At 42.5% G+C, this 144179-nt stretch overlaps 2 protein-coding genes and 2 long non-coding RNA genes across 5 annotated transcripts in view; 1 reads left to right on the forward strand and 3 right to left on the reverse strand.

The window, feature by feature from the left end:
• Nucleotides 1–45260: 45260 nt before the first annotated feature.
• Nucleotides 45261–114527, reverse strand: LOC106562935 (electrogenic sodium bicarbonate cotransporter 1). 2 transcript variants are annotated; one of them, XM_045689855.1, is made up of 26 exons: nt 114142–114527; nt 91584–91657; nt 89318–89494; nt 83700–83835; nt 79897–80057; nt 79515–79697; nt 75192–75268; nt 74011–74168; nt 73489–73576; nt 71728–71882; nt 71373–71501; nt 70699–70873; nt 64613–64746; nt 62737–63011; nt 61309–61364; nt 60783–60968; nt 57574–57687; nt 56392–56553; nt 54790–54968; nt 54368–54440; nt 52892–52960; nt 52449–52622; nt 51879–52043; nt 51117–51219; nt 48310–48388; nt 45261–48125 (listed from the first exon to the last, which is right to left on the reverse strand). In XM_045689855.1, exons 1-25 carry the CDS (start codon nt 114159–114161, stop codon nt 48348–48350), a joined length of 3264 nt encoding a protein of 1087 aa, XP_045545811.1. In that variant the 5' UTR covers nt 114162–114527; the 3' UTR covers nt 45261–48125; nt 48310–48347. The 2 variants fall into 2 exon arrangements, with proteins under 2 accessions (XP_045545811.1, XP_045545810.1); XM_045689854.1 differs by having other exon boundaries at nt 48318–48388; nt 114142–114526.
• Nucleotides 114528–114703: 176 nt separating this feature from the next.
• On the forward strand, nt 114704–116079 carry LOC106562937 (uncharacterized). The gene is made up of 5 exons (XR_001319146.2): nt 114704–115217; nt 115343–115379; nt 115470–115495; nt 115588–115657; nt 115759–116079. It is a non-coding gene; the product is annotated as an uncharacterized lncRNA (long non-coding RNA).
• A 3740-nt stretch (nt 116080–119819) lies between these two features.
• Nucleotides 119820–121278, reverse strand: LOC106563003 (uncharacterized). Its single transcript, XR_006757757.1, has 3 exons — nt 121098–121278; nt 120700–120799; nt 119820–120170 (listed from the first exon to the last, which is right to left on the reverse strand). It is a non-coding gene; the product is annotated as an uncharacterized lncRNA (long non-coding RNA).
• Nucleotides 121279–143401: 22123 nt separating this feature from the next.
• Nucleotides 143402–144179, reverse strand: part of LOC106562938 (MOB kinase activator 1B) — a 4381-nt gene continuing 3603 nt past the window's right edge. The window contains exon 6 of the mRNA XM_014128058.2: nt 143402–143994. Coding sequence (XP_013983533.1) covers nt 143917–143994 — 78 coding nt within the window. The 3' untranslated portion in view covers nt 143402–143916. The remainder of the gene's footprint in view (nt 143995–144179) is intronic.

Genomic DNA, 144179 nt, shown 5'->3' on the forward strand with positions numbered 1-144179 from the left:
CATGAAAACACAACCATGTACACGACAAGAGTACAAGACACTGTTTCTGTGTGGTAGCTCTGTGAAGTGTGTGACCCCAAAAGCCCACAAGACGTGTACAAGTCTGTTGCATGATTGTTAAAAATACACTCAAGAAAAAGTAGTATTTTTATCATAGTGATTGGGTTTACTTTTGGAACTGATTGGAATTTGAATGGAATTGACCTCAACATTAGTTTTCACAATTAGGACGCAACCACACCTGGGATTTGGACTTACAACCTCTTAGATGACAGCAACTTGAAGTTCCTGCTTCGCTACCAGGCCTGTGGCTGTGACAGAGATCGGCCACAGATTTATTGGCAAGAATACATTTCGGCACTTTGTTAATTAAAAGTTGCCGGGAATCAAGTCAATAATTGTATGATTATCTGACAACACCAACTACAAAGTAGCAGTGTCAGGGACACTTGACATTAAGACCTAGATTAAATCAGATCAAGCATAAACACACAATATCCGACACCCGCAAAGCTATTGTGTTTTGGCAGTGTTGGAGGTGTATCTGAGTTAGAGCTGTCAAAATCAGTCATGTGGTCATTGTCACAAAGCCACACCCGTCCTACTCGCATTAGAAGTTCAAAACGGAAAGTGTAGGCAATAATAGAAATAGTGACACTCAAATTGAAAATCATTAAAGAAAATAATGAGGATTTCTATCAGCCTTAACGAGGTGTAGATAACATATCCCTTTCCAGTGTTCCAACTTGTAAACAAGGCTGCATGGGATTTCTCTTAATGCAGCTCCGTGCAGCCAATTGCCATTTCCAGGGGGTTGAGTGGTAAAGTGGATTAACTGAAGTTGGGGATCCCTGGTGTCTGTGAGGCACGCCGTTTGGTGCGACGCAGACCCGGTGGTGAGGAGACCCTGTCTGTCCTTCTGAATTTTGATGCAGAGTGTTTGCTGGATAAAGTCATGCTAGGGTATATTGTCACGCCGGTTCCCGCTCTTCCTCCCCCTGGAGGGCGCCAGGCTCTCCAGGATTACACAATCAAGCCACCATCAGTACGTACACCTGCCTTTCCCCGTCACGCGCATCTGCGCTCATTGGACTCAGCTGAACTCTATTACTTGTGTTATTGCCTTCCCTATATCTGTCTAGCTCTGTTCCCTGCTTCAGGATTGATGTTTGTCATATGTCCTTGTTTGCCCGTGTGCTGACGCCGTTCCTGCTTAAATGTTTGAATCCCCGTACCTGCTTCTCCTGTCTGGCGTCACGTCTTACAGAATCCCAAAGCCATCACACGAAGCATCGGGAGTACTGGCATTCCGGTTGGTGGTGACGTCTGACCAGGGTCGCCGCCGATGGAACCGGTGGTGCCTAGCCAGCTCGTCGGCGCTTCCACGTCCTAGCTGGCTCGAGAGGTTTCCTTGCCCAGGATGGCTCGGAAATGGCCCATCCCACGTCGGGCCTCAGTCGGATCGTCAGGTCTTGTTCGCCCAGCCGGCTCGTCAGACTTTAAATCTCCGCCAGATCATCGGGCTTCTTCAGATTTTTTGGTCACTGGCCTGCACACAATACCCCATAAAGTCAAAGTGAAATATTTAGATTTTAGATTTTTTTTTTTTTTTACAAATGAATTAAAAATGAAAAGCTGAAATCTCTTGATTCAATAAGTATTCAACCCCTTTGTTATTGCAAGCCTGAAGAAGTTCAGGAGTAAAAATGTGATTAACAAGTCACATAATGAGTTGCATGGACTCTGTGTGCAGTAATAGTCTTTAACATGATTTGGCATGACTACCTCATCTCTACCCCAAACATACAATTATATGTAAGGTTTTTCAGTCGAGCAGTGAATTTCAAACACAGATTCAACAACTAATTTTTGTCCTGAATAGAAAGTGTTATGTTTGGGGCGAATCCAATACAACACATTATTGAGTGCCACTCTTCACTTGAACCCGATCGAACATCTCTGGAGAGAACTGAAAATAGATGTGCAGCAGCGCTCCCCATCCAACCTGACAGAGCTTGAGAGGATCTGCAGAGAAGAATGGGAGAAACTCTCCAAATACAGGTGTGCCAAGCTTATAGCGTCATACCCAAGAAGACTCGAGGCTGTAATCGTTGCCAAAGGTGATTCAACAAAGTACTGAATCAAGGGTCTGAATACATATGTAAATGTGATATTTATGTTTTTAATTTTTAATACATTTGCATTAATTTCTAAAAACCTGTTTTTGTTTGTGTGTAGATTGATGAGGGGGAAAAAACGATTTAATACATTTTAGAATCAGGCTCTAACATGACAAAACGTGGAAAAATCAAGGCGTCTGAATACTTTCCAAATGCTCAGTATACTTTCTTAGAGCTCTATTTTCACAAACCTAACGCAATGGTAAACCTCACAATCCATACACATATTAAAGTTCTCACTAAAGACACACCTCTTCACACAGGCTTACCCAGATTACCTGTTGTCTTAACTTTTATCCTCTGTCTAGTTCACTTCCCTGGTTAGTCTGTCATCATGTTTAGTGTACATTTATCGATTTGTAATATACTTATTTAATATGTGATTTTTTTGCTTTTGATGCTGCTCCTTTTCTTATGTACACAACATGACCAAAAGTATGTGGACACCTGCTCATCAAACATCTCATTCCAAAATCATGGGCATTAATATGGAGTTGGTCCCACCTTTGCTGCTATATCAGCCTCCACTCTTCTGGGAAGGCTTTCCACTAGATGTTGGAACATTGCTGCTGGGACTTGCTTCCATTCAGCCACAAGAGCAAGTGATGTCGGGCAGTGATTTGGGGAGATTAGGCCTGGCTCCCAGTTGGCGTTCCAATTCATCCCAAAGGTGTACGATGGGGTTGAGGTCAGGGCTCTGTGTAAGCCAATTTCTTCCATGCCGAGCTCAACAAACCATTTCTGTATGGACCTCGCTTTGTGCACGGGGGAATTGTCATGCTGAAACAGAAAAAGAACCTTACCCGAACTGCTGCCACAATATTGGAAGCACAGAATCGTCTAGAATGTCATTGTTGTAGCGTTAAGATTTCCCTTCACTGGAACTAAGGGGCCTAGTCTGAACCATGAAAAACAGCCCCAGACCATTATTCCTCCTCCACCAAACTTTACAGTTGGCAGGCAGCGTTCTCCTGGCATCCGCCAAACCCAGATTAGTCCGTCAGACTTCCAGATGGTGAAGCATGATTCATCACTCCAGAGGACGCGTTTCCATTGCTCCAGATTCCAATGGCGGCGAGCTTTACACCACTCCAGTCGACGCTTGGCATTGCACATGGTGATCTTAGGCTTGTGTGCAGCTGCTCAGCCATGGAAACCCATTTCATGAAGCTCCCGATGAACAGTTCTTGTGCTGACGTTGCTTCTAGAGGCAGTTTGGAACTCGGTAGTGAGTGTTGCAACCGAGGATAGACAATTTTTACGCACTATGCGCTTCAGCACTCGGCGGTCCCATTCTGTGAGCTTGTGTGGCCTACAACTTTGCGGCTGAGCCGTTGTTGCTCCTAGATGTTTCCACTTCACAATAACAACACTCACAGTTGACCGGGGCAGCTCTAGCAGGGCAGAAATTTGCCGAACTGACTTTTTGGTAAGGTGGCATCCTATGACGGTGCCATGTTGAAAGTCACTGAGCTCTTCAGTAAGGCCATTCCACTGCCAATGTTTGTCTATGGAGATTGCATGGTTGTGTGGTCAATTTTATGCACCTGTCAGCAACGGTGTGGCTGAAATAGCCAAATCCACGGGTGTCCACATACTTTTGTATATGTAGTGTATGTAAAGTGACTTTGGGTGTCGTGAAAAGTACTTAAAATTAAATGTATTGTTATTATTAAATGCAGAGTACAATAGAATGGGGTATGGGATAGAACAACAACTCAACACTCCAGTGATGCAGTCAGACATTGTTTTGGCTTTGTCTTCTCTTTCTCTTCATCGGAACAGTACAGCCACACTGTTTTGGAGTAGAGTACCATACAACTCACTCCCTTACCGGATGACCTCACCACTTCATCAGTGTGGATTAAGTCAATTGTCTCCACCGTAGCTCTGTTCCAATTTCCAGGAGGAGGGAGTTCAGGAAGGCTCTCTCCCTAAGAAAACACTGTCCCCTATGGGCCCTGTTAAAAAGTAGTGCACTGTAGAGGGACTTCGGTGCCATTTGTGACATAGACACTGACTACCTTCCTTCTTCCTCACCACTCTAGTTTGCCAGTCTAACAAGAGAATGCACTGGGCTTGGGGGGGAAAGACAGTGTGTAAGTAGAATTTGGAAGTTTCCACAGAGGAAATACTGATAAGCATCTGACAGATGACCAGGCTCAATTCAAGTGGGATTGGCTAACAAGGACTCTGTGTGAAGAGAGTGAGAGTGAGAGTTTGTGTTTGCGGTGTGTGTCTTGTTTGCCTGCCTGCCTGTCTACAAACAGCAGTATACTTTTTAATGTTTTTTTTATGCATAATGCAAACTCTCACCACTCCAACAGAAACTATGTCATTCTGGGGATAACGCCATCTATGATCCCTATTGTCTGCTGCAGCCCTTATTGAGGAAGAATACTCATCGTTCACTCAATCCCTGTATCAGACCCATCTCTCAGCCTTACAGTGTCACCCTGATCTTTCAGCCTCAGTCTCAGCCTTCCTCCCTGCCCGTTTCAGACAAGCTCCAAGGACAATAACCTTGGACAAAGGCGAGAGGGGGAAGGTGTAGAAAAGGCAAGAATCACACAACGATGGCATATTTCTCAAGTAAAAAGAAGAGAAAAGAGAGAATTAGAAGTAAAAACTGAACCAGATGAAGGAGAGAGAACATCTGAGGGCAACATCTGACCTGATTATAATCTGGTTCCTCTCCATACAGTTCAATGTAAAAGAAGGAGAGAAAGAAAAGAAAAATAGAAAAAGACAGGTCTGGAAATAGACCCTGATTTACATGCAGATAAATACTCAGTCTCTCGTTCTGAACTTCTCTCTATTAATCTGTTGTGCTTCAGGTTGTATTTCTGTTGGCAGATATGCCAGACTGTCGATCTGTGTGTCTATCTTGCCTGAAAAAGATGGGTGGACGAAACTATAACTCCATACAGTAATGCAGCAGGACAACAAAATACATTTTTCTACAGATGTAGGATCTTAATTTCAGCCAGTTTGCTAAAGCAGGAAAATAGTCCTGCCGCAACAGGAAATGTGAATTATTATGTGGATTATAATTAATGGACATTTTTGCAGGGGGTTGATGCATTTTTCGTTATGGCAAATCAAGTGGAAATTAAAAACTTTAGAAGCCTTTTTAAAATTCAAATACACTACAAGTTTGCATTTTCTACCTTGCAGGAAAATTCTCAGCAACAAAAAGAGCAGCACAACACACTGTACCGCACACACTAACCCACACAAAAACCATAAAACACAACACTCATATATTGTGCTTACACACACACACACACACACACACACACACACACACACACACACACACAACGCATTCCCTCTTGTCAGTTGACAATCCATTAGTTATTTATGTAAGTTTTACACACTTGGCATGCGGTCGATTTGTAATGATTTTTTTCCTGTGATGAATGGTGGTAATAACAGGGTGTCGCGAGGAGAATGCTGTTCAGTGTGCTCTAAGGCCTAATCAAGCCAGGGTGTTATATTGTGTGTGTGTGTGTGTGTGCGTGTGTGTGTGTGTGTGTGTGTGTGTGTGTGTGTGTGTGTGTGTGTGTGTGTGTGTGTGTGTGTGTGTGTGTCTAATCAAGGCAGGACTATGTATTATGCATGTTTCACTGGACATGGCCCCCATGCCATCTTTTTAATGGCATGATCTTTCTTCTCTGGGCTCAGGGTGCCAGCGTGGCCAGCGTGGTCCGCCGTAGGAGAATGACAGCATGACAGCATGACAGCTCAGTTCATTGATTATAGGGTAGATTGTACATTAGTTTGGGGCAGCAGGTAGCCTAGTGGTTAGAACGTTGGGCCATTAACCGAAAGATGGCTGGATTGAATCCCCGAGCTGACAAGGTAAAAATCTGTCGTTCTGCCCATGAACAAGGCAGTTAACCCACTGTTTCCCGGTAGGCCATCATTGTAAATAAGAATTTGTTCTTAACTGACTTGCCTAGTTAAATAAAGGTTAAATAAATTCCCAATTTTTGGGGTTGCCATGACACCCGGCGAAAAGAGACAACAGGCTATATTTTAACAAACCTAATGCAATGGGAGATCTTAGTGCTGGCGGTAGCGCTATGCTGTCAAAATATTTTAGCTATTTTCATAATCAGAATTATGGGCGTAGTAGCTGGCGGTGGTGAAAAAAATATGAAATTAACTATTGATGAGGCTTAAAAGAGTGAAACAATAACTTGTTTTAATAGGCTATACAGTTACAGGCACCATCATTTCTCCCCGTGGGCATATAATATTAAAGCCCCCATGCAGTCTTTTGGAGATGGAGTTGGACCCTGAAAGTGACGAATTCCACAGGTGTGACGACTTCTTTGTTTTGCCATCAAAACAAAAGGCATACAGTACATTATGCATCTTAATTTGTTATATCATTGTTGTACTGTTTTCAATAGGTCACCAGAAGATGCAGGACCAGAACAGCCTGTTTGCATAGTGGACCAATAATGTTTGTACCCTGTTTTGTGCTGCTACCATGTTGTGCTGCTGCCATGTTGTGTTGCTACTACCATGTTGTTGTCATGTTGTGTTGCTACCATGCTGTGTTGTTGTCTTAGGTCTCTCTTTATATAGTGTTGTGTTGTCTCGCTTGTCGTGATGTGTGTTTTGTCCTATATTTTTATTACATTTTTTTAAATCGCAGCCCCCGTCCCCACAGGAGGCCTTTTACCTTTGGTAGGCCATCATTGTAAAGAAGAATTTGTTCTTAACTGACTTGCCTAGTTAAATAAAGGTTAAATAAAATGTACAAAATAAAACCATCCTGGCCTATACCCTGTCTGCTGTCTAGTCATTGCAGAATGCCATGATTATCTACAGGGCAGACTATTGGCTTCTGTCTCAGAGGCAAAACACAAACTTAGTATTACTTTCTGTGTTAGGCCTCTGAGACGCAATGGCCCCTGGTATAATCTTCAGTATACTAAGCATACTTAGCATTACTTTCTGTGTTAGGCCTCTGAGATGCAATGGCCCCTGGTATAATCTTCAGCATACTAAGCATACTTAGTATTACTTTCTGTGTTAGGCCTCTGAGACGCAATGGCCCCTGGTATAATCTTCAGTAGCATCACAAAGTCTATATTTCATAATTTTGTGAAATAGACTTTGAGATGATACTGGAGATTATGACTTATTAAAATTTTTCTATTGACTAACACTGTTGAAAGTAAATAAAGAAACCAGACTGCAATGAAAGATTGTTGTCATTCTTCATAAATTCTTGTCAGTTATTCACATCGCATAACAAACAGACGCACTGCAATTCAGTTTTCTTTATCGTTAACTGCCAAAGTGCTCCAATGTGGCACTTGCATTTGTGTAAATAAAACGTATCAATCTCAGATCATAAGGTTATAATCAAAGTCAAAATCATGTCATGTATTGTTACAAGTTATGGTTTGACAAGGCAAGCTATGGAATGTATAACTAATTCACACGAAATGTGAATTAGTTACTTTTGTAATGCTTAGGCGTAGTGGAGGAGGAATCAGACGCAGGAAGCAGCGATATGGGTGATGGCTTTTAATGAGCGACACAGTAAAAACACCTGCCACCCCAAATAGCGAACTCAGCGCACATAAAACTCAAAGTGCCCCAAACACAGGGGACAAAACACAGTGAGCGTAAACCCACGCAGTAGCGCTAAATACAATACAACGCGTAACAAAGCAACCAACAGAGAAACAATCCCGCACAAAGAGTAGGCGGGTCAACTAGCTAATATAGCCCTGCTAATCAACCCAACTAAGGACAGGTGAAAACAATAACAGAAAGGGGAAAACAAAAGGAATCAGTGGCAGCTAGTAGGCCGGTGACGACGACCGCCGAGCGCCACCCGAGCAGGAGGGGGCGCCACCTTCGGTGGGAGTCGTGACAGTACCCCCCCCCCCGACGCGCGGCTCCTGCATGGCGCTGACACCGGCCTCGAGGGCGACCCGGAGGGCGAGGCGCAGGGCGATCCGGGCGGATCCTCTGCCGGCACCCAGCACCTCTCCTCCGGACCGTACCCCTCCCAGTCCACGAGGTACTGCAGGCCCCTCACCCGGCATCTCGAGTCCAGAATGGCCCGTATGCTGTACGCCGGGGACCCCCCCGATGTCCAGAGGGGGCGGAGGGACCTCCGGCACCTCACCTTCCTGTAGGGGACCAGCTACCACCGGCCTGAGGAGAGACACATGAAACGAGGGGTTAATACGGTAATAGGAAGGGAGTTGTAACCGATAACACACCTCGTTTATCCTCCTCAAGACTTTGAAGGGCCCCATACACTGCGGCCCCAGCTTCTGGCAGGGCAAGCGGAGGGGCAGGTTCCGGGTCGAGAGCCAGACCCTGTCCCCCGGTACGAACACGAGTGCCTCACTGCGGTGGCGGTCAGCACTCCTCTTCTGCCGTCCACTGGCTTCCTTCAGGGATTCCTGGACGGCTCTACAGGTCTCCTTGGAGCGCTGTACCCATTCCTCCACCGCAGGAGCCTCAGTCTGGCTCTGGTGCCATGGTGCCAGGACCGGCTGGTAACCCAAAACACACTGAAAGGGTGACAGGTTAGTAGAGGAGTGACGAAGTGAGTTCTGGGCTAACTCCGCCCAAGGAATGTACCCCGCCCACTCCCCTGGCCGGTCCTGGCAATACGACCTCAGAAACCTGCCCACCTCCTGGTTCACCCTCTCCGCCTGCCCATTACTCTCGGGGTGATAACCGGAGGTCAAACTGACCGAGACCCCCAGCCGCTCCATAAACGCCTTCCAGATCCTCGATGTGAACTGGGAACCTCGATCAGAGACAATGTCCTCCGGCACCCCGTAGTGCCAGAAGACGTGGGGAAATAGGGCCTCCGCAGTCTGCAGGGCCGTAAGGAGACCGGGCAACGGGAGGAGACGGCAGGAGTTTGAAAACCGATCCACAACCACCAGGATCGTAGTGCTCCCCTGAGACGGGGGGAGATCTGTCAGGAAGTCTACTGACAGGTGCAACCATGGCCATTGTGGGAAGGGGAGGGGCTGTAACTTCCCTCTAGGGAGATGCCTAGGAGCCTTACTCTGGGCGCACACCGAACAGGAAGAGACATAGAACCTCACGTCCTTAGCCAAGGTGGGCCACCAGTACTTCCCCCTGAGACTCCGCACTGTCCTCGCCACACCAGGATGACCCGAAGAGGGTAGAGTGTGCGCCCACCGGATCAATTGATCACGGACACCGAGCGGCACGTACATGCGACCCACGGGACACTGTGAAGGCGCAGGTTCCAATACTAACGCCCGCTCGATGTCCGAGTCCACCTCCCATACCACCGGTGCCACCAGCCTAGACGCTGGAATGATGGGAGTCGGATCGATGGGCTGGTCCTCAGTGTCATAAAGACGGGACAGCGCGTCGGCCCTCGTGTTCAGGGAGCCTGGTCTATAGGAAATCGTGAACCTAAACCGGGTGAAGAACATGGCCCACCTTGCCTGACGCAGATTCAGTCTCCTAGCCTCCCGGATATACTCCAGATTCCGATGGTCGGTCCAGATGAGTAAGGGGTGCTTAGCCAGTGTCGCCACACCCTCAAGGCTTTTACCACTGCTAGCAACTCCCTGTCCCCCACATCATAGTTACGCTCCGCCGAACTGAGCTTCTTCGAAAAGAAAGCGCAGGGGCGGAGTTTTAGTGGCGTACCCGAGCGCTGTGATAGCCCGGCACCCACCCCAGCCTCGGATGCGTCCACCTCCACTATGAATGCTAGAGACGGGTCCGGGTGCGCCAACATGGGTGCTTCAGTGAACAGCACCTTCAACCTCTTGAAGGCTCCATCCGCCTCAGTTGACCACCGCAAACGCACTGGCCCCCCCTTCAGCAGTGAGGTAATGGGAGCCGCTACCTGGCCAAAACACCGGATAAACCTCCGGTAGTAATTGGCAAACCCTAAGAACCGCTGCACCTCCTTCACCGTGGTTGGAGTCGGCCAATTACGCACGGCCTTAACCTCTCTAGGGTCGGCGGGACAAAATCGTCCCACCTACGTAACAGCCAGTGGAATCCTGTGGCGCGTTATTCAAATACCTTAGAAATGCTATTACTTCAATTTCTCAAACATATGACTATTTTACACCATTTTAAAGACAAGACTCTCATTAATCTAACCACACTGTCCGATTTCAAAAAGGCTTTACAACGAAAGCAAAACATTAGATTATGTCAGCAGAGTACCCAGCCAGAAATAATCAGACACCCATTTTTCAAGCTAGCATATAATGTCACATAAACCCAGAAGACAGCTAAATGCAGCACTAACCTTTGATGATCTTCATCAGATGACAACCCTAGGACATTATGTTATACAATACATGCATGTTTTGTTCAATCAAGTTCATATTTATATCAAAAACCAGCTTTTTACATTAGCATGTGACGTTCAGAACTATCATACCCCCCGCAAACTTCCGGTGAATTTACTAAAAATTTACTAAATTACTCACGATAAACGTTCACAAAAAGCATAACAATTATTTTAAGAATTATAGATACAGAACTCCTCTATGCACTCGATATGTCCGATTTTAAAATAGCTTTTCGGTGAAAGCACATTTTGCAATATTCTCAGTAGATAGCCCGGCGTCACAGGGCTAGCTATTTAGACACCCAGCAAGTTTAGCACCCCCCAAAGTCCGATTTACTATAAGAAAAATGTTATTACCTTTGGTGTTCTTCGTCAGAATGCACTCCCAGGACTTCTACTTCAATAACAAATGTTGGTTTGGTTCAAAATAATCCATAGTTATATCCAAACAGCGGCGTTTTGTTCGTGCGTTCAAGACACTATCCGAATGGTAAAGAAGGGTGACGAGCACGACGCATTTCGTGACAAAAAAATTCTAAATATTCCATTACCGTACTTCGAAGCATGTCAACCGCTGTTTAAAATAAATTTTTATGCCATTTTTCTCATAAAAAAGCGATAATATTCCGACCGGGAATCTGCGTTTAGGTAAAAAGACGAAAGAAAATAAAGCATGGGGTCGACTTGTGCACGCGCCTAAGCCCATTGTCCTCTGATCGGCCACTTGCCAAAGGCGATAATGTGTTTCAGCCAGGGGCTGCCTCGATATCATCCAGCTTTGTCCCGGGTTCTGAGAGCCTATGGGAGCCGTAGGAAGTGTCACGTTACAGCAAAGATCCTCAGTCTTCAATAAACAGAGACAAGAAGCTCAAGGAATGGTCAGAGAGGGCACTTCCTGTAAGGAATCTTCTCAGGTTTTTGCCTGCCATATGAGTTCTGTTATACTCACAGACACCATTCAAACAGTTTTAGAAACTTTAGGGTGTTTTCTATCCAAAGCCAATAATTATATGCATATTCTAGTTTCTGGGCACTAGTAATAACCAGATTAAATCAGGTACGTTTTTTATCCGGCCGTGTAAATACTGCCCCCTACCCCCAACAGGTTAACGCGGTCACACTCCATCACCACCCCCGTGGTGGAAATGCGATAACCCAGGAAGGAGACTCGTTTGGAGAACACACACTTCTCAGCCTTAACGTATAGGTCATGCTCCAGCAGTCTCCCAAGCAACTTGTGTACCAGGGACACATGCGTGGCGCGGGTGGCGGAATATATCAGAATATCATCGATATAAACAATCACGTCCTGCCCGTGCAGGTCCCTGAGAATCTCGTCTACAAAGGATTGAAAGACGGCTGGAGCATTCTTTAACCCGTACGGCATGACGAGGTACTCATAATGGCCCAATGTGGTACTAAATGCAGTTTTCCACTCGTCTCCATCCTTAATACGCACAAGGTTATACGCGCTCCTGAGATCCGGTTTTGTGAAGAATTTTGCTCCGTGAAATTATTCCACCGCCGTAGCGATGAGAGGTAGCGGGTAACTAAACCCCACCACGATAGCATTTAGACCTCTGTAATCAATGCACGGACACAGACCTCCCTCCTTTTTCTTCACAAAAAAGAAACTCGAGGAGACGGATGAGATGGAGGTCCCCTGTCCCAGAGATTCCATGACATATATCTCCATAGACACCATCTCCTCCTGTGACAAGGGGTGCATGTGACTCTTGGGAAGCGCAGCGTTAACCTGGAGATCTATCGCACAATCCCCTGTCGATGAGGTGGTAATTTGGTCGCCCTCTTTTTACAAAAAGCAATCGCCAAATCAGCGTATTCAGGGGGAATGCACACGGTGGACACCTGGTCTGGACTCTCCACCGACGTGGCACCTATGGAAACTCCTAGACACCTCCCTGAACACTCCTCAGACCACCCCTGGAGAACCCCCTGTTTCCATGAAATCCGGGGATTGTGATCAGCCAGCCAGGGGACCCCCAGCACCACCAGAAACGCAGGCGAATCGATAAGAAAGAAACTAATCCGTTCCTTATGATTCCCCTGCGTTACCATGTCCAGTGGAACCGTAGACTCCCTGACTAGCCCTGACCCTAATGGCTGGCTATCTAGGGAGTACACGGGGAAGGGGGAATCTATCGGCACTCGCGGAATGCCCAGCTTAATGGCGAGTCCGCGATCCATAAAGTTCCCAGCTGCGCCTGAATCGACTAGCGCCCTATGCTGGGAAGAGGGAGAAAAATCTGAAAACAAAATTAATAAGAACATGTGACCAACAGGGGGTTCTGGGTGTGCTTGGTGCTGACTCACCTGGGGTGACCGAGAAGTGTTCTGCCTGCCCTCTCGACTCCCAGACTGACTGCTCCAGCACCGGTCGGCCGTGTGTTCTCTCCGACCACAGCTGGTGCAGGAGGAGCCACCTCCTCCGGTGCCCCTTGGCACAGCCCCCCTAAACTCCATAGGAGTAGGGGCGGGGGTGCACGAAGGTGGAACGGACAGGACCCTTTCCGATGCCCGCGGGCAGCCAGCAGATTGTCCAGTCGGATAGACATGTCGATGAGCTCATCGAGAGAAAGAGCGGTATCCCGACAGGCTAGCTCCCTGCGGACGTCCGCCCGGAGACTACACCGGTAGTGGTCTATCAGGGCCCTGTCGTTCCACCCCGCCCCAGCAGCCAAGGTCCTGAACTCCAGCGCGAAGTCCAGCGCGCTCCTCGTCTCCTGCCTGAGGTGGAACAGCCGCTCACCCGCCGCTCTTCCTTCCGGAGGGTGGTCGAACACGGCCCGAAAGCGGCGGTGAACTCTGGATAGTGGTCCCTCGCCGAGTCCGGACCATTCCAAACTGCATTGGCCCACTCCAGAGCTCGGCCCGTCAGGCAGGAAACGAGGGCACTCACGCTCTCCTCTCCCGAGGGAGCAGGTCTGACGGTGGCCAGGTACAGCTCGAGCTGGAGCAGAAATCCCTGGCACCCAGCCGCCGTTCCATCATACTCCCTCGGGAGTGCCAGACGAAGCGCGCCAGAGCCAGACGCAGTGGGAGGCGGAGGTGGCTGCGTCGGAGGAGCCGGAGGTGGAGAGAGGAGACCACTCCTCTCCCATCGGTCTATCCTCTCCATCATTTGATCCATCGCGGATCCGATTCGGTGGAGGACTGATGTATGATGGAGCACGCGTTCCTCCATCGAGGGAAGGGGGTTGGCAGCTGCTCCTCCTGACTCCATAGGTGGTGCGGGATTCTTTAATGCTTAGGCGTAGTGGAGGAGGAATCAGACGCAGGAAGCAGCGATTCGGGTGATGGCTTTTAATGAGCGACACAGCAAAAACACCTGCCACCCCAAATAGCGAACTCAGCGCACACAAAAATCTAAGTGCCCCAAACACAGGGGACAAAACACAGTGAGCGTAAACCCACGCACTAGCGCTAAATACAATACAGCGCGTAACAAAGCAACCAACAGAGAAACAAACCCGCACAAAGAGTAGGCGGGCCAACTACCTGATATAGCCCCGCTAATCAACCCAACTAAGGACAGGTGAAAACAATAACAGAAAGGGGAAAACAAAAAGGAATCAGTGGCAGCTAGTAGGCTGGTGACGACGACCGCCGAGCGCCACCCGAGCAGGAGGGGGCGCCACCTTCGGTGGGAGTCGTGACAGGTTTATCTATTCTGATCCTTACAAAATAAGGAACACCTGTTTTAGTGACTGATGGTACTTTATTGATAAAATAAAATGTTATTCGTCCCAACCATACAGAGAGAGAGGAAATAGAGAAATAATAGAAAATTAATAATACGTAATAATAAAAGTTACAATAAATACACAAGAGTAACGATAACTTGGCTATATACACAGGGTACCAGTACTGAAATGATGTGTAATTGAGGTAGATATGTACATATATCTAGGAATAAAGTGACTAGGCAACAGGATAAATAATAAACAGTAGCAACAGCATATGTGATGAGTCATAAAAGTTAGGGCAAATAAGGTCAATGCAGATAGTTTGGGTAGCTATTTAACTAACTATTTAGCAGTCTTATGGCTTGGGGGTAGAAGCTGTTCAGGGTCCTGTTGGTTCCAGACTTTGTGCATCGAAATCGCTTGCCATGCGGTAGCAGAGAGAACAGCTTATAACTTGGGTGGCTTCTGGTGTAGAGGTCCTGGATGGCAGGGAGCTCGGCCCCAGTGATGTACTGGGCCATATGCACTACCTTCTGTACCACCTTGCGGTCGGATGCCAAGCAGTTGCTATACCAAGCGGGGTTGCAGCCAGTCAAGATGCTCTCAATGGTGCAGCTGTAGAACTTTTTGAGGATCTGAGGGCCCGTGCCAAATCTTTTCAGCCTCCGTGCCCTCTTCACGACTTTGTTCGTGGACCATGATAGATCCTTAGTGATGAGGACACCGAGGAACTTGAAGCTCTCGACCCGCTCCACTACAGCCCTGTCAATGGGAGTGGGGGCATGCTCGGCCCTCCGTTTCTTGTATTCCACAATCATCTCAGCTGACATTGAGGGTGAGGTTGTTGTCCTAGCACCACACTACCAGGTCTCTGACCTCCTCCCTGTAGGCTGTTTCATCGTCGTTGGTGATCACTGAATAATTTGTAGGAGTGCCTCCAGGGCTCTACAGTGTGACCATTTCACTCCCATATGCGACAACAAATAGATGTATTCAGACTGATAAAGTCAAGTATTTATTGCAAAAAACTACTAACTATGGCAAAAATCTACGTAGCTAGCTGTTTTTTGTTTGTATTTCTGCTGTTAAGTTTCATAGCTAGTATCGCACAAAGAAATGTGAATCCCATGAATCCCACCTCGTGCAGCAACAGTGCCAGTGCGCACTGTGAGTAAGTAAGTAGCGTGCAAGACGGAACGGCTCATAGGGTAGGAGCCTATCTCCTGTTTCTGTAGCATCAGGCAGCTTGATGTACAAGTACAACCCCCTGGACAGGACACTAGTCTATCGCAGGGCCTTACCCCCGATCTATCTCCTTAATGATGAGTGCCAAGCAAAGACCCATCAGGTCCCATTTTTACAGTCTTTGGTATGACTCAGCCAGGAATGGAACTCACAACCTTCCAATCTCAGGGTGGACCCTAAAGGCCACTGTGAGTAAAGTGCTAAAAATATACATTTTTAGAAGCGCACAGGCATAGAAGTTAGTCGAATTTACCAGAAAGTCTACTAAACTTTGTCTTTGTCCTGTGTTTCTTGGCTATTTACATTGTTTTGTTCAATGTTAGTTTGAGCTTGTTGCAACTGCTAGCGAAGAGAGAATTCTGCTACTAGACGAAAATGCGAACTAACGTTTGCGTTTGACACTTGTGCTTTCTTATCGTCAGACCAGCGTCCATGGCCATCTTCCGAAAATGTCTGAAACCCCACCACTTCAAAAAGTATCTTTGAAGAAAAAATTGAAATACATCTAACACCCTTGCCTTGTATGAACTAACATTCGCACTTGTCTTTTCTTGCCAGCAATGACTTTGCTGATAGCTACTTTTATCGAGGAAAAATGTACTATGACTGTGATATGAAGTTGTCTCACCAAACTATCTTAAGATGGATGCACTAACTGTAAGTCGCTTTGGATAAATTACTGTTGCGTCAGAGGACAGGTGTTCATGTTCAGGGCATTCACATTTTCAACTGATTTCAAAGATAAAACACCAGCAGGGGGTGAAAGAGTGTATGCATTGTGGAACCCATCATTAGCTTGTGTTTCCCTGGGGAACATATATACTGGTGCACCTTTGTGATAGCAGGTGGTGAAATGTTTGGTGAAAAAGCATTTCACTGGAAGTCCTTCATGGAAGAGGAGACTCTCATTCATACACATTCAGCTCATTTAGGATTCTGGAGACTCAACCGGTAGGCACATGGACATTGTTGTGTAAAATTGTTGCCAGTTAGGTGTTTATTTGTGTTGAGAATTGAGACCAATTGTCTAATTTAGTATATAGTATAATTTAGATAATGACTACATTGAGATTATATATTTAATTTGAAATGACCTTACTTGAAGTAATGTATATTTATTTTTGTGTTTTGCCTTTAAAGGTTATCAACCTAACTAACTAACTAACTGAATAAATAAAAGAAGTCAGAAGAAAATTGAGTTGTCTCTTGTATCCTTCAGTCCTTAAAGAGGCCTTTTTCAAGTTTGGGCAAAGAGCTGCAGTGTGAACCATACACAACTTGACAGTTGATAACCGCGTGGCAGTGAAGACAAAAGGATTAACGGCCTGAAGTCAGGAAAGCTGTCATCGCAGAGAGGAGTATTGACTGACATCTCAACATGGCGGAGGAAGCTCTTGGAATAACAGTGAAGGAGCTGAAGCAAAAAATAACTTTAGCTAAAGCACTTTTACCAAGCAAGCAAACTTCCTCAGCAGAGTCGCAAAGCACATGACTAAAAGAGAACTACAAGAGGAGATCAAGAAGCTCAAGTCGGAGGCGAGGATGGTCAGTGAGACAAATGATGAGTACAGGGCTGGCCTTCTGGCAGACATTGAAGCTGGAACCGATGAGGGTGAAGAAGCTGAACTGAGCAAGGAGTGCCGCAGGTGCCCATGCCAGCTCCACAACCGACAATGAGGATAAAGCCAATCTGTCTACCCAGGTTCAGTGGGTATAAAAGGAATTTCCATCGATGGAGAAGAGACTGGGGGAGAGTGCAAAAGCAGGGGGAACCAACAGGCTCAGTCGAAGTAAAGAGGATCCAACTCATTGACAGTATAGATGAGAGGATATGCAGAGGCCTCCGTTTGTCTTCTTACAACACTGCTGAGGACATGTTCAGGGTGCTGGAGAACAGATATGGAAACAAGTCTACAATTGCCTTGGAGATAATGGAGGATCTTGAGAAAATTCCTGATTTAACCTGTTAGGGCTAGGGGGCAGTATTTACACGGCCGGATAAAAAACGTACCCGATTTAATCTGGTTATTACTACTGCCCAGAAACTAGAATATGCATATAATTATTGGCTTTGGATAGAAAACACCCTAAAGTTTCTAAAACTGTTTGAATGGTGTCTGTGAGTCTAACAGAACTCATATGGCAGGCAAAAATCTGAAGATTCTGTACAGGAAGTACCCTCTCTGACCATTCCTTGGGCTTCTTGGCTCTGTTTATTGAAAATGTAAGATCTTTGCTGTAACGTGACACTTCCTACGGCTCCCATAGGCTCTCAGAACCCGGGAAAAAGCTGAATGATGTAATTCCAGCCGCTGGCTGAAAAGCTTTAGCGCCTTTGGTTAAGTGGTCTATCAGAGGACAATGAGCTGAGGCGCGTGCACGGGGCGACACCATGTTTTTATTTTCTCTCTCTTTGTACTAAAACACAGATTCCCGGTCGGAATATTATCGCTTTTTTACGAGAAAAATGGCATAAAAATTTATTTTAAACAGCGGTTGACATGCTTCGAAGTACGGTAATGGAATATTTAGAATTTTTTTGTCACGAAACGCGTCGGGCGCGTAACCCTTATTTACTCTTTCGGATAGTGTCTTGAATGCACGAACAAAACGCCGCTATTTGGATATAACTATGGATTATTTGGGACCAAACCAACATTTGATATTGAAGTAGAAGTCCTGGGAGTGCATTCTGACGGAGAACAGCAAAGGTAATAACATTTTTCTTATAGTAAATCTGACTTTGGTGAGGGCTAAACTTGATGGGTGTGTAAATAGCTAGCCCTGTGATGCAGGGCTATCTACTTAGAATATTGCAAAATGTGCTTTCACCGAAAAGCTATTTTAAAATCGGACATAGTGAGTGCATAGAGGAGTTCTGTATCTATAATTCTTAAAATAATTGTTATGTTTTTTGTGAACGTTTATCGTGAGTAATTTAGTAAATTCACCGGAAGTTTGCGGGGGGTATGCTAGTTCTGAACGTCACATGCTAATGTAAAAAGCTGTTTTCTTATATAAATATGAACTTGATTGAACAAAACATGCATGTATTGTATAACATAATGTCCTAGAAGTGTCATCTGATGAAGATCATCAAAGGTTAGTGCTGCATTTAGCTGTGGTTTGGGTTTATGTGACATTATATGCTAGCTTGAAAAATGGGTGTCTGATTATTTCTGGCTGGGTACTCTGCTGACATAATCTAATGTTTTGCTTTCGTTGTAAAGCCTTTTTGAAATCGGACAGTGTGGTTAGATTAACGAGAGTCTTGTCTTTAAAATGGTGTAAAATAGTCATATGTTTGAGAAATTTAAGTAATAGCATTTCTAAGGTATTTGAATAATGCGTCACGGGATTCCACTGGCTGTTACGTAGGTTTCGTCCCACCGACCCCAGAGAGGTTAAGGGCAAATCAGCATGGGAAAGTTATCGATATGATCCAAACTATAGAGAAGGCCCTGGATGACCTCACGGAGCTTGGAAACACAGGAGCCATCAACAACCCTCTAGTGATCAGATCCATAGAAAGCAAGTTACCTGACAACATCAAGAGAGAGTGGCTTGTCTTCATGGTTAATCCGAGGAATAATGTCACACCAGACAATCACTTTGAGAACCTTCTTAAATTCCTGAAAACACAAGAGGAAATTCTTGAAAAACTGGAGCAGCTGGGAGTGAGTGAAAGGCCAGAAAAGAAAAATGCTTGCATGGAGAGGAAATATGTGTTCACGCGGTCCACAACGAAAGGCGGCTGTGTTGTGTGTGGAGATGAAAAGCACCGAGAAAATATATTCTTTCGCAAGCGTTTCAAGGAACTGAAGCCGATGTAAAAGTTGGCTGCTGTAGAAAAGCTGGGGGCCTGCAAGAGGTGCTTGGTCTGTCATGGAGAAGATGATGAATGCAAAGAGACATACCTGTGCAGGAACAGAAACTGTAAAAAAGACCACCATTTCTTTCTATGCCTGAAGGGAGACTTCAAGAGGAGTGACTCAGAAAGAAGACAATTCAATGTGAGAAGGCATAAGCGGACTGAGGAGCAGGAGGAATTTGTATCTAAACTCTCCCCAGAGATGGCGGACAAATTCAAAAGAGCGTTCACCAACATCACCGCAAAGACAAACTCTGTTGAAAAGATCCAGCTTGGAGAGATTGTGTCAAGTGCAGTAGAAGAATTGCCAGTTATTCTAATGCTGCTCGAGGTAACTGCCAATGCAGGACAAAAAATTGGAACCCTGATCGACTTGGCATCGGACACAATTGATATCACCCACAGAGCTGCCAGAAGATTAAATCATCGAAGTAAAAACATCACTTTAGTCGTCCATGGAGTTGGGGGGATGGCCATGAAGGTTAAAACCAGAAGATATCTCCTCAGAGTGAGGGTCAAAATGCCTAGAGGCACAGAAAGAGACCATGAGCTTGTCTGCTATGGTTTGAATGAAATTGCCAACATCCACAGAGTCATCGAACCTGAGCAACTCAAGAAGTTCTTCCCAGAAGTCAGTCTAGGAGATCTGAGGAGACCGGAGAGCATTGAGCTACTGATAAGCCACCGCGAAGGAAGACTTGCTCCGCAAAGAGTGAAGGTGATTGGAGACCTTGTCTTATGGTAGAGCCCTGCTAGGAAAGACTGTTGGTGGAGCACATGCAGATCTGTTTGAAGAAGTCGAGATGGCCGCGCACAGGTCTGGAATGCACTTTGCTCGATCCATGAGAGCAACCGCTGTCAAGTATCAAGAGATAACTAAAACACAAGAGTTCACAGCTGAAACCAAAAGCACAGTTGCTCGCAGAGAGTTCTTGGATTGGTGGAAATGGGATAGCATTGGAGCAGCTTGCGAACCGAAGTGTGGAGGATGCCGGTGCGGCAATTGTCAACCAGGAGGCAAGGAAATGACTCTGAGTGAGGAAAGGGAGCTGGAGATCATAAGGAAAGGCCTCACCTACATCAAAGCAGATGCTCACAGCGATGAACCGCACTGGGACACAAAATACCCCTGGATTCAAGATCCAAGTTCCCTTCCCTACAACAGGAGTGGGGTTGAAGCCACCTTCTTAAGAACAGAAAAACAACTCAAAAAAGAGCCAGAGTGGAAAATAGCATACACAGCTCAAGTGCATGAAATGGTGGAGAGAAGAGCAGCAAAGAAACTCACCAAAGAGATGATCGCCAGCTGGAAAGGACCAGTATGGTATGTCAGCCACTTGGTGGCGCCAAACCCACACTCTGTCACAACACCTGTGCGACTGGTATGGAACAGCAGCCAGAAGTTTAAAAGGGTCAGCATGAATGACCTGCTGCTGAAAGGGTCTGATGTCCTCAATCCCATCCGAGCAGTACTACTCAGGTTCAGAAGAGGTGTCCATGCTGCTCTTGGTGACATCAAGAAGATGTACAATTCGGTGTGGTTAGAAAACCTGGAGATGCATCTCCACAGATTTCTCTGGAGAAACACTGAGGAGGAAGAGATTGAAGAGTATGCCGTCACCAGAGTCAACATTGGCGATCGACCAGCAGGGTGCATTGCACAACTGGCCATGAGAGAGACAGCAAAACTGCCCATGTTCCCTCACCTGGAGGAGGAACGTAGGATCCTTGAAGAGGATGCCTATGTCAATGACATCCTGACTTCCCATAATGACTTACAAAAGCTGGACAAGGACACCAAAAGAGTTGAAGAGATCCTGAGGACAGGCGGATTCTTCCTCAAACCCTGGGTCCGGTCAGGCCAAAGTGGGAGGCAGGAGATCGTACCAGGAGAACAAGGAGCGGTGTCAGACACAGTACTTATTCTCCCAAACTAGATGAGGAAAGGAGACAATAAAGCCCTTGGAGTTGGATACCTTGTTGAAGAGGACAAACTGTACCTTGTGACTTCAAGCAATTTCTCAAAGAGGAAAAAGAAGATGAGTCAGACAAAATCTCCTTGAAGAAGAGGTGAGAGGGAAAACTCCAAACCCACTGACGAGAAGAGAACTGCTAAGCCAAGTAGCTAGCCTGTATGACCCAATAGGCCTCATCGCACCTGCCAAACAAAAGGGCGCCATTCTTGTCAGAAAGGCATTTCAAGAAGCTGGAGGCAAAACTCTGACCCGAAACACATGGGACAAACCTCTGTCTGAATAATTGAGAGAAGAAGCCATCAAACTGTTTGAGGAGTACACACGTCTTGGCCAAATCACCTCCACAGAAACCTCACACCAGTCAACTGGATTGGTAAACCTTGGGGAATAACATTCTCTGACGGAAGTGAAAAGAGCTATGGAGCCATAGTGTACTTCAGATGGGAAACTGAGCAAGGCATCAAAGTCAGGTTCTTTGAGTCCAAAGCAAAGCTCACACCTTTAGACCAAAAGGGGGAGGCAGTGAAAGCTGAAATCTGCTGTGCTGTCTGCGCAACACGACTTCGAAAGTACGTTGAAAAACACAGTCGTATAGAAATTGAACGATGGCTCCATCTGCTGGACAGTCAAACTGTGGTGGGAGCTATCCAGAGCGACAGTTATGGGTATCAATCTTTCTTCGCGAACAGAGTTAGAGAGATCCAGAAATCTACATCCGTCGAAGACTGGTGGTGGATCCCGGGAGGCCTGAACAGTGCTGACATCATAACAAGAGGGGCAGCCCCGGAAGACCTCCAAGAAGATTCCATGTGGCAGAATGGACCAGCGTTCCTGCGGCAACCTGTGGAAGAGTGGCCACAGAAGTCAGCCAAAGAAATTGCAGCTTATGCCAAGGAAGGCATAAACAAACAAACTTCAAAGGAAATATTTCTCTGCAGCACTGACCAGAGCGCAGGCCAAGAAAAACAAGAATGATGTACTTCCTGAAGTGGGAGTTCAGAAAGAAAGTCAGAGTGATGCACAGCAAAGCAGGCAAAATAACCCAGATGAACCTAAGACTAAGATCCGAAGACCACCAGCTTGCTCTGCGGTAACAAAACTGATTGACATCAGGAAATTCAGCAGCCTGACCAGGCTGATCCGAGTCACTGCCTGGGTTTGGAGAGCTGCAACGAAATGGAAAAAAGTGTTGACCAAGAATTCAGCCTCAGATAAACCAAAGTGGGAGGATATTTTTTCAACAAACTGGAAGTCCAGAGGCAAACAAGCTGTACTCACTATTGGGGAGTGTGAAGATGCACTAAGAGACCTGTTCCTTGCAGCTCAAGAAGGTATAACCTTTCAAGACACCACTCTCAACAGACTCGCTGTTTACAGAGATGAAGAGACTGGGCTCTTGGTTTGTGGAGGGAGGTTCAAGATCTTTGATGAGGACGAGACTGCTGTACCAATTCTACCATATGAGACATGGATATCCACTCTCCTAGCTCAAGAGGCCCATGATGAAAACCATGAAGAAATAGCAGGTACGCTCCTCTGGATGAGGAAGAAAGCCTGGGTGATAAAAGGCTGGAAGCTGGCTAAAAAGAGAGTTGACAACTGTGTGGTGTGCAGAAAGGCTAGGGCCAGAAAGTGCCAACAGATCATGAGTGACCTTCCACCCGAGCGTATAACACCAGCCAGACCATTTGAGTACACAACAGTAGACTTATTTGGACCATAAGAAGTCAAGGACGAGGTGAGAAAGAAAGTCAAGCTCAAGGTGTGGGGAATTGTCTTCTGCTGTATGGCATCCAGAGCTATACACACAGATGTTGTCAGTGACCAGTCAACTGAAGGCTTCTTACTGGCCTACCAAAGATTCACGGCAATGAGAGGGCATCCAAAGAAACTGTGGTCAGATCCTGGAAATAACTTTGTGGGTGCCAGACCTGCCCTCAAAGAGCTCTACCACTTCCTGGATCAACAAATTACATCTGAGCTTGAAAATGAAGCTTCAAAGCATGGAACAGAGTGGAGCTGGAAGAGCCACCCAGCAGACTCCCCTCACAGGAATGGTGCTGCAGAAGCAGCTGTTCGCACTGTAAAGCGGGCCTTGCACAATATGAGAATAGAATACATCAGCCCTAATTCTCTTCTGCTTGGAAGGACTGGACCTAGGGGAGACTTAGGAAGCTTTGAGTTTGAAGACTACTCCTACAAATGGTAAAGAGTCATTCAAGCGGAAGTTAACTGGTTCCTGGAGGAAGTGGAGTCAGTTGGCTGGACCTAACCTGTTTATGAGGAGTAAGTGGCACACTGTTAAAGGAATTTTATATCTTGATGATAATAATCAATAATCAATTCACCTTGACTAATGGCCAAGGTTTGTAAGACAATGGGTTATAATAATTAGGCAAGGACTCAGCTTTCTGCAAAAGGTTTCTGTAGCTTTATTCAGAGAACGTTCTGAGGTCAGGATAACAAAACAGTCATTATATAGTTCTTGCTTACTTACGCACATGCATTTACACACAATCCGTTGGTGACCTGCATCCCCCATAAACTTCTCACACTGTTTATCACTATCCAGAGCTCAGCCAGTTCTTTTCCCTCAAGGTTAGGACTCTTTGAAGCTTTCACTCCCTTGACCATCTGTCTCTCTATCTCTCTATACTAATTGCATACACACATTTCTTTCCCTCTCCAGTAGTTCCTGGACTTTCCGGAACTAATCAGACTAATCGATCCCTACATTGATCATTACATTGATTATTCATTAAACCTGCTGTATGACTAATAATTCATCATGGTTTATTGATTCATTTACATTTATTAGATAATTCTCTTATCACACACAAAGCAGCGAAACGTGGTCGTTGGAGACGTCGTCTGTCTTGCAGACCAGAACACTTTGAGGAGTCAGTATAAGCTTGGTAGGGTCGTCAATGTCAACGCTGACAAGGAGGACATTGTGAGAGATGCAAATATACGAACCTTCCCAAGTTATCCCATCTCAACTTTGAAGCATGTTCATGGAGACAAAACAAAGAAACGTTCAACCAAAATCCCTGCTACAATTCTTCACAGGGACGTCAGGCGTTTGGTTGTGGTATTTATTACCGGTAGAAGAGCAGAAGTAAAGCCATCGAAGATGAAGCCGATGTGACCTCCTTCGGTTCAAGAACCAGGAGATCAAGTGGGAGGTGTTGCGTCGGAGGACAGGTGTTCATGTTCAGGGCATTCACATTTTCAACTGATTTCAAAGATAAAACACCAGCAGGGGTTGAAAGAGTGTATGCATTTTGGAACCCATCATTAGCTTGTGTTTCCCTGGGGAACATATATACTGGTGCACCTTTGTGATAGCAGGTGGTGAAATGTTTGGTGAAAAAGCATTTCACTGGAAGTCCTTCATGGAAGAGGAGACTCTCATTCATACACATTCAGCTCATTTAGGATTCTGGAGACTCAACCGGTAGGCACATGGACATTGTTGTGTAAAATTGTTGCCAGTTAGGTGTTTATTTGTGTTGAGAATTGAGACCAATTGTCTAATTTAGTATATAGTATAATTTAGATAATATGACTACATTGAGGTTATATATTTAATTTGAAATTACCTTCTTGAAGTAATGTATATTTATTTTTGTGTTTTGCCTTTAAAGGTTATCAACCTAACTAACTAACTAAATGAAGTCAGAAGAAAATCGAGTTGTCCCTTGTGTCCTTCAGTCCTTAAAGAGGCCTTTTTCAAGTTTGGGCAAAGAGCTGCAGTGTGAACCATACACAACTTGACAATTACAAAAATGTAAATGTAAAATGTTTGAGTGCCACTAATGCCACCAAAGCCATCAGATGGACCCTTCTTCCACTACTCTCCTTTGAGCCCTGCACGAGCATGAATTTTAAGCCCGAGCCCTACACATGTCTGCAACGTTTAGGCCCTACCTTACCCAAGCCCGATTGCTTCTGCCAAATTTAAGGCCCGACCCAGCCCGAAACCTAAAATCGGAAACAACTTCCTGTTAGTAAATCCATTAGCTGCTCCTCTCTGTCTGTCACTCGATCACTCTCTGCGCAGGCAGCTCGTTATGCATGCACTCTGCTCATGGCAGCTATGAGTCTGTGTATCCATACAAGCAAGTTCTTTGCTTGGGGAGCTCTGCCAGATATATTAGAGAAAGGAGATAGGAATGCCATTGGGCAATGAATGGAGGAACGTATAACACCCCACCCAGCAGACTACGGACCAACTGCATTCAGGTTGTCATGCTGCGTCACGTGGTTGCTAAGCTAATCGTCACGCAATCCCTTCTCAAAGTCAGGGTATGAGTCGGGTAGCAGAGCTCTAACTCTCCTTAGCACACCTCAATGACCAGGCTTCAAACAATAGTCAATAATGTTTCTTTTCATTGTAGTACATGGTAATAGTTACCCCTCACGGAACAACATGGAGTGGCCCAGCCCTCTAACGTTTAACCACTTTGGGAATTTTATTGAAGACCACTCTTGGAGAAGACGCTTTAACTTCTTATGGCTTGGGGGCAGTATCTCGACGTCTGGATGAGAAGCATGCCCAAAGTAAACTGCCTGTTACTCAGGCCCAGAAGCAAGGATATGCATATAATTGGTAGATTTGGAAAGAAAACACTCTAAAGTTTCCACAACTGTTAAAATAATGTCTGTGGATATAACAGAACTGATATTGCAGGAGAGAACCTGAGGAAAATCCATCCAGAAAGTGGGATTTGTTTGATGTGAGTATTTTCAATTGAATGCCTATAGAATATCTAATGGGTTAGGACCCAGATTGCAGTTCCTATGGCTTCCACTAGATGTCAACAGTCTTTAGACATTGTTTCAGACTCGTTTTCTGAAAAATGAAGAAGAATGAGACCTTTCTGTCAGTGGACTGTAGAATCATGCAGTGCTGGTTTGCGCGCCTGACCGACTGTGCGCCCTTCGTTGCTTTTCCTTTCTATTGAATACGCTATTGTCCGGTTGAAATATTATCAATTCTTTAGACAATTGACAACCTGAGGATTAATTATAAACATCGTTTGACATGTTTTAATTAACTTTACCGGTACTATTAGGATGTATTCGTCTGCATGTTTTGACCGCCTTTGAGCCAGTGGATTACTGAACAAAACGCGCCAACATGTTTTTGGGATATAAAGAGGGACTTTATCGAACAAAACAAACATTTATTGTGTAGCTGGGACTCTTGTGACTGCAACCATATGAAGATCTTCAAAGGTAAGTGATTAATTTTATCGCTATTTCTGACTTTTGTAATTCGTTTACTTGGTTGTAAAATGTTTGTATGCTTTTGTAAGCGGGGCGCTGCCCTCAGATAATCACATGGTATGCTTTCGCCGTAAAGCCTTTTTGAAATCTGACAAAGCGGCTGGATTAACAAGAAGTTCTTCTTTAAGCCAATGTATAACCTTGTATTTTTTATGAATGTTTATTATGACTATTTCTGTATTTTGAATTTGGCGCTCTGCAATTTCACCGGATGCTGTCGAGGTGAGTCGCTAGCGGAATGCCTGCGCCAGAAAGGTTAAAGGAGAAGACCCTACACATCTAAACCCATCCCAGGTCAGGGATAGATTCTATCAGATCTCTGGTAGCTGATACCTACATAGCGGTTGATTTGGTGGTGTCAGAAGTGGAACTGCATTAGAGCTGTCAAATCCACAAGCGGCTCCCGGCATTATACATAAGGCGGACATTGCCATTGGCTGCACAGAGTTGCATTAAGATAAATCCCATGCAGCCTTCTTTACAAGTTCAAACATTGCAATGTGAGATGTACGGTGCGTTCGTAAATTTACTCTGGCCATCTACTCCAATTTCAGAGCACTCTCGTCTGAGTGTGCCATAACGCAGAATAACTGATGAATTTACGAACGCTCAACACCCGTTGAATATGGCCGGTGTCGGTAGACATCAGCAAAAAAAAGTAATTACATTTTTGCCAGCAGCACAGTTACAGTCACCAACGCTCTAGTTAACATGAAAACAGCCTAACCAGCTCTGCTAGGGCGAGTAAAATGGTCAGAGTGAGATGTTCTCTCATTTGTGTCTGGAAGTAGCTAGCAAGCTAGCCAATGTTAGCCAGTTAGCTTGGGTTCTTGACTGCCATTGTGAAGTCAGAATGCTTGGATCAACACTACTCCTCAGCCAGAGCATCCAGTGTGAGCTCTGAACGCTCCATAACTCTGAGCACACTCTGGCACTCCAGATTGAATTTACGAACACCTAAATTAGGTTTAAAGAAATCCTCAATATTTTGTTTCATGATTTTTAATTTGAGTGTCATTATTTCTATATAGCAGTGACATGCAGTCAGTGCTTACCCTGTGATAATTTTTTGGGGTTTAAAGCTGTTATGAAAAGCAAAATAAAAAATGAAATCACATTAAAAAAAAACATTTTTTGTTATCTATTTTTCTAAATGTTTCTGGTGGTCTTTATGCTCCAAATCTCAAAATGTGATAAAACTACATCCTAATGTAAGGTGCCAGGGTATGCATGCCTTCCTCACCATCCATTCAGATTCTTGATGCGCATGGCTGTTCCTTACTACAGTCACTGTTAATGGACAGGATCAATAGGCTTCGCTGCTTTCCTAGGTAAAATTCATTGCATTGAGCGGATTTCACACTTTGTACATGGATATTGCTTACACATGTTGTGTGGGTAAATAATTTGGCGTGCGCATCCCTTAATCAGAACAACGTCAGAGATTTTAGAGAAAGGAGTAGATAGGAATCCACTGGGCAATGAAAGAAAAGATCTCGGAAAAGATTTGTCATGTGGTACTTCTTGTTGACAAAATTCATGCTAATGTTGGGTTTTTGAGCCAGCGCCTCACTGACTCTTATTCACTCCTTGAAGGAGAGCTCTCCTTGTCCCAAAATCGCCCAGAATGCATCGCACGGCCCATTGACATCGCATGGCAACGTACACAATGGGCGTTAATACGATTTCAATGGAGTTTCCCCATCTCTTCAAAAGTATCTCTGATGAAGCTAGCTAGCTAGACCTGACAAAATGGTCTGCCAGAAAACCACACAAAACCGGGGTTTCCGTTCGAGGAGCTCACAGAGTGTGGCCGATAGTTTGAGTCGAAGCGACATGGTGGCAAATTCAAGATTCAAGAACCACTTGAACAGTTTGCTACTACAGTGGATGAAGGAGCAGGAAGAGTGTGGATGATGTGGAAATGGACAGCAACAAAGAAGGAAAGGAGCTAATTGTAGAGGGAAGCGGTGTGGTGAGGAAGATTGGCGTCAAGTACAAAAACAAAAAAATAATCCAGTAGCTCAGAAATTGAACCTGATGAGAGTAAGGATGCATTGCTGTACCTGTGGTGGCAGGTGCAGTGAAGACTGCAGAATTTGATTCTCAACCTGATGATTCTGGCCCAGTGGGAATTAGATTTTTGGAGAAAATGGATGCTTGCCTTCTGGCTGATCCATATGTGGTGTCAGTTTGGCTGGAGAAGAGGCTTGGGACTGTTAAGTCAATTTAAAATAACTTGCAGTGAACTTGTGCTTCTTATGTCCAGAGGGAGTGGGCGATCTACACCACGTGCCTTGGGACAATAACTGTGACCTGCTTTGCTCTCCGGAGCAGGGCAACATTGAAAGGAGTGATTATTGGAGTGGCGTTAAGTGTTAAGGAGGATCAACTGCAATTTACATCAACAACATAGCTCGGGCAGTAGGAAGCTCTCTCTCATCCATTTACCGTATATGCAGATGACACAGTCTTATACTCAGCTGGCCCCTCCCCGGATTTTCTGTTAAATGCTCTACAACAAAGCTTTCTTAGTGTCCAACAAGCATCTCTACCCTTGTTCTGAACACCTCCAAAACCAAGGTCATGTGGTTTGGTAAGAAGAATGCCCCTCTCCCCACTGATGTGATTACTACCTCTGAGGGTATAGAGCTTGAGGTAGTCACCTTACACAAGTACTTGGGAGTATAGCTAGACGGTACACTGTCCTTCTCTCAGCACATATCAAAGCTGCAGGCTATGGATTAAATCTAGACTTGGTTTCCTCTATCCTAATCGCTCCTCTTTCACCCCAGCTACCAAACTAACCCTGATTCAGATGACCATCCTACCCATGCTAGAGTACGGAGGCGTAATTTATAGATCGGCAGGTAAGGGTTCTCTCAAGCGGCTAGATGTTCTTTACCATTCGGCCATCAGATTTGCCACCAATGCTCCTTATAGGACACATCATTGCACTCTATACTCCTCTGTAAACTGGTCATCTCTGTATACCCGTCGCAAGACCCACTTGTTGATGCTTATTTATAAAACCCTCTTAGGCCTCACTCCCCCCTATCTGAGATACCTACTGCAGCTCTCATCCTCCACATACAACACCCATTATGTCAGTCACATTCTGTTAAAGGTCCCCAAAGCACACACATCCCTGGGTCGAATCTCTTTCAGTTCACTGCAGTTAGCGACAACAAACACTCAAACTGGATAGTTTTATCTCAATCTCTTCAAAGACTCAATCATGGACACTCTTACTGACAGTTGTGGCTGCTTTGTGTGATGTGTTGTTGTCTCTACCTTCTTGCCCTTTGTGCTGTTGTCTGTGCCAACTAATGTTTGTACCATGTTTTGTGCTGCTACCATGTTGTGTTACTACCATGCTGTTGTCATGTTATGTTGCTACCATGTTGTGTGGTCATGTGTTGCTGCCTTGCTATGTTGTTGTCTTAGGTCTCTCTTTATGTAGTATTGTGTTGTCTCTCTTGTCGTGATGTGTGTTTTGTTGTATTTATATAATATATTAGAGAGAATACAGTAGACGGCACGCGTCAAACGTTTGATTTATGACCCTATGTCCGGGTGACGTGCGCATGCCCATATTTGGGCATCCGGTCAGGACATCCTGGTTGGAAGTTATCATGTGGTTATGCCCATATAAGGGCATCCTGTTCCTGTTGTCACGCGTTAGTGTGTTAATTTATGCATATATTGCATCTATTCCTTTGAAGTTGTCATGATGATTGATGTGTAGGGACCTCGTTGAACTGGGGGGTATGTGTTTGAACATTTCAAATAGGATGGCCCCACACCCCCTATTTTATTGCCCTTAGTGCTGTTGTCTATGAAACAGGAATGTCCGGGGGTATTGTGGGGGGCAGACGCATTATAAATAAGACCCAGAACAACACATGCGGCCATGATAAACCACTAAAGAATTAAAATAAGATTTAAAAAATAAACCCAGAACATTAATCTGAAAATTATGACTCCTAGGCCAATTCTGGGGGTACTATGTGCCTTGTGTCAGGAACCCAATGACAAAAGCATCGAGGATATTTTGTGTGAGGCCCCTGAATGTTTTGAAGGAGTTTTGGATACAGATTCCAGCCGAACTCCAAGCCTTAATTAACCAAATGAATGAGGCTGGGGTAACATCAGACATAATTCCGATAGATGAAAATCTGTTATCACAGATTCCAGCCGAACTCATAGCCTTAATTAATCATATGAATGAGGCCGGGATGACAGATGAAAACCTGCTATCCCAGATTCCTGACGCGCTCATATCCTTAATTAACCAAATGAAGGAGAGCATAAGATCTTCTACCTCTGAAATGTCATTTAAAATGTTGAAATCATCCGGTTTCAGTGTTTTATTGTTGATGTCCTATGCGCCGAAATCCTCCGCGTGCTCTCGTTGTGTATGGTCTTCTGTGCCGTTATACGCCGGGGAGGAGTCTGAAAGAAAAATATACATACAAAATAGGTTATTAAACATAAAATATATTAGATAAAAATGTCAAATACATTTCAGAAATAATACTATATATTAATAATATATCATTAAATTACCTCGGCTTTTTTGACGCGGGCTGTTCTGACGAATCGTGGATACCATGGGCGCTAGACTTTTTTCACTTTTTTCATGTCTCGTTGGAGTTTGAAAAAACATTATTTGTCATTGTTTTAACATATTCAATCATAAAAATGTATAAATAATAATAAAAAATATATAACTAATAACATATATATTGGGTTCATACCATAGCCATAGAGCATCTGTTCTTGAAGCAGTAGGTTTCCAGCCCAGTAACACTTCTTGGGCCGGGGTGATTCTGCACAGTGCACTTGCGCCTGAGTTGTGCGTTGCGTCTTGGGGTCGCGAATATGGCACAATTGGCTTGATGTTCCCGGAGGTGGTGATGTGATGGTTATAGCCTCGGTTCTTGGTCTGTTTGAAAAAACATTCGTACAGAACGTTAGAATAGCATCTATTTCATCTGCTCCTCCGTAGTCGTTCAGAGTCCATAATGCAGCAGGGATCCTTCTTGGTGGACTGTCCACTGTAAAATAGCTTTTAAAATAGGGTGAACACTTTTTGTTTTAATGTATAAATATTCTTATGGATTTTATTTTTGGACTTACGTTGAAAATAGTGTGATGTGATGGGCTACATAAAGGACTGGGCGCTGTCTCGGTTTTGTCACATCCTGACCAGCAGAGGGAGCAGTTGTATTAGTTTTGGTCAGGACGTGGCAGGTTTTTGTGTGTTAAGTGTTGTGTTGGTGATTGGACTCCCAATTGAAGGCAGGTGTGTTGAGTTGCCTTTGATTGGGAGTCCTATATAGTAGTGTGTGTTTTTCTTTGGGGTTGTGGGTAGTTGTTTTTGCACTGCGTTTGTTAGCCTGCAAAACTGTTCCTGTTGTCGTGAGTACTGTTTATTGTTTTCCCTGTGGATGCTTTGTGTGTTTTCATTAAAAGAATATGAGTATCCACATACCCGCTGCGCCTTGGTCTTCTCTCCAGTACGACAACTGTTGTGACCGGTTTGAACCTTGGATTTCTCAGCTAACTCTGTCAGTTCCAAATCAATTATTCCTGGTAGCAGCTGGGTAAATGATGGATATCCTACAGACGTAGATAATATTAACATGTATTTATACGAAATATATACATTTTAACTGATAAAATATGTGCATTTGGCCTAAAATACATACCTAAAAAATCGTTGTCCCCCCGTTTTAGAATATCTGTCAAAAAATAAATAAAAAAACATAACGCCGGTTTAATATTAGAACAATATCAACTTGTAATATCCAAACAATTCCCTGAAAAAAATACCTAACGCATCTAAATCTAATATATTATTTTCACTAACTCACCTTCAAAAAGCTCTATTAGGATGGATTTACAGATTATCTTTTAGCTGCTCGGTCTTCCACTCTTCTGGGCTGTTGGCAGTGGTTTGGAGTTGCGTTAAAGCCTGTTGTACAGAATGCTATAATACGGTCTGTTTTACTAGCCTCGTTCCGCGGTTGTGACCCTAACGCGTCATGTGGGGTAAATTTACGGAGCCGGGGTGAAGTTTTTTGAGTGAGTAAACGGTATTGTTTAGAGAACAAAACAATGAGGTGTCTCGAAATATTCTGTCTGGCTGTATTGCCTTTATGCTTCATAGCACCTCAGGGGGAAACAGCTTGGGGGTAACCAAGCTGTTTCTAGACATGATATATTCCGGCTGTGGGTTTTGACTTTTGAGCCCCCACACCCTCAGGGGTGAGATAAAATCGGATTTGAAAGGCTTTTGTTTTAATGAATCGAAAGTGCCGTTATTGTTTCAAACACAATTGAAGAGTCACACACACACAGCCCCCATACAACCTCACACAATTTTTGATGGGGGTAGACAGATATCTGGACAGAGAGAGAGAGAGAGCCTTAAGTGCAAATGCCAGGGCATTGTTGAACACACACCAACGAAAACCCTTTGTTTTGAAACACACACACATGCACGCACACACACACGCACACATCTTTCCGGAAAGCCTTTTTTCTCCGGGACAGGCATTGTGATAGAGCGAAAAGACAGAGTCCCTTCGTTAAAGGTGAGATACCTCTTTAAAACACTTTATTTCATTCTAAATCTTTAGTACAGACCTTTTTAAAACATGTTATAATTAATTAAACAATTTTACTATTCCTTTCTTACAGATAAAGGGCCCGGTTATAGGTTTATACACCCATCTGTTTCCAATTCCCCGTCGTCAAGACAGGCTCTCTTGCTCGCAGGATATCCCACACAAGCCCCACTCTGTAAGTTTTCACTCCATGGATAGATCAAATGTCTTGCATGTAGACCGTGGGTATGTGTAACGGTCGTCGTCAAAATGAGACCAAGGTGCAGCGGAGGATGTGTTCATCTTGAAAGATTTTAATGGACCGAATGAACACTTACAAAATAAACCAAAAACGACCAGCAACAGTTCTGTCAGGTTACAAAGCTAAACAGAACACATTCACCCACAAACCCCAAAGGAAAAACAGGCTGCCTATGTATGACTCTCAATCAGCAACAACGATCTATAGCTGTTCCTGATTGCGAGCCATACACGGCCGAAACAAAGTAATACACCAACATAGAAAAAGGAACATAGAACGCCCACCCTAGTCACACCCTGGCCTAACCAAAAATAGAGAACCAAAACCCTCTCTATGGCCAGGGCGTGACAGTATGTCTTAAGGATAGAAGTGGCCAGCGACGTAATTGTTCACGATTTTTGGAAAAGACTGTCCAGCTTTTTCATCATGGTTATGAATATATGGTAATCACGCCATTTAAAGCTAAACACAGGCATAAAATCGTTTATATCCTTGCAGGATTTGGAAAATACATATCAAATGACCGGTTTTGTCGCATTTGTACTATCATATTGTTCAAATGCTAAAATTGTCACTTTGGAGTCGGGGCTATACGCCATTGAAGAGATTCTTATGGCTTTCAAATCATCGCGCCCACACACCAACTCTTCCAAAGCGTAACCAGGTAGGGATGTACCACTCAGGGCCTGTTCAATTTGACATAGCGCTAGCCGTATCTTAAGCCATTCTCTCATGCGCAGTGCAGGAGAAAAAGTCCCGGGTTTTGCTCGATAAAGGGGTCTGGGGCCGCTGTCTGTGAACATTTTCAAAGTTGAATCCTCAGGTTGGAATATGTAAGCCATATGTCCATCACTCATATCCAAAACTCCTTCAAAACATTCAGGGGCCTCACACAAAATGTCCTCGATGCTTTTGTCATTGGGTTCCTGACACAAGGCACAGTACCCCCAGAATTGGCCTAGGAGTCATAATTTTCTGATTAATGTTCTGGGTTTATTTTTTAAATCTTATTTTAATTCTTTAGTGGTTTATCATGGCCGCATGTGTTGTTCTGGGTCTTATTTATAATGCGTCTGCCCCCCACAATACCCCCGGACATTCCTGTTTCATAGACAACAGCCCTAAGGGCAATAAAATAGGGGGTGTGGGGCCATCCTCTTTGAAATGTTCAAACACATACCCCCCAGTTCAACAAGGTCCCTACACATCAATCATCATGACAACTTCAAAGGAATAGATGCAATATATGCATAAATTAACACACACACTCTAAAATGTGACAAAAGGATGCCCAAATATGGGCATGCACACGTCACCCGGACATAGGGTTATAAATCAAATGTTTGACGCGTGCCGTCTACTGTATTCTCTCTTATATATTTTTTTTTATCTGTCCCCGCAGGAGGCCTTTTGCCTCTTTGTAGGCCATCATTGTAAATAAGAATTTGTTCTTAACTGAGTATGAGGCCAGGCTATATAGGGGCAGCTTCCTATTTTCAAATCTTCTCAAAATGACTTACTTTAGAAACAAAAATGAATGCAATTAATACAATGCAATCCTTAAGAATAGACTAATGACATGCATTGCTAAATTATATTACACAGCTTTTTAATACATATCATAATAACCAAATGCAACCTATTGATGGCTGAATATAGAGAGAAAGCATGCAAACCCATAGGCCCTGCGTGACCCCAATACATTTAATAACTACACCATGTCAGGGCTAGTAGAAATTCTGTTCAGGCCAGCAGATTTTTGGCCTTTGTGAAAAAAAGTTAACCTTGGACCCTGGCATGTTTCATTTGCAGCCACGGAGTGGTGGCACATTGGCTATTTACTGTGCTTTGATTGACGAACAGCAAGCTTGACTAGTTTTATGAAAGGTGTCGAACTGAATGAATAAAGTCAATTTCATATATCCTTGTCATTCATAAATCATACAACATAGTTATATGTCCATGGTTTCACATCCGGACAAGTAAACTAAAGATCTCGTTTGTATTTTTAATATGAAGTCCATCAGGACTTGCCAGATAATGACGTTATAACGTGGGTGACTCGTCAGTAGCCTACCGAATTGCATCGGTAAGAAAGCTGTTCATTTGGCTACCTAATTTGCATACTTGTAGGCTTTTTGGCTTTTATCTGCAGATAAATTATGAAAACATTTTATGAAGATTGTTTATTCTCCTCACTGCAGGAACAATAGGTAGGCTAATGGAGAGCTAGCATCACTCTGGTCCAAAATATTATAAAAGAAAACAGATTGAATTGTTTTTAAAGCTAATTATATTCATATGGCATTATTAAAGATTGTCACGGTTGTCGAAAGGAAGAACGGACCAAAGTGCAGCATGTGTGTCGTTCCACATTTTATTTAGACTGTGAAACTATGCAATACATAAATAAACTGAATGACAAAACAACAAACCGTGACGCAGAGGTGAAACATACACTACTCAAAATGAATCTCCCGCAAACCCAGGTGGGACAAACACCAACTTAAATATGACCTCCAATTAGAGACAACGATGACCAGCTGCCTCTAATTGGAGATCATCCCAAACACAACCCAACAGAAATACAAAACTAGAACATAACAACATAGAAAAACTAAACTAGAAAAAAACCCTGTCATGCCCTGACCTACTCTACCATAGAAAATAACAGCTTACTATGGTCAGGACGTGACAAAGATATTGATATATGTCTACTGATTTAATCAAAGTGTTGACAATGGAGTAATCAACTGCTGCTTTGTGTCGTAAAGCCCATGTTTAACACCTGCTTCATTCTACAATCATACCTGTATTGCAGATAGCTGAGAAAATGGCTCTTAAAAGGAAGCTTAAAGCCTGTGGAAGTTAGCAGACTTACAGGATTCGTTAAAAGCCCATTGCACTCAAAATTAAATTTGAGTGTGTGTTTTATCATATTGTATAACAGCTGATGAAACTAACACTGTAAAAGTGTGGGGGGGGGGATTTGTCAGTGCTATTTCCTGATAGATACAATCTAGCATTAGAATGTACCAGAGGCCACCAAAATAGAGCTTTCGGAAGAAAAAAATATGAACCCCCTCCCTTCAGCCCGGGGGAGCCTGGCTGGCTACTTTTTCTATTTGGCTGGCTATTCCATGTGCTTGTGGAAAACACAGACTTCCACCATGTTTTCAGGTACATCAAACAGAATACAGAATGATTTGATTGAAACAGTCAGTGATGTGATTCGAAAGGACAGTGAAGATGAGATTAATGCAGCCCCATTTGTTGCAGTAGAAGTAGATGAGACCACAGATGTTACAAATAAAGCCCAGATCTCTGTGAATTTGGCATTGTGTGGTTAAAAGCAAAGTCAATGTGGCAGTTTGGGGATTTAACGATGTGAGGGATGACAATGAGCTGCGGCTTTGGCAGATTATGTATTGGGAGTGTTGGCGAACTACAACTGCGTTGAAAAGCTGGTAGCTCAAACCTATAATGGGGCCTCAGTGGGGTTTATAGTTGGACACAAAATACTGTAAAAAACACACTAAATCAGCTCCAAGTGATTTAAATGTTGGAAATCTGTTCCCATGTATTCCCATGTGATTATATGCAAATGTAAGCAAGGTTTGAAATTACTATGTTTTAGTCAAATATTATATATTTTTGGGCTTCTTGTGGTCAGTTTGCAGTCTACAAATTATTTGTAATTACAGTATGTTCCGGCCCCCCGACCATCCGCTCAAGAAACAATCGTCCCGTGGCAGAATGTAGTTGATGATCCCCACTGTAGGCTATCATATGATTTTCCTTCGTTGCTTACTTCCTCATTTTCGTCATTGTCTGTACTTTAGTGGCTTTAATGTGTATTCCATTTCCTAAAGCAGTCTAGCTGTTTATGGTTTGGATTTATGGACAAACATCACTTTGATCAGTGGTGTAAAGTACTTAAGTAAGAATACTTTAAAGTACTACTTAAGTAGTTTTTCAGGTATCTTTACTTTATTTACTATTTATAATTTTGACAACTTACTTCACTACATTCCTAAAGAAAATAATATACATTTTACTCCATACATTTTACATGAAACCCAAAAGTACTTTAAATGCTCAGCAGGATAGGGCAATGGTCCAATTCACACAATTATCAAGAGAACATCCCTGGTCATCCCTACAACCTCTGATCTGGCCGACTCACTAAACACAAATGCTTAGTTTATAAATTATGTGTTTGGAGTGTGCCCCTGGCTATGGTGTAAATTTAAAAAAATTAAAATTGGTTTGATTTATAGTTTTACTTTTGGTACTTAAGTATATTTTAGCAATTACATTTACTTTTGATACTTAAGTATATTTAAAAACAAATACTTTTTGTAGTAATTTTTTTTTTTACTGGTTGACTTTCACTTTTATTTGAGTCGTTTTCTGTTAACCAGAAATGATCTATAATTTGGTGTTTTGTTGATGGTGGTGGAAAACGCTGTCTCAGGTGCCGCTCCAGAATCTCCCATAAGTGCTCAGTTGGGTTGAGATCTGGTGACTGAGAATGCCATGGCATGTGGTTTACATTATTGTCATGCTCATCAAAACATTCAGTGACCACTTGCACCCTATGGATGGGGGAATTGTTTTCCTATGGGGGCATAGCCATGGTAGCCAAAATAACGACATGCCCAGCATTTTTATACATGCCCCTAAGCATGATGGTATGTTAAATGCTTCATTAACAAAGAAACCACACCTGGGTGGAAGGACCTGCTTTCAATATACTTTGTATCCCTCATTTACAGAAGTGTTTCCATTATTTTGGCAGTTACCTGTATATGTGTATAATAATATTATTATGCATGTGCGTGTGTACCTACTAGCATGCTAGCAGATACCCACAGACTTCCAGTCATTGCGCTAATGCTAGTTCGCATTAGCTCGCAAAACTAACTCTTCCTTCATACTGGACACAGAGACATAAAAATGGCATCCAAGAATTAATCTGACTCTGGGGAAGTGCCAAAATCCCAAAGTATCCCTTTAATCTGTGTCCTGACAGCAAGGTTACAAGGCCCCAGGAGTGGAGAACTCAAGATTGAACAAATTACACACACAGCAGGGTGCAGGCTTCCGGGAATGCACAGCAGTGATTCCGTTGCAAACATTTAGCTGTGGCACTGGAAATATTCTGCTGAAGCGCACTTTGAAGATTCTTGTTTTGTATTGTTGGGTATTGGGCAGGGGAAAAAATACATGTCATCTATCCACTTAAATAGCGAATGGAGGGTGCTTTTCCCATGGTTAATTTTTATGCCAACAAGGTTGGCTAAACTCCTGTTGTAAAGATAAGCGATGTGCTTAATATTAAGACATTTGAGAAATAAATATAGCAGGCCTAGCCTATAGAAAGCTGATGGGAACCTCTTCTTTTTAATAGAGGCCATCACTCTGTTTTAAACGCGCAATTGCATAGCCAGTAGAAATGTTAAGCAACATGAGCTCATGGGTTTGATTAGATTTTAGATTTCATTTGCATTGATGTCAGAGTGATTAGAGGGACAATAGAGTGCTGAGTACCAGGCAGTTAACAAGTTTAGTAGGCTACTAATGACCATCAGCAGCATCAGAGCTTGGAGAAGCCTAATTACTGTGACTAAACGGTCACGTGGAATTTGACTGCCTTCATGACTCATGACCGCCGGTGTGGTGGTTATATGGTCACGTACTGTAACAGCCCTACTCTTAACAACTTTCCTATACATATTAAATCGCTTACCCGCTCCATAGCAAGCTGCTCTATCCACACTGATTGGTGAAGTAATTTGAATGTTGAGCTAAATGTTTTTTGTTTTTTTTACGATTTCAGACTTTTAAAAAGGAACAGAAAGGACCGTTATAAACTGTTGCGAATGTTTCAGAACTTTATTTACATGGTCAGAATAGTAGAGCAAAATGAAAAGAATAATGGTTATGTTCAAAATGTAACAATGATTGGAAAATAATTTAGGTTCCAACCCTGGTATAAACTAATGTGTAGAATGTATTATACAAGAGACACAATTCACAAATCCTACAACACAATGACAGAGTCATGTCTTTAAGTATAAAACAAACAATTACTCAATAATCCATACCTTCTGGGAGTGCTATAAAGTCCAAAAATGATGGGCAGAGTAAGAAAGCTGGCTGTCAGAAGGATTACATTTAAAATGTACTTTAAATCGGTCTGTCTGCATATTTCAAGACGTCATGTGAGGGGGCAGTGAGTTACCCGATGGGTTGGATGATTCTCTTCTCGACAGTCGTCTTGACGAAATGTATACTTAACTTGAAATCAACCAATCATCCAACGTTAAGACAATAGAAAAATCATATGCTTCATTTTCTGAATATTGAAAGAGTGTGGGCGATAGAGAGGAACAAAATGGTACAATTTGAGTAGTGCAGGCACTGGAGATAGGGGTGAGAACAGGTGGGTCTGTATGTTTGTGTGCGTCTGTATGCTGTCTTTTGTACAGTATGTTTCGTATAATAAAAAATAAAAAAAACATTCATATATATTTTTTTTATCAGACAACCCCATGGTAAAATAGTTTATATATTTAACTAGTCTGCTTGTTGTGTGTTCTGTGCCAGATAAATATTATTCTTGAGGTACATTCATGTTACGAGTGCCATAGGGAGGAAAACATTCTGTCAAGCAGTCAATGCTCAAAAATTCTTGCCATCGTGGGGAAAACAGCAGTTTTAGTGGCCTTTGTTAAAAAGGGACCAACCCCCGAACCCCCACCCTCTGTGTCCTTTTCCCCCCCCAATGCTAGACATTTTTCAACAGGAAACACTGATGCAGTTTGAGTACCGGACCTGAGAGAGACCAAAGAGCAGCTTCATTGAGGTTTGATGGGTTTGTTCTCTACATCAGAGGTCTTCAAGCATTTTCTCTTTCTAAGGGACCCCCACCCAGGCAAACTGGCGTGCCAGCTAAAATCAGCATAAGCTAATTTCCTGCAATTCTACACATTATGCCATGACTTACGCCATGTTCATGATATCTTAGTGCGAGTGACTAACAGAATCAAGTGGGCCTCACTGGAGGTCAGGGCCCTTGTGCATGTGCCCTGCGTTCCTGGTGAGTAAGCTATGATTACTACCACGTTTAGATTGCTAGGTAAGTTAGTCTAGCCAGCTGTCTAAAAATGTTAGCTGACATGAGCTAATTCAGTGACTGTCAGTGACTGACATAATAATAGGAACAAGTAATTTTTTTGTTGGTCTGTAGCCCCCTAGTAGCCGCAGGGCCCTAAGCATTATTGCATTTTGGCTGGGCCAGTCTTTCTCTCGGGTGCTTTTTCAAAAGCCCATGTCAGATACTCCAGTGAGTGTAATTTGTATTTGGAAATAAGAAATTAAGTTGGCATCATAAGAAAGACATTCTCCTCTTTTCTATGTATTTTTGTATGTGTATTTTCTTGGGCCACTTGCATTACCTCAGAGATCCCCAGATTGAATATCCATGCTCTAGCGTCTAACCACTGTGTGGGAGTTTGATTGAAGAACACTCTTGGAGAAGACGCTTAAGAGGAGAAGTCAATCCACATCTAAACCCATCCCAGTTTAATCTCTGTCCTCACAGTGAGGTTACAGGGCCCCAGGAGTGGAGAACTCCAGATTGAACAAATGACACACACAGCAGGGGGCAGGCCTTCGGGTAATGCACAGTTTGAGGACAGAACCAGAGAGACCAAAGAGCAGCCTCATTGAGGTTTGGTGGGGTTGATCTCTACAGGGCCCAATTCAGATTTAGGAAATGTATGCTTTTCCTATGGGTTTATATTATTTACGATTAGGGACGCATTTAGGAATCTACCTACATAAAACAGGTTTGGAGAGCCTTTACACACTAAATATATTGGTGAATCAAAAATACAGTGGTTTGATTAATCCTGAAGGTGGCCGTTCAGGTGGCCATTAAATATTGGAAGGGGAGAAAACTTTAACAATACGGGTTGACCAATAGTCCTATACATCTACCTCAATCCTCACTGATCATGAAACTGATATGTCAACGGTCCAGTTGTCATAAACCATGGGCCAGGCTCCAGGTTTAAACTTCCAGGCCTGGTCTGCGTTCCATGAGGATTCCATGAAATGGACGATGTGTCCCAAATTATTGAACAACTTAATAAGTTAAATATTATCCACTATTGCTAGCGACCCTGAGGATCAACCACACGGACGTGACAGAGGAAAGAAAGTGAACGATGCCAAATTTAGGCTACAAATTCAAGGGAATTAACACTAAAGTGACAGGTAAAAATGTTTGTGGGTATTACTGACGGTGGCCATCAATAGTGGTTAATATTTAACATGATACAAATTGTGAAATAAAAAACATAGTAAAGTCTAGAGCACACAAAGGTTACATTTGGCCCGACTGTTACTCGGCACGGATTTGGCTTACCATCACATTTGGCTTGCGTCTCCAAGATTCATCCCTGCAAGGGATTCATCCCTGTAACTTCATAGAATTTAAGATTCATCCCTGTAAGTTCTTAGAATTTAAATTCTGCATTTCATATACTTCACTGTGGGAAAAGGGTGCACATACTGTACCTGTCAAGTTGATATGCTTCCGTTTGTTGCCATATGACTGGTTTCACATTTGTCTCCAGGTAAAATAGATCTAAAACAATTGTCATTTATAGTTACAATCCCCTTATCCAAACAGCTTACTCATTTACTTAGCTCTTATCAATAGCTCTTTTCAATCTTTAAATACAGTGCATGGAGAACGGTGTTATTTCTATTGGGAAAAATGAATTAGATGTTACTCGACCTTATTCGACATCTGTACATAGCCCATCTATAATTTAGCCCAAACTACTACCTCTTCCCCTACTGTATTTATTTATTTTATTTATTATTTTGCTCCTTTGCACCATATTATTTATTTTTTAACTTTGAACTTTCTTCAAATTACAAATCTACCATTCCAGTGTTTTACTTGCTATACTTTATTTACTCTGCCACCATGGCCTTCTTTGCCTTTACCTCCCTTATCTCACATCATTTGCTCACATTGTATATAGTCTTATTTTTGTCTACTGTATCATTGATTGTATGTTGTTTTACTCCATGTGTAACTCTGTGTTTTTGTATGTTGTCGAACTGCTTTGCTTTATCTTGGCCAGGTCGCAATTGTAAATGAGAACTTGTTCTCAACTTGCCTACCTGGTTAAATAAAGGTGAAATAAATAAAATAAATAAATAAAAATGTGTTGTTTCCTCGCTTGTAAAGCTGGTGGAATTAATTCTGCATTCATAAACAAGTGGGATGGTGGTAAATAGCAGATGTGAAGTCATAAATACCAGTTGGATGCATTCACATGCTTTGAACTCGTTGAGAAACGGCTATTGGCTAATAGCGAACAAGCTGCGTCAACCATAAACTAAAAGTACAGCTATCATGCTTGTAAACAAATTATAGTGTTCAAAAATCATATTAATTGACTGCTTTTTATAAATACTGTTTTGTTGTTGCATTTAACTGCCAAAAATGCTGTTACCTAGGTAATTCCTTTGTATGGTAGGTGACGTCATAGGTCAACATGTGAGAGAAGTCGGAGTTCAGGGATGATAAATGAGTTTCCCTCTAGTAATTACCAGTTGGAGTGGTGTTCAAGTGGATTTTTCCCAGTCGTATGTGGTACATACCAACTTCCCACTTGGTTATGAACACAGCATAAGTCAAGGTCAGAATACGGTGTAGACACACCCCCGCCACACCTCCATCTCTTTGACCACCACCCCAAAAGCGTGGCTTTTCCCCATGCGGAAGTTCAAGGACAGAATAGGCATTGAGAGAAAGTTGCATAAATGAACATGTACGTAACTCAGGTCAGAATTCCCCCCCTACACGAATTCCCCCGCTTCAAGAGTTCAATGTTATTTCAAGGAATAACGACATTGTTTTCTCTCCAAGAGCGCAAGACATCTAGAATATGCTGGACAAACATAAATTATTGTATTAGGTCTCTGAACATCAGGGCAGAGGTTACAAGAAGTTAGAATCCCCACTGCTGTCTTTGGTCAAAAAAAACATTTGTTTTGCCTAGTGTCCATCCTTGTCTATACTGCCACTCAGTGGTCATACCAGGGACTGGAGGCTCCAAGCCCTCTAGGTGTGTTTACACAGGCAGCTCAATTCAGATTTTTCTTTACACTAATTGGTCTTTTTACCAATCACATCAGATCTTTTCACATCAGATCTTTTTAGAGCTGAACTGATTGGTCAACAAATATCAGAATTTGGCTGCCTGTGTAAACACAGCCTAGGTTGCTCTCACAGGCCAGAATCCACTTCCCACTTCTCCTCTTATCGTATCTGATACACCTTTGATGTTTTCAGTCAATATGAAATGTTGAAACAAGTCTTTAGGGTGAAGATTAACTCCAGCCTACTTCTAGTACTGGCCACTATTTATGTCTCTTATCTCAGTTCTTTCAAGGCAATGAGGCAATGCAAATATGGATCTGACATGTCAAATTGTTCTTTGTGCTCATGTCAGTAATGAATTCAGAAAGAAAATCTATCATCAAAACATTGTATTGTCTCTATCAATTAAAACCAACATTCAGGTAGACCTATATATCACACCCAATGGGAAGGCGTGTGGACGACATAAGTAGTAACCTAGGGAGTAATATTTTCTTTCTTCCTACCCACGTTTTGGCATAGCCTCATCCTTCACCCTCCGTGAAAGAGACACCTGTAATCTCAAATCAGGTTTATGGATGCCTGAAATCCGTGGGAACATGCTATGGAAACCCCTATGGGAACCACCATGCTTTGGGCAGCACGTAGCCTCGTGGTTACAGTGTCGAGCCAGTAACTGAAAGGTTGGTATGAATACCTGAGCCAACAAGTTGAAAAATCTGTTGATGTGCCCTTGAGCAAGGCGCTTAACCCTATTTTTATCCAGGGGCGCCGTACTACTATGGCTGACCCTGTAAAACTACACTTTTAACTGCAACTGTATGTGACAATAAAACACCTATTTTTTTTATGTCATGTGGCACTCAAGATCAAAGTAACGGGTAACCTCAAGCGATCGTCTTTTCCCCTGGCAACCATGACAATAGTGTCCGGCACACCATACAAGATAGTTACAGATTTGAGCTCATTAGGCGTTCATTCCGTTCCCGTGATTCTGTTCGCTACGGCAATGGAAACTATGCAGCAGCCATCACTAGTGGTTATCTTTGCTGTTAGACTCGATGCTGTGACAGGAGGTCATTTAGATAATGCTTGAGCGAACGTCTTTATATTGGCCTGTTAGGTGAACACAAAACACAGCTTATCCACGTACAACATGTGTGGACAGAGACCTTGTGCCCTGCTCTAGGCCTTTCTATCGGACAGGAGATTGAGCTAGGCCTAATGGTCTTTAAGTAGCTCACTTTGATCTCATCAGCTCACTTTTCTCCAGGGTTATGTTTCTCATCCCAGTTCAATTGTTGACCCTATGGTTGACCCCTATAGATTGCTCTGGCTCATTCAACTTCAACATATTATGACGTCTATGGTAACGGAGTATATCAACCAATTACAGTGTCTGCTGGCAGTCGATCTGATAAGGTGGTCAATCTAACATCAGTTATTTTGCAAAGAGACCAGGAAAATGGCAGTTCAGAAGACATTTCTTAAGAAGGATTTGTAAATCCGGCCCCTGAATGTTTGGCAAGGTTATATTAGATCAAATATAATTTTTTACATGGACAGACTTAACACAATCATTTTCAAAGTGAGTTTATTGCTGTCAATATACATCATTTGAAAAATATATATGCCAAATCAATCATTTTATAAGTAACATACTCATTCATGTTAGTCTATAGAGATGAAGGAAATACCATAAGTCTTACATGTACTGTAGGTTTAATTGATCGTAATTATAGTTTTATTGCTTGAATCTTTTGTTCGACCACGTTTTACAATAAACTGCTCGACACCTGTATCTAAGTGCTTATTGAATATGAACCATATTCGTAGATAGAAATATTGCACCAAATGTGTCAACAAAATTAAAAACATACGTTTTTAATTAAATTAGCCCACTGAATCAACACATTTTACAGCAAAACATCCTAAAATTAGACTCATCCTAAAATTAGAATCCCAGAAAATGAATATACTGTACAGATGATTAACATTTGTCCCAGGACTGATTTAAGATGGGATGCTGGCATTATTTGGGATAGAAAACATGACATCAATAGTGACCCTGATTAAGAGTGTACCATCATATCAACATCCAACGCAGTCCTCTCACACTTCCGATACACCTACAAAACAATCTTGTTTGATTATACCACTCAAGATTACAACAAATATCATTTCGGTATTTTATCACTACAGTATCTTTTATAATTTATAAACCCAGTAAATCACTGAGACCACAAAATACATTTTGCCCAAGTGAATCATTTTACGCCTTAGTTTGTACACTGTATCTAAAAAATAAATTAAAAAAAGTTCTATAAAAGGGCTGCAGTGTATCCGTTTATCAGTAAAATGGCAGCTCTGAAATGTTGAAGAACCTCATCCCCAGGTTCAATTCCTGCTGAGCGGGTTGGCTCGTGGAAGAGATTAACTAAATGGTTTTGAATTCATATTTTCTCTTGGTATGGAACTCCGTGAAAAGCTGCAAACTATACACAGCATTAGGTTTTGCCCGAAATGCAACTGCAAGACACAAGGAACGTCAACATTGCATTGTCTCACAGTGATTATTCAATGATTGGTCAGTTCGTAATCAGTTTTAATATAATAAAAAAACAACACTAAATCATCACTTTGTTAAAAAAAAGGTAATAATACAAATGTCACTCCACAGACAACTGTAAAAATGCTGTCATCTCATTAACGGCTTAATAGTAAATACACTTAATTATTATTTGACTTATTCTCTCAGCAATATAATATACGTCACTGTTATTGCATTTTCATGTCATTTCAATATGATACAAATAAAAATCTCTTTAATGAATTAGTTACAGAGCAAAAGGAACACAGAAAGTGATTAGATAGGATCTCTATGCTGTGCCCTTTCATAAAAATATCTCAGTATGATGACAGATCATTGCATAATAATAATAATAATGTGTTCATCATACTGTACTTACAAATACCTGGCGCCTACATTAATTAAGTCAGAGGTAGGGCTACGAATACAAGTATATACATGTATTTCAATCCCTACTACAGATAATTGTGGTTGAAGTCCTCCTGTCTCTTATAAAGCTGATAGAAACAACAGACATTATTAGGAAAACAGTTCAATCAGAAAAGTTTCACACGCAATGGGAAGGAAAATACTCGAATCAACATTTTGAATCAAGAGCATTTATGCTTTTTTTTGTTGCATAGATAAGAGATTAAATAAATAATACAAGTGTGAAGGGATAAGAGAAAAGACAGAAGAATATTAATATACATGAACAAGAACACTATAATAGGCCTATGCTGGAAAGTAGGACATGAAAAAATAATGGGATTTGAAAGTTTGATCTGTTCTGGCCGGCAAAAATAGGGCAGTCCAGTTTAACGTCACGTCTCCATAAGATCTGTATAAGAAAGTATGTTGTACTTAATGATCTAAAAGGCATGTATTAGGAATACATAAAGCATTGCATTAGTTTGCGAATGCTTTATAAATCATGAATGCCTTACCCATGAATTAGCCACAAATGGCTAACAATGAACTTCAAAGTTTTCCTTGGTACAGAGCATTAGGCCGATTCCAAGCCAGCGGGAGCAGAAAATATTTTCCGGCTACGCTGGCGTGGAATCGGCCATTACCTTTTTTTATACAGCAAATGAAGAATCACATCTCCCCTATCACAAGGGTCCCTCCTATACTTCTCACTCTCAAAACAAAGAATTCGGTCCGTTTTTTTTTAAATAAAAAAAATATGTACTTAAGCAGGACATTAAAAGGAGGACTATACAACAGTGCTACAGTATAAAATAGGCTGCTGTAGGAGTCTGTGGTTACATTCACAATGACACCCTATTCCCTACCAGACCTGGGTTCAAATACATGTGTACTTGAGTATTTTCAAATACACAGCCCCAAACAAGTACTTTTATTTGAGTATTCAAATGGTTATATGCAACAACAAAAAACAAATAGTTGACCATTGTATTTGAAAGTATATTTTCATATAGCTGGGTTAAATGCATGGGAGTGTATTTCAGTCCATGTATTTTAGTATTTTCAAATACTTACCAAGTGTATTTCCAAATACATTCCAATATTCAACTGCTTGTTTTTTCAAATAAAGGTTTTCTGAATACATGTTTTGAAGAGTAATTGAAATACCTGAAATAGTATTTGAACCCAGGTCTGTTCCCTATATAGTGCACTGCTTTTGACCAGGGCCCTATGGGATTTCAGACGCACCCTGTGTTTTGTTGAGTAGTGGTGTGCAGGTAATGCTGCTGGTTCTGTTGGGTTGTTTGGACATTAGGACGGGTTGTTGTTAGACTAAAGGGACGTTTCAGAACCCGGAGCCTGTTTTTTCCAGAAGAAGCTTTTGTCCTCTTGCTCCAGTTCTATCCTAATCTGAGGCGCTGCTTTTTTTAATGGATTCAGACTGAAAGAGAAAGAAAGAGAGTGGAGGTGGAGACAGAGAGAAGTATGAGAGAGTGAACAACCAGGGACAACAAATGTTCAACATTAACATGACAATCTGTACTCTAGAATAGATTGTCACAACATGTGATATTGGTGTGAGTGTCTGTGGGTATAAAATAAGGCATGCAAGCAGGCACACTCACATAGTTACCTTGCAACAGTAATGGGCTTAAAGTAGCCCTCAGCATGCTGAGTGCGGGTCAAGGAAAGACGACGGGGGTCCTACGGGAGAAGACCAAATACACACAACATTAACATAATGTTTTAGCCACTTAAATATTCCCCAAAAATATTCTCCCAATTCAAGACAGGTATAGCAAAAGAGGAAAGTTAGAGCAAGCTTTGCAAAGCCAGGATGTTTCACAGTAGAAGCAGCTGTTAAAGACCGAGTGCAGTCAAAATGTGATTTTCCTGTGTACATACACTACCGGTCAAATGTTTTAGAACACCTACTCATTCAAGGATTTTTCTTTATTTTTACTATTTTCTACATTGTTAAATAATAGTGAAGACATCAAAACTATGAAATAACACATACGGAATCATGTTGTAACCAAAAAATTGTTCAACAAATCAAAATACCCTTTGCCTTTGACAGCTTTGCACACTCTTGGCATTCTCTCAACCAGCTTCATGAGGTAGTCACCTGGAATGCATTTCATTTAACAGGTATGCCTTCTTAAAAGTTCATTTGTGGAATTTCATTCCTTCTTAATGCGTTTGAGCCAATCAATTGTGTTGTGACAAGGTAGGGGGGGTTACAGAAGATAGCCCTATTTGGTAAAAGACCAAGTCCATTTTATGGCAAGAACAGCTGAAATGATGAAAGAGAAACGACAGTCCATCATTACTTTAAGACATGAAGGTCAGTCAATACAGAACATTTCTTCAAGTGCAGTCGCAAAAACCATCAAGCGCTATGATGAAACTGGCTCTCATGAGGACCGCCACCGGAATGGAAGACCCAGAGTTACCTCTGCTGCAGAGGATAAGTTCATTAGAGTTACCAGCCTCAGAAATTGCAGGCCAAATAAATGCTTCACAGAGTTCAAGAAACAGACACATCTCAACATCAACTGTTCAGAGGAGACTGTGTGAATCAGGCCTTCGTGGTCGAATTGCTTCAAAGAAACCACTACTAAAGGACACCAATAATAAGAAGAGACTTGCTTGGGCCAAGAAACACGAGCAATGGACTTTAGACTGATGGAAATTTGTCCTTTGGCGTGGAGTCCAAATTGGAGATTTTTGGTTCCAACTGCCGTTTCTTTGTGAGACACGGTGTGGGTGAATGGATGATATCCACATGTGTATTTCCCACCGTTAAGCATGGAGGAAGTGTTATGGTGTGGGTGTGCTTTGCTGGTGACACTGTCTGTGATTTATTTAGAATTCAAGGCACACTTAAACAGCATGGCTACCACAGCATTCTGCACCGATATGCCATCCCATCTGGTTTGTGCTTAGTGGGACTATCATTTGTTTATCAACAGGACAATGACCCAGCACACCTCCAGGCTGTGTAAGGGCTATTTGACCAAGAAGGATAGTGATGGAGTGCTGCATCAGATGACCTGGCCTCCACAATCCCCCGACCTCAACCAAATTGAGATGGTTTGGGATGAGTCAGACCGCAGACTTAAGGAAAAGCAGCCAACAAGTGCTCAGCATTTGTGGGAACTCCTTCACAACTGTTGGAAAAGCATTCCAGGTGAAGCTGGTTGTGAGAATGCCAAGAATGTGCAAAGCTGTCACCAAGGCAAAGGGTGGCTATTTGAAGATTACTACATGATTCCATGTGTGTTATTTTATAGTTTCGATGTCTTCACTATTATTCTTCAATGGAGAAAATAGTAAAAATAAAGAAAAACCTTTGAATGAGTAGGTGTTCTAAAACTTTTGACTGGTAGTGTATATTTCCACACTGAGATTGAAATAATACTGTGAAATTGTGAACATTATGATAATGCCCATTCAGTGTAAGAGCTGTTTGAAAATATGGCCTGATTTGGTGGGATGGAGTTTTGGCCTTCCATGGTGACATCACCATGTGGTAAATGATTTAGTAGACCAATAAGAAAGAGAGTTCCAAACCTCTCTGCCAATAACAGCACATTTTCAGTTTTCCACTACCCACGCAGACAGTGCTAGAAAAATTACTGCGAAATTCTTGTTTTTTATTTTCCTTGTTGACTTTTTTAATTGAAAACAATCACATTAAGGTGCTTAATCAAAAGAATTTGATTTTGAGATAAAAAATGGCTGCATTGGACCTTTAATTAAGCATTCGAAAGCAGCTGAAAATAACAGTAAGAAAGAAATGGAAAAGTAAGGTCATCTGCATTAGTTTCTCTAAATAAAGCTGGATGTCTGCAAAGCCAGAGAAAAGCATGAGATCTGATGAAGACCCAAAGATGAGGTTAGTGCTTTGTGGAGAGAGAGGGAGGGAGGGAGATTGATTTTCAATTGGGCATAATTCGTTAGTAGGCTGACCGGAGGAGTACGCTCTGTTACGTGATTACCTAGTTCGGCAGAGGATGCACAAGAGTATTCTCCTAGCAGCAAGTGCGGAAGTGTTTTAAAATCCACCACATCCCCTTTGAATCAGCTGTTGTTTTCTCAAAGGGGAAAAGCATGCCAACATTTAAAAACCATACGCCACCTATCCTTTTTTCTATAAAATGTCTTGCACAACTAGCTAAATTTGTTTTTAGCACTTTACACATTTGTTGTGTTTCCATGTTTCCTCTCCTTGCCTCCACTCCCTCGATGGAAAACAGGACGCGAGGAGTCGAGCAAAACCAAATAAGATTCTCCCAGAGGAAAAGAAGGAAAGCGGGCAAGAAGCTAAGAGAGAAACAATTCCAAGAAGGCATTAGCAGCACTCAGTAAGTAAGTAAGCCCTTTGCGGTTGTGGGTAAGAGACCCCACGCAATCCTGTTGTACTCACTGTCTGAGGTCTTATCCTTATTCCCCAACATGGGCTCCGTCTCCATTATATCCATGGAGATTTTAATACTGGGGACATTGTCATTGTAGGGGTACTCAGAGGGCTGGAGGGAGAGACAATAACAATGGCTATTTTTTTTGCATATTGGCAACTAATTAACATATTGGCAACTAATTAATTGGGTCGTATTAATTTGGGCACACAGTCGCAAAAAATCATTTTGCGATGGAAAACCAAAACGTGTTTCTCATTGGACAATTTCAGGTAGTCCTTGCCTGTTTCATTGCGCTTTACTTCTGTTGGGTAAATAATGAATACGACCCATGTGTTTACAGTAATGGTGTCTAGTGGCGCTTGTCTTAAAGTATCCCAAAGAAACAAACAAGTACTTCATACTGTCATTCGTGATGTGTTATTAACGATTTTACAATGTAGTTTCTATACAAATACCTGGTCATTTCTGTACGGTAAGTCTGTGGAAATGACAGTGCTCAGACAGACAGAGTATTCATTTCAGAGAGATGGTATTGGACAGAGGGTGAACACAGGTGACAAAATTGAGGATAGGAGAAGTGGTGAACTTTTAGGAGGGACGACAGGTCATGAGTTAAGGGTGTCAGTGTTCTACAAAAAGTAACATAATAGTGCTACATTAGTACTATTACTACTATTATCATCATCACAAAGGTAGAACCCGTGGGAAAAACACATTCAATTAAACAGACTGATCCGCTTCCAATAAAAAGCCTCAAAATGACGTACAAAATCGATTTCACTGTCGATGCTTCCTTTCTTCTGTTTCTTCTTCCTCTTCTCGTCCTCCTTCTTCTTCTTGTCTTTCTCCGGGATGACGTCGTCCAGGTAGCTGAGGTCGTGCTGGGAGAAGATGTAGTCCATGGCCCTTCTGACCGCCACCAGGGCCAAGATCTGGAGAGACAGACACAGACACACATCAATGGAGATAGATAATGGTTCTACTATATACTGTGTTGGTGGGTATATGGCTGGGTTCATTGTACAGTATGTGTGTTTGTGTCAGCTAGTAACGGATTCCACACTGTGAGTGGATGTGTCACAACCGTATTTTACCCATCTGTATGTGTAGGAATGGTTTATTATTGGTTAATTGGTACATTTCATCTTGTGGGTGTACTTACTTGCATGTTTCTGTGTATGTCTGACTGTTGCACACATACCTGTGAGTGTGTGTCTGTGCGTGCGTGTGTGTGCGTGCGTGTGCGTGCGTGTGCGTGTGTGCGTGCGTGTGTGTGCGTGCGTGTGCGTGTGTGTGTGTGTGTGTGTGTGTGTGTGGGTTGCATGCGTATGGCTCACCATGACGGGGAAGATGATGGCAGCGACGGTGGACTTAAGGACCCAGAGGAGGGCGAGACAGAGGGCCTGTATGAAGGTAAACAGGTGGATGCGACGCTGGGGAACGTGGCGCAGGTAGATCAGGTCAGGCTGGTGCTTGGCAGGCATCAGGAGAAGCTGCAGGCGATCCATGAACTGAAGGACAGACAGTCGCACAGAAGTAAGGCCAGGATACATGGGCTGGGGGTGCGACTGGCATCACAGACACTATTGTTGATGGACTAACATAACTAACAGGCACAGAGATTCACATTGCATTTTGACTCGGTGTTCTCTGACTGACAGTTGTACAGAGTTAAGGCCCAGATACATGGAAGCGACTGGTGTACCAGGTTGGTTAGCGGCAGTTAATAGCACTAACAGGCCTAACATTTCAGACTTCATTTTGGGTCAGAGCCACTCACCTGGACACCGTTGAGAGATGCCACGCCCATGTAGAGGAACACGCCATAGAGCACAGGCATAGGGATGAACTGGGGAGACAGAACAGGACTGGGTGAATGAGACAAAGGAAGTAATAGAGGCTGTTTTCCATAGAAATACAATCAGCAAACATGTTCCTTCCTTTTTACATTTTTTAGGGCTGATATGAAGACGTCTTATCAAAAAAGAGGGTTAGGGTTAACCCTGTTTTCAATAACAACAGTGCTAACTTTTGATTACATGTTGTTTTGTTCGCTCTCAAATAAATGAATAAATGTTGTACTTTTTACCCCTTTTTCTCCCTAATTGGTAGTTCCAGTCTTGTCCCATCGCTGCAACTCCCATACAGACTTGGGAGAGGCGAAGGTCGAGAGCCATGCATCCTCCGAAACATGACCCTGCCAAGCTGCACTGCTCCTTGACACACTGCTTGCTTAACCCGGAAGCCAGCCGCACCAAAACAACACCGTACAGCTGGTGACCGAAGTCAGCGTGCATGCCCGCCACAAGGAGTGGGACAAGTACATCCCGGCCAGCCAAGCCCTCCCCTAACCCGGACGACGCTGGGCCAATTGTGTGCCGCCACATGGGCAGCACACGGTTGCGACCGGCTGCGACACAGCCTGGGATCGAACACGGGTCTGTAGTGACGCCTTAGACTGCTGCGCCACTCGGGAGTCCCCCTCGTTAACCTTTTTTGTGTCTTCAGCTCCCACTTAATTAGATGTTGTAGAACAAAACAAAACACTAATTTATTCTGAATAGGTGATCAATGAGTTTACAGTCGAACCCCCCCCACACACACACACACACACACACACACACACACACACACACACTAAATGGCTCGGGGAGCTAAGGGATGTGAAGAGACTACAGTAGACTACACTAGAAAAGACACCATCTCAGAGATGGAGATGTGACTACTCTAAACGGTCCACAAGGGGGAGGACCATTCCCACTCACAGCACTGTAAAGTTATTTACGATGGTCAGATTAAGGAGAGAACAGGAAACCGGAGAAGTCATAGTCACTGAGCTGCAACCTGACCCTAAGCCCTGATGATGAACATGCTTATTTCACATCACATCACCTCAACAAGGCCCCTCACTAATTGGATGACCACAATAATTCACATTATTTACAATTGGAATGAGTGATGGGATTTCCCACTAAAAGGGGAGGACAGTAATCCAGTAAATTGAGAATAGAAAAGTTAGATTTAAAGGAATGAACAGGTAGATTTTTGGTCCTGTGTGGCTCAGCTAGTGGCAGGATTGTGGGTTTGATTCCAGCTAAGGCCACTCATATGAAAAGTGTTTGCTAAATGGCATATATTATTGTAGATTTAAAGGGAATAAATGAGATGGATTTAGGGAATGGACAGGTACATTGAAAGGTAAAGAGGCGGTAGAGTTAAAGGGAATTGGGGAATGAACACGTGTATGAAGCGCTACCTTGAGGATGGGAGCCATGAAGACAGACAGTCCGGTCAGAACGAAGACAATGACACCGGTCACTCTCTGCTCCCTGCGGTAAGAAGGGATAGTTCATCCCACATCACACACTGCACATCACATCAACCACAGTCAATTTTCTAACCTTCCTGTCCAAACTATTGACCACTGTTCTGATGTGACATTCAACTAACTTCACCGTGTTCACGTACTGCTACGAGATTGTAAAATGTATTCTGTTCAAACAAAAACAAAACGTGACTGTGTGGGAATGGCAACAAAGTGAAACTCAAGTCCATTGTACTGTAAGCTACATGTAAAGGAGCCAGGAGTCTTTCTGCTCTGATAGCTCTCTTCGCTTCACTGACTCTTTCTCCATTCCTCCCTTCTCACCTCCCTCCCTCCCCTCCCTGCTCACCCACCTGACACCCAGGAACTTGGGCTGCTCCCCAGGAGCCGAGCACTGGGTCTCCATCTTCAGAGAGTCGATGTGGGCGATGGAGATGACAGTGGCAGCCACGTACCAGGGCAGGCCCATGAAGGAACACACAATGAGTAGTACTGCTACCCAGAACAGGTCCAAGTGGTAGCCTGCCCCTTTCTGTGTGGAGGAGGAAAGAGAGAAGAGAAGGAAATGGAGAGGTGTGTGTCAGTAACCACTAACCACAAGGAATCAAATGAGTTGCCATTGACTTAACATCCAATACAAAGTGTGGCCGCCCCTCTGTTCTTTTCCAGTTCATTATCCTTATCTTAAGATACACTACATCACCAAAAGTATGTGGACACCCCTTCAAATTAGTGGATTCGGCTATTTCAGTCACACCCGTTGCAGACAGGTGTATAAAATCGAGCACACAGCCATGCAATCTACATAGACAAACATTGCCAGTAGAATGGCCCGTAGTGAAGAGCTCAGTGAATTTTAATGTGGCACCATCATAGGATGCTACCTTTCCTACAAGTCAGTTCATCAAATTTCTGCCCTGCTAGAGCTGCCCCGGTCAACTGTAAGTGCTGTTATTGTGAAGTGGAAACATGCTGAAGCGCGTAGCGTGTACAAATCGTCTGTCCTCGGTTGCAACACTCACTACCGAGTTCCAAACTGCCTCTGGAAGCAACGTCAGCACAATAACTGATTGTCGGGAGCTTCATGAAATGGGTTTCCATGGCCGAGCAGCCGCACACAAGCCTAAGATCACCATGCGCAATGCCAAGTGTCGGCTGGAGTGGTGTAAAGCTCACTGCCATTGGACTCAGTGGAAACACGTTCTCTGGAGTGATGAATCCCGCTTCACCATCTGACAGTCCGATGGATGAATCTGGGTTTGGCAGGTGCCAGGAGAACACTACCTGCCCCAATGCATAGTGTCAACTGTAAAATTTGGTGGAGGAGGAATAATTGTCTCGGGCTGTTTTTCACGGTTCGCACTAGGCCTTTTAGTTCCAGTGAAAGGAAATCTTAACTCTACAGCATACAGTAACATTCAAGACGATTCTGTGCTTCCAACTTTGTGGCAACAGTTTGGGGAAGGCCCTTTCCTGTTTCAGCATGACAATGCCCCCGTGCACAAAGCAAGGTCCATACAGAAATGTTTTGTCGAGATCGGTGTGGAAGAACTTGACTTGCCTGCACAGACCTGACCTCAAACCCATCGAACACCTTTGAGAGCAATTGGAACGCCGACTGCGAGCCAGGCCTAATCGCCCAACATCAGTGCCCGACCTCACTAATGCTCTTGTGGCTGAATGGTAGCAAGTCCCCGCAGCAATGTTCCAACATCTAGTGGAAAGCCTTCCCAGAAGAGTGGAGGCTGTTATAGCAGCAAAGGGGGACCAACCTCATATTAATGCCCATGATTTTGGAATGAGATGTTCGACGAGCAGGTGTCCACATACATGTGGTGTATTAAGTCATTATCTTATCTATTCTCTTTACCCCTCTGACCGAGTGCCCCTTCATCCCTCCACTTCTACCCCTCCGCCCCTCTCTCCCTTTCGCCCTCCATCCCCCCGCTCCTCACCTTGAGTTTGTGCTCCTTTCTGTTGACGATGACAGCGGTGATCTGCTGGTCCATGAACACCAGGATGGTGACCAGGAGAGCAGGGAGGGCTGCAGCCAGATACACCCACCACGGGTTCCCTCCGAACGGGGGCACGAACCAGCCACGGTTGGGGCTGGTGGGCTGGGGACCAGGAGCAGAGAGACACAGCCAGTCAGATAAATATTGTAGACCAGGGTTGATTTAAAAGACACAGGACAACAGACTCTCTCACACTTCATCCTTACCAAGCTAACATGGTCATTGTTTCAGGGTGTTCTTAGAAATGTCATTTTGTTGTTAGGAGTTTGTCATGACTCAATGTAAAATGTGATATGGTTGCCCTGACAATATATGAAACATTTCCTCTCATTGAAAAAAATTCAACCTCATGGAAACAGAATGTCCTTATTCTGCTGTACTTTGAGTTAGAGTCTAAAAGTCCTGGAGAGGTACATCATTACACGACAAAGAAAACACTCCGAAATTAGTCTGCAGCCGCACAAAGCTGTGTCTGTACCTGCAACTATAAGGACCTCAGTGTTCTCCCCATGTCCTATAATCACCTTGTATTTCATGCACGCACCCTCCCCACACCCCCTCTTACCCTTCCTCACCCCACCCCCAACCTCACATTTCCCCTCTTCCTCCACATCACCCTTGCCCCATTCAACCTCACCCCTTCCTCACCCCCACTCCCTCCACCATTCGGCTCCAGTGAGGTAAGGTAAACTGAGGTAAGCTAATAATCTCAGTGACAGGCTCTGTATCAGAGTTTCAGGTTATATCTGCTCTCCCTCCTTGGCAGTAGTACACAACCAGGTAATGATTATACAAGACTTTAAGACAAGGATTACAAAGACTTTATGTCTGCCTAAGAAAATGCAGCATTGTTCAGGCGGAGATCTGACTGATACACCTGTCCCTCTTGAGTAACTCTAGAAAATGATATTGTTTCAATATATAAATCAAAATCTAGACCAGAGTGTGCTACATACACCTTTGCTTAAACTTAAATATAAAGCATCATCACTAAAAATGAATCCAGGTGTGAACTTGTGCACTATACAAAACAAGAACAGGGGATATAGTGGACCATATACAAAGCCAACGTTTCTGCACAAGGCCTTTCTCGATACCACGGACATCCACCCTGGTACTCACCTTGAATTCAGTTGGCACGATGAGCTTGGGTGTGTCCACTCCGACCAAGGCATCCACACCACAGAAGATGACAATAGCCAGGATGATGGCAAAATCACTGATCAGTTTCCTAACCTGCGGGTACAATAGGGAGGCACAATCGTGTTTGGCAAGGCTTTTGGCTGAGGCAATACAGTAAGACCTACCCTTTTTCGTCACACAAAAATATGTTTGCGAGGGTGGAGCAGAATGTTCTCCAACTAAGCCATTGTGACCAATGTAGTTTCATTGAGTGCAGGTATTTAGCCAAAGCGTTATGGGGGGGGGGGGGGAAAATAGTTACAATAAGGCTAAACAAAATGTTCCAATTATCTCAGAATTCACATTCATCTCACTGTACATGTTGTATATTTAGATTACTGTTACCGTATTGCTCCATATATTTGAGCCATGTTTCCAAACATTGAAACCCCTTATTGTAAATAGGCTACTGGACTCATGTTGTGCACAGTATGTAATGGAGGTGCCCCACCCTCCCTTCTCTCCCTCCGATCCCTCCCCCCTTCCCTCCTTCCCACAGTGCGGTAAATTAGTGGATATTTGAACGTCTACAGCAGTGCTTGACTTGGTCTATAATAAGTGCCGGTACTCATTTTGGGTGCCGGTTCTGTTTATATTTAGGTGCAGGAACTGCACAAAACTTTGGAGCTAATAGTTTATGAGGAAGCAGTAGAAAATGAGTGGTGCAGGTACTCAGTACTGCTGAGCTCCTGCTCAAGTCAAGCACTGGTCTACGGTCCTGCCTAGGGTCTGAGCCAGCAATGCAGGACAATGAGACAGATAAAGCAGTTGACAGAGAGAGTAGTGAGGAGCAGGGTAAAGTGAGCCTTGCTCTGGGCCTGTATTTTAAAAAAAAGTGCTGATCTAATCATTATGATCTGCCTATATAAACACTCCTACTCTAAGGCCCCGGAGTCTAGAGAGGACTCTTGGCCGGCTTAACACTACTAATGTAATGACTGTGTGTGAATGAATTAGGACAAGAGGATGGGGCCCTCCTCCACTGGGAAATACAGAGATGAGTACTGCCCATAGTGTATACCAGGCAGTTCATCCACTGGTGTTTTGTTTATATTTAAGGATACAGATACACTGAAGAGTAAACGTAGTGTTAGTGTATGCCCACACTAACACATAGACTTACACTTTAGTACATCCCATTGCTTACAGCACAGCACCTTGCACAGTGTCAGTGGTCGACATCTGACATTCCTGCTAAGACTCTCATTGACATCTGAGCCTATCGACTAACCTGAGGATGTCACAGCAAGAAGGGGGAGCAAGGGGGTTTATAGTGATTTGCTGTACATCATGATAAGAGTATGTTTGCGGAGCTGGAGCGGAGCGGGCCCAATTTGACTGGAGCGAGATTCCCAAAGGCTGGAGTGTCAGTCTTCTTGCCCACCCCAATTTTGCTCCAGTAGAGCTCACTCGAGCTCAGGGCATGCCTGGCCCAGCATCCATTTGTAGTCTACTTGTGTGCTGCTATAGCCCCTTGCTTTACTCGTTGAGTTTGCTAAATATTTTCATAACGAAACTGATCAAACAGGTGCAAAAATCAAGGTGACTTACAAAGATGAGGACCAAGAGCAAGAAAGGGTGATGTAGTGTAGTGTCCACAACTAAAGAACTATTGTGGAATCTGAAAATACACATATCCCAAAAGCATGGTGGTGTACTTACTACGTGCACATGCTAAAAGAAAGGAAGTAGGTGGGTAGCTAACTAAGTGTGTCATGGTAGCAAAGTATTTATAAACTAAAAATCAGATCTCTTAAAAAGTTGTATCTATACAATAATAGACTTTGGCTCAATATGCCTGGCATATTCCCACTTTCAAGGAGCTTTCAGTTTTGTTTGGGTTATTTTGCTTAAAAACCTTTAGGCCTACCTATACAAAAACGTTTTTTTTTTAAAAACAACTCTGCATCTCTGCAAGCGCAGATAGGATATTCTCTGCTGCTGGCCTGCTCTCCAGGCGCCATCGCATGAGCCTGAAGCCACACTCTGGCCAAACTCGTGTTTCTCAAAAATGAATTCAAAGGCACTGTAGACTGAGCCTAATAAGGCATTTTTCATTGAATTTGTATTTAATTCTAAGTAAGTCACAGCCATTATGCACAATTTATAGACTAGAATGATGTAATACAACAAAATTGTTGTTTAAATGCCGAGGCTTTATGTCCCTATCCGGCTAGTGTCGCACTCGCAAATGCTTCACAATGTATTTCTTTGTAGGTTATAGCCTTGAAATAATTGAAATAATATAGCCTAAATAATTCATTTTTATTCCTTATTAGGCTCCATGTCTTGCTCCTGACCTATTTCGAGTGTTTATATGTTGCTTAATAGTGTAACCTATTTGAAACGATGAGCACTTCTTACATTCACCTTTTCATGTTTATTAAAAAATATTTTATTCAAATCATATGGTTTGGTTTCAATATTTCAAAAGCAAATGGTAGATTCAGGTAGTTTACAAAAATAGATGGGTGTTGATTAACTTGTGATTTTGAAGAATGGAGCGAATTCGGCGCGGCCTTTATTACTTGTGAGCGCGGAGCGGTTTTTAGCAGGGAGGTTGGAACAGATGTGGTGCGCTGGAGTGGCGCGCACGCACCGCGCCATGAGTGATGAGCAGGATTTCCGACTGCTCACATACTCTGATCATGACACATCGTTATGTACTCAAACCTGCAATAACAGAAGCTCAGTGGATGCTAACTGGGTCAAAAGGGTCAGGGCTGTCGGGGGTTTGATTTGTTCATCTGACGACACCGAAGATTTCACCACTGAACCAGACATGGATCATGGAAATTTGCCAAGAAAACATAGAAGGTAATGAAATCCTAGGAAAGTCATACAGTAGGTATATAGGCCTAACTATCATATGACTGCCGTAGAATCAATTCTATCTGTAAATGTATAGAAAGTAACCTGACTGTATTGCCACTACCTGTTCACACCCCGTCCCTGTAATATACAATGTTTTGACGTTTCAATTACATTCGCCCCTTTCCCTTTCTTAAAAAAATCAACCAAACTGATGCTAAAACATGATTGGCCGGTGGGACAGTGAAACGAAGACCCTGAAACATGATTGGCCCGACGGGGCTGTCACAACTTTGATCCTGAAACGTGATTGGCGGTCAGGGATGTCAGTCACTCACAGTGGTGGGGAAGAAGCGGCTGAACTTGAACTTCTTGAGACACATGGAGCAGGTGTAGGTCCCCAGGAAAAGGATGAATGACATCAGAGTGACGTCGGGGACGAAGCCGCAGGCTGGACCAATCAGCTCACCACCATACTTCACACACTGTTCCTTGTCGAGAGACGCCCACGTGGCATTTACCGGCTACGGGAGAAAAACAGACACACACACAGACAGACACACAGACAAAACCATTACATCATGAGTCATGAAGAATCTCCTAAATCCCGGGAAAAACATTTCACGACATAAGTGAAAGAAACACCTTTAGTATTGATTTAACTGAAATCAGTTAATGATAGCGTTGTCCATCAACAATTCACTGCATTGTTGATGGATAACAATGTCATAACCTAATTAACCCACACCAGCTCAGACACATTCCTGTCTGAGACATACTCAGAAATATACACTTCCTTCAGACCTCCGTGACTGAAGATGATATGGCTGTCAGAGAAGAAACACTCAAGTGGCTGCTGCTTACCAGATCAGTATCATTTATCCAGGAAGAGACATCACTATAGAGACCTGTCATATTTCCTGGATGGAAACAAACCACAACAAAAACAATGTCAGTGAGGTCTCCACAAAACCACTTTACGAGTTACTTGTCAAACTATAACATGCATTTTCCTTTGAGTTTTAAGCACTAGCCTTTTGTCTGAGCTGTCAAAAGAGAGAGGTGATGGTTGACAGGCTCAGGTATATGCAGTGTTACTTAACTCCGAGCCCCTGAGGAACATATCTCCCACCAACCATATACAGTAGTGCTGAGCGATTAGTGCTTTTGATGTCGGTTCGAATATAAAAAATAATCAAATTTTTTCTCAACTTTTTTGTTATTTAAATTTGTTATTAAATGCATTAGGTGTGTTGAATCCTGTAAACAATACAGAATAAAAGTCCCATGACGGTAGTGACTGACCATTACTACTTATCACTTATTAACCATAATTTATTCACATTACCTTAATAAAATATATTATATTTTTGTGTATGTTACATTTGTTTTATTTGATGACTTTATTATTTAATTCCAAGTCATCATCTCATCTCTGTCGAGCTGCTGCCTATGATGTCTGACAAAATCACAATTTTAGTAGTTCTTCAAAGTAAATAAGGCATACTTTTATGACTGCTGAATACCAACTATCAATCACTTAGATCATGTATTTTCAGTTGGAGATACTTTGCGAAGCAATTACTCTCTATCCCTCTCGATCACGTGTCTTCTGTCTCTTTTCTCCCTCTCTGTATCTGCTCCACACAGACCAAACAAGTAGGCTCGCAATGGATTATGGTCATTGTAGTTAATTAACACGTTTTCTGTGCTAAACTATGTTGAATATTGGCCTGTTGGAAACTATAATTCCCTACTACATCGTACAGTTCTGGTTTGATCTAATTTATCTCTAGAGAAACTGCGCATTGAGCTCACAGAAAAAAAATAACTAAATGGAATTCAAATAATTTAACAAATTTTGGTCAATTAGTTGTTTAAAAAAAAACGAAAAATAACAGACATTTTGGTTAATCGCTCAGCACTACAACCATAGAAATCTGCCAAGTCACTCACTAAACAGGACCTGGTAAAACTGTTGAGAGAGTACACAGTGATATCTCTTAAGTGGATACATACTTGGAACATATAATTATAATCAGTTTAAATATTCTGGGAAATTGTTTTCTGAGCTATAGGGATGTCAATGGGACGTGAGATCACCGACTCAAAGCTAGAGCAACACTGGCCAAACCACAGAATCAGAAAGGGATTATATATAAATGGGTCAAACCCTCTTCGGTAGCTACACCCTTGTTGTCACCTGGATCATCATCATTAGCACCTTCTGATCGGATTGGTTTAAACTACACAACAGCCAATGAGCTGTGAGCACAGTGCTGATCAGCATACCGTCGTCTGGTAGGGGCATGCAGCGGCAGTCGTACGTTGTGACGTAGTTAGGGTCGTAGTCAGCGTTGATGGGGTTGTAGTGGGCCAGCTTCAGCATCTTCTTGAAGGCATCGTAGATGAAGATGAATGAGATGAGGGATGAAAAGCCCTCCTCCGTGAAGCGGGTGAAGTACTGGACCAGGAAGCTGGCATCTGTGGCAACCAGCACCAGGCAAAAGAAAGCTGACCACAGGCCGATCCACAGCCGGAATTCCAGGTAGTCAAAGTCATTGTCTCTGGAGGGAGAGAGAGAGTGATGGTACAACCATGGTTAGTTAATGTAAGAGTAGGCCAATCCACAACCAGAACTCCAGGTAGTCAAAGTCAATGTCTCTGTAGAGGGAAAGGTGGGAGAGATGGTAGCACATTAATATATTAACCTTTATCTAAAAAGGAAGTCCCTTCTAAGTCACTTGGCCATTCCTATCCCAAATCGATGCTTTGCACAGCATGTACATTATGTGTGTTTTGTGTGTATCAGAGACAGGCAGAAAGATGGACAGAGGCTGTAAGGCCTGCAAACAACACCACTGACTGAGGAGTCACTGAACCCAGTCGTGAAAACAGTGGAAGGGCATGGCGGCTTCAACTCAGACCCTAGCCGTGGAAACATGGCGCCGTCAGCTCAGCTTTGGTAGTCTCCATTCAAGTTATGACATTGAATGAATGTGAATTATTCATAACGGAACATAACCACTCCAGTGTTCTCTGTAATGTAATGCTAGAAGATGGCCTTCTCTCTGGCATGGCAAGGAGGAGGGAAAAAAAGAGCGGAGAAAGAGGAGAGAATTTTGGTCTGGTCTGCCCCGTGTGGGAGCAGGTCTAGACCGGGGTCACATGACCCCATTCAGTGGAGGAAATAGGAAGTAGCGAGCAGGACGCAGCGGGAAATGAAAGGACAATCGGCCTGGCAACGGGACCGCAGGCAGTTTGTTTGTTATTGTGAATAAATCAAGGGACTATTTGTTCCAGAGAATCAGATAGATACAAAAACTTGAGCCCAAAACAATGTGGCCAACCTCTGACTGGAGATGAAATTCATATTGTTTATGTCTATCGTGAGTATTATTTGTATTTTAGTTTTACTTGTTTTATATTGAAGGATACACAGAACCTGTGTAAATAGAAAAGCAATACGCAGCTTTTGCCAGAAGGAGAACTAAACACATTCACATGGTGAATTAGATTGGGGTTTGGGTTTTTAGTGGGCACCATGGTACCCTTGAGCCAGTACCACATACCACTGGTAATCCTCACAACAACAGTCCAACTCTGAAAACAAATACTGGAGCAAAGCAAAACATCCCTAGGGCCATTATTGTTGCTAATTTGTTTAACTTCTATTGAATTCTCTCAGACATATTTCCCCAGTCATAGGAGGTCATTTAAATATGAGAGAGAGAAACAAACGACTGGTGGTGGGTAAGTTGCCAGCCTACTTACTGAGGTAAAATATGAGTTGAATTCATTAGTCCCCAGTCTAGTGGATTTGTTTGTGGCAGAGGTACATCTTAATTCCTTTAATGATTTTGACAGCTTTTTGGGGTTATTTTGGTTCTCTGCAATGTAGTCAGTATAGTACACCCTTTTGGCTTCCACAATCTTCTAAGCCTCATTCCTGAGCCCTTTATATAAAAGGAAGGCCTTATTCCTTCATTCAATGGCTTCAAGGATATCATGATTAAACGAAGGGTTGGCTCTCTGCTTTACTCTAACTTGCCTAATGGGAGCCACAGTGTTAACAACCCGGAGGAACCTACTCTTGAAAGCCTCCCCGACGGAGTATCAATATCTGTGGTACTCATAATGCAAGAAAAATAGAGAGGGTGACACTTACTTGCTGAAGTTGAAGAGGAGCCTTTCAAACACCAGTACAGGACCGGTGCTGCTGAGGATGGTGAGAGGCTGGCCAGCCAGCAGACAGAATATGGCCCCTGTCACTGCCGTGCCCAGGAAACTTTCCAACACACCCTGGAGGACAGGAGAGGAGAGGGACACAGACGGGCTGGTGAGTCAAAGAAACACACATACAGACAGAGATAGAAAAAAAAGAGGCAGATGGAGACGTTTGTCCCAAATCCAGGGAAAGATTAGTCTCCGGGTGGAGTTAGTTAAAGGTCCTAGGTCAAGAACACGGAGTAAACAGCGAGAGTGGCAAAATCCAAACCACTGTTAGATATGTTTAAACCGAGTGGGACTGGACAGGAGAGTGATTGGTGGAGGGCCGAAGGCAGGGTCTGGTTCCAAACTACTGTTCTGGTACCCTACCCTCACAAAAAAAACAAGAGAGCAAAGCTCTTGTCACACTTGGCTTGCCAGGTTACCCATCCACATCGCTCCGGCCAAATGCCACGCCCACTAATGTTCCTTCTCTACAATGAGTCTGGATTTGCTTCCTCCCCGACGACTTCTCAAATGTGAACACATTCAAAACGTTCTGATTAGTCCCAGAAACCAAATGGGTTGAGCCAGAGCTGGCCTACACAGATCCTGAATCATGTCATTTGGACATCAGCCCAAACGACTTCTAGGATAGGAGGTTCAGACTGATGCATGGAGCGATCGATAGAGCAGCAAAATTCAATTCAGGATGAGCTGTATAGGGCCATAAGCAAACAAGATAATGCACATCCAGAGGTGGCGCTCCAAGTGCCTGGTGATTTTAATGCAGGGAAAAGTCTAACCTCATTTTTACCAGCATGTCACCTGTGTAACAATAAGGGAAAACAACTCTAGATCACCTTTACTCCACACAAAGAAGCACATACAGTGAGGGGAAAAAGTATTTGATCCCCTGCTGATTTTGTATGTTTGCCCACTAACAAAGAAATGATCAGGCTATAATTTTAATGGTAGGTTTATTTGAACAGTGAGAGACAGAATAACAACAAAAAAATCCAGAAAAACACATGTCAAAAATCTTATAAAATGATTTGCATTTTAATGAGGGAAATAAGTATTTGACCCCCTCTCAATCTGAAAAATGTCTGGCTCCCAGGTGTCTTTTATACAGGTAACGAGCTGAGATTAGGAGCACACTCTTAAAAAGTCCATGCAACTTATTATGAAGTCCATGCAACTTATTATGCGACTTGTTAAGCACATTTTTACTCCTGAACTCATTTAGGTTTGCAATAACAAATACTTTTTGACACAAGACATTTCAGCTTTTCCTTTTTAATTAATTTGTAAATATTTCTAAAAACATAATTCCACTTTAACATTATGGGGGGTACTGTGTGTAGGCCAGTGACAAAAAAAATCTCAGTTTAATAAATAGCAACCCGGATTATCTGCATTGACCCTTTTTGCACTAACTCTTTTGACGCATCACTTACAATGAGAGCCAAGATGGCCGCCATCAATAAAAGACAATACTGTGGAGCTGTCTTCATCGGCCTGGCCAAGGCTTTCGACTCTGTCAATCACTACATTCTTATCGGCAGACTCAACAGCCTTGGTTTCTCAAACTGACTGCCTCGCCTGGTTCACCAACTACTTCTCAGATAGAGTTCAGTGTGTCAAATCGGAGGGCCTGTTGTCCGGACCTCTGGCAATCTCTATGGGGGTGCCACAGGGTTAAATTCTCGGGCCGACTCTCTTCTCTGTATACATCAATGATGTCGCTCTTGCTGCTGGTGATTCTCTGATCCACCTCTACGCAGACCACACCATTCTGTATACTTCTGGCCCTTCTGTGGACACTGTGTTAACTAACCTCCAGACGAGCTTCAATTCCATACAACTCTCCTTCCGTGGCCTCCAACTGCTCTTAAATGCAAGTAAAACTAAATGCATGCTCTTCAACCGACCGCTGCCCATACCCGCCCGCCCGTCCAGCATCACTACTCTGGACGTTTCTGACTTAGAATATGTGGGCAACTACAAATACCTAGGTGTCTGGTTAGACTGTAAATTCTCCTTCCAGACTCACATTAAGCATCTCCAATCCAAAATTAAATCCAGAATCGGCTTCCTATTTCGCAACAAAGCATCCTTCACTCATGCCACCAAACATACCCTCGTAAAACTGACTGTCCTACCGATCCTCGACTTCGGCGATGTCATTTACAAAATAGCCTCCAACACTCTACTCAACAAATTGGATGCAGTCTATCACAGTGCCATCCATTTTGTCACCAAAGGCCCATATACTACCCACCACTGCGACATGTGTGCTCTCGTTGGCCCTCGCTACATATTCGTTGCCAAACCCACTGGCTCCAGGTCATCTATAAGTCTTTGCTAGGTAAAGCCACGCCTTATCTCAGCTCACTGGTCTCCATAGCAGCACCCACCCCTAGTATGCTCTCCAGCAGGTATATTTCACTGGTCACCCCCAAAGCCAATTCCTCCTTTGGCCGCCTTTCCTTCCAGTTCTCTGCTGCCAATGACTGGAACGAACTGCAAAAATCACTGAAGCTGGAGACTCATATCTCCCTCACTAACTTTAAGCACCAGCTGTCAGAGCAGCTCACAGATCACTGCACCTGTACATAGCCCATCTGTAAATAGCCCATCCAACTACCTCATCCCTATACTGTTATTTATTTTATTTATTTTGCTCCTTTGCACCCCACTATCTCTACTTGCACATTCATCTTCTGCACATCTATCACTCCAGTATTTAATTGCTATTGTCACGCCCTGGCCATAGAGAGGGTTTTGTTCTCTATTTTGGTTAGGCCAAGGTGTGACTAGGGTGGGTGTTCTATGTTCCTTTTTCTATGTTTTTGTATTTCTTTGTTTTGGGTTGAGTATGGTTCCTAATCAGAGGCAGCTGTCTATCGTTGTCTCTGATTAGGAATCATACTTAGGCAGCCTTTTCCCACCTGTGCTTGGTGGGATCTTGTGTTTGTGTAGCTGCCTGTGAGCAGCCCAGAACGTCACGCTTCGTTTTCGTCTGTATTGTTTTGGTGAGTTTCATATTTATTAAACATGTGGCACTCTAAGTACGCTGCGCCTTGGTCTACTCCTTTAGACGATCGTGACAGCTATATTGTAATTATTTCGCCACTAGGGCCTATTTATTGCCTTACCTCCCTTAACCTACCTCATTTGCACACACTGTATATTGACTTTTTCTATTGTATTATTGACTGTATGTTGTTTATTCCATGTGTAACTCTGTTGTTGTATCTGTCGAACTGCTTTGCTTTATCTTGGCCAGGTCGCAGTTGTAAATGTGAACTTGTTCTCAACTAGCCTACCTGGTTAAATAAAGGTAAAATAAAATCAAACAATGCTGCTACCATTTATCTATCCTGTTGCCTAGTCACTTTATCCCTACTTTATCCCTATATCTACCGCAATGACTGTGTACGCCTGCACATCGACTCTGTACTGGTACCCTGTGTATTCAGTGCATTAGGAAAGTATTCAGACGACTTGACTTTTTTGTTACATTACAGCTTTATTCTAAAATGTATTAAATCGTTTTTTCCTGATGAATCTACACACAATACCCCATAATGACAAAGCAACATGGGTAGTTGGTGAAGCACCTTCGGCAGCGATTACAGCTTTGAGTCTTCTTGGGTATGACACTACAAGCTTGGCACACCAGTAATTGGGGAGTTTCTCCCATTCCTCTCTGCAGATCCCCTCAAGCTCTGTCAGGTTGGATGGGGAGCGTTGCTGCACAGCTATTTTCAGGTCAATCCAGAGATGTTTGATCGGATTCAAATCCGGGCTTTAGGTGCTTTTGGCAAACTCCAAGCGGGCTGTCATGTGCCTTTTACTCAGGAGTGGCTTCTGTCTGGCCACTCTATCATTAAGGCCTGATTGGTGGAATGCTGCAGAAATGGTTGTCCTTCTAGAAGGTTCTCCCATCTCCACAGAAGAACTCTAGAGCTCTGTCAGAGTGACCATTGGTTTCTTGGTCATATCTCGGACCAAGGCCCTTCTCCCCCAATTGCTCAGTTTTAAAGTCACCATTGATGAGAAATGGAAACAGGATGCACCTGAGCTCAATTTCGAGTCTCATAGCAAAGGGTCTGAATACTTATGTAAATAACGTATGTTTTTTTTGTTTTAATACATTTGCAAAAAAAAATCGAAAAACCTGTTTTCGCTTTGTCATTATGGGGTATTGTGTGTAGATTGCAAAATATATATATATTTAATCCATTTTACAAAAAGGCTGTAACGTAACAAAATGTGGAAAGAGTCAAGGGGTCTGAATACTTTCCAAAGTATAGCCAAGTTATCGTTACTCATTGTGTATTTATTCCTCGTTATTATTTTTCATATGAATGATCTTTTTTCTCTCTGCATTGTTGGTAAGCATTTCAGTCTTCACCTGTTGTTTACGAAGCATGTGAGAAATGTAATTTCTTTCGACATCATGATATCAATCTGCCGATTCAGCGAATGCTTTATTTCCCCCACCATACAGCTCCAGACATACAAAGAGCTGTTATACAGGCCAATCAGGACAGACAGCCCTGTTCAAGTTCACATTGTGCCATCGTGTGTTTATACTAGCTGTATTTTACACACCATCACCAGGCCTGGGTAGGAGACAATGGACAGATGGGATGCAGGATCATTGCTACGCTGCCTGGAATGTTGTGCACCGATGCTTGGATAGCTATGGCTTCTTGGAAAAGTCAGAGGTCAGGAGAGGGATTCCCTTCCCCTCCCACACAGTGGAGTGAGGTTGGGGGAGGACGGAGGAGATGGGGCATTGATGAGGCTTGCTGAGTAATCTGGATCTGTTATTTCTAGTGGAGCCAAATCCCCTGAGGCCAGCTCTCCTCGGCTCACGCATGCCTGCCTCGACTGACGTAGCTGAGTAAACTCAACCCCATATACATCTCAATAGATTTGAGTTGTCACTTGGACTACATCAAGTCGGCATCAGTCGATACTTGTAAAAATGTGCATTCTTTAATGCATACATATGTTTGCACTGTATAACTATAATTTTTTAGGGGTTCTGCAATCCGTAGTTTTTGTTAATAACTTAATTCTATTGGGCCGTGTAACCCACTGTTTCCCAATGGAGAATACAATAGAAGTTGGGCTCCGTAGTTTTTTATATAAAAAAAAATGTCATTCTATATATCCCCTGCTAAAGCAAAAAAATCTGCCGTGCGATGAAGGGGCTGCTTCTTTTCCGGTTACAAACGGCTTCCTTGGCGGAGGTTGTATAAAATGCTATTTTTATCCAAAACTACAGCACCCAAAGCAAACAACATAGCTATACAGTCCAAACATAGGTACAAGGTACGCGTACATTTTTGTTACATTTTTACAAGTATCGACAGATACCGACTCGATATAGTCGGCGATGCACTCCTCCAAAACTCATCGCAGCTGAACTCCATTGAGATGTTCAGTATACGGAGTTGCGTTTACTCAGCTACGACTGATGCAGCTTGCATTAGTGTGTGGTGGTAGGGGTGGGGGGTTGTGTGTGTGTTTAGTTGTACTCTCCCACTTCATACTCTAACAGTCAACAAGCCGTCTGCATATCTACAGTAAACCAGATCATCCTAGCCAGCAATATACATACACCTGTCTTGGCATATGCCCTTAACACACAGTTAGTGGCAACTGCACAAGTAGAGCGGGGCGCTGTGTCCCAGGTCAGGTTAATTCAACTATAGCCTACATTACAAGATGAGCTATAAGGAGATGTAAAGCAATTTAGATGTAGAAGTTGAGCATTTGCCATGACGGTACTATGACAAGGAGTTTTCCTGACCACGTGACCTGACCAAGAAAAACTCAGTCCCAGTTATATGCTACAACTATGGCCCTGTTGAGGTCACAGGCCAATATCCTGTCCCTCATTACGAATGATTAATATAGTATTTGCCAATGCTTAAATCCAGTTATGCTTATGCAAAAAAATATATCTAATAAATATTTCAACTGATTCTGTTTCACAAAGACATATAAACAGGTGGGGCTCACCTGCATGTTTTCCGTAGCGTCTCCTAGCAACCCTCCGAAGGTGATTGCATTGGTTACGGTGCCCAGGTAGATGAACAAGATGGCGGACAGCGACTGGATGTGAATGGCGTCGTAGAAATCACTGGCGAAAAACGGCAGCTTCCGCTTGATGTCCAGAATGAGGCCGCCGCAAAACCTTAACAATGAAAATGTGACAGTAAAACGTTACATTTATGCCACAAACTCTTTGTTATTGGCAAAGGATTTAAAGACGTAGCCTCGTAAAAGGAGACGGATCGCTACGATCCCCATTCTGTTTTGGTCAGCGTAGCTACTGAATCTGTCTGGTTTACGAGATAACTAAAGATGCTGTCTCATCACAAATCACTGTCTGGCACATAGAGTAACTAAAAGGCAATGGTAAATAGTGTCTTGCTTAGGCCACACACCTGAGGTGTAATTTCCTGGAATTCCTAAGTAAACATGCGTGAAGTTACAGTGCAATAGTAAATAGCTTTGCATTCTGATTTCAGTGAGAGTTGAGGCCCTGCCGAGTGACATTCTATCAATGTACTACATGTTGGCATTGGCAGTTGAAGACACCTCTGTATTGACAGTTTAAGACTGCTCTGTCATTCAAGACTACACCATATCGTACGGTTTAGGCTAGTAGTAATGAGCAGTGTCGTCCTTACTTCCCAGTGTTCATGAGCTCTTCTCCGACATGTCCATGTCCGCCTCCTCCCTGACCCCCGTCATGTCCTGGTGTGTCCCCGTTCATCTGGGGCCCATCCCCTCCACCCCCAGCATTATACTGGTTCTTCCTATACAGACAGACACAGTAGGTTAACCCACAGACATCACTGTCCGACACACATCTGATTGTTTGTGGTCCACCATGAGTGCCCAGTTTGGAGGAAAGAGAGGGAATACTCCAGGTCACTTTTAAAAAGAAACATGCGCAATTTAAGTAATTTCCAGGAACTAGGAACATTTACAGAATTGTTTAACCCTTCTAGGACCAGATGTGTGTGTGTGGCAGTGCTGTACCTCTTGTCAGACGAGGGCAGGGACTTGGGGGGTTCTATCCTGATGTCGGGGTCCCACTCCCCAGGGGGTAGGACAATGACCTCATCCAGGAACTCCTCGATGCCAGCAAGCAGGTCCTGTCTGTCCTTGGCCTTGTAGGCAATGTCATGGAACACCTGACCACAACACAACAGATGAGGAATCATATTAACATTAACAGCAACACACAACCAAACATTTCTTGTTTCACACTTGTCTCTTCCTCATATTGTGACCTGAGTAATTGGATCCTAATCATTATCATCTATTTCTATGTAAAGACTTACAGTATCCCATCTATTTAAGCCATAATCTCTTAATAATAGTATATATATATCTGAATTAGCAGACACTTTTATCCAAAGCAACTTACAGTCATGCATGCATACATTTTAAGTACAGGTGGTACAGTGTTGCGAACCTACTATACTGGCATTACAAGCACCATGCTCTACCAACTGAGCTTATTGCACTGAGAGTATCACTGTAAATCTCAGGCACAGAGTATTGGGCCACTCAGGCCAGGGCAGATCACTCCATACAGGATTTCCCCAGGTGGTTAACCTAAAAGGCTCAGCCCTTTCTGTTTCCATCTACAAGGGCCGGCACCCGTGTCTCACTGGGGCATGGCTCCGGCGGACCAGCTCTCACTTGGGGCCAAAGCCAGGCCACTGGTACTTTCAGCTTTAACAGCTTCTTAGAAAGCAACTGTTTTGATTATGCAGGGGTTGTCGATTCTGCTCTTCACAAGTCCTCACTGACAGCCCTAGCTAGGCAAACACAACTTCCCTAGTATAACTTCCCTGGTACAGTATACACTAAGTGAAACACTGGTGTTACAGTCAAAAAGCAGCATCAGACCCACAGTCAGATAAAGATCTCTATGGGACTGAGCGTTCACAGGGAAGCTGAGGTTTTAGTTAAACTGTAACTTGAGGATATCCTGGGGAAAAAAAGGGTGTGTGGGGAATATGAGAGTCAGGTGCAATATGGGTAATCGGAGGGAGAGGAGTGTTTGTATTTGTATTGTATTTACTTCTTGCACATCATCTGCACATCTATCACTCCAGTGTTAACTTGCTAAATTGTAATTACTTCGCTGCTATTGGCCTATTTATTGCCTTACCTCCTTACTTCATTTGCACACACTCTATATAGATTTTTCTATTGTGTTATTGACTTCTGTTTATCCCATGTGTAACTCTGTGTTGTTGTTTTTGTCGCACTGCTTTGCTTTATCTCGGCCAGGTCGCAGTTGTAAATGAGAACTTGTTCTCAACTGGCCTACCTGGTTAAATAAAGGTGAAATAAAAAAATCAATAAAAAAATCAATGTGGAAGTATAAGGCTAAAATCAACTCTAACCGTACCATGACTTCAATCCCAGATCAACCTTGTAAACCTTGCCAATTTCATAATTACAACTGTAGGATCCAGAAAGCCTTGTGTAAGACATGACATCTTAGTTTCCTAGACTACACCGTGTTGAGCCATATGCCACCTGGGTGCTATATGTGGCCCTGGAGTCTTCTTTCTGCCTATGTTAATCTCTTAATACTACAGCTGGCCAGACATTTACTAACCATAGGGCAAACACTGCAGTGCAGCAATAGACTCACACTCAGATTAACAAACAAAATATACATTCACACGGACCAAGTCCCTTGAACTCCGGGAAGACTGGACAGTATCAACTCCTTGGTAAATATACAATATAAGCGGGCTGGACACAGTGGTCACGTACCTCATCAGACATGAGGGTGGCGATAGCACGTCCGATCTCATGGTAAGAATTGGCTTTTCCTTTGGGCCCCAGCAGCACGAATAAAAACCTGAAAGGAAATGGAGAAAAAAAGTAGAAGGATATTCAGAAATAGACAGTTAACACAAAGCCCACATTTGGTAAAACAGTGGTCACTAGTGTTTGAACTCTATAAATACAGTACCAATCAGCCTGGAGAGCAGGCCTGGGTAATTCCAGTCTTCAGGGGGCCTGATTGGTGTCACACTTTTCCCCCATCCCTAGCAAACACACCTGATTTAAACGAATTACATTTTTAACTGAAGATCATGATTATTTGATTATTGGAGTCAGGCGTGTTAGCTGGGGCTGGGGCAAAAGTATGACACCAATCAGGCCCCAGAGGACTGGAATTGCCCAGGCCTGCTCTACAGGCTATGAGATATGTGGTATATTTGGTGGGTTTGTTTAGTTCTGGTGTGATTGTGATTGTGGTGGTGATTGTGGTTGGTGTCATTAGGGTACCTGGTAGGGACGGGGACCTCTGTCAGAGCTCCCAACATGACAGCCTGCTGCAGACGGACGAACGCCACGAAGGGCGTGTCCAGGAAGTCCACCTCTCCAACCAGGACGTTAGATGCCTCGGCATCACGAGGAAGCTTCTTCATAAACTTATTCTTCAGCTACAGATGGTGAGGGGGGAAGAGAAAGAGAGATTAAGAGAGGGGGGGACAAGAGATAAAGAGAAAGGGGAGAGAAAGACAGAGTTGAACAAAGAGCAAGGGGAGAGAGAGAGCATGAGAAACATAAACATAGAGAAAGAAAGCAATGAAATCCTAGCCTTGACCCACATCTATTCAAAAGACACGGTGCTTGAAACGACTGTCCTTATCAGAGTAGAATGAGAAGAGCAGCAAAGGTACTGTAACAATGGACAGTTCCATGAATGAAATGGGGCCGCACAGTACAACCCGTCCCCGGCACATTGGCATTGCATGCTGTATTATGTGGCAACACTGCAGCTCGTAGCGTCTGTAGAAACAGATTAAAGCGTTTTTATCACTCTGTGACTCACTAACTCACAAGCCGTCTGAGAAAGGACACATAATGAAGTCCTTTCTGTTCATTGGTTATACACTTGAACAAGTCTATATAATGATATGTAATGAGAATGTAACACAGTAGCAACAGAAAAGATTCACCTCTGTGCAACTGTATACAGAATAATAGGCCAGGTGAAGGCATACCAGCCCTTCCCTTTAGGTCAATATGCCGCTAAATTCAAATCAAGGCCTAAGTGGGACACTGACGTACTACTCAGTCCCAGTGAAATGCAAAAAAACCGAAACATCCAGAGACCTCGGGTGAGGAGATGATCAACTAAGCAAGGCCAGAGCAATTTGACAAATGACCTACTGTTGTCAGTGTAATTCCCGGAGTTAGTTACTGTGTCTGTGTACTGGTTTCAGCAGGCTTCAGGAGGAGTAGCAACATTGGCACTAAACACTTGAGAGAGAGAGTGTCAGGGCTCTTTTGTGCGTTAGGCTCATAGGCTTTATCAGTCGAGCAAGGCCACACACCCCTAGGAACACACTTCATCACACACGCTGTGCCCAATCTTTGACCCTGCATAGCGTTAAAGCAGGAGTTGAAATGTAGAGTGCCCAAACACGGACGCACACAAACACACACAATAATATCCTCACCTGGTCTCTATCTGGTTGGTCAGAGAAGTCGCTGAGGCTGTTAGAGGTCAGGTTCCGATGGGTCGTGGCTGGGCTACCTGTGGGGTCAGAGGTCAGAGTTCAAAGACCAGGACTGAGAGGGGTCACCGTGTTCATTAGGGCACAAAACAGTCAAATGGTTTGATAGCGTTCTGAAATGGAGGTGAGTGTTTCTTATTGGACCAGGTAGTCCTTCCCTGTTTCAGGCAGTTTTCTTCCGTTTGGTGCCTAATGAACACAACCCTGGGGTCCAACAAAGTCACTGAGATGAAAGGTAAAGCACGTCACAGAAAAGACAAAGGCCCAGTTAGATTAGACTGATCTCAGAGAAGGAGATGAAGAGAAACAGAAGAAAATAGGAACAGAAACTTCAGAAGGCCTAATATAAATCTGGAAGGCTGCCAGGGCTTAGTTAAGCTTTAGGGCCGATGCCAGCTGCAGTGGATCCGATCTTCTGACTGAAATCTCCCACTGCCGTGCCCTGTTCGTCTCTGATCTGATGCCAACTGGTCACTCACTGACACGGCAAAGCAGAGGGCATGGACACTCAGTCTTGTTTGTAGTCTATGGTGGGGTTGGTGGGAGAGTGGGAGAGTGGAGAGATAGCCAGACTCAGTGAGAAGGCTGGTTTTGCATTGCTGTTCTGTTAACCTGACAAAGTTGGTCAATGGTCAAGTAGGGTCTACATTAGCTAGTTGGTTGTTTACTATTTCTCTGGGCATGATAGACTGTGACTTGGATGTTGTTTGATGCAGTCGTATAAAAAAATCCTCCAAAAATGGTGGACTGATCGTGATTTCCCATGAGAGTGTTGTTTTCAGTCATCAATGCTAATATCAGCCATATGAGTTTGGATCGCAAATTAGCACATAGACTATTGTCAAGGTATGTGTTATGACCTGTTATAGACTATGTTATATGACTATAATAACCTGACTTACAGGTATCCCACACTAGGGTGTTGTAATGCATTATAACCTGACTTATTGAAAAATGTCCATGTTTTAGAGTGTTGTATTGCATTATTTGCGTATGACTTACACAGGCATCCCGAAAAATGTCCATGTTAGAGTGTTGTATTGTTTTATAACCCGACTTACAAAAGTACCCCACACGAGGGTATGTTATAATGTATTATAATGTTATAATCAGGGGTTGGAACCGGTTCAGGGAACAGAACTGAAAACCGGAAAATAATGACATTTTGTAAGGAACAGAAACAGAACCTGGAACAAAAGTTATCCATACTGTTCCGGAACAGAACCGTTATTTTAAAAGCATGGGAACCAATTAATAATATTATTTTATGTTACAGGGATTTTTTTCTAGTCCCACAACAAAACGCAGCAAAAGCGCCTATGCAAAGGCCTCACTCTGTAAATTGAAACTTATTCCAGTGGCTGCCAACAAGCTGATAATCTTTGTCTGTGTGTGTTTAAGCTACCTGCCCATCCCCACCTCCGAAGAATGGCTACTGTACTGATGTTACAAACTTGATTTAGAAGACAGAGATATTTATTAATGAACTTTTTTTAAGGATACTATAGGCATAGTTATTACATTTCACATTGGATTTAATAACTACAAAGAGGTAAGACGTGTTTTTAACTCTGGTACCGCTCTGCACACACAAGCTTGTTAACTACCTAACAAGCTGCCCAGCGCTTCAAGTTCAGAACTTTATTTTGCTAGTCGGAACAGCGGAACAAAAAAAAAAAAATTGTGGTTCTGTTTAGAACGAAACAATAGGAAAATAACTTTGGTTCCAACCCCTGGTTATAATGCATTATAGCCTGACTTACACAGGCAAGCTTTGTGCCATATGTGTTATAACCTGACTTAATAAGGTATCCCATGTGTTATAAATGCATTATAACCTGACTTACTGATGTGTTGCATGCTGGAGCTCCTTTGGATCTCCTCTATCGGTTCCTCAGAGCCAAGTGGGGTTGCATAAGGCACAAATTGGGACTGGGACTGGGGGTGGGAGTGGGGGAAGGGCTGGGGGTGTTCATGGGGACTGCGTGCTTTAGTGCAGACAGAGCATCCAGAGAGAGCGAGAGAGTGTAAATGAGTGAAGGAAGGGAGACCGGGAAAGGAAAGAAGTGAAAAGAAGAGAAAAGACATTAACTTATTAGACTTCTCCTACAAAGCCAGTGTAGAGAATGTTAGTCTGCTCAGGAGAATAAAGTGCAGTTAGAGGATAGAGAGAACAAGAACAATCTCACACACTTCAAAGTGCAGTGCCATATTACTGTGAGTGACTATCAAAGCAGTTACAGTTTTGATAAATAATTAAATCAGATGCTGTAAAATCTGAATCCATTTCGGAGATAGTAGTACGTATTTAGAAGAAAAAAAACACAAGCATCAACACTCAGGGTTACAAGAATCTTGCCAGGCACATTCACATGGTTAATAGTTCAGTCTATAGCCACCTAGATACACAGCTGAAGTCGGAAGTTGACATACACTTAGGTTGGAGTCATTAAAACTAGTTTTTCAACCACTCCACAAATTTCTTGTTAACAAACTATAGTTTTGGCAAGTCGGTTAGGACATCTACTTTGTGCATGACACAAGTCATTTTTCCAACAATTGTTTACAGACAGAATATTTCACTTATAATTCACTGTATCACAATTCCAGTGGGTCAGAAGTTTACATACACTAAGTTGACTGTGCCTTTAAACAGCTTGGAAAATTCCCGAAAATTATGTCATGGCTTTAGAAGCTTCTGATAGGCTAATTGACATCATTTGAGTCAATTGGAGATGTACCTGTGAATGTATTTCAAGGCCTACCTTCAAACTTAGTGCCTCTTTGCTTGACATCATGGGAAAATCAAAAGAAATCAGACAAGACCTCAGAAAAACATTGTAGACCTCCACAAGCCTGGTTCATCCTTGGGAGCATTTTCCAAATGCCTGAAGGTACCACGTTCACCTGTACAAACAATAGTACGCAAGTATAAACACCATGGGACCACACAGCTGTCATACCGCTCAGGAAGGAGACGCATTCTGGCTCCTAGAGATGAACGTACTTTGGTGCGAAAAGTGCAAATCAATCCAAGAACAACAGCAAAGGACCTTGTGAAGATGCTGGAGGAAACAGGTACAAAAGTATCTATATCCACAGTAAAACGAGTCCTATATCAACAAAACCTGAAAGGCCGCTCAGCAAGGAAGAAGCCACTGCTCCAAAACGCCATAAAAAAGCCAGACTACGGTTTGCAACTGCACATGGGGACAAAGATAGTACTATTTGGAGAAATGTCCTCTGGTCTGATGAAACAAAAATAGAACTGTTTGGCCATAATGACCATCGTTATGTTTGGAGGAGAAAGGGGGAGGCTTGCAAGCCAAAGAACACCAACCCAACCGTGTAGCACGGGGGTGGCAGCATCATGTTGTGGGGGTGCTTTGCTGCAGGAGGGACTGGTGCACTTCACAAAATAGATGGCATCATGAGGAAGGAAAATTATGTGGATATATTGAAGCAATATCTCAAGACATCAGTCAGAAAGTTAAAGTTTGGTCGCAAATGGGTCTTCCAAATGGACAATGACCCCAAGCATACTTCCAAAGTTGTGGCAAAATGGCTTAAGGACAACAAAGTCAAGGTATTGGAGTGGCCATCACAAAGCCCTGACCTCAATCCTATAGACATTTTGTGGGCGGAATGGAAAAAGTGTTTGCGAGCAAGGAGGCCTTACAAACCTGACTCAGTTACACCAGCTCTGTCAGGAGGAATGGACCAAAATTCACCCAACTTATTGTGGGAAGCTTGTGGAAGGCTACCCGAAACGTTTGACCCAAGTTAAACAATTTAAAGGCAATGCTACCAAATACTAATTGAGTGTATGTAAACTTCTGACCCAATGGGAATGTGATGAAAGAAATAAAAGCTGAAATAAATCATTCTCTCTATTATTATTCTGACATTTCACATTCTTAAAATAAAGTGTTGATCCTAACTGACCTAAGACAGTGAATTTTTACTCGGGTTAAATGTCAGGAATTGTGAAAAGCTGAGTTTAAATGTATTTGGCTAAGGTGTATGTAAACTTCTGACTTCAATTGTATGTACCTATAACATCTTTAAAGCAATCAAATGATGGCCCATAATGTTGATCATACACTACACCATATGCTATAGAATTGATGACAAAGTCCACCAGAGGGGAAAAATCTATCATTGTATATGTGATTGGTAGAACTTATTGGGATAAGGTAGGAAGTAGGAAGTAGGAAGTAAGGACAAAAAATAATAAAGACTGCAACAAACTGGCATCTGCATTACCGTTCTGGTCTTGGTTGGAAAACAGCCTGCTTGCACTGGACACCGTCTTGCCGATGTCGGCAAGAGAGCGCAGGTTGGACTTCTTGGTCTGGTGACGGTGTTTTCGTAGCAACGTGTACATGACTTGATCCTTCAGCTCGGCCTTCAGCTGACCAATTTCGATCTGGCTGTCAGTGATCAACTCTGAGAGAGGGAGAGGGGGGACAGAGAGAGGCAAAAGGGAATGAAGAGCGTGTCAATATTGAGGACACTTGGTTTCAAAGAGCACAGTTTTGCAATGTCCCAATTGTAAAAGCACTGTACAGTCAGACACACTGACTGATGATTTTGAGTGTCTGGTGCAGTGAGCTGCCGGGGCTTATGGGAAGTGTAGTTGTCTTACCAACCACCTGTGGTAGAGTGGAAGCCTCCAGGTCCAGCAGGATGGTGCCTTTCTCGATACAGGTCTTCAGCTCAAACAGACTGTGAAGGGACAGGGTGGCAACGTGGGGCTTACTCCAACGCTCTCCTCCCTTTTCCACCTTCTCCTCAAACTTTATCCACCTAGAGAGAAATATATTAAGACAGAGAGAAAGAGGGTATGGGGAGGAGGGGGGGGGAGACCCAGAAAGAAATGGAGACAAACAGAAGGAAAGGGAATAACCTTGGTTAAGTTCGATTTAAAAAATCCATAATCATCATTACGAAGATGCAGGTTCTGCAAGGTAAGTTACCTCACAGTAAAGGTCAGTAGAGGAGAGCAATAAAAACATCCCAACAAAGCCTTTCATAACATTTCACAGCCAAAAACGGGCCGAAGACAAAAGGAGACAAGGACCGTTCTTTTTTTTAGTTACAAAACAACCCCTCTATGTCATGCGTTCATCACTGTTCACGGAAAATAGCAGGAGATGCGGGACGACGCAATACAAAAACTGTACATTTACATACTGAACGTGGTTCTTTCCATTGCCAAGTACAGTGCTTCTTCCTTTAAAAGTTGCGGCGTACTGCAGCAGAGTTTGCGGGGTGCTGCATAATTCTATGGCACGTCATTTAAGTGGCAGCCATTGTTGCCAGAATGACGAAATTTACCACAATCTGTCACCATCTACCACAAACGGTTGCGGCGTAAGCTCCAAAACTTTTAAAGGAAGAACCACTGTAACCGTACACATCAAAGCATCTTAAAATAACAGTCTCTGAACTAAGACAAGGACCACACACACCCTCTGTGGCAGTCAGATCCTCGAGGGGGAGAGGTTTATCCCTTTAGAATTCTTCCAATTTCTCCATAACAAAGAGCTATTCACCTGGTCCAGGAGAGGGTGAGGGGATGGGGTTTCCTAGGAGGATAGAGTGTCCCTATGGTCATAACTCATGCTCCACTGGGCATCATCTAACCTCGAGGGGAGAGGAGACGAGCCTCAGGGGAGGCGGGAGGGGGGGGAGGTGAGGAGAGGAGAGGTAGGGGACCCCTGGGACACTCACAGCCTTAGGGATTTACTTTCCCTCTAATGGGGAGGCAGGGATGAGGGAAGGATAGGGAGAGAGAGGGACAGGGAGCTGGAACCCACAGGGAGTTTGGGAGTGGACTGAAATCTTCTAACGCACAGTTCAGACACTGAACATATGGCAAGGCGAACTGAACAGAAATTAAGAGTGGGCTGGCATGGTTGAGAGCTTTGCTTGACATACTGATTGGTTTCATACAACCGTTGCAGACTTCCTCGTTGGTTTTGTGTCAAATTCAGGCATAACACCGACCTCTTGTTTTAAAGAAACCATAAAGTTTATTGCACTAAAAATACAAATAAAGATGATTCACACAGCTGTGCAGTGCTGAAGTTAATGTTTGAAACTGTGAATATGATTGGTGTAATGTGTCCCAGTTAACGTAATGTGTCTTCAGATTTCATAACTCCCTTTTACTAAGGAGTCAGGAAGAGTCTCCTCATCCCTAGATCTGTTAGAGATAGCGATATTAGGCCTACTGTGCAACATAGACATTCAATTTGTACGCTGATGTATTGCCCATCGGTTATGAATGTTTCAACCGCTGTGTTGAGAAGTCATGTTTTTACCGTCTTTCCTGGTTTCAAAGAACACCAAAAACTACGTTAACGATAAGCCTTAGCCTCACCTGAAAATCTGAGACCATGACTGTGCTTCCGTTGTGGGCGTGGTAGAAAGTAACCTTTATTTGCATGCAATAATCATATATTAATATGCATGACCATTTCTCCCGACGGTGGGAAGAACTGCTCTGGCTCGCTGCGTGAAACAGAGGCGTGCTTCACCTGCACCGCGCCAAAAGAGAGGCAGAGTCTGCCGAACTATCGTCAAATGTCCGACGAGGCGCACTGTTTCAGACGGCACTCTTCCAAAGAGTGCCATTTCTTTCTGTTCGGAGTGGCGATAGAGCAGTGTTTGAACTAGGGCTAAGGCACTCAAGGCACTCTCAATTAAAGTATTACAGCAGGGGTTTATTGAAGGTTTTAAGTGAATGGGTAAAGAAGCACGTATCTTTCAGTATGTGTGTACATTTCTCTGTCAGTGAGTGGTAAGGTGAGAAAGAAATTGAGGAAACAGAGAGAGAGAGAGGGGGGGGAGAGGGGGGAGCGAGAGAATGATAGGGTGTGAGTATCAGTGTGTGGGTGTGAGTATCAGTGTGTGGGTGTATGATAATAGATAGGCCTACTACTGAAACTCAGAGGTGTATTGATATGTATAAAGGAGATATTTGTTTCCCTAAAGAGAATGTCCATTGTCTTCCACCTGCAATGCTATTACTGTCTCCATCCGTCCGTCACTTTGAGCCAACCAGGAACTCACTGCTGCTAGTAAAAACGACTGACGTATTTGGCTATTTCATTACTGTGCCTGTGTCCTAAATGGCACTCTATTCCCTATTTAGTGCACTACTTTTGACCAGGGCCCTTAGGGTCAACTTTATATGTATTAAGCATATCAGAGTACTAATACTGATGTTGGATCAGATCCCTCCCCGTCCGTTTAATCTAAAATCATCTACATATGTAGGATCTTAATTTGAGCCAGTTTGCTACAGCAGGAAAAGAATCCTGCAGCAACAGGAAATGTGAATTATTATAATTAATGGACATTTTTGTAGGGGTTGACATTTTCCATTAGGGCAAATCAAGTCTGAAATGTCAAAGTGGAAATGACCAACTTTAGAAGCCTTTTTAAAACTCAAATACACTACAAGTTTGCATTTCCTGCATTGCAGGAAAATTTACAGCAGCAAAAGAGTGATCAAATTGAAATCCTACATCTGTAAAAGGCATAATGTATCCTAAATCAACACTCTGAGGCGCTGTCAGAAAGCCACCTGTCCAGAAAGAAGATCACATGGTAGGTAACTGAGGTTGTGTTCTGGGTTCACTGAGGGGACAGTGCAGTGTTGTTCATCCAGATAAGAGTGGGCAAGGAGTTCACTGGAGGACACATATTTTCCTATACAGGAATTCATGTTAGTGATGGGGGGGGGGGGGGGGTGGAAATGTATACCGTTACATATCGCAATATTATTTTGGACGATAATATATTGATACTTTGACTCCAAGTATCAATAAAAGAAAAATAATAATACTCAAATATATAATAATTTCTTGGGTAGCGTTAGCGCTAGTCGGCTGTACCTGCACTAAAAAAAAAATTCTTCCTATAGCTTGTTCTCCATCTTCAATAGTGAGCCAACATGTTTTCAGCACTTTTATTTTCATGACTGATGAAAACTAATTTTCTCGTGTTCTCTCTGCAGCAGACGTACACTGAGTGTACAAAATATTAAGAACACCTTCCTAACATTGAGTTGGGCACATGAAATTGCAATACAAGCGCAGTATCGAATTGCACTTAAATATCGTGATAATATCGTATCGTGAGGTCCCTTGCAATTCCCAGCCCCAATTCCTGTACACACACGAACACTCCCCTACATCTATACACACACCCGCTACTGCGATATACCACAGGTGGGTGTGTGTTGGTGACAAGGGGGTTAACGTTACTAAGCCTTGATGGTCCAAGGGGGTTAAACGTGTAAAGCCATGACATTTGAACTGACGCACATGAGTGACTGAGTGATTAACTGACCAAGTCTCCAACTAAAAGAAAAAGTCAGTGTGTGTGTGTGTGTGTGGGTACAGTACACCATATGCACGTGTATAGATGGCTGCTCACCTGGCTGTCTCCTTCCACTCCATCTCCTGTCCGTCGACGGCCAGCAGTTCGTCCAACTCAGTGAAGAGCTGAGGGGGCGGGGGCCCATCATCCTCCTCACCCAGGATGAACCTGATCCTCTCTGCTGCTGCGGAGACTGTAAGGGGATGGGGAGGAAAAGAGAGAGACAGAGAAGAGGGAGCGGAGAGAGAGAGAGAGAAAGAGAAAGGGCAGGTGGAGAGAGAAAGATAGAGAGGGAGCAAAGAGGACGAGAAGATCACATGAGGGTCTGAGGCTCAGTGGTTAAAGCAAAAAAATCTCATGACTGAAATTTAAGTCAATCTCAGCTCGAGGGCCAGATGGAGATTTTGAAATCTGTTTTATGACCGATTCATTTGTCACAATCAATTTGCGGGCAAGAAAAAGGGCAGTTATTCAAAAATACTGGACAAAGGTCTATTTTCATTTCTACATACTTTATTTACAGTAGTTTTAGAGGTTCAAGTGTGTCCTGGAGTGGTTTTTTTTCCACCCAAAATAATCAATCATTCTTACTCAAACCTCTCAAGTCATCCATACGACGGAAATCTGTCGCCGTGACGGATAACTTTAACCCCCTGGTCTGAGGTAGGCCTGTGTCAGTAATATTACCGGTCACTACAATTGGCGGGCATGTTGTAGTGTGCTCACTGGCAGCTCCCATCTGTATGTTATCACATCATAACTCATTATATAGAGACAGGAATCCAGCCAGAAATAAAATACCAGTAACAACATGTGCATGACCAGTAAATAAATGTGACGGTAAATACATCTGTATGCTTATCTCACTCTACTCTGATCTCCCTACAGATCTCCCTACTTCCTAGGAGCAGTGCTTCCAGAATGAGACATACTCACTAATCCAGAGCTGATGGAATGCGTAGCGTACGGGAAGACAATCGCACACCTGTTCTGTGTGCATGTGCGTTTCAGGAAATGACCCCTTTTCTTAGAAGGAAGTCATGTCTACTTGACACCAGGTGTGTGTGACTAACGAGTCATGTCACTTCTAATCTCTCGTGGACAGACTATCTGTTACGCATAGTTTTGGGTTAACTGGGATTACGTTACTTAAGAAAGACCGTAAAATGCAACACAGATAACTTGGTGTATACATAGAGAGACAGCTTCAGAGAACTTTTTTTTTTTTTTTTTAAGTTCGAGAAGCTGAAACTGACACCCGAGAGTCATATTCGTCACAAGTAGATTTGTGAGAATAGATAAGAGTTCTATTGACATCTGCTATCACTTCTATGAATAGGAGGGGAAACGTTGCGCAACTCCTGTAGAGTCGATGTCACAAAGAGGATGTTAAGATGTCAATCACCAGGCTATTTCTGAAGGAAGAGAGTTTCCTACGGAAGCCATTAATAAGCTCCAAAGACTAACTGACTTACTGACACCTGAGAAACACTCTCACACACCAGAGAGGGCTTAAAGGGTCAATCTGCAGTTGCAACATCCATTTTTTGACTCGTTAATGAATGATATGTTCCCCTTGATAAATGCCCCATGAGCTTAGTTCAACTGTCGTACACCATTAGAACCCAAAATAGAAGCTTGTTTACGCCAATGTTTAGAAATAAAGTGAATGTCACCAAACACTGTATAGCCTTAAAACACAGTTAAAACTATCATTTTGATATCATAGATGCTCAGTCCTTGCATCCCTAGCTCTGTTCATGAATTTGAGAGTGCTTACATTTCTCCAATCACATCCCGCAGCTTTTTACCGAAACAGGGGTGGGGATGCCCCGGTGTTATTGTTTCAACTTCGGATTGCCCCTTTAAGAGTTGCTTTATATAGTTCCCAAAATAATTGTGAAATAATTAGCCCTGGAAAAGTTTTTTTTTAAGTAAGCTTTTAATCCATGGCTAATCACTTTCTGCTCTATAAATACAGTTTCCCGTTGTTGTAGTTTATTATATTGATTTCATTTCTAGGACAACTTTGTCCTGTTCCATTCGGAGATGCCCATATACAAAGTCATACTGCATAACTGCTTAAAACAAACAAAGAGGGAATAAATCACATAGTATAAATAAATATCACATGTTCCAGAAAAGACAAGGGGCATACAGAGTTCTATTTTCAGTCTTGTATATGGTACACCAGACTGTTAGGACTCCCTGACATAGAAAATAAAGACATAAGGGATATTTTCACTAGACTAGAGCATATCAGCTACCCTGAACACACACACACACACACACACACACACACACACACACACACACACACACACACACACACACACGGCCTTAAGGCAACATTTTGTCCCTCTGATGTCTGCAGCGTGTGTGTGTGCAGGTACATGCGTGCTAGCGCGCATACATGTGTGTGTGCCCTTCGGTCTTACTCCAGTCTGTCTGACTTTTAGGGCCTGACTTTTACAACGGAGTGTTTGTTAACGACGTACAGAACACCGTGCCATTCACCTTCTAAATGTATCAACTGGTGTTCTCAATAAAAAAAACGGGGCTTTGTTGCTGTTGCACACAACTCTCAGGTGGACGGCTTCACACTGTTTGCCAAAGTCAACAGGATTAAGGGGAATTAGCCAGAGGGCGAAACAGAGTTTGGAAAATCCTCGAAGTAAAAATTTTTGTGCTGTAGACTTATAGGGTAGGTGTCTGCGTGTGTTGTGATGCGATGGCACGTTACCCATACTAAGGTTGTGTGGCGGGAACCTGGTTAGTGGGATTTATCGCTCAAAACCTCTCCCTTTTCCTGGGATAAATACATGTGTGAAACCGGTCAAATATAATAAATGATTTAGATGAACAGGATGGCGTGAAATGGAAGTGTTCAATTATATGCGATGTCTAAATCTGGCTTCTCTACGGCCTCTGCATGACGAATCAACGCTCAGGGTGGGGACAGACCACCCATCTCAGTAATGGAGCGCAGTTCACAATGCATGTAGACCTTTCATCTCATCATGGTAACTTTTTTTCTTGTGACAGGAAGCCTTACATTTGCTGTGGTATAGTCTATGCTACAGTAATATAAAGATCAACTGCACGTCTAATTTACCCACCTCCATCTGGTTTTCGGGGGCCACCTTGTTTTTTAAACCGTATCGTTCCTGTATCGTATCGGAGCCCATGTATCAAGATACGTATCGAATCGTCTTGAAAGGGAAAGATGCAAATCCCTAGTAACTAACCAGGGTTGGTGACATGACCACACCCTTCTCAAGTTCCTGCTATAGAACAATAACAGGACCAGGTGAAGGCAATTTGTGTCAAAGATGTAATCCTCTTCAGTGTACTGACACTTGGCATAAGTGGCAATAGCTAAGTTCATCGTCAATACTGTGTGTCAGAGTATTTATGGTCCGGGGGGGGGGACCCCATGGTTCAAGACCGTGTGATGGTATTCCCTTTAGTTACCCTCTCAGTCAACCACAAAGAGCTGTTTACAGCAACATCATTTCGCAGACAGACAGAGAGGGTGGTTTATGGAAAAGTGTATACTACAGGTAGTGTCAGACAGACAGGCAGACAGAGAGGGGATTATGGTAAAGTACACACTACAGGTACTGGCTGTCTGGCTGGCTGGGTGCCTTGTCACAGCCAAAAGAGTCCCCCATCCCTGAGTCCATCTGATTCTGTTCCAATGCGTCCAAGCAGAGACAAGAACTCCATAAACAGCCGCTAATGCTTTGTTTTTATTTGTGTGCACGGCTCTGTGTGGATCATACACATAGAAATGTTACAGGGCAAATTAAGGACAGACACGGACCGAGAGATAAGATACCATGGATCACACATTTCAATCAAGAGTATCTCTATGGATCAGTGGAGGCTGGTGGGATGAGCTATATGCTGTTTTCAATACCGTTCCATATATACCTAACCCTAAACTTAGCAAGCAGTTGCTTTTCAACAGTTTGTTGATGTCATGACCATCTGCGGAGCATCTACAGATGGAAAATCCGGACTATCCGCATTACGTGTGACCGTTTATTCTGTCCGTCAAAGTTCTACAAGACCACAACTCTGTGATCTCTGTCTACCTCCGCTCGGTCTCCCTTTCAAGTGTGTGTACTGACGGTCACGTCCATGGATTTCAGCAGGATCTTTCAACCAGATCTAAACTCCATCAGTGACCCAAACAGAGGAGAATTAATCTCCTTCTGTCCCCTCTTTTCAATCACCAACTAGACACACTGCTGCCGCTGCTTGCCGCTGTATTTCTGCAGAGTGATATTCTCTTTACTGCTGTTAGGCCATCAACTTTGAGCCCCGAAGTAATAAAACCAACATTAAGGGCCATCAACACGCTGGATTAACGCGGTTGACTGCAAGGAGGGGTAACTGCACAGTCAAGAGAAACCCTGAATGTGTGAAAGTTGCTTGTTGTGGTTTGGATTATTATGGTTTTGACACGTCTCTATTTGACGTGACAACAAATGAGTTATCACAGACAGAAGGTACGGCACGAGTCTATCATGAGCTTCTGTGTTAGTTACCTTTTAGGACAAGCATCTCTGCTCATTTATTCTCTGGTTTAAGCCCGCAGTTTAGAAATAGCATTCTTAGCATAAAAACTACTCCATTTGGATTTATTTTGTTGAGTGGTCTAGTGTGAACCAACAGCTAAAAGTAACACATCCGTGAATACTGACGTAGTGAGGTTTGGTTAACAATGATGTGTTACTAGGCAATACTAGGCCAGGGGAATTAGGTAATAGTTTCTCAGTCAGTGATGCTGTCGATGAACACTTTTCTAACATCAACATACTGTACAGTATCCCAAGGCTGACAAACTGAGAGATCTACCAAATCTATCTAATTCAATGGTTATCAGGATATTCATGAGTGAAACAGTTGGTTGATTATTCCTATAGTTGTATTCACTGCTTAATTACAGTATGTTGGCTTGACTACACTCATTTTATTGGTGGTGTTGGGTTCTGATTTCTTAACCTTTGAAATAATGAGAAATACTTATTTTTTTTAACTAGGCAAGTCAGTTAATAACAAATTCTTATTTTCAATGACAGCCCAGTGGGTTAACTGCCTTGTTCAGGGGAAGAACGACAGATTTTTACCTTGTCAGCTCGGGGATTCGATCTTGCAACCTTTCGGTTACTAGTCCAACGCTCTAACCACTAGGCTACCTGCCGCCCTACTTATTAATTTCACTGAGGGAGAGACGGTAATGTATAACATTTACATTTACATTATGTCAGGATATGTTATTGTTAGCCATTAGGGATCCTATGGGAGGAGAAGAGAAACAGTCTGGTACAAGTCACCATGACAGCCGTGAGTTGGAGAGGAGTGAGGAATTTGGGGCAGAGGTCAGGTTAGATGAAGTGGGGAAGAATATATATCACTAATCTTCTGGATAGCAACAGAGGTGTATTGGCGGTTCAGATGTGTAAGGAGGGGCTCAGCATATGAGAAAGGGTTAAATATCAGTGCTTGTGTGAATATGTTCTTTGTCTTATGCAGCTGTATGACCCAGGTTTGAGCTCCACAGAGAACCTAACCTAAAGATCCATAGATCTATAGATCTATTCACTCCTTGTTTTTACTAGTGGAGATGCACGCTGGGTAGTGTAGCCTCCGCTGTCATTACTCACTGAGAGGTTTGAGGATGTTGGGCGCTGCCTCATCAGCATTCTCTCCGTCCGTTTTGTCCCCCTCTACGTTCTCCACCGGCCTCTCCTTCCTCTCCTTGTGGCTGGACTTGCGTCGGTGGCGCCGCCTCCGCTGGTAGCTCTTGGGCACGTGTACGCCGATGTACACAGTGTGGTGACCTGAGGGAGGGAGAGGGAGAGGGGACACAATGCAAAGGACGCAGGTCAGATTAGGAGGACTACGATTACTATGCCAAGGAAATAACATTAATCCTGCCATGCTGATAATCCGCATCAGAACAGAAGAAATGCACAAAATCAATGAGGATCAGTTGGGTAAGTAAAACTGTGGGATAGACAGGGATGGATTAGATTTGACAGGGGGAGGGTTGGATGTCAAAGAATACATATAGATGTATGCCTACTGATCGATATGGCTACCTGTCTTTAGGTATGAATTAGGCTGTTACCAAACAAAAGTTATCTGACAAAACAACCTTTGTTCGTCAAGCTGTTTCCCCTGGGCCAGTCCGACTGGGATCTGTCCTCATCCTGACACATGCTGGGGATGTAAATAAATTTCAACCACTTCCCGTGCAGCAGCTCTGACAGGAAACTGCTAAACATCTCCAGGAAGTCATTTCAGAGAGAGAAAGAAACAGTCCCACAGAGCCAGATGCTCCAGCTCACAGATGTCTGTATCCCAGCCTGGTCAAAATTCTTTAGGATTGTATACACGATCCTAATGTACACTAATGTAGGTATTGGTTACTCTCTGTAATTATCTATGCATAGTCAGTATAATAACTCCACCTACATGTACATATTACCTCAATTACCTCAACTAACCAGTGCCCCCGCACATTGACTCTGTACCGGTATTTATTTATTTATTTTTTGTATTTTTCTTAGAACTGCATTGTTGGTTAAGGGCTTGTAAGTAAGCATTTCACTGTAAGGTCTACACCTGATGTATTCGGCGCATGTGACAAATAACATTTGATTTGATTTGGTTGGCATGGGTAATCTATACAAAAGTGAACTCACACCTCACTCCCTAGTGCAGGGGTCTCCAACCCTGTTCCTGGAGAGCTACCCTAGTCTTATCAACCAGCTAATTATTCAAATCAGATTAAGGTTGATTAGGTTTGGAGTGAAAACCTACTGAATGGTAGCTCTCCAAGAACACGGTTGGAGAGACCTGCCCTAGTGTGATCTCACATGCTAACACGCTACATGCTACATTCTAACATGCTACATGCTACATGCCTATATGTAGCATTCACAGTGGATTTAGGGAGTCAAGTGAAGACATTTTACAGGCTGCTTTTTAAATGTTGCTTATATATTTTCATCTTATCTGGAAGTAGTATTATGAATATTATATTATAAACTGAGCTTTACAAAGGTCACTTAAAATCAGAGCACTGACTACATGGCAGGACAGGCTGACTTGGGATGTATAAAAAAAGAGCGAAGTTGAGTTCAACCCAGGGTCATCCACCAAAAGGCGAAATCCATTCAAACATAAGGTTGGTCATGACTGAGTAATGTGGCTTTGAGTGATTTCACATTCAGTTTGACTGTGGCTTTCTGGCTGTTGATTATTTTCACTGTGTGGCTCCATGTGAGGTGAACTCTGGTTTTGGAGATTCTTTGAACTGGGGGAAATTCTAAGACACAATCTCACAGAAAGGTGAGATAGCTGGCAGATATAGCTGTGTACACACTGCCTATCATAACTTCAACTGTGGCATGATTGTCTCTCTGTGTGTGTGTGTGTGTGTGTGTGTGTGTGTGTGTGTGTGTGTGTGTGTGTGTGTGTGTGTGTGTGTGTGTGTGTGTGTTGGCCATTGGGGAGATTAAAGGAGTAAACATCTTCATGTGTGGAGTAGGGCAGGCATTACATCGCTTGATAAACCTGTGTTATGCGCTCCACATCTTTATCTTCAATATTAATCCCTCCTATACTTCATCCTGATATTAGTGGGAAAACCACAACAATAGAGAACCAATAGAAAGCACAGACCTGGAGAGAGAGTACTACGAAATAGGATAGTGGAGAGTGACCGCTGGCAAAAAGGATGACGCAGGAGAGAAAGGGGTGGGAGAAGTGATGGTGAGAGGAAGAGCGAGGAAGGGAGAGAAGGGAGAAATAAGAGGGGTAGACTCGTGGAGTTGGTGGTTGAGTGGCATGAGAGAAGGAGACATTATATAATAACATTGTTAGCCAGCCATCATAGGCGACACAGAGGCTCAGTGCTCTTACCTTCCACTTCCTCCTCATCACAGACATGCTTGACGAAGGATGCACCTCTGTCCAACACCGCCTCATCCTCCACCCTGCAGGAACAACAACAGGAACACTGTGAGAACAGGGAAATAGATCTAGAACACTTGTAGAAGAGGGGAATAAACCTAAAACACCAGTCGAACAGGCGAATAAACCTAGAACACTTGTAGAGAAGGGGAAAATAACTAAAACACTTGTAAAGCAGGGGAATCAACCAAGAAAGCTTGTAGAACAGGGGAATCGACCTAGAACAATTGTAGAACAGGGGAATCGACCTAGAACACTAGTAGAGCAGGGGAGTAGACGTAGAACACTTGTAGAACAGGGGAATCGACCTAGAACACTTGTAGAACAGGGGAATCGACCTAGAACACTTGTAGAACAGGGGAATAGAACTAGAACCCTAGTATAACAGCGGAGTAGACCTAGAACACTAGTATAACAGGGGAGTAGACTAGAACACCTGTAGAACAGGGGAATATAACTAGAACACTAGTAGAACAGGGGAATATAACTAGAACACTTCTAGAACAGGGGAATATAACTAGAACACTTGTAGAACAGGGGAATAGATGTACAACACGTGTAGAACAAGGGAATAGAACTACAACACTTGTAGAACAGGGGAATAGACTAAAACACTAGTTAAACAGGGGAATATAACTAGAACACTAGTAGAACCGGGGAATCAACCTAGAACACTTGTAGAACCGGGGAATATAAGTAGAACACTAGTTGAACAGGGGAATATAACTAGAACATTTGTAGAACAGGGGAATATAACTAGAACACTTGTAGAACAGGGGAATATAACTACAAAACTTGTAGAACAGGGGAATATAACTAGAACACTTGTTGAACAGGGGAATTGACCTACAAAACTTGTAGAACAGGGGAATATAACTAGAACACTTGTAGAACAGGGGAATAGATGTACAACACGTGTAGAACAAGGGAATAGAACTACAACACTTGTAGAACAGGGGAATAGACTAAAACACTAGTTAAACAGGGGAATATAACTAGAACACTTGTAGAACAGGGGAATATAACTAGAACACTTGTAGAACAGGGGAATAGATGTACAACACGTGTAGAACAAGGGAATAGAACTACAACACTTGTAGAACAGGGGAATAGACTAAAACACTAGTTAAACAGGGGAATATAACTAGAACACTAGTTAAACAGGGGAACATAACTAGAACACTAGTAGAACAGAGGAATATAACTAGAACACTAGTAGAACAGGGGAACATAACTAGAACACTAGTTGAACAGGGGAGCATAACTAGAACACTAGTAGAACAGGGGAATATAACTGAAACACTTCTAGAACAGGGGAATATAACTAGAACAGGGGAATATAACTAGAACACTTCTAGAACAGGGGAATATAACTAGAACACTAGTAGAACAGGGGAATCAACCTAGAACACTTGTAGAACCGGGGAATATAAGTAGAAGACTAGTTGAACAGGGGAATATAACTAGAACACTTGTAGAACAGGGGAATATAACTACAACACTTGTAGAACAGGGGAATCGACCTAGAACACTTGTAGAGCAGGGGAATCGACCTAGAACACTTGTAGAACAAGGGAGTAGACCTACAACACTAGTAGAATAGGGGAATATAACTAGAACACTTGTAGAACAGGGCAATATAACTAGAACACTAGTAGATCAGTAGAACAGGGGAACATAACTAGAACACTAGTAGAACAGGGGAATATAACTAGAACACTTCTTGAACAGGGGAATATAACTAGAACACTAGTAGAACCGGGGAATCAACCTAGAACACTTGTAGAACCGGGGAATATAACTAGAACACTTGTAGAACAGGGGAATATAACTAGAACACTAGTAGAACCGGGGAATCAACCTAGAACACTTGTAGAACCGGGGAATATAAGTAGAACACTAGTTGAACAGGGGAATATAACTAGAACACTTGTAGAACAGGGGAATACAACTACAAAACTTGTAGAACAGGGGCATCGACCTAGAACACTAGTAGAACAGGGGAACATAACTAGAACACTAGTAGAACAGGGGAACATAACTAGAACACTAGTTGAACAGGGGAACATGACTAGAACACTAGTAGAACAGTAGAACAGGGGAACATAACTAGAACACTAGTAGAACAGGGGAATATAACTGAAACACTTGTAGAACAGGGGAATATAACTAGAACACTAGTAGAACAGGGGAATATAACTGAAACACTTGTAGAACAGGGGAATATAACTGAAACACTTGTAGAACAGGGGAATATAACTGAAACACTTCTAGAACAGGGGAATATAACTGAAACATTTGTAGAACAGGGGAATATAACTAGAACACTAGTAGAACAGGGGAATATAACTGAAACACTTCTAGAACAGGGGAATATAACTAGAACAGGGGAATATAACTAGAACACTAGTAGAACAGGGGAATATAACTAGAACACTAGTAGAACCGGGGAATCAACCTAGAACACTTGTAGAACCGGGGAATATAAGTAGAACACTAGTTGAACAGGGGAATATAACTAGAACACTTGTAGAACAGGGGAACATAACTAGAACACTAGTAGAACAGGGGAACATAACTAGAACACTAGTTGAACAGGGGAACATGACTAGAACACTAGTAGAACAGTAGAACAGGGGAACATAACTAGAACACTTGTAGAACAGGGGAGCATAACTAGAACACTAGTAGAACAGGGGAATATAACTGAAACACTTCTAGAACAGGGGAATATAACTAGAACAGGGAAATATAACTAGAACACTAGTTGAACAGGGGAATATAACTAGAACACTAGTAGAACAGGGGAATCAACCTAGAACACTAGTAGAACAGGGGAATATAACTAGAACACTTCTAGAACAGGGGAATATAACTAGAACACTAGTAGAACAGGGGAATCAACCTAGAACACTAGTAGAACAGGGGAATATAACTAGAACACTAGTAGAACAGGGGAATATAACTAGAACACTTGTAGAACGGGAATATAACTAGAACACTTCTAGAACAGGGGAATATAACTAGAACACTAGTAGAACCGGGGAATAGAACTAGAACACTTGTAGAACAGGGGAATATAACTAGAACACTAGTTGAACAGGGGAATATAACTAGAACACTTGTAGAACAGGGGAATATAACTACAAAACTTGTAGAACAGGGGAATCGACCTAGAACACTTGTAGAACAGGGGAATCGACCTACAAAACTTGTTGAACAGGGGAATTGACCTACAAAACTTGTAGAACAGGGGAATATAACTACAACACTTGTAGAACAGGGGAATATAACTAGAACACTTGTAGAACAGGGGAATATAACTAGAACACTAGTAGAACAGGGGAATATAACTAGAACACTAGTAGAACAGGGGAATATAACTAGAACACTAGTAGAACAGGGGAATAGAACTAGAATGCTTGTAGAACAGGGGAATAGAACTAGAACACTTGTAGAGCAGGGGAATAGACCTAGAACACTAGTAGAGCAGGGGAATAGACCTAGAACACTTGTAGAACAGGGGAATAGACCTAGAACACTTGTAGAACAGGGGAATAGACCTAGAACACTTGTAGAACAAGGGGAATAGACCACACATCACTGTTTCCCAAACCCATCCTCCTGGCCACCAGCAGCCACTCCACATTTGTTAATTTCCAACACGAGTCCGCCTGATTCAACTTATCAAAGGCTTGCTGATAAGTTGACTAGTTGACCTGAATCAGGTAAGATATGTGAAAAGGCTGGGTCAGGGTGTCTTGAGGACAGGGTTAGGAAACACCACCCATATGTATATACGCATGCATGACTAAGTCGCTTTGGATAAAAGCATCCGCTAAATAGCATATACATTATTATCATTATGATTTATTTATTATTAGATTATTAGATCAATCCAGAGCCTGTAGCAGTGAGAGCAGGATGTGTGTCATTAACCTAACATCAGAGGCTCCTCTGAGCAGAGACTCCTGTGGTTATGAGGGTGACACACATGCCTTACCCCTCCAGCTGGCTTCTTACAATGATCTGCCCTGGCTGTTGGGATTAGCCTAGCTTTACTTAGAACACTAGTTGAACAGGGGAATAGACACACACACACACACACACACACACACACACACACACACACACACAAAGCTTCTTTACTGCAGCTACCTGCGCTAAGAGACAAGTTACTAGATCAAAGGCTCAATGTTTATTTACATCAAGACTGTTATGAACTCTGTTGTGAAATGTATAGTATGATCACACCACCTACCGTCTATTGCGTATCCAAATGCGTGCAGAGAAGAAAAAAGAACACGAGCAGATTGATTAACAAGTGAATAGTAGAACGGCTCATTAGATGCCGTGTAAAGGATCTGAAAACTTGCTTATGCTCATTTGTTCATACTAGGAGCAAAAAGTGCATAGAAGGAATAGAAAGAGTCAAATCTTCTGCTGTTCATTCAACGGCGAAGTACTCTTGCGATCGCTAACCTCTCCCACTTCTACTGTACCAACCGCATTCACACACACACACACACACACACACACACACACACACACACACACACACACACACACACACACACACACACACACACACACACACACACACACACACACACAGTTGTGCATCGTCAGACTAACTAATTATTTCCTTTATTATTCAGACCTGTCAAACAGTTAGTGTGATAGAGGGCAGATCCTGCTACTACAATGGAGAGATAGAACATCATTATTCCTCCCATTGAGTCTCTATTGCTCATCTTTTTCATGGGACGTCACTGAACCTGGCATGAACCTCACGTCATAGAGCAAAGTTTTATGTTCTCGTTGTTGGATAGTAACTCTTCGGGTCTCGAGACACAATGCAACTCCATTGCATTGGTCAGATGCTCTTTCACGTTCCCATGACTGACCAGCACAGCATGGTGTCTATGAGAGAGTGTGCGGCACTGCTCATACCAGCATGTGTGCTCCGATCTCCCAGGCTGGAAAAGTAATGATTAGCATTTTCTGAGCAGGATTTCAACACACTTGTTACACAGTGTTAAACCATTTGAGCATGTGCATGCATGCATGTCCTGTCCTTTATCTGTGTCCATGCTAATATGTTTCCTATGTGTGTATACTGGTATGTAGGTCTAATTGTGTATTTTGCCTTTAGTCGTACGCCTGACAATGACCATACACCTGCTTCAAACGTGCCAGTTGTAGTAGAGAGAACAAAATAGTCTGTGCTAAAAGCCTCCTGCAGGACAGGTAAGTATCTGGTGTATGAGGAAGTAAGGGCTCATGTTCAGTTCCCTGTCCCAGAGTCGGATCACTTTGTGGGGCTACATGGCTTACAAAATCTCCCCTGATCCCCCAGCCAGCCGGCTCTTCTTGGAGCAGGGAGGGCTAGGAATGTGGCTCCTCCAGTCCAGCAAAGATCAGCCAGCTTAGGTGACTAGAGACCAGATGTTTAGACCACATGGAGAGCCGGTCTCAGTCAGAACAAGACGGCACAACACAGGGAGAGGAGCAGGAAGGAGATAGTCAAATATTTCCATATTGTGAAGAACTCCCTGCTCCCTCAGACACGAGCTGGAGTGTGAGGTCACCCCGGTGAGAGAGTCTGCACACAATTCTCTCCATCCAGTTTCCAGCTCATCACCAAAGGCAGTGGTCACTTACAGCTACAGCTGTCCCTCACAAACATTTATCTGTGTTCTTTTCTAGTTCTGTGTGCATTTATGCCTATGTAAGTAATCCTCCTAATGTTATAAATAAATTCAATTGATTGGATATGATTTGGAAAGGCACACACCTGTCTATATAAGTTCCAACAGTTGACAGTGCATGTCAGAGCAAAAACCAAGCTATGAGGTTGAAGGAATTGTCCGTAGAACTCCAAGACAGAATTGTGATGAGGAACAGATCTGGGGAAGCGTACCAAAACATTTCTGCAGCATTGGCCAGTCAGAAGCCACTACTCAGTAAAAGGCACATGACAGCCCACTTGGAGTTTGCCAAAAGGCACCTAAAGACTCTCAGAAACAAGATTCTCTGGTCTGATGAAACCAAGATTGAAGTATTTGGTCTTAATGCCAAGCATCACGTCTGGAGGAAACCTGGCACCATACCTACGGTGAAGCATGGTGGTGGCAGCATCATGCTGTGGGGATGTTTTTCAGCAGCAGGGACTGGGAGACTAGTCAGGATCGAGGGAAAGATGAACGGAGCAAAATACAGAGAGATCCTTGAGGAAACCTGCTCCAGAGCGCTCAAGACCTCAGACTGGGGGGGCGAAGGTTCACTTTCCAACAGGACAATGACACTAAGCACACAGCCAAGACAACACAAGAGTGGCTCCGGGACAAGTCTCTGAATGTCCTTGAGTGGCCCAGCCAGAGCCTGGACTTGTACCCGATCGAACATCTCTGGAGAGACCTGAAAATAGCTTTGCAGCAATGCTCCCCATCCAACCTGACAGAGCTTGAGAGGATCTGCAGAGAAGAATGGGAGAAACTACCCAAATACAGGTGTGCCAAGCTTGTAGCATCAAACGCAAGAAGACTCGAGGCTGTAATCGCTGCCAATTGTCACTTCAACAAACTACTGAGTAAACGGGTCTGAATGCTTATGTAAATGTGATATTTCAGTTGTTTAAAAAAAATAAATGAATTGATTAGAGGGGGAAAGATTTCATCAGTTTTTGAATAAGGCCTAACAAAATGTGGAAAAAGTCAAGGGGTCTGAATACTTTCCGAAGGCACTATAAGGTCCTGTATAATCCTATGATTAGACCCATACAAAAATGTTCCGTGCACACATAGTAGGTTCCGTACCGGTAAGAATGTCAATCTACTTTCCGTCTTCTTCTTCTTCTTCTTCTTCTTCTTCTTCTTCTTCTTCTTCTTCTTCTTCTTCTTCTTCTTCTTCTTCTTCTTCTTCTTCTTCTTCTTCTTCTTCTTCTTCTTCTTCTTCTTCTTCTTCTTCTTCTTCTTCTTCTTCTTCTTCTTCTTCTTCTTCTTCTTCTTCTTCTTCTTCTTCTTCTTCTTCTTCTTCTTCTTCTTCTTCTTCTTCTTCTTCTTCTTCTTCTTCGGTATTATGGAGGTCCGTAAAACAATCGTTAGAGGTGGATGCCGCCACCTACTGTACGGGTGGTATACTATAGAAAAAATATCCATTGTAGGAAAGGGAAAAAAAAACGACATCCAACAAAATACGAAAATAGATATATAAACAACATCCCACTCCTTCAGTCACATTCCAATTCAAGTCACATCCCTACACAGGCTTAGGGGCCTGTGATGGTAGAACATCCTTTTACAGGATTTCTTGCAATGCCTCGGCTGTAAACTCAGAGTCCAAAAAAGCGTTCTGCTGCACTCACAATGATTTCTTCTTTTGTGCTGTGCAGTTTATGACCATAGTAATAAATGATACAAAGTCCACCTTTTTCACATGTAATATATGAGGATCCATTGATTGCCGAGATAAATTCACTAGTGCAGGCCCAAAAACATTGCGTCTTCAACACCACCAGCTCCTTCCACTCTTCTCACTGCCCTGCAGATAGGAGACATGCTGGACAGCCCTTATTCTCGCCACCTCTGGAGCGTGTTTGCCACCACAATTGCAGCATCTAACCTCCACTGGCATTCGATACTCTTCCCAATTGCATACACTTGACACACGTCCAAAACTTTTGCATTTATGGCACTGAAGGGGTTTGTGCACGAATAGCCTAACATTACATGAAATAACAAAAGTATGGATGAAGTGAATTTCTTCAGTCTATCAACCATACGGGTCAGTCGACGGGCACGAACCAATCCACCTACTTCCTCAGGTATTTCATCTGCACACACTTTATGTCCCACCCCAGAGATAACCCTCTTGATAGGCACTCTGTTTTGAAGATCCATCCACAAAACATTCCACTCATATATCTCCTTGAGGCACAATGCACGCCTCTACTGCTCTGCGGATGCCACTTCACCCAACGCATCCATGACATTTACGGATCTCCCAGGTTACATTGGTCTAAAACTCTCACTCCGACCCCAGAAAAATCCTACTTTCCATCTATGGCTGTTACGGCGACCGTATTACCACCACAACGGCAGTCACGCGTCATGACGGCAGTCAAATTCCACGTGACTGTTTAGTCATTAGGCTTCTCCAGGCTCTGATGCTGCTGATGGTCATTAGCAGCCTACCAAACTGCCTGGTACTCAGCACTACTCATGAGAGCCCATGAGCTCATGTTGCGCAGCATTTCTATAGGCTATGCAATTGCGTGAGAAAACAGAGTTTTGATGGGCTCTGTTAAAAAGAGGAGGATCCCATCAGCTATCTATAGGCTAGGCCTATTATACTTATTTCTCACCTTTCCTAATATTAAGCACATTGCTTCTCTTTACAACAGGAGTATAGCCTACTTGGCTGGCATAAAAATGAACCCGGGTAAAGCATCCTCCATTCGCCATTTAAGTGCATAGATGACGTGTATTTTTCTTCCCTGCCTCTGTTTTGATACAGGTGCATGATAATGGTCCATTCTAAATCAAAATAAATGTTACACATATATTATTTAGTATATGTAAAGACAAGATTAAACCAAGAATAGTCTGATGGGTGACAATATTAGCCTATCCCTTGTGAATGATATATTATCCCTTGTGAATGATGCCCAGCTTGTGGGCACTAAGGCAAAAAATAGGGCATGCCTTTTTTGTTGTTGTTGACTTTTTCAAATCGCACACCTCATGTAGCCTAGTCCATAGGCCTATATGTTTTAATAAGGTTAGTATCACACCTCATGTAGCCTAGTCCATAGGCCTATATGTTTTAATAAGGTTAGTATCACACCTCATGTAGCCTAGTCCATAGGCCTATATGTTTTAATAAGGTCAGTATCACACCTCATGTAGCCTAGTCCATAGGCCTATATGTTTTAATAAGGTTAGTATCACACCTCATGTAGCCTAGTCCATAGGCCTATATGTTTTAATAAGGTTAGTATCACACCTCATGTAGCCTAGTCCATAGGCCTATATGTTTTAATAAGGTTAGTATCACACCTCATGTAGCCTAGTCCATAGGCCTATATGTTTTAATAAGGTTAGTATCACACCTCATGTAGCCTAGTCCATAGGCCTATATGTTTTAATAAGGTTAGTATCACACCTCATGTAGCCTAGTCCATAGGCCTATATGTTTTAATAAGGTCTGTATCACACCTCATGTAGCCTAGTCCATAGGCCTATATGTTTTAATAAGGTCAGTATCACACCTCATGTAGCCTAGTCCATAGGCCTATATGTTTTAATAAGGTCAGTATCACACCTCATGTAGCCTAGTCCATAGGCCTATATGTTTTGATAAGGTTAGTATCACACCTCATGTAGCCTAGTCCATAGGCCTATATGTTTTAATAAGGTTAGTATCACACCTCATGTAGCCTAGTCCATAGGCCTATATGTTTTAATAAGGTTAGTATCACACCTCATGTAGCCTAGTCCATAGGCCTATATGTTTTAATAAGGTTAGTATCACACCTCATGTAGCCTAGTCCATAGGCCTATATGTTTTAATAAGGTTAGTATCACACCTCATGTAGCCTAGTCCATAGGCCTATATGTTTTAATAAGGTTAGTATCACACCTCATGTAGCCTAGTCCATAGGCCTATATGTTTTAATAAGGTTAGTATCACACCTCATGTAGCCTAGTCCATAGGCCTATATGTTTTAATAAGGTTAGTATCACACCTCATGTAGCCTAGTCCATAGGCCTATATGTTTTAATAAGGTTAGTATCACACCTCATGTAGCCTAGTCCATAGGCCTATATGTTTTAATAAGGTTAGTATCACACCTCATGTAGCCTAGTCCATAGGCCTATATGTTTTAATAAGGTTAGTATCACACCTCATGTAGCCTAGTCCATAGGCCTATATGTTTTAATAAGGTTAGTATCACACCTCATGTAGCCTAGTCCATAGGCCTATATGTTTTAATAAGGTTAGTATCACACCTCATGTAGCCTAGTCCATAGGCCTATATGTTTTAATAAGGTTAGTATCACACCTCATGTAGCCTAGTCCATAGGCCTATATGTTTTAATAAGGTTAGTATCACACCTCATGTAGCCTAGTCCATAGGCCTATATGTTTTGATAAGGTTAGTATCACACCTCATGTAGCCTAGTCCATAGGCCTATATGTTTTGATAAGGTTAGTATCACACCTCATGTAGCCTAGTCCATAGGCCTATATGTTTTGATAAGGTTAGTATCACACCTCATGTAGCCTAGTCCATAGGCCTATATGTTTTGATAAGGTTAGTATCACACCTCATGTAGCCTAGTCCATAGGCCTATATGTTTTAATAAGGTTAGTATCACACCTCATGTAGCCTAGTCCATAGGCCTATATGTTTTAATAAGGTTAGTATCACACCTCATGTAGCCTAGTCCATAGGCCTATATGTTTTAATAAGGTTAGTATCACACCTCATGTAGCCTAGTCCATAGGCCTATATGTTTTAATAAGGTTAGTATCACACCTCATGTAGCCTAGTCCATAGGCCTATATGTTTTAATAAGGTTAGTATCACACCTCATGTAGCCTAGTCCATAGGCCTATATGTTTTAATAAGGTTAGTATCACACCTCATGTAGCCTAGTCCATAGGCCTATATGTTTTAATAAGGTTAGTATCACACCTCATGTAGCCTAGTCCATAGGCCTATATGTTTTAATAAGGTTAGTATCACACCTCATGTAGCCTAGTCCATAGGCCTATATGTTTTAATAAGGTTAGTATCACACCTCATGTAGCCTAGTCCATAGGCCTATATGTTTTAATAAGGTTAGTATCACACCTCATGTAGCCTAGTCCATAGGCCTATATGTTTTAATAAGGTTAGTATCACACCTCATGTAGCCTAGTCCATAGGCCTATATGTTTTAATAAGGTTAGTATCACACCTCATGTAGCCTAGTCCATAGGCCTATATGTTTTAATAAGGTTAGTATCACACCTCATGTAGCCTAGTCCATAGGCCTATATGTTTTGATAAGGTTAGTATCACACCTCATGTAGCCTAGTCCATAGGCCTATATGTTTTGATAAGGTTAGTATCACACCTCATGTAGCCTAGTCCATAGGCCTATATGTTTTGATAAGGTTAGTATCACACCTCATGTAGCCTAGTCCATAGGCCTATATGTTTTGATAAGGTTAGTATCACACCTCATGTAGCCTAGTCCATAGGCCTATATGTTTTAATAAGGTTAGTATCACACCTCATGTAGCCTAGTCCATAGGCCTATATGTTTTAATAAGGTTAGTATCACACCTCATGTAGCCTAGTCCATAGGCCTATATGTTTTAATAAGGTTAGTATCACACCTCATGTAGCCTAGTCCATAGGCCTATATGTTTTAATAAGGTTAGTATCACACCTCATGTAGCCTAGTCCATAGGCCTATATGTTTTAATAAGGTTAGTATCACACCTCATGTAGCCTAGTCCATAGGCCTATATGTTTTAATAAGGTTAGTATCACACCTCATGTAGCCTAGTCCATAGGCCTATATGTTTTAATAAGGTTAGTATCACACCTCATGTAGCCTAGTCCATAGGCCTATATGTTTTAATAAGGTTAGTATCACACCTCATGTAGCCTAGTCCATAGGCCTATATGTTTTAATAAGGTTAGTATCACACCTCATGTAGCCTAGTCCATAGGCCTATATGTTTTAATAAGGTTAGTATCACACCTCATGTAGCCTAGTCCATAGGCCTATATGTTTTAATAAGGTTAGTATCACACCTCATGTAGCCTAGTCCATAGGCCTATATGTTTTAATAAGGTTAGTATCACACCTCATGTAGCCTAGTCCATAGGCCTATATGTTTTGATAAGGTTAGTATCACACCTCATGTAGCCTAGTCCATAGGCCTATATGTTTTAATAAGGTTAGTATCACACCTCATGTAGCCTAGTCCATAGGCCTATATGTTTTAATAAGGTTAGTATCACACCTCATGTAGCCTAGTCCATAGGCCTATATGTTTTAATAAGGTTAGTATCACACCTCATGTAGCCTAGTCCATAGGCCTATATGTTTTAATAAGGTTAGTATCACACCTCATGTAGCCTAGTCCATAGGCCTATATGTTTTAATAAGGTTAGTATCACACCTCATGTAGCCTAGTCCATAGGCCTATATGTTTTGATAAGGTTAGTATCACACCTCATGTAGCCTAGTCCATAGGCCTATATGTTTTAATAAGGTTAGTATCACACCTCATGTAGCCTAGTCCATAGGCCTATATGTTTTGATAAGTTTTAAAACTAAAGTGAACAAATAACTTTTTCAAATTAAGCAAATGAATCTGCTTTACAACGGGTGTAGAGCCTAACTGGCTTACAAACGCAGGGCAAGAGTTTCTCGCACAGAATAGAATAGATCAACTTTTTTTACTGTGGGAGAAAGTAGATTGACATAGGCTAGTGGTTTTGCTGTACGTTAGGCCTACTCATCTTGTAGAAAAGTAAATGTGGACAGTTCTTCCAACATCTTCAATCTGCACCTCGGAATATAGGAGGACATGAATCTTTGTTAACCGCATAACACAGAATAGCCGCACAGAATAACACAGAATAGCACAGAATAGCTATGTTCAATTGTATTCTTCATACTATAAAATGCCACGGAATTCTAAGCAAATCTTGTCTGCTAAATGAACTAGTGTAGCCCACAGTCATTTGGCATAGCCAGATCAGGACCTAACATAAGCAAAACTCAGTATGCTATTCTGTTCTTCTGAAAAATACTACATTTTCTTCATATCATGTTTCTTTAGACCTGTCTAAAGTAAATAATGGATTTATTGTGAAGGTGTAGGCTATATTAAATAGATTTATGGGACTTTTTTTAAATGTAGATGTTCCAAAGTCCTGCATCAGTGGCTTGTAGGCTGTGCGTGGAAACCAGGAGATGCTAAATGTGTTTATGTTAATTAACGTTCAATTACCGTGAGACCTGCAGTTATTTACTTGACAATCACCGGCTGACTAAATTTCATGACCGCCACAGTCCTATTACCACCATAAATGTACTTCTCATGTTTCCTTTCTTTTTCACCACTCATTCTCACCCTCTGTGCTTTCATCTTCAATCGACTCGCCAACAGTTTTAAACATACATTTTCCGCCATCTTCCTTCGAAGTATCAATCACATGACTTCTCAATCTACTTTCACCACTGGTTACAACAGGTTGTTGTTCGCTGTTCTACCCCTTCCGTCGTCTTCATGGTAGTCAGCCATTTAAAGTGTTACATTGTTCTCCCACGCAGTTTATATTACAGCTAATATCCCAGGAAACAGGAGACATCCTGAGGACATTCGGCAATGTTCCCATTAGTTACCTTAAGGGTTTCAGCACGACGTTATCCCATTGACGTTCTGAGAACGTTCTAAGAACGTTGCATGATGGTCCCAAGGGTATGTTCTCTGAGAGACCTTTGTGTAGTTCCCATCAATGGTCCCAAGGGAACGTTCTCTGGGGGATCTTTTTATCGTTACAGGTTTGTCATGGTCCCCTGAAGGTCCCCTGAACGTTCTTGGAACGTTGTGTCCTGGTCCCCTGGAGGTTTTGTCCAGTTCCCGGTTTATCCCGGGGACGTCCTAAAAACATCCTCTGGGATGTCCCTGAAACTAACCGGGAACTAAACAAAGCCTCCAGGGGACCATGACACAACGTCCTGACCCCTTTAGGCAGCCACTTCATGACCTCCCGGAGAGGTCCTAACAACTCGTTATTGTTTGCATTACTTATGTATATTCCATCAACATATGATGTATGCGTATTCCCTATAATGTTTACCAATATGTTTGTGTGTACATTTCTTCATATTATAATGCGTATTTTTACCACTATGTTTATGAATATCCCAGCTTATTACCATTGTACTACTATGTCACACTACTGTGTTGATGAATCCTTGTACAATTCTAATTGTATTATCATTCCTATCTATCCTGCAGAAACCACATTATACTACAGTTTTCCTCGTTACTCTCGGGTTAAAATGTTCACAGTGAATCAACCGCTTAGAGCAGGGGTGTCAAACTCATTCCATGGAGAGCATAGTGTCTGCTGGTTTTTGTTTTTTCCTTTCAATTAAGACCTAGACAACCAGATGAGGGGAGTTCCTTGCTAATCAGTGACCTTAATTCATCAATCAAGTACAAGGGTGTAGCAAAAACCCGCAGACCCTCGGCCCTCCGTGGAACGAGTTTGACACGTGGCTTAGAGTGTCTATCTGACAGAAGATACAGGGGCTAGGGTCGCACCCCCAGCACATAGCACACTTGGTATTCTACATACCTGCACAATGTTCTTAACCTGTAGACTTGGGTCACATCAGTAGAGAGAGTTCACTCATTTTCCATCTCTCTACCCCCCCTTCTTATTATCTCTCTTTTCATGTCTCTGTTCCCCTTCTTATTATCTCTCTTTTCATGTCTCTGTTCCCCTTCTTGTTATCTCTCTTTTCATGTCTCTGTTCCCCTTCTTGTTATCTCTCTTTTCATGTCTCTGTTCCCCTTCTTGTTATCTCTCTTTTCATGTCTCTGTTCCCCTTCTTGTTATCTCTCTTTTCATGTCTCTGTTCCCCTTCTTGTTATCTCTCTTTTCATGTCTCTGTTCCCCTTCTTGTTATCTCTCTTTTCATGTCTCTGTTCCCCTTCTTATTATCTCTCTTTTCATGTCTCTGTTCCCCTTCTTATTATCTCTCTTTCATGTCTCTGTTCCCCTTCTTATTATCTCTCTTTTCATGTCTCTGTTCCCCTTCTTGTTATCTCTCTTTTCATGTCTCTGTTCCCCTTCTTATTATCTCTCTTTTCATGTCTCTGTTCCCCTTCTTGTTATCTCTCTTTTCATGTCTCTGTTCCCCTTCTTATTATCTCTCTTTTCATGTCTCTGTTCCCCTTCTTGTTATCTCTCTTTTCATGTCTCTGTTCCCCTTCTTATTCTCTCTCCCCCCTTTTTATGCTAACATAAACAGACAGATTAAGGCACGGACAGAACGGTAGGATTGTCAAGCGTCTGCCGGCCCGAGAGCATTTAGCATCTCTGAACAGAGTGCCATCGTAATTTGTAAACCAAATGCAAACCGACTCTACGTGTAGAAACGGGGGGGAAATTACGGCCGTCAGTCGCCAACGGCAGATGGTCCCCATAGCACACCGCGCTGACAGCAAGCGAACGAACGGCGAATAAATGGCCCCGTACTGTGCAGACCGACAATCGGTCTTGTAGGTTCTCCTTTTCGACAGTCAGTCAGTGGTTCCGGCCTTGTGGAAGAGTGATGAGTGAAGGCGTTGGTAAAGGGGATTAGCAGTTTGCTTCCACATGGTTTCCGGGTTCACCAGTGGGGTTGTACCATTTGAGGGTACTGGAGAGGGTGTGTTGTTCATCTGTGGTTTGATGGCAGCAGCTATACATACTGAACATACCTACAGTACCTATTGTAAGCTATACTTCTTAAATCTACCCAACATATGGGTAATTAGGCACTCCAGTTTTCAATACAGATCATGAACAGGATAAGGTCAGAACTGTGACCATCCCCCTTTCTCACTGTCCTTAGATTTAAAAAGTAATATATGTTAACTTATCAATAATATATAATATAGTCCTGTAGACAAATATTCAACAGGTGATTTTTACTGAAGATAAATGTGGTATTTCACATTTAACTTCCTTAATTCGAGCACCTTGGACAGCAAGGTAGGCTAGCAAATGTTTATTTTCTCCCTTTTCACTGCCCCGGGCTGGAATAACACTGCTACACAGTTTGAAAAAGAAATAATAAACAAAGACAGGAAGGATACAACTTGTTCCTGAGATAGATAGCACCAGCTAGCAGCTCATCTGCATTTCCCCAGCGGAGGGACAGCCTTATCACTCCATTATCTGGCCTTCAGATATGATTGGGGTCAGGCCATAAGCATAAAGTTGAAGCAAAGCTCCCAACATCAAACACACAGGGGAGAGGCATGGCCTGGGGGCCTGGCATTAGGCCATCCTGCCATGCTCTGACAAAGCTTGGACTCAGACTCTCATGTACCCTCCTTTGGTTTTTCATTCTTAAAGGAAAGAATGGAGGAAAGAATGGGAAAAGGTTTAGTTACCACAGAGTTGTGTTTTGAGCAGGATCAAAGCAGCCTTGAGTTTCATTGTGTTTCTTTGTGAGGTAAAGGAGGGATTGAAATGGTGGGGTGTTGTACTATACTCCATCTCTCACAATTATCTTCTTGGTTCATCTTCTTCTGTCTTTCCAGGACAGCCTACGTGCCTTCCTGGTGTGAACAGTTACAGAGTCATATCTGTCACACAGAGGGCAGGCCATGGCCTCAGTCAATCCCTCCAAGATACTACGTGCCTTCGAGGCGAACAGCTACAGAGAATCATCTCATATTTGTCAGAGCCGGCCATAGCTTCAGTCAGCCAGCCAGTCAGTAAGTCAGCCAGTCAATCTCTCAAATCCCTGAGGTCTCATTGGTGATATGACAAGGCCAGCTCTTCCTCTGAGGCTCTGAAGTTCTGTTCAAGGACAGAGAGAAATGTCTGTGCGGACAGCTGCAGGCACATAGGGAGAGTGAGCTTTGGGGTGTACAGGGTCAGAGGTCATCCCTATTCATATTAACTAAAAGGAGTAGGGAGTTCTGGTTGGTGGTTTAAGAGGGTTTCTGAGACACAGACAGCCAAACAGGCAGAGGTAATTGTAAGGCTGGCATAATTCAAGTTCTCAATATTTAGAGAGTTAAATTAGCCAGCTTTACAATTACCTCTGCCTGAATGGTGTCAGCTATTTTTTTTTAATTTTTTTTATCTACTATCCTTTTGAATTTAAGAACATGAATTTGGGTATTTAGAGTACTATATAAAGTAGAGAACATTGAACAGAACAAGGCTGTGTCAATAACTCAAGTTGACAAAAATTCAGATTGAACGTTATAGTCCCAAGCTCTGTATTTGTAAGTTGCAACTGCTAATTATTTTGCCAATTTCCATGGAAAAAGTGAAGAGTGAATGAAGTTTACAGTGGCTTACTTTCATTATTTTATAAAGCCTTAGTATTACATTGTTGTAATATAGCATATTGGAAGGACATCAGAAACGTGATATGGAAGTACTGGCTGATAGTGCCCTTTTCAGTCTATGATCTTACAGACAGACGGGGACAAAGCCTTTAGCCGATCCACTCACGTAGAATTTAGCGTAGCTTTTACCAGGTTAGCCTTCAGAGGGGGTGAAGGGGTGAGGCCAGGGAGGGGGTGTGCAGCCAGGTCAAGTAACAGAGTGATAGGGCCTTCATTCTAGCCTTGCCCAAAAGGGGAAGAGGGGGAGAGCGAGAGAGAGAGAGAAAGAAAGCAGGGTCATGTTGCAGGCTCAATGCTGGGGATGGATGAGGGTGGATAACGCTCCTACCACACTAGGGGCCCCATACGCCGCCCAGGATAGAAGCCAGTTAATCAGCCCTTGATGAGGTTTCTGAAATTGAGGGCCTTATGAGGAATGCACAGCACAGGACCTGAGGTAAACCCACAACAGGGGCGCAGGGCTAGACGTACACACACCAGGGGGTGAAAAATATCTTCAGGATATCTTTTTTTCCACACTATTAGTGACACAATATTCTATACTCTATTTCTCTATACCAGCCTCATGGTATGTAGTGTTTCTGGTCTCCATGTACATAGGGCAACAGCAGTATACAAGAGGTTACCACTGGGGCATTTGGCCTAACACTATTTTTCACGCCTCGGTGTTGAGCTGATTTTTGTGTCAGGTGTAAGGTCAGCAAAGCTGGCTTCTCTCTTCAGGACTGGCTTCATTCCATACAACGGTTTTGCTAGTCACTCACCTCATTATTAGGAGATAGTATGTCTTCCTAAGATCCAATGTTTGAGGAGATCAGTTTGAGCAAGGCAAGAGGAGCAGAATAGCTCATCGGGATCACATAATGAGTAGCTATTTGGGCTGCATGGTGATTTATAGACCAGTGATTCTGCACAGTCCGACTCGACTGCTATGTAGCTAGTCAATCACAAACACACATTATGTCTTCCTCATTCATATAACTGCCTGAGTCTGGGTAAATTATATTAGGTTTACACATGATTAAGAAAGTTTTTACTCTACGATAGATTCAAGAGAGGTATCAAAAATTACCAGCGACTAGACAATTTACTGTAATGTAAATCTGCGAAATTCTCGTGCACCACCTCCGGAGGTCGCGGTCGAACTTGCCCGAGTCCACCCTCTCTGAGCAGTCGGATGTAAACAGAATTGTCTCTTCAAACGTAATTCTCTTATTGTAAAGAATCTTAATAGCAGAGCAATGTATTTGCATATTTTACACTTTATTATATTATTTGTCTGCCGTCTGTGATCACTAGCCTATATGCTGCTGCGAGTGCTCAGGTGTGGAATGCATGGAATTGCGGTTATACAAAAAGAAAAATATGTTTAAATATAGCCCATCCAATCAATGTTGAGAGCTGTTTGGCAAATGTAGGTGTTTTAGAAACCTTAGAATCTGCTGTTTCCGACATATTTTAGGAATAAAAGTCGCTTTTTGGTATGCTCGGTTCCTTGGTTTTATACACGTGGTATGCGGTTGTGAGTCCGGTTGGACGTAATGCAAAATTCTCTAAAACTACGTTGGAGGCGGCTTATGGCAGAGAAATGAACGTTCAATTCTATGGCAACAGCCCTGGTGGACATTCCTGCAGTCAGCATGCCATTTGCACACTCCCTCAAAACTTGAGACATCTGAGGCATTGTGTTGTGTGACAAAACTGCACATTTTAGAGTGGCCAACACAAGGTGCACCTGTGTAATGATCATGCTGTTTAATCAGCTTCTTGATTTGCCACACCTGTGAGGTGGACGGATTATCTTGGCAAAGGATAAATGCTCACTAAGAGGGATGTGAACAAATTTGTGCACAGAATGAGAGAAATAAGCTTTTTTTTGCGTATGGAATATTTCTTGGATCTTTTATTTCATCTCAAAAAGCATCGCACCAGCACTTTGCATGTTGCGTTTTATATTTTTGTTCAGTGTATTTCAGACAATTTTGGTCTTTAATATATGGCAGACAAACAAGTTCCCTAACTTCTTTCCCTTTCACTTGCCTCCTCCATTTTTGCGGTAATGTTGCAATCAGTTGTTTATAACTTTGAATAGCTGCATGTATGACATAACTCCACCATTCCTATTCATAATATAATTCATGACTATATTACCTTTTTTTCATGAATATTTTTTTTTTATCAATCAGTACATTTCAGTTTAAACATAATATTTGTTGTAATATGTGTTCTGCCTTTTCTGGAATATAAATGATTTATTGTAAGTAGCTTTGTATGGCTTGTTTAAGAAAGGCTGATAGTTTGACAGGTATTTACTTTTCTATGGTTGAAGAATCTTATCTATTTTTGCTAACTTTCTATGGAAATTTGTTGGGGTGAATTAACTTATATCTTTAGGGATATGAATACCAAATATGCCTACTTCACCATCAGCCCATTTTATTGGTAAACTACATGGTAAAGTAAAAGTTGTGTATTTTAATGATCCAATACATAATATGGTACACTAATCATAATCTGGTTTTAGTCCAGAGGGGCAAGAGAAGTAATCTAGATCTTCAATGAGACCGTGCAGGGATCCAGATTGCAGACTTAAGAGGAAACTTGAGTCATCGGCATACATTGACACTTTTATTTTTCAGCCCAGGATTTATTACCCCTTGATGTTCTGTTCCCCTCTTTGTCAATTACACACGGCACTGTTCATCAGTCTCTTCATTCAGAAGACAATTGATAATATTGTCACCCATCAGACTATTGTCAATTGAATCATTTCTTTAGGCTACATCTATTATTACATGTGTGAAATTAGTTTCAATATAAATTAGGTGTAATTTCGATGGGACATCGTCAGATCGGTAGCTATCTGTTGGGTGAAGGAAGGGCAGGGGGGAAAATGACATGTCCTCATAAAACTGCTTATAACAAAAACTCTGTGATATCAAAATTCTAAAGTCAGTGTGTTAAATTGATTTATTTAGGAAAAGTCAAGGTCGGAAGGGGAGATGACTTTCAATTTTAGCTGCGGAGCAAGAATGTTTAGTCGCCAAGCCCCGAACCCTCTCTCGGCACATGCCTTTCTGTTGTTTATGTAAAAAGAAAAGTTGATGTACATATTGTGCAAATTAAAATCTCATTGCGAAACCTCTGCTTCAACTCTCTTCAATCTGAATAGGCTGTTGATACACCAGAGGGCAAAATCTCTCCACCAAGGACGTATTTCACCACAGAGTGTTAAAGTACAATCTTATCTTATCTACTACCAACAGACCTCTTGCTAACTATACCTCTCAGCATATAGGTGACCTCTCTCTTGGGCTAGCCCAGATTAGTGTGTCAGTGCGTGAGGATGTGGGATCAGCAGGCCAGAGCCATAGGATTCAGAAATCATCCCTGGACCCAGGCTCCTTACAGCATGACTCATTAAATCCCAATCCCACCACACTGTTCCTGGTCAGGTCCTCCACCCTGAAGAAGGTCCTTAAGCCTAGCCTCTGACTGGGGGTTTAACCTTAATACAGTGTTGGCACAAAGCTAGTTACAAGGCTAATAACAGAAATATAGTGACAGAGAGCTAGCTTCTCAGGGCTAGCAACACACTGTTGTGTCCTTTGAAGGGTATGCTTGGTCTGGGCATGTGTGGTTCTTTGTAGTCTTGTTTGATTGGCATTCAACTTTGCATTCACGCTTACCTGCTTAGTCAAGGCATAGGCCTTCATCCCTGGTTCAGGGTGAAGTACTTTCCCCACCCGCGCTTCCCTAGCTCTCGCACATGTTAAGGTGGCTGTTTTTGCAGTGTGCTTGGAAAATGATCTTTGGGAAACTTGCTATCGGCTCTAAAGGATTGTGTAAACAGTGGCTGTATCTTTCCTAGTGACTGTGCACTTTTAAGTCTTAAGTCACTTTGGAATTTTGTCTAACAATACCTGTAAAGGTGTGACGCCATGTGAAAGAAAAGAACAAGGAAGTAAGAGATGTTTTCGAAATCTAACCAGCATGTGCCATGCAGTCTGTGAAGTGTCTATCACTGGTTTCCTGTATGTGTTCTCTAAAGCAGAAACAAGAGGAAACAATACACAGATAGACAGTAAATAGATGACGAACATAGACAAAGAACAAAGAACGAGGAATCAATTCTTTTTGTAAAGGTTCTTAGTGGGCAACTTCAGATTAAAGGTGTGGCCAGAACTTTAAAAAAGTGTTTCCTCGTTAAACTATGAAGCAATGAATGCACATTGAATGTGTGTGGAAATTATTCAGAAGGAGATCAAATATATCCAAAGGTTCTCTCTGCTCTCTTTTTCAATGCATTTGACCCCCCCCCCTCAAGTTACTGTCCCCCCCAGTTACTGCTTCTGACATAAACCAGAATAAATCTACAGAATGAATGGATTACATACTCTGTACAAATAACTGCGCAAAATAGTACAATGCCATCTGGAGGATTAGATATGAGGAGAATGAGTGGAGTGTAACAACCTAGACAACCCAAACAGTCAAACTTTCCACGTGGTTGCATGTTCCTGAGAAGCAAGCACAATTGGTTGGGTATGCTTTACAACAGAGGCCACACAGACTGAAGGAGAGTTATAAGAGGTGTTGAAGGATTAGTGCCGCATGCTTTGTGGTGTTGTTTTATATACAGACATGTTTGTATTCATGGATTATTTTACACCGACGAGCGAGAACACTTGGCTCTAGTGTTTTTTTTAGACGCGTCCAATCTAATTGATTGTGACAGGATCTCGGGAAAAAAGATTACCGTGTCCTCTCAAGCCGTCTCGAAGAAGCAACCGTAACAGGCGGCTTATCCAGACCTCATTTGCTTAGCCTATTAGATCCGTTAGCTACTGAGAATTGAGCAAATGTAGGGTGCTAAATAGTTAACACGTTGTTAATTCTCTTTACCACAAAGCTGAACATCCTTCCTCGAAAGGTGTTGTAATTTACACTTTAAGTAGTTTCCACCTGCTTTTAAAATAGATTTCTCAAAAGGTGCACAATGCCATGCCAGATTCAATGCAATGATAGAAAGATTTTCCATGATGGAACACTTTTGGCGACAAAAGGTCTATGCGTAATTACGCTTAGATTACAGAAAAATGGATATAGCGTATGTTGAAATAGGAACTCTATCCAAGTCGTAGTATTAGGAACATCTGCTACTCAATAGTAACGTGAAAATAAATGACCCCACTTCTGACTGGGGCAATATTTGAAGCGCAACATGCCCAGCCCCAGCAGACATCAACAGCCCCACTATATAGTGGACAATTCAAGTCCCAATTTTGGATAGGCTATGGTCATTGTAAAATTATTATTTTCAGATTTAAAACTGGTTAATACTCACTTGTTTTTATCCGTGCTCATTCTGCCGGAGTTTTATGTCCAGCTTTTAGTCAGGGATGACTCCAGAGGCGCGCTGAAGCCGACTTCCCAAGTTCTCTTGTTCAATAAAATCAAGAAAGTTGTTGATGAGTTTCAAACAACGAAATAACTTTGCAACACGGGTCTCACTCCATAGAACAACTCTCCCGTTTTTGAGAAGTAGCCTATTAATCTCCAAGAGGAGTAGCCTAATATCGTCTAGAAATGCTTAAAGTGAAACTATCTGGCAGTAATCAATGTTATTTCGTCGGTTCTACAAACTATATAGAAACCGAGTTTCAGATTATTCATACCGCGATATATTCTATCACAGCATTCGAGTTTTCGCGATCGTTGTGTATTTCGCTGCGCGCGTCTGAAGAAGCTCTCCGAGCGCGGAGTGTCTTTTTCAATTTTTAAAGTTCCATCCCTCTTTCAACGTCACGCCACAAGTGGGAGGTAGAGGTAAGAAGAAAAAAAGTCGGAGAAATAATTAATGTCAGCAGCACGGTGTAGAAAAAATTCAAGGTGAAACTGACTTGTACCTGTTTACTTTCTACACTAACAGGGGTTCTTTAAGAGTCTCACAATGCCTCGAAGAACCTGACTAGTAGGTAATATAGCGCATAACATAGTGGTCAGAATTATGACCAGCTGGCCTTATGGTTGTCAGAAAAATATGTCATATTCATGTCAGTAAAAATTAGTTTAAAAAAAACGTCTTTAGTCAACCAGTTTGTGACTAGATTAAGACATCATTGAATGATGTCATACTGACGTCTTTTCAACCAGGTTTTGCCCGCTAGGTTAAGGTTCTTGCAAAATTAGGGTTTCAACAAGGGTTCTTATAAGATCATCAAAGTTCTTCAAAGAACCTTCGAGTTCTTGGCACTGAAAATTGTCCCCAAAAAAGTTATTCCAAGAACCCCATAGGAGATTGGGTTCATTGAGGAACCCCTTTAGTTCCTCGATGCCCAACAGAAAAATGTGGATTTGAATTTGAGAAGACAGCAGGTGCAGGCACTTAACTGAAAAATTGAAAGCTCTCCTCAAGTAGAGGTAAGGGTTCTCCCTTGAATGATCTAAATTCATAATGTTTTATGATGATACCATCTATCTTTTCATATTTGTGCAAATGGCTGTGTTGTTTGACACTCTCCTATGAAAAATTATTTCTAAACAAGAAAATGGACAACTCAATGGCTGTCAATCAACAAAAAGGTAAGAATATGTAAGAATATGTTAAAGGATTTACCCGCATTGGGCGCAGATGACTACTGCTAACTTATTTGTGTCTGTCTGTGTCTGCAGGTATACGGACAAGGAGGCACACAAAGGTATGTACAATTGTTATTAGTTTGTCTCATAATGTTATGCAGATCACAAGTGTCATCTCATTGTAATCAATGGTTTCTCTAAAATCTTATAGGACAGCAGCCATCTTCCTCCTCCCTGACCTCTTCAATGAAGATCCCAGAGGCCCCTACATTATAAACAAGGTATGTGTATGAAAACCGTTGTCAAATGTGACGTTTTTTGATTCATATTTACCACAAAAACCAAGGTATGAATACTGTTCTGTAATTTTTTGTATTTACAGACTTCACCCTCCTTATACCTCTGATGACTATAACAGGAAACCTATGTGATCACCATGCACTGCAAAATCATTCTGGCTATGGATAGCCTACAGAGGACATCAACACCCCAGAGGATATATCCATTGGACTTGGGGCTTTGTTGGGAGTTTACCTCATATTTAGATTTTAGAATTCTGCTTTGCCACTAAAATCATAATAAACATTGAAAACTAAAAGATTGTGTTATTGCACCAAATGGGACCTTTAAACTGCCTGCTCTCAAAGCTCATCTATACACTGAGTGTACCAAATATTAGGAACACCTTTCTAATATTGAGTTGCAACCCCCAGTTTGCCCTCAGAACAGCCTCAATTCGTTGGGGCATGGACTCTACAAGGTGTCGAAAGCGTTCCACAGGGATGCTGGCCCATGTTGACTTCAATGCTTCCAGTTGTGTCAAGTTGGCTCAATGTCCTTTGGGTGGTGGACCATTCTTGATACACACGGGAAACTGTTGAATGTGAACAACCCAGCAGCGTTGCAGTTCTGGACAAACCGGTGTGCCTGGCACCTACTGCCATACCCCGTTCAAAGGCACTTAAATCTTTTGTCTTGCACATTCACCCTCTGAATGGCACACATACTCAATCCATGTCTTCTCTCCTACATCTACACTGATTGAAATGGATTTAACAAGTGACATCAATAAGAGATCACAGCTTTCACCTGGTCAGTCTATGTCATGGAAAGAGCAGGTGTTCTTAATATTTTGTACACTCTGTGTTTTTATGCACATGAAAGGTATATTTTACAGGTAGGCTACTGGGGTAATTAGCCCCCCATAAGAACAATGTCTAATTGCTGACACAAAAAAGCAATGTTTGGAAAAACATGGGTATGTGAATGAAGGTCATGCTTAGACGAATAAACAATAAAGGGAAATGCTACAGTTTACAATTTTTTTGTTATTTAATGAAATGTTTTTAGAAAAGGGGCGTTTTTTTAAAGAACCGGGGTAATTGCCCCCCTCCCCATGGTGTAACTGGCCACCGGGGGTGCCAAATCACCCTGGTAGAAGATTATGGCATAGGGTTTCACACAGGTGTGTTATAATCAATTTAATCCGTTTTATTTAGAAATTATTTAGTAAGTAATACTTAAAAGCTATGTCAAGTTGTCTTATTTTAATTATTTAAATAAAATATGGCGAGTAAATGCTGTTGCACATGTCACCATTAATATCCCCAATATGAGGAGATTTGATGTAAAGTTCCTCTTTTTATCTCACCTGCACATTCATTTTCTTTGTTCTTTGTTTGTTGTTCCTTTTCCATGCAATCCATTATGTACAATTGCACTAAATATTATTTGAATAACGCAAGATTGTAAATCCCAGCAGCCTTTCAAACGGTTTTCAAAGTTGTTTTTAATTCATTAAAAAATGTATTCATTGGAATATAATATTGGAATCGAATATAACTAATAACATTAAATAACATTGGAATATAACATTTAATAACAATAACTTCACTAATTAATTCAGTGTAACATTGATGTGGCAACTCTCTTATGCTCTGCTATTGCACAATTATAATTTGTACATACATTGTAGGTCACAAATAAAAATATAAATTTGAGCCCACCGCATGCACTGCTCAAACCTAATCCAGTCCCCACATGTGACTGAAAACGGGGAGAGATGCCAATTGAAAAACTCTCTCTTAAAAATGTAGCTAGCTATCTAGCTATATGGCTCCAGAGTGGTGCAGCAGTCTAAGGCACTGCATCTCAATGCTAGAGGGGTCACTACAGACACCCTGGTTCAAATCCAAGCTGTATCACAACAGGCTGTGATTGGGAGTCCCACAGGGCAGCGCACAATTGGCCCAGCGTTGTCCGGGTTTGGCCGGTGTAGGCTGCCATTGTAAATAAGAATTTGTACTTAACTGACTTGCCTAGTTAAAAAAAGGTTACATATCTTTTTTTTAAATAAATGACATAAAATGCTGTTTAAAATAGCTAAAAGGCTATAAAGTGAAATTAACTGTAATGCTATCAGTCACTAGTGGAAACATTTACAACTGCAATTAAGTTACGTTATCTATTTAATGTATTTTACCTCAGACGATCTCGTTGTAAGGTTGCTAGCTAAGCCTCCTATCTGCTTATGCTAACTAGCAAGCGGGCTAGCATTTACTGTTAGTGAAGTTAGTGAAGATAGCAAGTTAGCATAAACTAGCGCTAACTGGGCTGGTCATTGTCTAAATGACAGGTAGAAAGACATTCATAACCATAAAGGGGTAACTCTCCCCCAGGTGCCAGTTACCCCCTAATAGGGGGTGGCGAGTTGCCCCCAACACACTCATTCAACAATTTATTACTTACTCAAAAATTATTGAAATGTTTCTCTCTAAACAAGTGGATTATTTATTTTAAGGCTTTCCTACTTGAATATTTAAAAAACAATTATAGATCTAACTTCATTGGAATATATCTACAATATATCTAAAATTGCAACAACAAAAAAGATCAATTTACCACAAAGTCGTTTTGTTGATATCGCCAAAAGTTATGACACAGAGGACATTTTTGAGTGAGTAACAGCAGTGGCAGACAGGGAAAGTGTTGGGGGGAAATAATTTGGTGACATCTTGTGGTCTTAATGTGAATTACAGGGGGGGGGCAGTTACCACAGAGGCTAGTTAGCCCTAGTACCCTACACATTTACATTTGTGACACACACTTTTATTGTGTAGATTACCGGCAGTTTCTGTTTATTCACAGGAGCCAGCTTGATCATGGCTTTTCACTGATGCTCTGATCATCAACTAATTTACAAGTACAGTAATTGGGTAATAACAGATTGGTTGGTGTGTAACCACATTTCCATCCATAGTTTTTATGCGAGTAAAGTCATACCATATATTTTAAAAATCCTTACAGTTGTGATGGAAACAGGAAGTTTCGGTACAATTTATAAATGCCGACAGATAATTTGTTGGTTCGACATGGTGGGATCTTTTTGTGTAGGTAAAATGTATTATGCGAGACAGCACGGTGGAAACGTCTTTAGCTCAAATATTGATATAACCATCATATCGAAACTTGGGAGTCACGCAATGACACGGTGTATGGTCCTCCCACTACGACTCCGTAAACCATGCAGTTTATTAGGCTACAGATTAAATACATTATGAACTTCATAGGGTGGTGAAAGTGCACGATTATGAGCTTGAGGCTCCTTTCCAATAAATATACAGGGTCTTATTCTGGTGACATGATGGTCAATGCTTGACTGCCGTTTGACATAATACCATCATGTATACACTAGCCTACCCGCCAGAGTATGTGAGCAGAGCGGAGCCGCAGAGCGAGATTCCCAAACGCTGGAGCAGCCTTCTTGCCCACTCCAATTTCGCTCCAGTAGCGTTCACTTCACGAGCTCAGGGCATTTGTATTCCTTGTTGGGCTCCATGTCTTGCTCCTGACCGATTTCGAGTGTTTATATGTTGTTTAATAATGTTATCTATTTGAAACGATGAGCACTTCTTAAATTCACCGTTTCATGTTTATTAAAATACTTTTCATTCAAATAATGTGGTTTGGTTTCTGCTACCAGCACTGTATCTGCGAGCTGTTGGCTATAGAGAGCATGTGCCAAGACTAGGCCCATTTGCTATCTAATCATTTAAAATGCTTTTGATTCAACAATACCGACCGGTCTTTCTAGTTGGTACATGAAAACTTAAGCGAAAAAGTACATTTTGTGTGCACTTCCTCATCACGCACTGATTTTTATACTGCAACAAGTCAGTTTGGTGGAAACACCACTGGTGGGAAAAGTTGAATATTTTGCATGAAAATCTGTTGCCAATTGGATGGAAACCTAGCTACGGATTGTGCACTGCCCAGCCAGCGCCTTGCTCAGACCATAGGGCTTAGACCGGTCATCTAGACATGTAGTTGAGTAGGCCTAGCTCCATTTTATGGGCCTATGCTGTTCCCAGCACTTCAGGTAGACTTCTCAGAGACCTACTGGGAATTTTTGTTCGCTCAAGAATCACAGAAAACTTCCTTAGGTTCCTTTATACTGGTAGCCCTTTATTATTTTAGGCGTTTATAAAACAGCACAAATGATTTCTAATAAAGAAATACATATTCAGGTTTTTCCCCTTCTCATTCATATTGATAAATAAAACAGACAGGATATGAAGGTGAAACCAAGCTATACAAACGTATCATATTGTGTTTACCCATGCAGGTACCCATGCAGGTCGATACATTTAAAATGCTTTTAAAATAATATAAAAAATAATTTACATCATTCATTTCAAAACATGTTCCACATCTGTCCTCACTGCTGGCTGCCATCCAGAGCAGGCTATGATGGTCATCTGCTGGTGTTTTCAAGGTACTGAGAAACTCTTTGACCTGGAAGAAAATCACATAACAAGCTGTTAGCACATAATGAATATGGCTATTAGTGTCAGTGTAAATGGTTTGTCAGGCCAGTGCAAGTGTTTGATGTGGACCCAATGTGGAGCTAAGCTTGGACGTGCCAAAGGATGACAGCGCTGCAACTGGACAGGAAGCAATAGGTGTGTGTGTTTTACTATAGGCTTTATGATATCATCGGTGTTTACCTTCAACGTGAAACAGCTACATTAGCAGCTCTTCAGGCCTCATTTCCATAAGTGAAACATGTGTGTGTGTGTGTGTGTGGGTGTCTTTATCAACATCCCTCTACTAATAACCTCGACTGTACTCAGTGATAACAGGATGTTTTTCACTACTGCCGGTGTCCTCCAAACAGTACGTTTTCATGAATCACCTTAACAAAATAACAGCTAAATATAGTCACATCTTTCTATTTCTGAAAGACTCCGCTTCATTAAAAATAATAACCAATTTCCATTTAAAAACATTGTTTAAAACAAATGGGTTTGATACAACTTCTTACCTTTTCCACCATGTCGGCACCCTTGACCTTGTCCCCTTTAAAATCTTTGTTGATATCCAGCGTCAGAATGGGCGTGTCAATCAGATACTCATATACCATGCTGTGGATAAGGACCAGGAGGGAATAGAAACATACGGTTAGTGACTTCAACAACGCACACGCACGCACACACATAATGCTCATGCAATAAACATATTTTCTCAGGTCAGGCTATTTACTGGTTGTTTCCTTGTTATTTCAAGTACATTTCCATCTTTGTAAGGAAATTCACAGCTCAAAATAGACCCGAGGAACAAGCCTGTTTCCTGTCTCATACGTCTCTAAAACACGTTAGTAGTATAGAAATGTCAAAATGTAAGCTTTATATTTAATGCTCCCACACACACGCACGTCCGTACCTCAACCTACTCCCTTCCGTAACACTCCCTTCCTCGTTCACAATCCCAGCAACACTTCCTTCCTCCCTCTCTCGCCGCATGGTTTTGTGCTGCATCCAGCTCTCATGTTTGAAGTGGAGTTTCTCCCGGTACTCCAGAGGAATGCCCTGCTCCTCCTCTCTGCCTCTCAGATGTAGCCTCTCCATGCATCTCTACACACAAACACACAAGAAGTACCATTGGAATTGCAGTGTTACTACACAGGTATAAGTGCACATTAATGTAAAGTATTCATTTTTCTTTCTTTCTTTTTTGCATAAGGGGGAAAATTTGAATATTTTGCATGAACAAATAAAAATAGGCTACATTATATAATCTACTACAATGCAACTGAAATGTTTTGCTACGATAAGTTTCTAACGAACATGTATCGAAGTTAAGTTAGTTGCTGACATCTGGTGTGGCTTGAAGGTAGATGATGCCGTCCAGCTGGATGCGTTTCCCAAACTGTTTGTGGAGCCAGCCGTGCCAGTCCTAGTAGATAGACCACTCTGTCTCGTTCAGACTCTCATTCTCATACAGGTTCGCTGCAAAGATGTATCTGGACACAGACAGAACAACAACATAGGACATATGAGAGGGGTGTGCTTAGAGGCACTTATGAAAGCTGTACAGATACTAACACATACTTACAGCAATTTATTTTTGGGGGGGAGAACTTTTTCCATGGTTATAGAATTCTAAACCCTATTCTTCGTATCATATTAAAGAAGACATGACTCTCCTGGTGAAATTTCTGTTTTGTCCATACCTGTCGCCGTAGACGGACCTTTCGAAGGACTGCACAGGGTTCTCTGTCTCTCTGAGCTTCCTATTGGTGGCTTTCATCTGGGTTCAGACCCTGCTCATGCAGGCGTAGGTCTGGAAGGTATGGACCCACCACCTGCCAAGTGTGTCCAGGATCTGAAGGAGCTGCTGGGGAATCACAAATCCTTGCTAAAGGCCTATGTGTTCATCATCGACCACAGTTTGGAGCTAGTGGTCCTCCTTAAGAAGCTGGAGAAGACATCAGAGCCATAAGCCCACAACATCGGCGACAAAATGCCGAACCTACACATGTTCTTGGAGTACGGCAGCACGGCAGAGGCAGATGACTGGCACCACCACTCAGCTGGAGGAACTTCCAGAGCAAGAGAGAGATGTGTGTGCAGAGCTCTTCAAGGCTGCCACGGAGAATGTGCCATTAAGCTGCAGGCTGTGATGGAAAGGCACCAGAGACTAGCTCTCTTTATATATTCGATCCAGCACGAGTGGAAGGGTCCAGGAAAGAGAGGAAGGACTATGTGCACATCATCCCTGCTTTGAGTGAGGTGTTGGAAGAGGAGTGGCACAACTACATGTCAATAAACAAAACTGATGCCAGACAGGTGAGAGCAGTGGACTGGTGGGCAGGAGCTGAAAGACAGGCTGCAAACTCGGGCCCACATCTGTGGATGTTGAGAAACTCTTCTCACAGTCCATGAATCTGTTAAATCAGAACAGGAGAAGCTTATCTGAGAAGAACGTTAAGATGTTTTTATTGTCAAGTTCAATGGCAGTGCTGAAGAATGAAGTCCCTCACACGGTCTCACTCCTCCCCCTGCCCTGCTCTAGACATTGGACAGCACACCTCTCTCTCTCTTAGAGTGTATTGTATAGTATCTTGCTCACCTGGGAGGTGTGCCTTCTGAAGAACCCTGGGTCAGTTCAACAGGTTGCAAAGTTATGGGATGTTATAGCCAGAAATGTATTGTGTTGAACAGGTATTTAGGAAATGATGTTGGTCTTGTTACATTCCTGTCTACGCCTCTCTAGGTTTCGTTTCTTTATCTGATTGACTCTTCAAAACACAAGTGATTCAAATGCAGATTTAAGTGCTCAGGGTATTATAAATCAAATTGTATTGGTCACATACTGTACACATATTTAGCAGATGTCATTCTTGGTGTAGCGAATAGCTTCATGTTACTAGCTCCAACAGTGCAGTAGTATCTAACAATTGACAACAATACACACACATCTAAAAGTAAAAGAATGGAATTAAGAAAAATATACACTGCTGTTCAAAAGTTTGGGGTCACTTAGAATGTCCTTGTTTTTGAAAGAAAATTAAAAATGTTGCCCATTAAAATTACATCAAATTGATCAGAAATGCAGTGTAGACATTGTTAATGTTGTTAATGACCATTGTAGCTGGAAACAGCTGATTTTTAATGGAATATCTACATAGGTGTCACGCATACTCCCTCTCCGGCCTCTAGGTCATCAGGCTGCTGATTATCCCGCACACCTGTCTCCATCGTCTGACACACCTGCCCCTCATGACATTCACCTGGACTCCATCACTTCCTTGATTATCTTCCCTATATCTGTCTCTCCCCTTGGTTCTTTCCTCAGGTGTTATTGACTCTGTTTTCATGTCGGTGCGTTGTTTGTGCTTCGTGTTTATTGTTGCTTTTATTTATTGAAACACTCACTCCCTGAACTTGCTTCCCGATTCTCAGCGCACTCGTTACAATAGGCGTACAGAGGCCCATTATCAGCAACCATCACTCCTGTGTTCCAATGGCACGTTGTGTTAGATAATCCAAGTTTTTCATTTTAGAAAACCCTTTTGTAATTATGTTAGCACAGCTGAAAACTGTTGTGCTTATTAAAGAAGCAATAAAACTGGCCTTCTTTAGGCTAGTTGAGTATCTGGAGCATCAGCATTTGTGGGTTCGATTACAGGCTCAAAATGGCCAGCCACAAAGAACTTTCTTCTGAAACTCGTAAGTCTATTCTTGTTCTGAGAAATGAAGGCTACTCCATGCGAGAAATTGCCAAGAAACTGAATATCTCGTACAGCGCTGTGTATTACTCCCTTCACAGAACAGCGGAAACTGGCTCTAACGAGAATAGAAAGAGGAGTGGGAGGCCCCGGTGCACAACTGAGCAAGAGGACAAGTACATTAGAGTGTCTAGTTTCAGAAACAGACGCCTCACAAGTCCTCAACTTGCAGATTCATTAAATAGTAGCCGCAAAACACCAGTCTCAAAGTCAACAGTGAAGAGGCGACTCTGGGATGTTAGCTTTCTAGACAGAGTTCCTCTGTCCAGTTTCTGTGTTCTTTAGCCCATCTTAATCTTCTTTTTATTGACCAGTCTGAGATGTCTTTTTCTTTGCAATTCTGCCTAGAAGGCCAGCATCCCAGAGTCACTTCTTCACTGTGCTAACATAATTGCAAACTGGTTTTCTAATGATCAATTAGCCTTTTAAAATTATAAACTTGGATTAGCTAACACAACGTGCCGTTGGAACACAGGAGTGATGGTTGCTGATAATGGGCCTCTGTACGCCTATGTAGATATTCCATAACAAATCTGCCGTTTCCAGCTACAATAGTCATTTACAACATTAACAATGTCTACACTTTATTTCTGATCAATTTGATGATATTTTAATGGACAAAAGAATGAGGTTTTCTTTAAAAAACAAGGACATTTCTAAGTGACCCCAAACTTTTGAACGGTAGTGTAAATATTAGGACGAGCAATATCAACGTGGCCTAGACCAAAATACAGTAGAATAGAATACAGTATATACATTTGAAATGAGTTGTCACACCCGGATCTGTTTCACCTGACTTTGTGCTTGTCTCCACCTCCTTCCAAGTGTTGCCCATCTTCCCCATTATCCCCAGTGTACAGTGCCTTGCAAAAGTATTCACCCCCTTGGCATTTTGGTATTTTGTTGCATTACAATCTGTTATTTAAATGGGATTTTTATTTGGATTTCATGTAATGGACATACACAAAATAGTCCAAATCGGTGAAGTGAAAAAAAAAAATATATATATTGTTTCAAAAAAGTATAAAAAAATCAAAAATAGAAAAGTGGTGCGTGCATATGTATTCACCCCCTTTGCTATGAAGCCCCTAAATATGATCTGGTGCAACCAATTACCTTCAGAAGTCACATAATTAGTTAAATAAAGTCCACCTGTGTACAATCTAAGTGTCACATGATCTGTCACATGATCTCAGTACATATACACCTGTTCTGAAAGGCCCCAGAGTCTGCAACACCACTAAGCATGTGGCACCACCAAGCAAGCGGCACCATGAAGAAACAGGTCAGGGACAAAGTATGTGGAGAAGTACAGATCAGGGTTGGGTTATAAAAAAATATCAGAAACTTTCAACATCCCACGGAGCACCACTAAATCCATCATTAAAAAATGGAAAGAATATAGCACCACAACAAACCTGCCAAGAGAGGGCCGCCCACCAAAACTCACAGAGCAGGCAAGGAGGGCATTAATCAGAGAGGCAACAAAGAGACCAAAGATAACCCTGAAGGAGCTGCAAAGCTCCACAGCGTAGATTGGAGTATCTGTCCATAGGACCACTTTAAGCCGTACACTCCACAGAGCTGGGCTTTACGGAAGAGTGGCCAGAAAAAAGCCATTGCTTAAAGAAAAAAATAAGCAAACACGTTTGGTGTTCACCAAAAGGCATGTGGGAGACTCCCCAAACATATGGAAGAAAGTACTCTGGTCAGATGAGACAAAAATTGAGCTTTTTAGCCATCAAGGAAAATGCTGTCTGGCGCAAACCCAACATCTCTCATCACCCTGAGAATACCATCCCCACAGTGAAGCATGGTGGTGGCAGCATCATGCTGTGGGGGTGTTTTTCGTCAACAGAGACTGGGAAACTGGTCAGAATTGAAGGATGGCTCTAAATAAAGGGAAATTCTTGAGGGAAACCTGTTTCAGTCTTCCAGGGATTTGAGACTGGGACGGAGGTTCACCTTCCAGCAGGACAATGACCCTAAGCATACTGCTAAAGCAACACTTGAGCGGTTTAAGGGGAAACATTTAAATGTCTTGGAATGGCCTAGTCAAAGCCCAGACCTCAATCCAATTGAGAATCTGTTGTATGACTTAAAGATTGCTGTACACCAGCAGAACCCATCCAACTTGAAGGAGCTGGAGCAGTTTTGCAATGAAGAATGGGCAAAAATCCCAGTGGCTAGATGTGCCAAGCTTATAGAGACATACCCCAAGAGATGTGAAGCTGTAATTGCTGCAAAAGGTGCCTCTACAAAGTATTGACTTTGGAGGGGTGAACAGTTTATGCACGCTCGAGTTCAGATTTTTTGTCTTATTTCTTGTTTGTTTCACAATAAAACATATTTTGCATCTTCAAAGTGGTAGGCATGTTGTGTAAATGAAATGATACAACCCCCCCCAAAATTGTTTAATTCCAGGTTGTAAGGCAACAAAATAGGAACAATTCCAAGGGGGTAAATATACTGCTCAAAAAAATAAAGGGAACACTTATTAAACAACACATCCTAGATCTGAATGAAAGAAATAATCTTATTAAATACTTTTTTCTTTAAATAGTTGAATGTGCTGACAACAAAATCACACAAAAAGAATCAATGGAAATCCAATTTATCAACCCATGGAGGTCTGGATTTGGAGTCACACTCAAAATTAAAGTGGAAAACCACACTACAGGCTGATCCAACTTTGATGTAATGTCCTTAAAACAAGTCAAAATTAGGCTCAGTAGTGTGTGTGGCCTCCACGTACCTGTATGACCTCCCTACAACGCCTGGGCATGCTCCTGATGAGGTGGCGGATGGTCTCCTGAGGGATCTCCTCCCAGACCTGGACTAAAGCATCCGCCAACTCCTGGACAGTCTGTGGTGCAACGTGGCGTTGGTGGATGGAGCGAGACATGATGTCCCAGATGTGCTCAATTGGATTCAGGTCTGGGGAACGGGCAGGCCAGTCCGTAGCATCAATGCCTTCCTCTTGCAGGAACTGCTGACACACTCCAGCCACATGAGGTCTAGCATTGTCTTGCATTAGGAGGAACCCAGGACCAACTGCACCAGCATATGGTCTCACAAGGGGTCTGAGGATCTCATCTTGGTACCTAATGGCAGTCAGGCTACCTCTGGCGAGCACATGGAGGGCTGTGCGGCCCCCCAAATAAATGCCACCCCACACCATGACTGACCCACCGCCAAACCGGTCATGCTGGAGGATGTTGCAGGCAGCAGAACGTTCTCCACGGCGTCTCCAGACTCTGTCATGTCTGTCACGTGCTCAGTGTGAACGTGCTTTCATCTGTGAAGAGCACAGGGCGCCAGTGGCGAATTTGCCAATCTTGGTGTTCTCTGGCAAATGCCAAACGTCCTGCACGGTGTTGGGCTGTAAGCACAACCCCCACCTGTGGACGTCGGGCCCTCATACCACCCTCATGGAGTCTGTTTCTGACCGTTTGAGCAGACACATGCACATTTGTGGCCTGCTGGAGGTCATTTTGCAGGGCTCTGGCAGTGCTTCTCCTGCTCCTCCTTGCACAAAGGCGGAGATAGCGGTCCTGCTGCTGGGTTGTTGCCCTCCTACGGCCTCCTCCACGTCTCCTGATGTACTGGCCTGTCTCCTGGTAGCGCCTCCATGCTCTGGACACTACGCTGACAGACACAGCAAACCTTCTTGCCACAGCTCGCATTGATGTGCCATCCTGGATGAGCTGCACTACCTGAGCCACTTGTGTGGGTTGTAGACTCCGTCTCATGCTACCACTAGAGTGAAAGCACCGCCATCATTCAAAAGTGACCAAAACATCAGCCAGGAAGCATAGGAATTGAGAAGTGGTCTGTGGTCACCACCTGCAGAACCACTCCTTTATTGGGGGTGTCTTGCTAATTGCCTATAATTTCCACCTGTTGTCTATTCCATTTGCACAACAACATGTGAAATTTATTGTCAATCAGTGTTGCTTCCTAAGTGGACAGTTTGATTTCACAGAAGTGTGATTGACTTGGAGTTACATTGTGTTGTTTAAGTGTTCCCTTTATTTTTTTGAGCAGTGTACTTTCGCAAGCCACTGTATTTATACCTGTGTTCTCTGTTTGTCTGTTGCCAGTTCATTTTGTTCGTCAAGCCTACCGGCGGTTTTCCCCTTGATCCTGTCTTTTTCCTAGTTCCTCTTTTCTAGTTTTCCCGGTTTTGACCATTCTGCCTGCCATTCTGTACCTTGTCACACCGCCCTGGATTATTGACCTCTGCCTGCCCTGACCCCGAGACTGCCTGCCGTTCTGTACCTTATGGACTCTGATCTGGAATACTGACCTCTGCCTGCCCTTGAATTGTAATTTTGCCTGCCCCCTGTTCTAGTAATAAACTTTTGTTACTTCGACACTGTCTGCATCTGGGTCTTCTCCTGAAATGTGATATGAGTAAAGCAGTATGGAAACATTATGACTAGTGTTCCATTATTAAAGTGGCCAGTGATTCCATGTCTATGTATAAAGGGCAGCAGCCTCTAAGGTGCAGGGTTGAGTAACCGGGTGGTAGCCGGCTAGTGATGGCTATTTAAAAGTCTTAACGGTCTTGAGATAGAAGCTGTTTTTCAGTGTCTCAGTCCCAGCTTTGATGCACCTGTACTGACCTAACCTTCTTAATGATAGCGGGTTGAACAGGATGTGGCTCGGGTGGTTGATGTCCTTGATGATCTTTTTGGCCTTCCTGTGACGTCGGGTGCTGTAGGCTATAGTGTAACACTTATGTCAATGAAATTCTTGAACCCTAGTTCAATCTCTCTCTAACTCAAAAGTATTTATTCATGACACTCTTATATTTATTCATTTTATTTATTAACTTCATATCTGTTTACACTGATTGTACAGAAAGAAAAGTTAAATGTTCTAAATCTCAAGTAAGTGGGTGTAATGTCGTTTTACATGAAACAGGTGACCTTTATTTGTATAAAATTGTGTCCCATTCAACTGCATGATCTACATATACAGTTGAAGTTGGAAGTTTACATACACCTTAGCCAAATACATTTACACTCAGTTATTCACAATTCCTGACATTTAATCCTTGTAAAAATTCTCTGTCTTAGGTCAGTTAGGATCAACACTTTATTTTAAGAATGTGAAATGTCAGAATAATAGTTGAGAGAATGATTTACTTCAGCTTTTATTTTTGTTATCACATTCCTAGTGGGTCAAATGGTTACATACACTCATTTAATATTTGTTAGCATTGCCTTTAAATTGTTTAACTTGGGTCAAACTTTTCGGGTATCCTTCCACAAGCTTCCCACAATAAGTTGGGTGAATTTTGGCCCATTCCTCCTGACAGAGCTGGTGTAACTGAGTCAGGTTTGTAGGCCTCCTTCCTCGCACACACTTTTTCATTTCTGCCCACAAAATTTCTATAGGATTGAGGTCAGGGCTTTGTGATGGCTACTCCAATACCTTGACTTTGTTGTCCTTAAGCCATTTTGCCACAACTTTGGAAGTATGCTTGGGGTCATTGTCCATTTGGAAGACCCATTTGCGACCAAGCTTTAAATTCCTAACTGATGTCTTAAGATGTTGCTTCAATACATCCATATAATTTTCCAGCCTGATGATGCCATCTATTTTGCGAAGTGCCCCAGTCCCTCCTGCAGGAAAGTACCCCCACAACATGATGCTGCCACCCCCGTGCTTCACGGTTGGGATGGTGTTCTTCGGCTTGCAAGCCTCCCCTTTTGTCCTCCAAACATAACAATGGTCATTATGGCCAAACAGTTCTATTTGTGTTTCATCAGACCAGAGGACATTTCTCCAAAAACTATGATCTTTGTCCCCATGTGCAGTAGTCTGGCTTAGTCTGGCTTTTTTATGGTGGTTTTGGAGCAGTGGGTTCTTCCTTGCTGAGCGGCCATTCAGGTTATGTCGATATAGGACTCTTTTTACTGTGGATATAGATACTTTTATACCTGTTTCCTCCAGCATCTTCACAAGGTCCTTTGCTGTTGTTCTGGGATTGATTTGCACTTTTCACACCAAAGTACATTAATCTCTAGGAGACAGAACGCGTTTCCTTCCTGAGCAGTATGAAGGCAGCGTGGTCCCATGGTGTTTATACTTGCGTACTATTGTTTGTACAGATGAACGTGGTACCTTCAGGCGTTTGAAAATTGCTCCCAAGGATCAACCAGACTTGTGGAGGTCTACAATTTTTTTTCTGAGGTCTTGTCTGATTTCTTTTCATTTTCCCATGATGTCAAGCAAAGAGGCACTGCGTTTGAAGGTAGGCCTTGAAATACATCCACAAGTACACCTCCAATTGACTCAAATGATGTCAATTAGCCTATCAGAAGCTTCTAAAGCCATGACATAATTTTCGGGAATTTTCCAAGCTGTTTAAAGGCACAGTCAACTTAGTGTATGTTAACTTCTGACCCACTGGAATTGTGATACAGTGAATTATAAGTGAAATACTCTGTCTGTAAACAATTGTTGGAAAAATTACTTGTGTCATGCACAAAGTAGATGTCCTAACCGACATGCCAAAACTATAGTTTGTTAACAAGAAATTTGTGGAGTTGTTGAAAAACTAGTTTTAATGATTCCAACCTATGTATATGTAAACTTCCGACTTCAACTGTACACCAAAGGTTAAAAAAATAGCTTTCCATAGAATTCTGCATATTTTCAGCAGAAAACCGTTTTCAAAATACCCCTCAAGTCATGTCAAACTGTGTTGAATTGTAAGAAATGTATTTTCAAATGTAAAAAAAAAATCCAGGGGAGGACACCCTTCTACTGTTCGTCCGCCACAATATCTACACCACAATTTTGCCCTTGGTGCATTCTGTAGTATCGGGCTGTAGGCTAATCAGTACTGAGTAAACTGAGAGTGAGAGTGGTGCCAGGCTCTAGATTGGCAGAGAGAGATGAGTGATGGGAGAATGAACAGGTTATGGAATGTGTTTCTGGTTTGGGACAATGCCAATAAGTTCACAAAGTTTGATACAAGCAGTCAGTGCACCCATAACTTATAATTCCAAACCTCTCTCCAATTCAGTCATACCTGGGTGGGTCATGCCCTCTTGTGGTCAGTGTAGAAATGGAGAAGCAATTTCCTAATGAAAACATCCCAAGATACATGTAGAGCCTGCCTGATTCTAATGATGGTTGGAGAGTGTTAGAGATGGGCATAGTATTTATTCACCATGTGCTGCAACTGTAATGTCAGTACACATCTTGATTTGAGATCAAATACAGAGGAAAAAAATTGCTATTTAGATTAAGGAACTGAAAGACTGTGTAAGTGAGAGACAGAGAAGGAAAGAGAGACATATTTGACATGATTGAACTAGAGATTGCGCCGGGGTAATGTATGGTGGGTGGGGCAGCCGAGGGTGTAGTGGTGTTTGGTAGTGGTGCCCTGCCCTGTCTCCATACTCAGCTGTTCAGGGTGGGGCCATCTGTCTAACAGACACTGTCCAGTGCAGAGTGGGACAGACGGCAGCTGCTGTATTCTAAACACAGCATGTATAGGCACACACACACACACACACACACACACACACACACACACACACACACACACACACACACACACACACACACACACACACACACACACACACAAACACACATATACCAGTGTTTCCCCTATATTCATTTAGCAGCAGAGGGACACATTTGCATTATACATTTTTATATATAATTTTCAGGATGGTAAAACGTTTTCAGTGTAAACTTAAATCCCCATGCAGTCTTTGTAATTTAAATCATCCTCACTGTATGTCTAATCAATCACTGTATGTGTTTATTTAATAAAATATATTTGTAATAATTATTTCCCTGAGCATCCTTTGGCCCTTGAAATGCTTAGTCGGATCATGTGGTCAGTGTATTAAATTTTAAGATATTTACATACACAGCCCAGAGCCAGAGCCCAGTTCCGCGATAGTGATGGAACTTAGGTTTATGAGTGTTTTAACGATGCATCTGTCCTACAATGGCCAAAGATGTAGCATGCGTTTCCCAAAACACCACACAGAGAGAACGTTCTCCAAGTGCGTCGTTGAGACATAGTGTCGATACCGACAGGATCAAAATAAAGGCTGCACAGTTTTTAGATCAGATTTCTCAATTTAAATCATACCGTAACGTTATAATTATTCCACAATACTGATGACATATCAGCTCTTAGAAAGATATCACCTACGGCGGCTTACCGCACTAAATCAAGATTTGGCACATTGTTGTTGCACATCATGAAATATATTGAGGCAAAAATTACAGACAGAACCATGAAATACAGCCCCAGACCAATATTCCTCCTCCACCAAAATTTGCAGTTGGCACTACGCATTCAGGCAGGTAGCTTTCTCCTGGCATCCGCCAAATCCAGATTCATCCGTCGGACTGCCAGATGGTGAAGTGTGATTCATCACTCCAGAGAACTCGTTTCCACTGCTTCAGAGTCCAATGTCGGCGAGCTTTACACCACTCCAGCCGTCGCTTGACATTTCGCATGGTGATCTTAGGCTTGTGTGTGGCTACTCGGCCATAGAAACCCATTTCATGAAGCTTCCGAGGAACAGTTCAAGTGCTGATGTTGTTTCCAGAGGGAGTTTGGAAGTCAGTAGTGAGTGTTGCAACCGAGGACAGAAGGTTTTTACACACTATGCACTCAGCGGTCCCATTCTGTGAGCTTGTGTGGCCTACCACTTGGTGGCTGAGCCGTTGTTGTTCCTAGACGTTTCCACTTCACAATAACAGCACTTACTGTTGACCGGGGCAGCTCTAGCAGGCCAGAAATTCGATGAACTGACTTGTTGGAAAGGTGGTATCCTATGATGGTGCCACGTTGAAAGTCACTGAGTTCTTCAGTAAGGCCAATCTACTGCCAATGTTTGTCTATGGAGATTGCATGGCTGTGTGCTCAATTTTATACACCTGTCTGCAATGAGTGTGGCTGAAATAGCCGAATCTACTCATTTGAAGGGGTGTTCACATACTTTTGTATATATAGTATAACTAGAGTATTGCTTAAAATTGGAACAGTAGTAGGCCATGGAGCTATCTAATTTGTGCATCACTTTGTTGATGAACAGGAAACAATGCAACATACGGTAAGAAGCTTTTAGCAATTTGATTAATTGTGCAAAACTAGCCAGCTAAGCTAAATTAGATAAGTTTTCTTGCTAACTACATCCAAGGTGGTGGCAATTTTATAGTGTACTTACCAATATTGCCTTCAATTGAAATATGTTATTCTCTTCTCCATACTGTCGTTTAGTAGTCTATGACATCCTCTTTCCGGGGCATGTGTGACAGAGATATTTGTTCTATTTTTCTGGAAATCCAAGGTTTCGTTACAGTTGTAGGGAGTGTAATACAGGCGCTGACTGAGCTCTCGCTTTTGTAACAGTTTTGCCTCCATCCCTCTCCTAGCACCAGGGACCCTCTGCACACATCAACAACTGACACCCTCGAAGCATCGTTACCTATCGCTCCACAAAAGCCACAGCCCTTGCAGAGCAAGGGAAACAACTACTTCAAGTCTCAGAGCGAGTGAGGTCACCGATTGAAACTCTATTTTCGCGCACCCCGCTAGCTAGCTAGCCATTTCACACCAGTTACACTTTGTGATGTTTGAAACTTTGGCGACAACAGCTGTCAGTCACATACTGTAGCCTATCATGGGTAAACAGTCCCTGTGGGGAAATGCTATACCACAGATAGAACAATGAGACAGATATTTCACCAGACATATAATACGAAGCATCCGGTTGGCGTTTCCACTCACTACCCAATATGGTAGATAGAGGAAGCCCATTGCCCAGCAGTGGGATAAGATGGAACGAGATGGATTTTGGCCGACATTCTGATAATGAAACATTTTTAGCTCAATACAGTTTCTGTTCCCAAAACTACAATCTGTTAAGAACAGAGTGGACAAAGTTTTGTATACTTTACCCTTTGCCAAAGTTTCAAAAAATGGCATTGTGTAGGAGTGCAAAGGCGAATTGAGTTATTGCACACGCGCACTTCAGAGTAGCTTTCCCCAATGGAAATATGCAAATGATTACTAGATTCCATTTGAAACGACAGGCTGTGGTCTATCTTGGTTTAGTAATAAAAACCTTTGGCTATAGGGTCCTATGCAGACACGCCTGGTGCCCAAATTGATGACGTTTGTTGCGCAGCGAGAGTCGAGTAGAGAGCAAACGTGAATGGTTTGTGTCTGGAGTGTATATGGTCAAAAACGGTGATGCATGTGTTGTAAGTATGTTAAATTTTTCCCTCTTCAATTGTAGGGTCGAGGTTGGACGGGGGGGGGGGGGGGCTTGGGGGATTGGGGAGGGTCTGTTAGAAGTAAGTCGAGCTCTTTTTTATTTTCTTTATAGAACAGAGTTATTTAGGGGGGATTTAGTTGATTTTTTAAATTATTATTTTATATATATATCGATGTAGAGCTAATGTAAACCGTGATTAACTGAATGGCGCCGGAGAGGACGGCTGACGTTTTACGAGCTCCTAACCAACAGTGCTATTTTGTAAATTTTTTTGTGTTGTTTGTAACTTATTTTTTAACTTATTTTGTACATCATTTTGTTGCTACCATCTCTTATGACCGAAAATAACTTCTGAACATTAGAACAGCGATTACTCACCTCGAACTGGAAGACGCTTTTTCCTTTAACGAGTCTGACAAGTCCGACGCGATGGATATACTGCTTTCTCGGGAACAGTCCCAAATCCCCATCATTTGCAAGAAAGAAAAGATGGAGAAAAAGGGGGCGGAGGTCGGGCTGCCTTCTGAGAATTCGTAGGCGAGCGAGTAAACTTCCTCTGCCATCCATTCTATTGGCCAACGTGCAATTATTGGAAAATAAAATCGATGACCTATGATCAAGATTATCCTACCAACGGGACATTAAAAACTGTAATATCTTATGTTTCACCGAGTTGTGGCTGAACGACGACACGGATAATATAGAGCTGGCGGGATTTTCCACGCACCGGCAGGACAGAGAAGCTACGTCTGGTAAGACGATGGGTGGGGGTGAGTGTCTATTTGTCAATAACAGCTGGTGCGCAATGTCAAATAATAAAGATGTCTCGAGGTATAGCTCGCCTGAGGTAGAGTACCTTATGATAAGCGGTAGACCACACTATCTACCAAGAGAGTTCTCATCTATATTATTCGTAGCTGTCTATTTACCACCACAAACCGATGCTGGCACTAAGACCGCACTCAACCAACTCTATAAGGTCATAAGCAAACAAGAAAATGCTCATCCAGAAGCAGCACTCCAAGTGGCCGGGGACTTTAATGCAGGCAAACTTAAATCAGTTTTACCTCATTTCTACTAGCATGTCACATGTGCAACCAGAGGAAAGCAAAAACTCTAAGCCACCTTTACTCCACACACAGAGATGCATACGAAGATCTACTCCGCCCTCCATTGGCAAATCTGACCATAATTCTATCCTCTTAATTCCTGTTTACAAGCAAAAACTAAAGCAGGAAGTGCCAGTGACTCGCTCAATATGGAAGTGGTCAGATGACGCGGATGCTACGCTACAGGACTGTTTTGCTAGCACAGACTGGAATATGTTCCGGGATTCATCCAATGGCATTGAGTATTATACCACCTCAGTCATTGGCTTCATCAATACGTGCATCGACGATGTCATCCTCACAGTGACCGTACGTACATAACCCAGTCAGAAGCCATGGATTACAGGCAACATCCGCATCGAGCTAAAGGCTAGAGCTGCCGCTTTCAATGAGCCGGACACTAATCCGAACGCTTATAAGAAATCCCGCTAAGCCCTCAGACAAACCATCAAACAAGCAAAGAGTCAATACAGGACTAAGATTGAATCCTACTACACCGGCTCTGACACTCGTCAGATGTGGCAGGGCTTGAAAACTATTCGCACTACAAAGGGAAAACTAGACGCTAATTGCCCAGTGACGCGAGCCTACCAGACGAGCGAAATGCCTTTTATGCTCGCTTCGAGGCAAGCAACACTGAAGCATGCCCGAGAGCACCACCTGTTCTGGACGACTGTGTGATAATGCTCTCAGTAGCCGATGTGAGCAAGACCTTAAAACAGGTCAACATTCACAAAGCCACGGGGCCAGACGGATTACCAGGACGTGTACTCAAAGCATGCGCGGACCAACTGGCAAGTGTCTTCACTGACATTTTCAATTTCTCCCTGACTGAGTCTGTAATACCTACATGTTTCAAGCAGACCACCACAGTCCCTGTGCCCAAGGAAGCGAAGGTAACCTGCCTAAATGATTACCGCCTCGTAGCATTTACGTCAGTAGCCATGAAGTGGTTTGAAAGGCTTGTCATGGCTCACATCAACAACATCCTCCCGGATACCCTAGACCCACTCCAATTCACATACCATACCTCCCCCAACAGATCCACAGATGATGCCATCTCAATCGCACTCCACACTGCCCTTTCCCACCTGGACAAAAGGAACACCTATGTGAGAATGCTGTTCATTGACTACAGCTCAGCGTAAATACTTCCCTCTGCAACTGCATCCTGGACTTCCTGATGGGCCGCCCCCAGGAGGTAATGGTAGGCAACAACACACCTGCCATGCTGATCCTCAACACTGGAGCCCCTCAGGGGTGTTTACTTAGTCCCCTCCTGTACTCCCTGTTCACCCACGAACGCATGGCCAAACACAACTCCAACACCATCATTAAGTTTGCTGAGGACACAACAGTGGTAGGTCTGATCAGCGACAATGATGAGACAGCCTATAGGGAGGTGGTCAGAGACCTGGCAGTGTGGTGCCAGGACAACAACCTGTCCCTCAATGTGAGCAAGACAAAGGAGCTGATCATGAACAACAGGAAAAGGCGGGCTGAACAGGCCCCCATTATAACATCGACGGGGCTGTAGTGGAGCTGGTCGAGAGTTTCAAGTTCCTTGGTGTCCACATCACCAACAAACTATAATGGTCCAAACACACCAACACAATCGTGAAGAGGGCACGACAACACCTTTTCTCCCTCACGAGGCTGAAAAGATTTGGCATAGGTCCCCAGATCATTGCCTGGTATGTCAACTGCTCTGCATTTGACCGTAAGGCACTACAGAGGGTAGTGTGTATGGCCCAGTACATCACTGGGGCCAAGCTTCCTGCCATCCAGGACCTACAGTATTTACTGGGTGTCAGAGAAAAGCCCCAAAAATTGTCAGAGACTCCAGTCACCCAAGTCATAGACTGTTCTCTCTGCTACCGCACAGCAAGCGGTACCGAGGCACCAAGTCTAGGACCAAAATGCTCCTTAACAGCTTCTACCCCAAGCCATAATACTGCTGAACAATTAATCAAATGGTCACCGGACTATTTACATGTTACATTATTGACACCCCCCCATCCATTTGTTTTGTGCACCGCTGCTACTCGCTGTTTATTATCTATGCATAGTCACTCCACCCCTACCTACATGTACAAATTACCTCGACTAACCTGAACCCCCGCGGTACCGGTACCCCCTGTATATAGCCTCGTTATTGTTATTTTATTGTGTTACTTTTTATTATCTTTTGCTTTAGTTTATTTGGTAAATATTTTCTTAACTCTTTCTTGAACTGCACTGTTGGCTAAGGTCAGTAAGCATTTCACGGAGCGAAGGACACTGTCTGTGTTGTTTGTGTTGTCGGCTTGCAGCGCAAAGATCTCAAATCAAATATTATTCGTCACATGCTTCGTAAACAACAGGTGTAGACTAACAATGCAGAAAGAAAAATATATATATTTTAATAAGAAACAGAAAGTGACACGAATAATAAATACACGTTTTGTATTCGACATGTAGGCGCAAGTCAGACAATTTTTATCCCCATAATGCTACACTTTGAAAGGCGGTGACGATTGTCACCTACTTGACAAGTGATTCGCTCGAAAGCACACTATAGCAGGAACAGGTTTTAATTGGCTGATCTCTCAGGCTATCACCATATATCTAGCTGAAACCTTTGAACTTCCCTTCTACATTGTGGACTTCAAAGCGCAAGCAAAGTTTCTAAACTCAGAGACGCAACATTGCGAGACTTCCCGGAACGCTTGCGAAACAACCCAAACAGACCAGGCTGGGTTTTGAGAAGTACCAAGTTGTTCATTTTCTCAAAATCTAAAGGCACAGCCAATATTCGAGACAATGTCTTAAGTAGTTGAACATGTTATTACTCCAACCTCATGAAAGTGACCAACTGACACATTTTCAATTTCGTCAAAAACAACTTTATATCCAAGGAGTGCCTTTGATTTGACGGCTGCACATGCGCAGTTCGGCGCGAGATGACCGTTTAAACCCGATGACGTATGTCTACGCATGAGCATTGCTAGCCAAGGTCGCCATGACATCGTCTACAAGTGTTATCAGCGATTTTTATTGGAGAAGCAGTTTCAGCCTATCTCCATGCTGTACTGTCTTTGGTGCAAGCAGAGGAAGTGTTTCAAGGCCCCCACACCAGTCCATTTTATTCCTTGAGGCCCCCATTATTAGCCAGATAATAATTTCACCCACAAAAATTGACCAGCCCATTTGGCATTTAACCGAAATGCCAGCCCACCCATTTTCACATATATGTCAGAACTCCGAATCAATTGGTCTTCCCCAAAATAATATGGTTAATGTGATAGGTTATTTTAGCCACAGAGTCAAAATTGGCTACACATGTTGTCTTAATTTAAGGTTAGGCATATGGTTAACAGTGTGGGTAGTGTTCGGTTTAAAATAGAAATAGGCAGGGTTTAAGATTTTGGATGTGTTAACTAGTGATGACCCCCTGCCGCCTCAATTTAGAGCCACACCTCATAGTTGTGTGATTAGCGCAGAATTTGAATTGATTAGCACGTCACTCAGTAAATCCACACACCCTAAAATTCTAAACAGTCCCACACTGTTACCACGCCCTATAGCAATTCAAGTCTGGGGACAGGTTAAACTGCAAAGGGCAGAAAGGGCTTATCAGGAATGACTGAAATAAATCCATTTGTCCCCACACAAGACTCTCAGCTGCGCGACATACGTCAACCATTTGGGCACCAGGCGTGTCTGTAAAGCCTCACCCATCTCGGGTGTGGGTGATACTGTAGATCCACCTACCTTTTTCCAGTTTGTGTGTATATACTGGTTACAATATCCCTATACAGCATCTTTTCAACACATATGATCTGATCACCACAAAATACATTATGCTATAAGTCTACTTTATTTTCCACAAAAGTGAGACAAACTAGGCAATCTGATCAAACACCTTTATTTGCCTTATAAACAGCATTCAGTATATTACAGTTCAGTAACTTTCAACACCCTAATCAAATTCATTATTTACAACTAATTTATCAAAAGATTAAATATTACAGTAAGGGGAATATACAGTGCCTTCAGAAAGTATTTACACCCCTTGACTTTTCCCACATTTTGTTGTTACTGCCTAAATTTAAAAAGGATTAAATTGAAATGCTGTTTCACTGGCCTACACACAATGCCCCTTAATGTTAAAGTGGAAATATGTTTTTCGAAATTTTACAAATGACAAGTTGAATACTTATTGTCTTGAGTCAATAAGTATTCAACGCCTTTGTTATGGCAAGCCTAAATAAGTTCAGGAGTAAAAATGTGCCTAACAAATCACATAAGTTGCATGGACTCTGTGTGCAATAAGTGTTTAACATGATTTTTGAATGACTACCTCTTCTCTGTACCACATGCATACAATTACCTGTAAGGTCCCTCAGTCAAGCAGTGAATTTCAAAGACAGATTCAACCACAAAGACCAGGGAGGTTTTCCAATGCACCGCAAAGGGCACCTATTGGTAGATGGCTATTTAAAAAAAAAAAAAAAAAAAGAACCATTGAATAGCCCTTTGAGCATGGTGAAGTTATTAATTACACTTTGGATGGTGTATCAATACACCCAGTCACTACAGAATACAGGCACTCTTCCTAACTCAGCTGCCGGAGAGGTAGGAAACCACTCAGGGATTTCACCATGAGACCAATGATGACTTTAAAACAGAGCGTTTAATGGCTGAGATAGGGAGAAAAAAAAAAAAACTGAGGATGGATCAACAACATAGTTAGGTTCGTATTGTGGAGTAACAACAGACAGAGTGAAAAGGAAGCCTGTAAAGATAAATATTCCAAAACATGCATCCTGTTTACGAGGCGCTAAAGTAATACTGCCAAAAATGTGGCAAAGCAATTCAACTTTTTGTCCTGAATACAAAGTGTTATGTTTGGGGCAAATCCAATACAACACATTACTGAGTACCACTCTCCATATTTTCAAGGATAGTGGTGGCTGCATCATGCTATGGGTATACTTGTAATCGTTAAGGACTGGAGAGTTTTTCAGGATAAAAAAAAATAAAAACAGAATGGAGCTAAGCACAGGCAAAACCCTAGAGGCAAACCTGGTTCAGTCTGCTTTTGACCAGACACTGGGAGAGGGCTCCCGAGTGGTGCAGCAGTCTAAGGCACTGTATCTCAGTGCTAGAGGCGTCACTACAGACCCTGGTTCGATTCCAGGCTGTATCACAACCGGCCGTGATTGGGAGTCCCATAGGGCGGCACACAATTGGCCCAGCGACGTTAGGGTTTGGGTAGGCCATCAATGTAAATAAGAATGTTTTCTTAACTTGCCTAGTTAAATAAAATAAAAATATGACCTTTCAGCAGGACAATAACCTAAAACACAAAGCCAAATCTACACTGGAGTTGCTTACCAAGATGACATTGAATGTTCTTAAGTGGCAGACTTAAATCTAAATGGAATAAAATATGGCAAGACCTGAAAGTGGTTGACTGGCAATGATTAAAAACCAATTTGACAGACCTTGAATAATTTTAAAAAATAATAAAAATGGGCAAATGTTGCACAATCCAGGTGTGGAAAGCACTTACCCAGAAAGACTCACAGCTGTAATCATTACCAAAGGTGCTTCTACAAATGATTGCCTCTGGGGTGTGAATACTTACGTAAATGAGATATTTAATTTGCAAAAAATTGTTTCATTATGGGGTATTGTGTGTAGATGGGTGAGAATTAGTATTTATTTATTTTTTAATCAATTTTGAATTCAGGATGTAACAACAAAATGTGGAATAAGTCAGGGGGTATGAATACTTTCTGAAGGAAGAGTATAGACAGGGGATCAAATTCTGCTGCAATGTTCCCAGAGAAGCATGGCAGATGGCTTTGTTGCTTTACCACCTTATGATCAACACAATCACATTAAGTTGTAATTTTCTAAAGCTATAAATCTAAGTAAACAAATTAAATGCAATGATAAGGAAGAAGGGACTATGACATGGTAGAAAGAGGAGAAGAAACAACCTCTAAAAGAGACCTAATAACATTCTAAATTCTTTAATAGACCTACAACTTCCAGTCCATGCCGGCTACCAAAATATGATATCACAGCAAATTTCTGGCCTTATTGTTGTATTTACAGTGTGGATTTCTGAACAGAAGTTAGTTATATCTCCATATCAAATCTTCCTGAAAAGAAGTCAGGATAAAATGGCATTTTAACAAAGCATTCCATTGCTTTCATGTCTTACTGCATACTGTAGTCGATCTATATTGAAGTCATCCAAAAGCAACGTCTCAGTCCCAACATCTACCACTTTAAAGTAACACCACTAACTATGAATAACACACGTAAAGAAAAGCATTTGTTCCCATCTGGGTGAATGGAAACTAGTAATCATTGAAACTTTGAAGAGTGGCATGACTTATTGCATAGTAAACATTTTCATTATGGATTCCATCCCTCAGCAGTCTGCAGCACAGCAATACATTACTCAGACCTTACAAAAGGCATAGGGAATCATCACACTATTGAAACAGAAGCATATAGCACTGAATGTGCTGTTATATTTCATTTGATGGCTTATTAGCCAGAACATTCTATGGGGAGAACATGAGAAACCAGGCTATAAATATGGCACTCTTGATCTCAAAGACAATATTTTACTTGTATACTGTATGTGGCCCATCAAATAAAGCTTTGGCAATTTACTGGATTACCAGTATTGTATTGAAAACAGACTTTTACAAAATGACCATATGTTTTGAGGCAAATCACAATGTGACCAATATGCTCAAATACTTATGTAGTCCCTTGAACTTTTATACCCGCTGTTAAAAATGTGCAATCTGTAGTGGTGAACTTCAATATGAGCAGATGATAAATGTTAATATACAGTTCCAGTCAAAAGTTGACACCTACTCATTCCAGGGCTTTTCTTTATTTGTACTATATTCTACATTGTAGAATAGAAGACATCAAAACTATGAAAAAACATATGGAATCATGTAGTAACCACAACAACAAAAAAAAGTGTTAAACTAAAGTATATTTTATATTTGAGATTCTTCAAAGTAGCCACCCTTTGCCTTGACAGCTTTGCACACTCTTGGCATTCTCTCAACCAGCTTCATGAGGAATGATTTTCCAACAGTCTTGAAGGAATACCCACATATGCTGAGCACTTGTTGGCTGCTTTTCCTTCACTCTGCGGTCCAACTCATCCCAAACCATGTCAATTGGGTTGAGGTCGGGTGCTTGTGGAGGCCAGGTCATCTGATGCAGCACTCCATCACTCTCCTACTTGGTCAAATAGCCTTTACACAGCCTGGAAGTGTGTTTTGGGTCATTGTACTGTTGAAAAACAAATGATCGTCCCACTACGCGCAAACCAGATGAGAAGGCGTATCGCTGCAGAATGCTGCGGTAGCCATGCTGGTTAAGTGTGCCTTGAATTCTAAATAAATCAGTGTCGACAGAAAAGCACCCCCACACCATCACACCTCCTCCTCAATACTTCACGGCGGGAACCACACATGCGGAGATCATCCGTTCACCTACTCTTATTGGTGTCCTTTAGTAGTGGTTTCTTTGCAGCAATTCGACCAGTCTCCTCTGAACAGTTGATGTTGAGATGTGTCTGATACTTAAACTCAGAAACATTTATTTGGGCTGCAATTTCTGAGGCTGGTAACTCTAATGAACTTATCCTCTGCAGCAGAGATAACTCTGGGTCTTCCTTTCCTGTGGCGGTCCTCAATGGAGCTAGTTTCATCATAGCACTTGGTTTTTGCGACTGCACTTCAAGAACTTTGAAAGTTTCTTCAAATTTTCCGGATTGATTGACCTTCATGTCTTAAAGTAATGATAGACTGTCGTTTCTCTGCTTATTTGAGCTGTTCTTGCCATACTATGGACATGGTCTTTTACCAAATAGGACTATATTCTGTATACCACCCCTACCGTGTCACAACACAACTGATTGGCTCAAACGCAATAAGTAAAGAAATTCCACCAATTAACTTTTAACAAGGCAAACCTATGAATTGAAATGCATTCCAGGTGACAACCTCATGAAGTTGGTTGAGAGACTGCCAAGAGTGTGCAAAGCTGTCATCAAGGCAAAGGGTGACTATTTTGAAGAATCTCAAATTAAATATATTTTGATTTGTTTAACACTTTTTTGGTTACTACATGATTCCATGAGTTATTTCATAGTTGATGTCTTCACTATTATTATACAATGTAGAAAATAGTAAAAACAAAGAAAAACCCTTGAATGAGTAGGTGTGTCCAAACTTTTGACTGATACTGTAAATATACAACAAACGAGGATGTCAATATATAGTTATTTCAGTTTTAGGGATCCGTCCAAATTAAAACCATAGAGTACATCCAACTATAGAGCACATACCGGCTCAGACAGTAGTATAGAACTCCCCCATAGTATTACCCTAGTGCCTATAACAGTGCAAGACTCTTCCTTACTTACCTGGCTTTCTAGAGAACAAGTTCGCAACGTTAGCGTATGCTGTATAAATATAGGCCAGGGCAGGGCAGAAGTGGTATCTGTGCAAAAAGAATAGTAGACTATCGCAGAGTTAAAATGATCAGTCAGCCTGGGTTTATCTGTCCTTGGTGGTCAGCTTCTCAATCAAATCCTGTAGTGGGACCAGCTCTTTCCTGTCAATCAAGTTAAACTCCTGAAAAAGACAAAAAGAGAAAACTTGGGTTAAAGCAGGCGATTGCTACAGATTGGTGGTGGATAAGGTGAGTTACCCCTTACCATTGCAAAGCACTTTGAGCATCTGGAAAAGCACTATTTAAACCCAATTCATCGTTATAAAGATAACATCTCAGTCCTACTCAAAGGGTCATGGCCTCCAGT

The sequence above is a fragment of the Salmo salar genome, chromosome ssa11, assembly GCF_905237065.1.
Source record: "Salmo salar chromosome ssa11, Ssal_v3.1, whole genome shotgun sequence".
Taxonomy (NCBI): domain Eukaryota; kingdom Metazoa; phylum Chordata; class Actinopteri; order Salmoniformes; family Salmonidae; genus Salmo; species Salmo salar.

What these genes read in the sequence shown, in the direction of transcription:
- LOC106562935 (XM_045689855.1), bottom strand. Translation starts at nt 114,161, where the DNA reads ATGAGCACGGATAAAAACAA. An exon ending in GAGTGGAAGGAGACAGCCAG is followed by an intron (nt 80,058 to 83,699) that starts GTGAGCAGCCAT and finishes ATTTCTCTCTAG; the next exon opens with GTGGATAAAGTTTGAGGAGA. An exon ending in TTCCAACCAAGACCAGAACG is followed by an intron (nt 75,269 to 79,514) that starts GTAATGCAGATG and finishes CTGACCCCACAG; the next exon opens with GTAGCCCAGCCACGACCCAT.